Source organism: Mercenaria mercenaria, chromosome 10 (assembly GCF_021730395.1).
Source record: "Mercenaria mercenaria strain notata chromosome 10, MADL_Memer_1, whole genome shotgun sequence".
Classification (NCBI taxonomy): Eukaryota; Metazoa; Mollusca; class Bivalvia; order Venerida; family Veneridae; genus Mercenaria; species Mercenaria mercenaria.
Genome location: NC_069370.1, coordinates 30619486 through 30763664, shown reverse-complemented (window position 1 = coordinate 30763664; position 144179 = coordinate 30619486). Strand labels below are relative to the sequence as shown.

Sequence of the window (144179 nt, the reverse complement as noted above, 5' to 3'; positions counted from 1 at the left end):
GCCATGAATAGTTCACAAAGCCAGCTTGATCGTATTGAAGGCGCGCTTTGGATTCGAATTTTTCATTTGAAAATATGAACAATTACTATGTTTACATTTAGTTTACGTAAACCTGCAATTAACAGTACTATGCAACAGATTTAAAATAAGACAAAATGCATGTTTTAGCTAAACAAAGTAGGAATATCTATAAACTAGCACGAAAAGTCTAGCCAATGATTTACATTTAATATACATGTATAATACTTGGAAGTTTTAAATTTAGAGCATCACTTCAGGGGCATTATTTTGCAAAGAAATTCTATTGTACATATTATGCAAAGAAGCCATCCAGCTGGCTTACGGAAGGTCGGTAGTTCTACCTAGGTTGCCGCCCGTGATGTAGTAATGCGCGGAGGGGCACATGGGGTCTTCCTCCACCATCAAAGCTAGAAAGTTCCCATATGACCTAAATTTGTGTCGATGCGTCATTATACACAACAAATCTTTTCTACGGCAACGACCGAGCGCTCGTTTCTACAAACATACAAACATAATACTATGTATGTCCATTAAACCTCGATGTACTCAATTTGGGCATATCGGAAAATTTGTTAGCACAAAAACAGGACACCCGTCTTACTCCGCTGTTCAAATTTCAAATGGCATGTGTTTTATTGGTAAACCAAGAGAGCAGTAGCAGAACAAAAATTATCAACCGATGTTGAGAACATAGAATGCTGGAACATAGTTTTCAGCAATTGTTTATCTTTTTTTCTTTACAAATGGCATTCATTTTCAAAAGGAGACAACTTTTTCTCAAAGATTACTTAAAATAATCGGAAAAAGTTGTTTCCCTTTGAAAATGAATGCCATTTGTACTTAAAATAATCGGGAACAGTTGTCTCCCTTTGAAAATGAATGCCATATGTAAAGAAGTAATGATAAACAATTGCTGAAAACTGTGTTCCACCTTGTTATGCGAAATTTCACCACTCGCACGCTATTGCAAATGCATCAAAACGAACATGTGTAACAGTTCTTTGAAAATGGTGAGTTTTTAAAGGCGTTTAACTGTCCGGAAGTGGAGCCCCTTTAGGCAGCCCTTTTCCGGAATTCAATATTTATATCAGTATACTGACACTTGTTTCGTAAAGTAATATACATGTTTTACATGCTGTTCAATTTTCATGTCAAACAACTCTTTCTTTCTATGATTTGGTGTTGTTTGATTTTTGTTTCTCAAGGCCTCCATCGAAACCTTAAATCTGTCAATCTATATCCAAATCTAGATACCGAAATACCATTTAGCAATTTACGCAGTTGGAATTTGCGTTTGCAAATATTAGATGTTGTTTACAGCAACTAGAAATGTTACGTCTCGCGGGAGAAAACTTGAAATATTTGCAATGTGTGGGTAGATACATTTATAAAAAACCTGTTAAAATGCATATGAGGAAGTTATGCATTAAATTACACATTGATGAAGATTTCAAAAACGATAACAACAAAAAAAAATTGTACATCCTTAATGTGTGCGTTAACGTTCCATTCATTGCCTAATAATATAGAGTAACTTCGGGAAAATTCGACAGTCGTGTATATTCGAGACATTGAATTAGAGATCTAATATCCACGTGGAAAAACCCATAATGTCCTTGAATAATTTTTCTTAAGTAATCTATATGACGTCATATTTATATATGACATCATGAGAACATTTTGATCACACAGGCGTTCTTTCCTTTTCCGATACGCGCATCGGGTAACTTCGACATTCAAATTCATTTTGAACGAAAATCGTAGTTACAGTTTTCTGTAAGAATGGTCAGCGAAGCTAAGGTATGTAAAACTATTCTTACAATTGCATTTTGACTTTACTTAACTGAAATACAAACCGAAATATATTTGATGTTGATATTTAGAAACAAATAATATTCCCCGGTTTCCAAGCATGACCTTGGCTAGTGGTGACGAATTTGCACGACAATATATAACACTGTTGTGCAAATTCGACATACAATGTACTATCAAAATTATTCGATTATATCATCTTTAAAGGATATTTACGGCATACAAATGGTTTAAGTGTGTTTTTAACCATATCCAGGCTTTCCTAATTTTGTCCACGCAGATTCTTAAAGTATGTTAACCTAAGCTGACGTCGCTAATTACGTCACTGATTTGTGCATTAAAAAAGCACCTGTGCATTTAATTAGCGTGCACATATTTACATCTGGGACCAGTACGAATTTATGACAATTAATTATCAATAGACAATCAAAATTCGTGCAAAGTAAAATATATTGAATAGGATATAATAAGAACATATCATCGTTATTTAAAACAATCATAGCCGAGTAACCCACAGGTTTCGGTAACAAATACGCCTTATTTGAGATTAAAATGTCCAGACAAATTCGTGCGAAGTGTTGCAGAGCTCTTACTCCCCATCAAAACTTGCCCCCACCGTTCAGATGGTAGAAAATGGTACCATTGTCAAAAAAGAAGGCAGCAGCGAATAAAAAAATAAACATACTTAATGAGGCTATATTATATTGTTTCCTGAAACAATTAGCCGGCGTTTGTATAATCTGCTGAACAATTAATAAAGATTATGTTTTTGTTTTACTTTTTATAGCTTGATCGAGTTATGAAATCTGAAAAAATTAGAGCCTACTCGTCAGCATAAAAACTGTTGTGTTATGTCTGTTGCGACATTTTCTGTTTTTAATGTAGCTATATAAAAAAGATAAATGTTCAACTTCAGTGTATATTTTTTAAAACTCCACCAGGGTGCCGAATGTCGAACTTACACGGCGACAACAATCAGAATAATATCCATCCTATTGACGATATAGATGCAAACACTGGGCAGCGTTTTATACCGAAGACGCAGAAAAGGTCTACTTTCGTTTTCATGAAATGTTCGCACCGATCATTATGAAACGAAAATTGCTTCACCGTTTTTATGCTTAAAGTGTCGAATATACCCGAAGTCACTCTATGCGATATTTACATTGTAGAGGGTATTAAATAATAAATAATGATAATAACAGTTTTGCGCACGGTTCGAATATGCGATTTGTTCACACGTGTAGCAGTTAGTATTAGGTAAGAGTTTAGATGCAGTTACACTAACAGACACATTGTAAGGTCCATTTGGCGATAAACAATATATATAACGATATCAGAGTGCCGTATATCTTTCTTGATATACCGCCAGTTGACACGTGACCAGTGATATACGGTCAGTTGATCATGTGACCTTATGATCGATATTGTTGTCATACGAAATTTTGCATTGAAATCATCACCATTGTGTTGGAAATGTCCGAATTAAGAAAATGAGTGGTCAAATAATGAGTTTTTATTCAAAAACGAAGAAGTTATTGCGATTTTTAGTTGTAACCACATTACTGTGTCGGTGATTACGTCATTATATAAGTGACGTCATTACGAATATGACGTCATTAAAACCGTTGTCGCACACTTATATTTGTAAAATAAATTGCCAAATATCGGAAAATGAAGTAATGACAAGATAAATAGAATAATAAGTTAGTGCCTAAGATGGAGAAAGTTTATCTGGCTCGACTCCGGACGTTATCAGGTTCGCCTTCGGATCACCCGATAACCTCCTCCACCTCGCCAGATAAACTTTCTCATATACGGCACTAACCTATTATTCTCTATATATTTCGGCTAGGTACTTATTAAAACATGCCATAAAACCGCCCTCACCATCTAAATATTGTCAAAGGTTACAAAATAGATATTAAAATAAATAAACGAATGCATACCCTTTCATCTTAAGGCAACATGTTTTTCAAATGTATTTAAGTGCAGCGTTAGAAACATTAATACATCAAAGTTTGTAGAGATAGTACCATGAAAAACAATTAAAAATTAACGTGGATTATTTTCATAAAACACTTAAGACCGAATATAATATTAAAGTATTGATCTCATCATTTTAAGATTTTCTGAGACTTCTTATTTAATTTCCATGTAATCGCTTTTGCAGATAGTCCTACCTATCAAGTCATTGATAAATATTTAATTCCTAATTATAACTGGATTATTGCAGGAAGAACTTATGTCATATTGTATTACACCAGAAAATAGTTTCAATTCAGATCCTGTATTTGAGCTGAAATTTCGATATAATGTTATTTGTACCATATCACACATCATATATAATCCAAGTATACTCAGCGTGACTGAAAAGTTACCACCTAATATACGCATAGGATAGACAACGAGTGCCGTTGTCTTCGGGATATATACAACGAGCAAAGCGAGTTGTATATATCCCGTAGACAACGGCACGAGTTGTCTATCCGACTTAGACCACGTGACATAAAAACTGCAATTATTGAAAACTCTCCCACGCGTTCTATAGAAATTAGGATTAACGTGTTTTTATAAGAGTGATATTATCTTTGTACCGTTTGCGCTTATTTGTCAGTAGGGCATATGAAAGAATGCAGGTTATTTGTATAAATTCAGTTTTACTCAAATACCGGATTTACTAAGATTTAACGTTCATTAAACACTGTGTCATTTCCAGTCACAAATGCTAAACAGTTAAATATGGATTTCTCAAATATACTCGAAATTGAGCTGCATGCTGAACAATTAGTATTTGTGAGGAGTTTGCATGTTGGCGAAACACGATGCCAGATACGTTGATTCAAGAAGATAGCCAGGTTCCGAAACTACAAAAAAAGGCTGACAGCAAATCGGAGGTAAACATGTTGGATAAAAAAAAATATTGTTGTTTGAAGTAATCTGGTATTTTAAGTATGGACTAGTGCTTACTGGTAATATACATAATCATATACAAATTATCAGATTCTATTAGAAATCACTTTTCAACAATCGGTGTAAAGTGACAAAATAATTATGGTTATATTCATTTTTTTGTTCTTATTTAAACAGGAACCAGTGACTGTGTTTATTTATTTATTTATTTAGTTAGTTAGATAGTTATTTAGTTATTTTTTTATTTTTTATTTTGTTTATCAGGATATAGTTAGTGCATAGATGCTCGTAGGACTACGAGCACCTTTTACTATATCGTGCCCTTCTTGTAAGAATGATGTAGTTGTTCTACTTTCTAACTGAGCCAAGTTGTTCGAAACTTTAACGGGTTGTAATTTAGTTTAGTTTAGTTTAAACTAATTTGTTTTAGCTCGATTGTGATGAAAGCTTTAAACTTATTGTAACCACTCTCGAGTCCATTTCCTATGAAAACCAGTACTGAGGTCATGTGAGAAGTCATGGTCGTGACCCAAATGATGCTCGAACCCACGACCACTGCATTAAGCTGTTAAACTAACTAAAGATGAATTAGTGTTTATAATCCTTAACAAGTACATTTGATTTTTTAAGTTTTCTAAACTGTCGAAATCTACTGATAAAGTTAATCGGTCGTTAACTCAGTCGCCTGTTAAAGTTTCGAACAACTGGATCCAGTTGTTTGCAAATATAAGGATCGTGCTGACATGTCTATTTTATAACAAGTGAACATAAAAAGTTACAACCGTTGGAAACGTTTCAGTGAATGTGTAAATTACGTTTTTACCCAGTTGGTTCTACACTACAAATATGTAGTTCATTGTAATTCAATTTTAGTGATATCCAATAACATGGGGTCATTTTTACGATATTAATATTTAGACGTTGTCAACTGAATTTACCTCCAAGTCAGTCATATTTTTTTATCCCATTGATAACTGGTGAGAATATTGCAAGGTCATTTAACTCCGGCGTTAGCCTGTATTGTTAGATGGTAAATTGACACGAAATTCACGCGTTTTTTGCCCAAGTTTCCCCCGATATATATATATACAACGCTACTGTTGTATATGAAATATAGACGGGTACAAGTCTGCTTTGCGATTGGCTATTTACGGATTATCGTGGTCTAAGAGGAGTGTTCGATATGAATTGCTTATTGTCCTCTAGCTCGATATCCACGTGGGGCACGATAAAAACCAATACCTACCTGTATAGCGTTATTCAATACCTACACAACAGTGTATAAATGTACATGTTAGACTAAGTGTAAGACATAAAATTTGCCATTTGAATACACGCAATCATTGACCACTGTAGTAAAAATGGTTGGTAGAAGCGTCGACAAGAAAGATGAAATACGGGCTTACATCAAAGCTCGCTCAAAACTTGGTTGTTCTTTGAAGCAGCTGATGACTGAACTTTCTACTGCTTATGGACCTTTTTGTGTGTCTTATGACACAGTTCGGCGGTGGAGTCAATGAAAAATGCACCGAAATCAGGTAGGCCAAAATCTGCATCTCGTAAAGAAATCGTTTCCAAAATAAAGGAAATCATTGAAGGAGATGCCAGATTTACAGTTCGTGATATTGCACGAAAGGTAGGCATATCACTATCAACGGTTCACCTTATTTTGAAGAAGCATTTGAAAGTCAGAAAGATTTCTGCTAGATGGGTGCCACATCTGTTGACTGATGAGCAAAAGAGGCAACGGGTTAAAGTGGCCAAAAAGCTGCTTCAAATGTTTCCAAAATATGACAAAAAGCAGTTTGCCAATGTCGTCACAGGTGATGAAACCTGGGTCCATTATTTTGAGCCCGTCAGAAAGGTTAGCAATAAGATCTGGGCCACTAAACACAGCAAACGCCCAATAATTGCCAAACGTTCTTTGACTGCAAAGAAGGTTTTGTATGCAATCTTCTTCTCTGGTGAAGGAGTCGCAATAAAAGTGCCGGTGAAAAAGGACAAAAGCATCATCGGAAAGTACTACAAAGATGTAGTACTGAAGAAACTGAAAAAGTATTACCAGAAACGACGCCCTGCCACTGGTTTTAAACATGTCCGTCTTCTACATGACAATGCCCCCGCTCATACCTCCACAATAGTTACGGCGTTTTGAAGAAAGAAAAAGTAACTGTTTTGCTTCACCCCCCGTATTCCCCAGACCTTGCCCCATGTGATTTATTTTTGTTTCCGAAATTGAAATCATTCCTTGCTGGGCGGAAATACCAGTCCCGACAGGCACTTGGATCTGCCATTCATCAGTACCTTATTACTGTGTCCAAATCAGCGTACCGTGACGCCTTCAAGAAGTGGATACATCGGCTGAAACATTGCATTTCTAGCCACGGGGAGTACTTTGAGGGCATGAAATGAGCCCTTTTGGGCTAACTTGAAATTTGAAGTCTCCAGATAGAAATAAGCAATTCATTTCGAACATCCCTCGTATACCTCTTTACTATTTTATACAATATCGACGTCACTTTTTCATGGCCTGTGCGCGGTCTATTACTCATAGACCCTGTCTGATCATGTCTCCTAACCCATTTCATGACTGTCAGGTGAGAACAGCATATACGACGTGCAATTTCGCGACATGAAAGTTCGGCGTCAACCATGCCAATGGCCTGATGGCGTTGATCGTGCTTTAAACGTGGCATTCTTAGCAAGGATATTCTGGGTTTTTTAACGTATTCCTTTTAGTCTGTCGACTAATTTTCAAGTGCGATGAATGATTTGCGATAGAAAATTCGTACATGTCGACACTGCTGGAAAAAGTCAAATGGAGTTAATCGAATTTGACAAATCTTTACACCAGTGACGTTTCAGCTGCGTCAAAAATGTAGTCGTGTTATGATTAATGGAAATATGGTATGTAAAACATATAGATCTATGTAAATACAAAGCATTGAAAGTCAGAAGCTCAGAATATGGGAACAGGAAGGTAAACTGATATAAAAAAAATGAACAAAAATGTTCATGAGGATTCGAACCTAATACAAAATGACTTGATGATTTGCTACGGGTTCATTTTACCCGACTTAGCTATTTTGCTACATACATACTCACCTGGCCACCGTGGTTCCAACGCCGCGGCGGTGGAGGATATTCGTCGCAGAAGCGGTGGAGAAATATGGCTGGCTGACTACATTTATGCTGTCATCGGTAAGTTTTTTAATGAGTTTATCACGTTTGACTGAAAACAACCAGTGAGACAGGAGCCCACATGTGTACTCTTCCAGCCACAAACACTTGCTGAGTGCAATTCTTTGTCATTAATGTAAACACTTCTTTACAGTTTGACGAGGGACTGCCGTTTTTGTAGAATTTCCTTCAAAAATGGCAAAATCGTGTACAAATCGTCCCCTGAGCACGTTTGCATCAAATCGTAAGTACGGCACTGTCAAGCAACAACTATTTCTTCGTAATTGGTGAATTTTCATTGCAGGCATATGAAATAATCGACCAAAAGTTATTCCAACACAGTGTGCGGCGGGTACAGTTGCAACGCATTATGGTGTATCTTGTTTCTTTAATGTCCGTTATGGACTTTTAACTTAAGTAAACAGCATTTTCCCGGGATTTTGAATGGAGGTAGGTCCAAGAAATCACTTTGACATTAGACAGCAATAGAAACTGAATGTTTAGTAATAATATACTATTGATTTGCACTTCCTTTCTGTCGAATACATACACGAAAAGTAAGCTTTATTTTTAACCATAATTACGTTACTAAATCTACTGCCAAATATTAACACCGTGTTCTTTCGTACCGAATACACCACAGTTATAATTATTGTTAGTTGTTTGTACACTGTTTCTCCGTATATTTTTCAATGTTAAACTTGGCCTTGGAATCATCAAGATAAACATTACTGAAGATAAGGCAATGAATGTGGCCTCTAGGGTGTAAACAATATTTTCCTTTGATTTGACCTGGTGACCTACTTTTTGACCCCACATGACCCAGTTATAAACTTGACCTAGAGATCATTAAGATAAACATTCCGTGCAAGTTTGTATCAAATCAAGGCATAAATGAAACCTCATATGGCTGAAAAGGCCAGAATAGAAAATTTGCCCCTTTCAGGGATAGTATCTCTAGAACATATGATGGAATCTAGCTGGTTTTCAAAAGGAAAAGAGATCTTATTGTAACGTAAGTTGTGTATAAGTGTGGACAAAGTCGAATGTAAAATGTCACTTCTATCGTGTTCATGAGGTAAACATTAACACATTTTGGCTCTTTCAGGGATTAAGATCTATTGCAAAATGTGGTCTCTATCGTGTTCACAAGAAATTGTGGATGGACGACGGATGGACAGACGACGGACGGACGACGGACGAAGGGCGGTCACATAATCTCATCTTGTCAATACATTAAAAATCTAAACTTCTTCCTCGATATTTTGAAATCCTTCTGTGGTAAACGTCTGAAAATAAAAGGATATTGTGGAAGTAGAGGCAAATCAGCATACTTGTAAAGTCTTAATTCCTATGACGCAGCTGCTCAATGGCATTTTGTAATGGTATGCTACGTATAAGTCACTGTATTGTACATAAGTCAAGTTGGTATATTATACGATGTAAAAGTAGCATGGTCAGCATTTAATCAAACAATATTGTCAGTTGATATTTTGTGTATTCGGATGTGCAAATCAATATTATATTTATTCTAATTTCTAAACTTTTAGTTTCTGTTGCTGTCTAATGTCAAAGTGATTTCATGGCCCTAACCCCAATCAAAAGTGCTGTATAGTTAAGTTAAAAGTCCTTAACGAACAAAAAAGAAACAAGATACACAGTAATGCGTTGCAATTGTACCCACCGCACACTGCGTTGAAATCATTTTTGGGCCCCTGTCTCACTGGTTGTTTTCCGTCAAACGTGAAAAACTCATTAGAAAAAGTACCGATGAGAGCGTAAATGTAGTCAGCCAGCCATATTTCTCCACCGCTTCTGCGACGAATCCTCCACCGCCGCGGCGTTGGAACCACCGCTTTTGCGAAAGCTATGGCCAGTGTGATACTGGGCATATAAAATTAAGGAAATACTGATATATGTACACACAATATGAATTCTTGTTTCTTCAAGTATCATGAAATGGTCTTTGTGTTTGCGTGGGAACCACGTTATCATTGGGGATTAGTACTTTCAAGCTTTGTTTACACTTTAACCTTTAGCCTACTGGCGGCAAGTGATTCTGACTTTACGACAAGTGCAGACCAAGATCAGCCTGCACATCCGTAAACACCCCTTCAAATGAAAAATGGCACTGCCCAAATTGAATGATGGACCGGTCTTTTATAGAAATTAATTTAGCAGGGTAAGAGCTAAACATGTGACTATATCAGATAGACAGGCGTATTTCATATAAATCCACTAAGCTTAAAAGTCCGTGAGGTACACATGTGCAAAACTTTATGTCGAACAGTGAACAGCAATACGCATGTGGTAGCTATATGAATTTATAATTAGGACATAAATAAGTAACTATTGTAGGTTATATAGTTCACCACAACAGAGAAGGTTTTATAAAGTTGAAAGTAATCTCTATCTTGCATGATCATTTTCAAACATTTAATTATACATTTTCAAAACAATGCAATATTTACAATATTCCAATTTTATGTCACTTTAGACTAAAAGAAACAGAAAGGTAAGACATCTGGTTTTACGTGTGTATGGTAATATAAGAAATACAATCGTTTGGTAATAAAACTTTACTATAAAATATTTTGACAAAGGTAAAGAAGGAAATATATTAAAAAGAAAAACATAAAAAAAATAAAAGTAGAATGTATTGAACACACCACAACTGCATTATTTGTCCCATGAATATATCTTTCACAGTTATTTCCCTTAGTTGAATCAGGTAACGATCGTTGAAAAAGTGGTAGAAGTAAGTTTGTGTAATTTCAAGATAGATGGATGAATGGATGGATGGATGGATTAGATAGGTAGGTAGGTAGATCCTTGTGTGAACTATTTGTTACACTTTATTGTTTAATAAGCACATATATGGTACGTTGAATTTGGTCTCAGGCTCTGTGAAAACGTGATATTACAAAGAATTAAAAATAAATATGTTCAGTTATTATGACAAGGTATTTTATTTATAAAAAATGACGTTATAAATGATGTACAACGTATATCAGTGCCTTATTTTTTTTCGTGTTTAGTTGTTTGGCAGTATTTTGAAAAAGCGATGTCTTAACATTTCGAGTTTGTAAGAAAATACAAGAAGTATTCGAAACACTTTCTTTCTTGTGTCTAATTGTTGTAGTTCATTTATAATTTAAAATATGCGTTATGTGCGGTACCATATCGTATATGCTTTTTGTGCGGTAATTATAGTATCGGGAAATATGCACTCGTTCTTCAGCGGAATAATATTGCGCTCCTAAAGTCCTAACTCGATATGAAATTCAGGCGTCAATGTATGGAAAAATATTGACGTTTCCGGTAACCAGTGTAACTTAATGGGGAATAGAAACGAATATGTAATAACATATCGTATATGTTTTTTGTGCGGTAACATATCGTATATGCTTTTTGTGCGGTAACATATCGTATATGTTTTTTTGTGTGCGGTAACTTATAGATATATGGCAGTTGTATATATCCAGATACAAGTACAATAAATGTAAGTTCTGATTCAGTAACGGTAATTGCAAATTCTGACACAGGTACGATAAATAAGAATTTAGAATGGCTGCTTGAATCAGGTATACAAACAGTGCATTTTTATATCATGAGTAAAAAATTGAATCATACGAATGCATTACGAGGATAATAAATGCATTATGAGAATAATAAACATTACCATATATTGCAAATACCAACATTTTACGATTATACCATTGAACCTTGAACATTTTCAAAACTTGCATTGTTATTTAATACCCTAAAAGAAGTTACTTATTCCTAGAGTTAATAGAATGTATTGAAATGATACAATTTATCTATTGCACTTTGATAGAATGATTAAAAGAGTTCGTTGATATAGCTTTATGGTCGTATCTATAATAAAGAAAATACAAAATTCATTATTGTTCCTTCTCTTGAGAAGGAACTTCCTTCTCTTGAAAAGGAACATTATAATTCGGTAAGTCACACTTGACTGAGCTCTGTTGTCATTACAAGCTGGCCAGTTTAACTCCGTGACCTTGCAAATAACCTCTGACGTTAAACTATTCTTTCCTAGTTGAGGCGACTCTCTGACTGAACGCGTTCCGTGGATTACATATAACTAAAACCCGAGGATGATTGATTGATTCTTTTATTTCCTCCATTCTTGAAGAACATAACATATATACATTCAGTCGACCAAATAGATATAAACAGCAAATTTACATGTAAACAACTAAACATTATTGTTACCTTCAAATGCGTGGTTAATATGTGAAACCAAACCCCATTGTGACCCTCTAATTATGCGCAACAAATTCACACATCGAATCGTAATGGATTGACCGGGTCAATGTCTTATTGCCGTATTTACTCTACTGAAAGTGGTAACAGATTTAATTTGTTGTTGGATTTAACAACTTATGTTAAATAACTAGCGTAAATACTTACTAGACATTTTTGGCAGTATAAAACAGACATTGCAACCAAAATTTTACAAGATGATCATTATATATTTATCTAGATGTGCTGCGTCAAAAGTAAAAATGCAAAAAGAAAAGGAAAAGAAAAAAAAAGCAACAACAATTTTATGGAAGTATCCAACAAAAGGTTTCATAGGAATGCACATCATTTTAGTTAAGGTACCCCTTCATTAATTTCGTGGAACAGAGACGTTTCGTGTGTAGGAAACTTGAGGAATAGTCAATAACGGTAAAATTTGATTGGCTGAAAATGAATGACACGTGTGAGTTTATTTACCCTTATAATATTGTGTCATAGCGTAAAAAATAAAAATAATCAGAAAAGCTTCAGATATGGCCCTAGAATCATTTAGGTATGTTAATCCGAATTTGTCTCTGCAATTTTACGGTAGTCGTCTTCGAAAGTAATGGTTTAGAACATTAAAAAAACAACTTCTGATATTTTGCATATGACTTAGATCTTGACAATGAAAGAGAACAATTTGTCCAACCAGAATTATGATAAGGGGGACATGGATTAATTTTTTAATGAAGGTCTATGTAAACAAAGTTAGTATAGGCTCACTTAAGCAAACCAACAGACGACGATGCTTTAGATTTTCAAAGATGTTATTTTAACACATACATAAAAAACCCAAGACGATTTACGAAGAGGACAAAACAAAGAAAGAAGAAATACAGAGGTTCGCCTTATAATGGCCAGTGAATAAAAATACCACTACTGAATAAAAAGTAGTAAATTGTCCACAAACCCCCACTCCTAACCGAACCATGTTCTACAGATAGGACAATAGAAATAAGGCTAGCTATAAAATAAACCGTTTACATCGAAGACAACAGTGCAGCAACAGAACAGATTCACCATTAAGGGACTGACAGTTCAAAGCAGCACAGTGCCTATAAGCGTTTACAACTAAAATACAATAAAAGAGGAAATCGTAGGGCCAACTGTAAAAGGGTCAAAAACGAAACATGCACTGCGTCGAAAAATAGTCAGTTCATAACACCTCTTGAATACAAACAGGATCATTAATATATAAGCATTTAAATGTAGTAGGGTATGTTGTAAAGGTGCAAATACTGCCCCGTATGTGCGACGTGGTAGAGTGTCCGCCCTAGGTTTGAAAGGTCCCGTGTTCGATTCACGGTCAGGGCGTACCATTTGGGTCAAAAGTAAGAAATCGCTCGAGCGATATCATAATACACGCTGAGCGTACTCAGTGTATAAATACACATGGTGACGCTGAACGTATGTTCAGTCAGTTGCATACAGGAATCGTTCAAGAAATTTCTCGAAAATATATAAATGGTTGTTTTCGCTCCATCTATAAACGGAGTACTTTACAAGAGATACTTGTCACATCAGCTGGTTTCCTCTGAGCAGGTATGCTATTTTTCACTGGAAATATTAAGATGCGGTGACTATGAACATTATTCAGATAGTAATTTTGTAAATATGTAGCTTATTTGGATCAGTCAGTCAAACGTAATTGTTCATGAGTACTTCGGCATCAAGGCGATTCCCCGTGCTAATTTAAGAAACATTGGCACTAAGGCGGTTCCCTGTGTTAAGTTTAGAAACACTGGCGCCAAGGTGATTCCCCGTGCTGATGAAAGAAAGGTTAAAGCAAATTACGCAATTGATGAATTATATAAAGTTTGCGACACCAATAAATCCACTTATTACATACTCGTTTCTATTCCCCGTTAAATTACACTGGTACCGGAAACGTCAATATTTTTCCATACACTGACGCCTGAATTTCATATCGGGTGCGTGACGTAATTCAGTGTATGTTGTTGCTCTATTTTTTCTATTTAATTCAGTATTGTCAATCCTATTCAGGCTATTGAACAAATTTATGATATTTACATTATGTTTATACGTGTAGATGGGTATGTGATAAAAAGGTTATTATCTTTGTATCGGGAAATATACACTCGTTCTTCAGCGGACGAATATTGCGCTCCTAAAGTCGCGCAATATTTCCGCTGAAGAACACGTGCATATTTCCCGATACAAAACTAATAACCTATAAATATCGTTTACCTTTTCTATTTTTAAAATTACAATCATCCATTGCTATGTGATATATTCATGTACTTGCATATTTTTGGAACTGGTAATAGCAACAGTCAGTTACGATATTGATGTGCTGTTCCCAACCTACTTTATGCAATGCTCTTTCAATCAAAAATAATATGTAGTAACCATTATTGGTAATAACATTAAGAAATGTACCTTATTAAGTAATATCCATAATTACTATTTCAATCATTTATGTATTATCTTGTATTAATTATATAAAGTTGCTCCTGCAACAACGTTGTGAATGTCCGCCATTTTGTTTCCCAGAATTCTAGAGGGCGACCCAGTTTTTACGGGAAAACCTGATTCTAGATGACATCACAATGTAAACAAAAACATTCATATAAATAGGCCGAATTTTAAATGGCCATCAGTTGGAGACTGGATATTGATCTGAATGGTAAAGATAGAATAAGATAAAGATAAAGATAAATATAAAGATAAAGAAGATATATTGAGCATGAATACTCATAAGATACAGGTATTATTCAATGAATGGTTACAGTTAAATATTGTTGTTATATAGATAAATATTGACATATTTTTACACCAGGTTGAGTGTGAAAATAAATATAGTAAACTTTTATTGCTTTTCTTATTTAGCGTTTGGCCCTCGATCCATCCTAACATTTTGGTGTCAGAAGTGGGATAAATTATTTTTTTTAAATAAGAAAAGATTTATAAAAAGGGAAATTGTTGTGAAATTTTCAGGAAAGTCTGTTGAGCAAGAATAAAGAAAATTTTCACAGGAATAATAGAAAATTGATATAAAAATAAGATTTTGCAATATTTTATTTAATATTTGAACAAATTATTGCAAAGGTACATTGATCTAATTGCACTCAGCCTTGTGTGGAAACCTGAAAATAGAAAAAGAATACACAGATTAGCAGAATTTGATTACAAATACTTGATTGTGTATTATTGCAGTGTATTATTGATTTAAAAATGGAAAACACTGTAAATTCAGAAACAAACATGGAAAATGTAGTATGCTAAGTGGGGATAGAACAAGTACTCCTATCAGAGATATTTCTCAGAATAACTCATTGCTTGAGAATAATTAAGTGCTATGACAAAAGAAATGAGCTCCATGACTAGTACTTTAAAACAGTTACATGATAAAAATGCAGGATAGAATGGAATCAATTGAGTCAGATTTGCATAGGGTACAGGGTAAGATTTCTGAAAGGACACACCCAGACCCAGAAGTTAATTTTAACTTCAAGATATTGATTTAAATGGTATGAATACTGATTTAAGGCCAAGACAAAATTATTCTATGCCTGAACTACCAACATACAGAAATGTAAACACTAATCAAAATGTACATCCAGTTATTCTGTGAATAATGTAAATAATCTTAAAATGAAACCCCAGGTGTATGATGGGTCCACAGATATTTCAGAATATTTGACACAGTTCAACATAGTTTCAGAGATAAATAACTGGAACTATTCAGCAAAATCTCTATATTTAGCAGGCAGTCTGACAGGAAATGCTAGGTCACTTTTGAGTGAAATGTCAGAATTTCAGAAAAGGGATTATGATAGTCTAGTTGAGGTCCTAGGGCAAGATTTGGTACTAGAAATAAGGCTGAAATTTTAGGTCACAATTAAAATCTTTATCAAGGGGAAAATCTGAGTCTATTCCGAGCTAGCTCAGCGCGTTAAAAAGCTGACTCGACAGGCATATCCAGATGCAAATTCTGAGCTAATAGAAATTTTGGCGCTAGATGCTTTCATTGATAGTTTTGAAGATTCTGATATAAGGTTTACGTCTTAGAGAATGCTGTCCAAAATTTATTTCTGAAGCCGAAACAATTGCCGTCAGGTTAGAGACACATAAGTTGGCTGATAAACAGAGGGTACATAATGAACCGGTAAATGCTTACACTGGGAAAAACCAGTCTACACAAAAACCAGAGTTAGAAAATATTCTAGGAAAAATAGATAGGTTAACAGAGAGAGTAGAGCAATTAGATTCACACACAAGGGTTACAAAACAACAGAATGATCAATCTTATAGGTCATATAATACTAGACAAGATAATAGGGATTTACCTGTACAAAATCATCAGTCAGGGCATTATAGGCCAGGAGGGGGTCAAAATTATAGGAAAAGGTTCAATAATAATAGGTCTTATCAAACACAGAATAGATTTAACAATAACAGAGGCCAGAACAGAAATTTCAATTATGATAATGACAAGAACTTCCGAGGTAATAGATTTTCGGGAAACGGACAAAGGTCGGGCTGGAGGGCTGCACCCAGACCAAACAGAATGTAAGGTCCGAAACCATTCAAGTCGATAGTTTAGGCAAACAGAATGGATATTTTTGTGATGCAATGATAAATAAAAATCTTGTTTCTTGTTTGTGTGATTCTGGTGCTAATGTTTCTATAATAAGTAGCAAAATCTTGGATGAATGGGAAAATGGTACAAAGCCAGAAATTTTGCCTGTTACAACAATGTTATATACAGTACTGGAGAAAGTAAACCTTTTCTAGGAAAAGAAATTTAAATGGAAATTTGTTTGGGTAGTCATATACTTCAACATGAGATGTTGATTTAGATATAGTACAAGAGGCTATCCTTGAATAGATTTTATGGCGGCACACAGTTGTGATTTGATAATTAGCAAAAATTGTATGATGGTAAAAGGTGACAAAATTCCTGTTATCTCAAAAATGAATCTAGGTCAAATTGCTGCAGAATTGCTGTTTCTGAGAATATTGTAATTGAACCAAATTCTGAGGTTATGGTACAAGCAAAAATTCTTGATCATGTAGACAAGTCTAGAACTTGTTTAGTGAAGGTTCTTGTGATTTTGTTGAGAAAACAGGTATTTTGGTTGCAAAGGTGTTAGTTGACCCAAAGGCGGGCCAAGTTCCAATTAGATTGGCCAATTTTTCAAACAAACCAGTCAAGATTTACAAAGATACCACAACAGGTATATTAGAACCGGTTGAAGTAGTTGAATCACAGTCTGTTGGTCATGTTCATTCAGAAAATGTACAGAAAAATGATAAATTGCCTGAACATTTAACAGATTATTTGAAAAATCTTCTAAAAATCTTGATTCTACTCAAAAGGAGGAGCTAAATCATTCTTGATGAAGCATCAAAATGTGTTTAGTAAAGGTTCCAGTGATATTGGTCATTCCACAGATGTTACACATACAATTGATACTGGTAATGAAAAACCTGTTAAAAAGTACCCATATCGCATCCTTTCGCAAAGCGTAAGGCTGCGGAGGAAAGAAATTAAGAAAAATGGAGAGTGATGGTATTATTGAAAAATGCCTCAAAGCCCATGGAATAGTCCATTGTAATGATTTCTAAACCCGACAAATCTATCAGGTTTTGCTGTGATTTTCGCGGTTTGAACAATGCACGGTTCGCGATTCGCAAGCTTTACCCCGAATAGATGACAGCATAGAAGCCTTGTCAGGTTCCAAGTGGTGGTCTTGTCTAGACATGAAATCGGGTTACTGGCAATTGGATATTGATGAGAAAGATAGGCACAAAACAGCATTTTCAATTCCAGGTGGTGAGCAATGGCAATGGAAACGTCTTGCTTTTGGTCTTTGTAATCCCCCTGCAACATTTACCCGCCTTATGCAGTCAGTCTTCTCTGGTCTATTGTGGAGCATAGTGATAATTTATCTTGACGATATAAATTTGTCACTCTAAACTTTCTCAGAACAACTGAAAAATCTAGAACTTGTATTTCAGAGGTTAACTACTGCCAATTTGAAACTTAATCCTAAAAGTGTGTTTTGTTTCAAAAAGAGGTCACTTTCTAGGTCACACAATAAGTGAAAATGGTGTGGGTACTGACCCAAGAAAGATTGAATCAATAAGAATTGGCCAACCCTAGGAATGCTAAGGAAGCCAGGAGTTTCATTTCTCTTGCAATTTACTACAGGAACTATGTTTATCAGTTGCTACTATTGCAAAACCCATTCATGAGTTAGCAGAAAATGGTAGAAAGTTTGTTTGGACAGAGGAATGTGAGAATGCTTTTCAAATGGTAAAAACAGCATTAACTAATGCCCCCATATTAACATTTCCTTCGGAAAATGATGACTTTTATTCTGGATGCGGACGCTTCTTTGGTGGGCCAGGGGGGGTGAATTATCAAAGTTGTAAATGTAAGGAACAGGTCATTGGGTATTTTAGCAAATGCTTCACAAAAACAGAACGGCGGTATTGTGTTACCAGACGAGAACTGTTAGCAGTAATCAACTCAATAAAACATTTTTACCACTACATTTAGGTCGAAAAATAGTCATTCGATCTGATAAATTCCAGTCTGAAATGGTTGCTATCTTTTAAAAATGTAGAAGGACAATTAGCTAGGTGGCTTAGTTTTCTAGGCACATATGATTTTACAATTGAACATCGTTCTGGTAGATTGCATTCAAATGCAGATGCTTTATCTAGGAGGCCATGCTATGATGAAAATTGTAAATACTGTAGCACAGTTGAGTCAAAAGAGATTAACAGCATTTCTGTATCTAATGTCACTGAGGTACAGTCTAAGGGAGACAACTTCTATAAAACTGATGATAGTAATTGCTCATTTGTTACTCTTCTTTGTATGTTGATACAGTTACTACAGTTGTTTGGTGTAGTAAATACTGGTATGATAGTAGGAATATTTTTGGTGATATGGTGGAACTCTGATTTATTGAGCAGAATTTTCTCAGAATTGGCTACATTTCAAACATACAAACATTACTGGAATTATGATATTGGTACTGAAACAAAGAGTTTAAAGATAATCAAACCGGGTATTGATGGCTGTAATTTAGACTGTGACAAAAATACAAGTCTCGGTATGGTTAAAAAGGTTGAGGTGAAACATAGTTATGCACAAACAGAAAAGATTTCTTGTCAAACAGATTATAAAGATAATGTTTTGATAAGTTCTGTGAATGCACAAGGTACAGGTTCTTGTCAAACAGGGATAAAAGATAATGTTTTGATAAGTTCTGTAAATTCCTTAAATCTAAGCAATGATAATGATACGGAGAATACACCTAGCACAAGTTCTAATGATAGCACAACCTCAAGTAGTTCAGTAGGTAGCAATTTACTGGGCGAGGATGTTAACGTTGCAGAAATTCAGAATAATGATCTCAATCTTGGACGAATTAAAGATATAGTTTTGAATGGTGTTAAGCCTGACTGGCAGGAGATTTCTAATTTGATACAGAGTTTAAATATTACTGTGCAAGGTTAGATTCTTTAGTTATCAAAAACAATGTGTTGTACAGAAAATGGGAAGTGATGATGGTAACTCATGTAAGTTATTATTAGTTGTCCCAAAGTCTCACAGGGATCTGGTATTGCAGTTGTTACATGATGGTAAAAAGTGGTGCACATTTAGGGTTAAAGGAAAACTCTAGCAAAAATAAGAGAGAGGTTCTTTGGTTTGCTCTGAGACGAGATGTTGAAGTGTGGATTCGTACATGTGATGTATGTAATAGTCGTAGAGGTTCACTCAGAAAATCCAAAGCGCCATTAAAAACTTATAATGTAGGAGCCCCAAATGAGAGAATTGCTATAGATTTTATGGTCCATTTACAAAAACTAACAAAAGGGAAAAAGATACATGATGGTGGTAGGGGATTTGTTTACTCAATGGACAGAATGTTACAGTTTGCCAAATTTAGAAGCTACAACAGTGGCAGCTTGTATTAGTTGATCAGTACATAAGTAAATGGGGTGCCCATTGATTTGTATACAGACCAAGGGAAAACATTTGAGTCTAAACTGTTTCTAGAATGTGTAAATTATTGGGTATAGAAAAGACACGTTCTTCCCGTTTTCATCCGCAAGGGAACGGTTTTATAGAAAAACATAACTCCACTATAATTCAAATGCTCACCCCATATGTCGCAGCAAATCAGAAAGACTGGGATGAACATGTTGATTTAGTTATGCTTGCATACCGGTCTTCGGTTCAAGCATCAACAGGGTTCACACCAGCAATGTTACATATTGGTAGAGAACTGAGGTTACCAGTTGACTTGATTTTTGGTACTCCTGAAACAGATGATAAAGAAATTGATCAAAACAAATCCAGTTATGTCTCAAAATTAAAAACAGGTTACAACAAGTACATGAGTTAGCGAGGAAAAATATGGAAATTGCTCGAAACCAGTATGAAATCAAATTATGATGTGAAGTTGAGTTTCAAAAGTTACAAAGATGGTGACGCAGTTTGGTATTACTGTCCAACACGAAAACGAGGTTTAAGTCCTAAGTTTCAGAAACCTTGGGTTGGTCCATGTAAGATAATTACCAAAGTAAATGATGTACTATACCGGATTCAAATAAAGCTAACTCAAAGCCAAAGATTGTTCATCATGATAAATGAAAGATTATACTGGGAAAATTAGACCTAGTTGGTTTTAAAGAAAAATCCAGTCTGATATGTTAAAATTGGTACACAGAAATATTGTATATTTTGCTTTAGTATTGATATGGTCATATATATATGGTATATATGCAAACTTGAATTTTGGTAGAAAAATGATAAATTATTAAATAAATAAAAAAAAAAAAAAAAAAAAATGAATGTTGCTTTACAGTAAAAAGGGTATCCTTTTGTCTATTTGCAGTTTCAATGCGGCGTGTGCGAAGATCTGTATTTCCCCGCCAGAAAGCCTTGTATGGCCCATCTGAAAGAGCAGCATTCTGGAATTAGTTTTAAATGCACATTATGTAAGAAGATATTTAGGAGAAATGATAACCCGCATCAATGCAGAGCGAAGAAAACTGATTTTTATATGTTTAATCAAATGACTGGTGATAAGGGCAACAGAGCAGAGAGAGAGTTGGAGAAATTTTTAGAACGGGCAGAAAAGAAGTGGTGTATAAATTTGAATGAGAAGATAACAGCAAGGAAGGGAACAAGACCAATACTACCAGAGAGGAGAAAAGAAAGAACTAGGACGTTGAGTGAAAGTAGTAGCAGCAGCAGTGATAGTAGTGACAGTGAAGAAAGTAGTGAGGAAGAAATGGAGTTAAAGAAAGAGTTAGAGTTAAGTGATGATGAGTTTGAGAGTTTCCAGGAAGAAAGTTATTTAAAAAAAGTGAAAATGTACGAGTTAGATGAATATGAAAAGAAGAAAGATGAACAGAAAAGAAAAATTGATCAAGAAAAGGAAAACGAATTGAAAAAGAAAGGTTGGAGAGGGGAAAAACAAAAGGAGGGTTGAAAGACAATTGAAAGATAAAGAAGATAATGAAAGGAAACAGAAGGAAGAAAAAGAAAGGAAGGAAAAGGAGGAAAAAGACAGGAAAGAGAAAGAAAAGAAGGTAAATGAGGAAAAAGAAAGGAAAGAAAAAGAAAAGAAGGAAAGAGAGGAAGAAGAAAGGAAAAAAAAAGAAAAGAAGGAAAAGAGGAAAAAGAAAAGAAAGAGAAAGAAAAGAAGGAGAGAGAGGAAAAGAAAGAAAAGATAAGCTAGAGAAAGAAAGGAAGGAAAAAGAAAAAAAGGAAAAAGAGGAAAAAGAAAAAAAGGAAAAAGAGGAGAAAGATAGAAAGGAAAAAGAAAGAAAGGCGCATGAGGAAAAAGAAGAGAAGGCGAGACAGGAGAAAGAGAAGAAGGAAAAAGAGGAGTTACAGAAAAGAAGGAAGCCGAGGAGAAACAAAAAAATGACAAGAAAATTAGAAAGGAAAAGGAAAATCAGAAATCAAAGAATGAGGAAAAATGAAAGGAAGGAAAAAGAGGAGAGAGAGAGACAGAAAAATCAGGAAGAAATTAGGAGAGAAGGAGAGAAAAAGGACAAAAATGAAAAAGAAAGTAAGAAAAAGGAGGAAAAACAGAAAGAGGGGGAAAACAAGAATAAGAATGAGAAAGACAAAGAAAGTAAGAAAAAGGATGAAAAACTAAAAGAGTGTGAAAAGAAGGATAAGAATGAGAAAGACAAAGACAGTAAGAAAAAGGAGGAAAAAACAGAAAGAAGATATGAAAAGGAAGACAGATGAACATAAGAAAACTGATAAAGATAAAAATACTTAAGAACTCGTATAGAGAAATCGAAATAAAAGAGGATGAAGAGAGGATAGACATAGAGAAAATCCAGGAAATGAAAGAAAATAGAAGAAACAGAAAGAGAAAACTAGTATGTGAAAAGACTGACAAAGATTTCTAGAAAATGATGGATATGAATATGAAAGTATAACAATTATCAAGAAATATAAAATAGAAAACAGATGTTAAAGGAAAACTGATGTGATAACTAATACAGAAAACAGATTGTTGGAGATCAAGATGACTAAAGGATTAATAACATTAACATTTACTAATAGGATATCTTAAACATTTACTATTTTAATATTGGTACAAGTACATTGTGTATTTATAAAACTTCACAATTATTACACTTCGCAATTATGGACACTTTAATTAGTGCAAATATTGCAGGAAAATACATTGACACTTAAGTAGTGCAAGAAAAAAAAGAAAAACATTATTATTATATGAATTACTGTATTGTTATAGTTACAAAAGACTGTTTCATTTAAGTAAATTTATTGCTATTAAGATTGACATTGTTTAAATATTCTTAAATGAAAAGTAGATTTTATATTTTATGTAAATATGTTAAAAAGTAAAATTTCTTACCTGTAATTTTTTCTTGAAGAATTGGGACAATTCTTGAAAGGTGGGGGTAATGATGTGCTGTTCCCACCTACTTTATGCAATGCTCTTTCAATCAAAAAAATAATGTAGTAACCATTATTGGTAATAACATTAAGAAATGTACCTTATTAAGTAATATCCATAATTACTATTTCAATCATTTATGTATTATCTTGTATTAATTATATAAAGTTGCTCCTGCAACAACGTTGTGAATGTCCGCCATTTTGTTTCCCAGAATTCTAGAGGGGGACCCAGTTTTTACGGGAAAACCTGATTCTAGATGACATCACAATGTAAACAAAAACATTCATATAAATAGGCCGAATTTTAAATGGCCCATCGTTGGAGACTGGATATTGATCTGAATGGTAAAGATAGAATAAGATAAAGATAAGATAAATATAAAGATAAGAAGATATATTGAGCATGAATACTCATAAGATACAGGTATTATTCAATGAATGGTTACAGTTAAATATTGTTGTTATATAGATAAATATTGACATATTTTTACACCAGGTTGAGTGTGAAAATAAATATAGTAAACTTTTATTGCTTTTCTTATTTAGCGTTTGGCCCTCGATCCATCCTAACAATATGTTATGATTTCCTACTTTTCAAAAACATTCAGGATGCTTAGAACTATATGAAATTACTTGTATATTGAACAAACAGTTTGAGACGCCTGAATAAATTGTTCTTAAAATAAATCTCTGTGTCAGTGCATTGCATTTTATCCCTATACTAGAGAGAGATTAATAGTGAGAGAGAGAGAGAGAGTAAGGGAGAGAGAGTGGTTTCCCAATACTAGGTTGTCTGTGTGCTTGTTTGGTAATAACGATTTCGAGAGAGATCAATATTATGCGAATACGGCAAAAAAAATCAGATGGAGAGAAACATGGTTGCGAATAGACTTTTTGCTCTTGCTGTTTTGCTAGGTGCAGTAACATCACTTTTCAGCATCTTGTCTCTTTCATTGAACTATTGGCAGGGAAACACATTGGAATATAAAGAGATTATGGAAATAGCAACAGGCTTTATGAATCTCGGACAAAGTCCTTCGGAAGAATACAGTGGAGATAAGACAGGCTCTTTCTCTGATATGAAGGATACGGTGCTTCAGAGAACTGAGTCTGCCAATTCACCTATGTCTGGCGCAGTGTATAATATACATGGAGGAATTTGGCACCTATGTTTCAAAGTTGAGGAAATACCGAGTCTTCCTGGATTCTATTTTCCTGAAGTGTGTTTTTCCTTGTTTAATTCACCCGGAGTTTATTCGCCTGGTAAGAATTTAAGGTAGTGATTCCGACCGCAATGATAATCTGAACTTTCTATCCGATTACGTTACTTTCGTATGCGATTCGGCATTCCCCGTTTTCTTAATAATAGTGCTTGTATTAGCTCTACTTATGATCCGGAAAAAAAAAGATATGCGTGAAATTAGCCAGAGCAGCCAGAGTAGCCAGAGTGGCCAGAGTTTAGCCAGAGTTCAGCCAGAGTTCAGCCAGAGTAGCCAGAGTTTAGCCAGAGTAGCCAGAGTTCAGCCAGAGTAGCCAGAAACCTGGTTACGCTGGCTGGCTAGTGTTTGTTTGTTTGTTTGTTTTGGGTTTAACGCCGTTTTTCAACAGTATTTCAGTCATGTGTAACGGCGGGCAGTTAACCTAACCAGTGTTCCTGGATTCTGTACCAGTACAAACCTGTTCTCCGCAAGTAACTGCCAACTTCCCCACATGAATCAGAGGTGGAGGACTAATGATTTCAGACACAATGTCGTTTATCAAATAGTCACGGAGAACATACGCCCCGCCCGAGGATCGAACTCATGACCCCGCGATCCGTAGACCGACGCTCTACCTACTGAGCTAAGCGGGCGGGCGCGCTGGATAGTGTAGCCGAGTAACCAGGATGTCAGTTGCTCTGGCTACTTTGGCTAGCCAGAACAGCCAGAATTTCCGATATGTCCATTGGTTCTAGCTACCCAGGCTAGCCCGAATAGCCAGAGAAAATACTGTAATACCTATTGCGAAATGACCCTTTTGGTTCTCTCAGGTTTGATTTTTTAGTGTTTATATGTATCAAGCGTTTTCATAAAACGGACTTCAAAAATTGTCTTTATTTTTCAGACAGCAGCCAGAGTAGTCAGATGTTCTAGGATTTTAGTTTGTTCTAGCTACTCTGGTCAGCCAGAGTAGTCAGAGTGACCATGATTTCATTTGCTCTGGCTACTCTGGCTAGCCAGAACAGCCATATTTTCCGAGATGGCCATTGGTACTAGCTACTCTGCTAATCAGAAATAGCTAAAGAAAATACAGTAAAACCTGTTGCCAGAGTAGCCAGAGTAATCTGAACTCTGGTAACTGTGGCTGACCAGGACAGCCTGTTTCATAATTTTTACATAGTCTGGCTACTCTGGCTGGCCAGAGTAACCAGGAATAACTGAAATGCGCACGGGTTCTGGTTACTCTGGCTGGCCAGAACAGCCAGAGAAAATACAGACAAACATGTAAACTAGAGCCATTTTGAAAATGTATGACCCTTTTTCATAAAAATCATGACATGATTACGTTGCACTAACTGTTGTATATAATTTTAATGTAAATAAAAAATTAGACCTGTTGCGTGTTGTGTGTGTGGTATATGAAGGCTTAAATTCACAAAGATTAAAGCGAACAAGTCTGTATATTTCTGGTAGATTGAAAATCTTTAAAACAAGCCTAAAATATCAGATAAAATAACATAACAACAACAAAGAAACAGTAAGACGGCAAGATTTTCGAACAAAGTTAAGAGTAACACGAATCAGAAAATGACATTTTCAAAAAAAAAAGAAGAAAGAAAGAAATAAACTTGTATATGCAAAGGCTGTTTGTTTATATACATTGTAAATAATGCTTAGGTATGTTTTCTTTTTATATAAGTTGTAATTTTACAAAGTAGCCTGCCTCCCACGAAGGGTAGATAGGACGAAGCGACACCGATCCATCCTGGATCTTCAGTATTTATACGGCTGTATGCCATACCACACTGGACTGTGATTTAGTGCAGTGCGACCTGGCTGTCATGGTCTTTTGTTTTGCATTGACCCATTCTGGATCTTATTCATGGCATATTTTATTCCCAGTGTATTGTCTCATATTCCTTCTGTTGAAAAATAAATGGCACCAAATTGAAAGTAAAAAACAAATGTACCTGAAAATAAATATGCTATTAAGATAGAATTGACATATTAAGTTTCATAATTAAACTAAGCTAAGCCTGAAAATATTTGCGAACATGGTACCTGGTTACTCTGGCTACTCCGGCTAGTCTGGCTGACCAGAGTAGCCAGAACATGTTGAAATCCTAGAAGCTCTGGCTATTCTGGCTGAACCCTGGCTACTCTGTTAGAAACAGCCAGAGTAACCAGAGCAAATGATATCCTGGTGACTCGGGCTACTATGGCTACTTTGGCTGGCCAGAGTAGCCAGAACATGTTAAAAATCTGTAAACTCTGCCTACCCAGGTTGAATTCTGGCTACTCTGGCCAGCCAGAGTAACCAGAGTTCTGGATACTGGATCTGGATGAACTCTGTTTACTCTTGCTGAACTCTGGCTACTCTGGCCGGCCAGAGTAACTAACCAAAGTTCTGACTACTCTTGCTGAACTCCGGCTACTCTGGCTGAGCTCTGACTGCTCTGGCCTGCCAGAGTAACCAGAGCTATGACTTCTCTGGCTGAACCCTGGCTACTCTGGCCAGCCAGAGTAACCAGAGTTATAACTTCCCTGGCTGAACTCTGGCTACTCTGGCCAGCCAGAGTAACCAGAGTTATGACTTTTCTGGCTGAACTCTGGCTACTCTGGCTAGCCAGAGTAACCAAAGTTCTGACTTCTCTGGCTAAACTCTGGCTGAACTCTGGCTACTCTGGCTGTTCTGGCTAATTTCACGCACATAAAAAACGCGCCTAAATATCAGACGATAGTACGTTGTAATTGCATGGATTTCCGATGTAATTACGACTGCATTACCTTAAACATTGTTTTCATTCACCACATTCTTACTACTGCAAAATGTACGTTTTTAAAAAAACAAAAAAAAACAAAAAAAAAATTTGAATATTTTTTTAAAAGATGAAGTTTTCTTACCAAAATTAAATTCTGTTTAAACGTATATTTTTCAAAAAAGTGCCAACTATAATGACAAGACAACTAAATCAGTGTGGGGAATCACGTGACCCAAAATGGTACGGAACACGGAAATCAACATAGAGGATTATTGACTTTTTTACCAATTTTCAAAGGTTAGTAAAAACTACGGCATCTATTTCGCTCGTATTATAGCGCAGTCTATGCGCATTTTAATGCTCTTTCCAGCAATGTATGGGTCCTGTCTACGTTTCTTCTAGTTTCTGAGTTACCTTCGAGGTTTTGACCGAAGCGAGGATAATTTTCTGTAAAAATGCAATGGTACGATACACGTAATTACTCTTTGCACACAAAAATCTATGTAATTTGCAGATTTTCGTACTTTTTTCAATCTGTAACTGTAGATTTTCATCATAGAGTAACTATGCACATTGTTTGTTTATGATTTTCGCGAATTCTTGCAAAAAAATCGACAAACTATTGAAATGGTACGCGACACGTGCTATGATACGCAACACGTACTAACTGTTGGCAGTCTGATACGCAACACGAGCATGTGTCACCAACGGCGATTTAACTTCAAAATTGCGTCATAATAAATTTATTAACTATTTCAAACGTGGTTTTCAGTTTTTAAGATCGTTCGGAAGCACTGCAATCATTATTTATGTTTAAACAGGTCAGCACACTAAGACTTTCATGTTTCAAATTACATAAAAATTTATTTTATTTCAGAATGGCGCAGCTTTCTAATCTTGTATAATTTTCTTTTACAGAAATGGCCAAACCTAAGAAGAAACCGGGTCTGACACTTGGGAAAAGAAGTGGATAAAGAAGCAAAACAAGAATGTCAATATTAAAGTAACTTTCCAATTGCCGCAATCCGTCAAGAAACCACCAGCGAGTATACAAGCAAAAAGGCTGCTTACGCCATCTAAATCCTTCTGTACAACATAACTCCAGCAAATAAAAAATAAAGTGAATTGGTCACCTGTCGTTTCAAAAAACAGTTTACAATAACTCCCGTTAAAAGTCTTCAAGATCACTTTTTGGACATGTGGAGGAAAACAGTGATACCAGAGACGATGTAGAACACTTCTTAAACACCGAATAACTGTGTGAAGAAATGTGAAGAAATCACATGTTCGTTACTGCAAGCAGAAAGAGACTTCCCTTGAGAAGAAAAACGGGGAACGAAGTTCAGAAAGGAGCTTTGTGTATAAGGTGGGAGAAGGCTTTGACGAATGAATCTAAAATTTCTACCGATGAAGAGGATGGGACTGGACTGAGAAGTGCATATAAACGAGAAAAGAAATAGTTACGATATCAGTACCGAAAATAAAAGGAAGATGATATAAATACAATTGGAGAAAAGAAAAATTATTTGAGTACTTAATGTGAAAAGGAAAGTGATATAAATCTACACTAAATGAGACGAGGAATTTAAAACAAATACGGGAAGTGAAATAGATATTGAGCGAAGAAAAACCGATGTTTTTAACAGTAAATGGTAGGGAAAATTTGATATATTCAGTAACAATGTGAAAACAGTGTGATTACAATCATGGGGCTAAATTGTATGCAAAAGGACATTATGTGATATAAATTGACATACTGAATGGGAATAGACAGACTCAATGACATTGTTTTTTTTGTTTTGAGTTTAACGCCGTTTTTCAACAGTATTTCAGTCATGTAACGGCGGGCAGTTAACCTAACCAGTGTTCCTGGATTCTGTACCAGTACAAACCTGTTCTCCGCAAGTAACTGCCAACTTCCCCACATGAATTATCAGAGGTGGAGGACTAATGATTTCAGACACAATGTCGTTTATCAAATAGTCACGGAGAACATACGCCCCGCCCGAGGATCGAACTCGCGACCCCGCGATCCGTAGACCAACGCTCTTACCTACTGAGCTAAGCGGGCGGGCACTCAATGACATTGAGAAAAAGAAATTTCTAATGACAGTTTTCTTCTTTGATTTTGTTTTAATTTATTGTTGGAAGCTTGCTGTATAGATTCTGTATAGATAATGAAAATGAGCTTTGATAGCTTTTTTGTCAATAGAAAAAAATTTTATTTTGCACATGTTTTTGTGACATAATTTCGTTTAATTATGTTTTTTATTGCAATAAAGAAGTACTGTTACTCACGTTTCTAGTTACTCAAGTTTCTAATCACTGTGAAATTGAAAAGATAGAGGGTTTAAATTAGAGTCCCACTAATACCAGCCTCTTTATATGAGAAAACTAGGTAGTTTGGATCTTGTGTTGGGTTTTTTCAAAGCCTCTTTCCGCTCGTAAGAATCTGGAATACTGTTTCAATGGACAATATAGCCACCAAAAAACAAAATCAGTTTGAATTATTATAATTATTTATTAATTGTTCATCTTTTGTACGTAAATAAAAATGCTTATTTAACGTCAAAATTGTGATACCGTCACAGAATAAAACCATAAAAATGCCAGCTATAAACATAGTAGCACAAAATCCCGAAAATCGCGAGTAGAGTATTATGAATTTCAGATATACCAAGACGATTTATATCACACAGACACATGGGGGTCTGAAAAACATATCCCCTTGGCCCGACCCCATATTAACTAGGCCCATATACAGTATTGTACATCTCGAGACATAAAACAATCGTTTCATAATATAAATGCTCACCCAGTTTGCAAACATGGTGTGATGGGTGAACTTTTTAAAACGTGATCCGATGAAGACTATTAAATATTATTTTGTATGATTGTTTTACGTCTCGGGATGCACCATAACGTTGAAAGATACTGTACTGGGAGTAGCAGATAATGTTGGCCTGGCCAAGGGGGATAGGTTTACCAGACCCCAAATACAAAATGTGGTGTAGTATATTTTTCAATGATACTGCAAAAAAAACGTTTTCTGTTAAAAGTTTCCATGAAGAAACTATCGACTAAAAATGCGTCAGAAATGTTATATAGTAACATTTATTTAGAGTTCAATAATTAGTTCAAATTTTAGATGATTTTAGCACGATACGTGACTTAATTTTCATTAAAAAAAGTCAGCTTTGTAAACTTATTTGTAAACTAAATGTTATGAACACTAGCAAATCTGGTACGGCAAAGTTAATCAAAGATGTTTATGGTGATGCTAGCCCTGGATCTGACATTCCCAATACGTTCTCTTCCCTATTTTTGTATCGCTCATAAAACGAATAAACCGTTCTCCAAACATTCTCCAGCCAAGTTTCCAAACATCTTAGTTTTGTTCGAGTATCTCATTTATGTTGTATTAGTGCACCCAAACCAACAAACAACCTCCATCCACAAAAAATGCTATACGGTTCACTGGGATTTTTTTATCTTTAACCAATTTTAGAAATTTTATCACTACTTCATCAAGTCCATCTCCCTCTTATAATACCGAGAGAACTTCTGACAATAAATTTTCTTTAACTGCTTCATCAGTCACATCAACGGGGACTACATTGTCTTTATTATGCAGCTCTTCACACTTGCAATCCAGTGTTTAAGAAGTGCTCTACACCGTCTTTACATATCAGTTTTCCGCTACAGGTCCAAAAAGTGATCTTGAAGACTTAACTTTTAATCAAGAGTTATTGTATGTTTGTTTTTGGAAGCGACAGGTGACCTAAATGACTTTATTCTTCAGTTTGCTGGATATAAGTTGTAGAGGGGATTCAGATGGCGTAAGCATTCTTTTTGCTTGTGTTCTCGCTGCATGGTGATTTCTTGGCGCATTGCGGCAATTGGAAAGTTACTTTAATATTGATATTCTTGTTTTGCTTCTTTATCCACTTCTTTTTCCCAAGTGTCAGACTCCGTTTCTTCTTAGGTTTTGCCATTTTTGTAGAAGAAAAGTATACAAGATTAGAAAACTAAACAATTTCGCCATTTTGAAATAAGATTAATACATTTTATGTAATTTTGAAACATGAAAGTCTTAACGTGCGGACCTGTTTAAACATAACTAAAGATTGCAGTGCTTCTGAACGTTCTAAAAAACTGAAAACCACGTTTGAAATAGTTCAATAATCATTATGACGCGAATTGGAAGTTAAACCGCCTTTGGTGACACATGCATGCGTTGCGTATCAGACTGCCAACAGTTAATACGTGTTGCGTATCATAGCACGTGTCGCGTACCATTTCAATAGTTTGTCGATATTTTGTAAAAATTCACGAAAAATCATAAAAAAAAAACAACGTGCATGGTTACTATATGATAAAGATCTAGCAGTTACAGATTGAAACAAGTACGAAAAGCTGCAAATTACATAGATTTTTATGTGCAAAGAGTAATTACGTGTATCGTACCATTGCGTTTATACAGAAAATTATCCTCGCTTCGGTCAAAACCTCGAAGGTAACTCAGAAACTAGAAGAAACGTAGACAGGACACATACATTGCTGGAAAGAGCATTAAAATGCGCATAGACTGCGCTATAATAAGAGTAAAATAGATGCTGTAGTTTTTACTTACCTTTGAAAATTGGTTAAAAAGTCAAAAGTCCGCCATGTTGATTTCCGTGTTCCGTACCATTTTGGGTCACGTGATTCCCCACACTGTAAATCAAAAGAAGAAAAAGAAGGTTGTGCATGAACTGCCTATGATATTGATGTGCTGTTCCCCACCTACTTTATGCAATGCTCTTTCAATCAAAAATAATATGTAGTAACCATTATTGGTAATAACATTAAGAAATGTACCTTATTAAGTAATATCCATAATTACTATTTCAATCATTTATGTATTATCTTGTATTAATTATATAAAGTTGCTCCTGCAACAACGTTGTGAATGTCCGCCATTTTGTTTCCCAGAATTCTAGAGGGCGACCCAGTTTTTACGGGAAAACCTGATTCTAGATGACATCACAATGTAAACAAAAACATTCATATAAATAGGCCGAATTTTAAATGGCCATCAGTTGGAGACTGGATATTGATCTGAATGGTAAAGATAGAATAAGATAAAGATAAATATAAAGATAAAGAAGATATATTGAGCATGAATACTCATAAGATACAGGTATTATTCAATGAATGGTTACAGTTAAATATTGTTGTTATATAGATAAATATTGACATATTTTTACACCAGGTTGAGTGTGAAAATAAATATAGTAAACTTTATTGCTTTTCTTATTTAGCGTTTGGCCCTCGATCCATCCTAACATTTGGTGTCAGAAGTGGGATAAATTATTTTTTTTTAAATAAGAAAAGATTTATTAAAAAGGGAAATTGTTGTGAAATTTTCAGGAAAGTCTTGTTGAGCAAGAATAAAGAAAATTTTCACAGGAATAATAGAAAATTGATATAAAAATTAAATTTAGCAATATTTTATTTAATATTTGAACAAATTATTGCAAAGGTACATAGATCTAGTGGCACTCAGCCTTTTGTGGAAACCTGAAAATAGAAAAAAAAAATACACAGATTAGCAGAATTGATTACAAATACTTGATTGTGTATTATTACAGTGTATTAGTAATTTAAAAATGGAAAGCACTGTAAATTCAGAAACAAACATAGAAAATGATAGTATGCTAAGTGGGGATAGAACAAGTACTCCTATCAGAGATATTTCTCAGAATAACTCATTGCTTGAGAATAAATTAAGTGCTATGACAAAAGAAATGAGCTCCATGACTAGTACTTTAAAACAGTTACATGATCAAATGCAGGATAGAATGGAATCAATTGAGTCAGATTTGCATAGGGTACATGGTAAGATTTCTGAAAGGACACACCCAGACCCAGAAGTTAATTTTAACTTCAGAGATATTGATTTAAATGGTATGAATACTGATTTAAGGCCAAGACAAAATTATTCTATGCCTGAACTACCAACATACAGAAATGTAAACACTAATCAAAATGTACAATCCAGTTATTCTGTGAATAATGTAAATAATCTTAAAATGAAACCCCAGGTGTATGATGGTCCACAGATATTTCAGAATATTTGACACAGTTCAACATAGTTTCAGAGATAAATAACTGGAACTATTCAGCAAAATCTCTATATTTAGCAGGCAGTCTGACAGGAAATGCTAGGTCACTTTTGAGTGAAATGTCAGAATTTCAGAAAAGGGATTATGATAGTCTAGTTGAGGTCCTGAGGGCAAGATTTGGTACTAGAAATAAGGCTGAAATTTTTAGGTCACAATTAAAATCTTTATCAAGGGGAAAATCTGAGTCTATTCCAGAGCTAGCTCAGCGCGTTAAAAAGCTGACTCGACAGGCATATCCAGATGCAAATTCTGAGCTAATAGAAATTTTGGCGCTAGATGCTTTCATTGATAGTCTTGAAGATTCTGATATAAGGTTACGTCTTAGAGAATGCTGTCCAAAATTTATTTCTGAAGCCGAAACAATTGCCGTCAGGTTAGAGACACATAAGTTGGCTGATAAACAGGGGTACTAATGAACCGGTAAATGCTTACACTGGGAAAAAACCAGTCTACACAAAAACCAGAGTTAGAAAATATTCTAGGAAAAATAGATAGGTTAACAGAGAGAGTAGAGCAATTAGATTCACACACAAGGGTTACAAAACAACAGAATGATCAATCTTATAGGTCATATAATACTAGACAAGATAATAGGGATTTACCTGTACAAAATCATCAGTCAGGGCAATATAGGCCAGGAGGGGGTCAAAATTATAGGAAAAGGTTCAATATAATAGGTCTTATCAAACACAGAATAGATTTAACAATAACAGAGGCCAGAACAGAAATTTCAATTATGATAATGACAAGAACTTCCAAGGTAATAGATTTTCGGGAAACGGACAAAGGTCGGGCTGGAGGGCCGCACCCAGACCAAACAGAATGTAAGGTCCGAAACCATTCAAGTCAATAGTTTAGGCAAACAGAATGGATATTTTTGTGATGCAATGATAAATAAAATCTTGTTTCTTGTTGTGTGTGATTCTGGTGCTAATGTTTTCTATAATAAGTAGCAAAATCTTGGATGAATGGGAAAATGGTACAAAGCCAGAAATTTTGCCTGTTACAACAATGCTATGTACAGTAACTGGAGAAAGTAAACCTTTTCTAGGAAAAGCAATTATGGAAATTTGTTTGGGTGGTCATATACTTCAACATGAGATGTTGATTTCAGATATAGTACAAGAGGCTATCCTTGGAATAGATTTTATGCGGGCACACAGTTGTGATTTGATAATTAGCAAAAATTGTATGATGGTAAAAAGGTGACAAAATTCCTTGTTATCTCAAAAATGAATCTAGGTCAAATTGCTGCAGAATTGCTGTTTCTGAGAATATTGTTATTGAACCAAATTCTGAGGTTATGGTACAAGCAAAAATTCTGATCATGTAGACAAGTCTAGAACTTGTTTAGTTGAAGGTTCTTGTGATTTTGTTGAGAAAACAGGTATTTTGGTTGCAAAGGTGTTAGTTGACCCAAAAGTGGGCCAAGTTCCAATAAGATTGGCCAATTTTTCAAACAAACCGGTCAAGATTTACAAAGATAACCACAACAGGATATTAGAACCGGTTGAAGTAGTTGAATCACAGTCTGTTGGTCATGTTCATTCAGAAAATGTACAGAAAAATGATAAATTGCCTGAACATTTAACAGATTTATTTGAAAAATCTTCTAAAAATCTTGATTCTACTCAAAAGGAGGAGCTAAAATCATTCTTGATGAAGCATCAAAATGTGTTTAGTAAAGGTTCCAGTGATATTGGTCATTCCACAGTTGTACACATACAATTGATAATGGTAATGAAAAACCTGTTAAAAGTACCCATATCGCATCCTTTAGCAAAGCGTAAGGCTGCGGAGGAAGAAAGTAAGAAAATGGAGAGTGATGGTATTATTGAAAAATGTCCTCAAAGCCATGGAATAGTCCCATTGTAATGATTTCTAAAGCCGACAAATCTATCAGGTTTTGCTGTGATTTTCGCGGTTTGAACAATGCCACGGTTTCGCGATTCGCAAGCTTTACCCCGAATAGATGACAGCATAGAAGCCTTGTCAGGTTCCAAGTGGTGGTCTTGTCTAGACATGAAATCGGGTTACTGGCAATTGGATATTGATGAGAAAGATAGGCACAAAACAGCATTTTCAATTCCAGGTGGTGAGCAATGGCAATGGAACGTCTTGCTTTTGGTCTTTGTAATGCCCCTGCAACATTTACCCGCCTTATGCAGTCAGTCTTCTCTGGTCTATTGTGGAGGATAGTGATAATTTATCTTGACGATATCATTTGTCACTCTAAAACTTTCTCAGAACAACTGAAAAATCTAGAAACTTGTATTTCAGAGGTTAACTACTGCCAATTTGAAACTTAATCCTAAAAAGTGTGTTTTGTTTCAAAAGAGGGTCACTTTTCTAGGTCACACAATAAGTGAAAATGGTGTGGGTACTGACCCAAGAAAGATTGAATCAATAAAGAATTGGCCAACCCCTAGGAATGCTAAGGAAGCCAGGAGTTTCATTTCTCTTGCAAGTTACTACAGGAACTATGTTATCAGTTTGCTACTATGCAAAACCCATTCATGAGTTAGCAGAAAATGGTAGAAAGTTTGTTTGGACAGAGGAATGTGAGAATGCTTTTCAAATGGTAAAAAACAGCATTAACTAATGCCCCCATATTAACATTTCCTTCGGAAAATGATGACTTTATTCTGGATGCGGACGCTTCTTTGGTGGGCCAGGGCGGTGTATTATCAAAAGTTGTAAATGGTAAGGAACAGGTCATTGGGTATTTTAGCAAATGCTTCACAAAAAACAGAACGGCGGTATTGTGTTACCAGACGAGAACTGTTAGCAGTAATCAACTCAATAAACATTTTCACCACTACATTTATGGTCGAAAAATAGTCATTCGATCTGATCATTCCAGTCTGAAATGGTTGCTATCTTTTAAAAATGTAGAAGGACAATTAGCTAGGTGGCTTAGTTTTCTAGGCACATATGATTTACAATTGAACATCGTTCTGGTAGATTGCATTCAAATGCAGATGCTTTATCTAGGAGGCCATGCTATGATGAAAATTGTAAATACTGTAGCACAGTTGAGTCAAAAGAGATTAACAGCATTTCTGTATCTAATGTCACTGAGGTACAGTCTAAGGGAGACAGCTTCTATAAAACTGATGAGAGTAATTGCTCATTTGTTACTCTTCTTTGTATGTTGATACAGTTACTACAGTTGTTTGGTGTAGTAAATACTGGTATGATAGTAGGAATATTTTTGGTGATATGGTGGAACTCTGATTTATTGAGCAGATTTTTCTCAGAATTGGCTACATTTCAAACATACAAACATTACTGGAATTATGATATTGGTACTGAAACAAAGAGTTTAAAGATAATCAAACTGGGTTATTGATGGCTGTAATTTAGACTGTGACAAAAATACAAGTCTCGGTATGGTTAAAAAGGTTGAGGTGAAACATAGTTATGCACAAACAGAAAGATTTCTTGTCAAACAGATTGTAAAGATAATGTTTTGATAAGTTCTGTGAATGCACAAGGTACAAGTTTTGTCATACAGGGATAAAAGATAATGTTTTGATAAGTTCTGTAAATTCCTCAAATCCAAGCAATGATAATGATAATGAGAATACACTAGCACGAGTTCTAACGATAGCACAACCTCGAGTAGTTCAGTAGGTAGCAATTTACTGGGCGAGGATGTTAACGTTGCAGAAATTCAGAATAATGATCTCAATCTTGGACGAATTAAAGATATAGTTTTGAATGGTGTCAAGCCTGACTGGCAGGAGATTTCTAAATTTGATACAGAGTTTAAATATTACTGGGCAAGGTTAGATTCTTTAGTTATCAAAAACAATGTGTTGTACAGAAAATGGGAAAGTGATGATGGTAACTCATGTAAGTTTATTAGTTGTCCCAAAGTCTCACAGGGATCTGGTATTGCAGTTGTTACATGATGGTGCACATTTAGGGTTAAGGAAAAACTCTAGCAAAAATAAGAGAGAGTTCTTTTGGTTTGCTCTGAGACGAGATGTTGAAGTGTGGATTCGTACATGTGATGTATGTAATAGTCGTAGAGGTTCACTCAGAAAATCCAAAGCGCCATTAAAAACTTATAATGTAGGAGCCCCAAATGAGAGAATTGCTATAGATTTTATGGGTCCATTTACAAAAACTAACAAAGGAAATAGATACATGATGGTGGTAGGGGATTTGTTTACTAAATGGACAGAATGTTACAGTTTGCCAAATTTAGAAGCTACAACAGTGGCAACTGTATTAGTTGATCAGTACATAAGTAAATGGGGCTGCCCATTGATCTGTCATACAGACCAAGGGAAAACATTTGAGTCAAAACTGTTTCTAGAAATGTGTAAATTATTGGGTATAGAAAAGACACGTTCTTCCAGTTTTCATCCGCAAGGAACGGTTTTATAGAAAAACATAACTCCACTATAATTCAAATGCTCACCCCATATGTCGCAAGCAAATCAGAAAAGACTGGGATGAACATGTTGATTTAGTTATGCTTGCATACCGGTCTTCGGTTCAAGCATCAACAGGGTTCACACCAGCCATGTTACATATTGGTAGAGAACTGAGGTTACCAGTTGACTTGATTTTTGGTACTCCTGAAACAGATGATAAAGAAATTGATCAAAACAAATCCAGTTATGTCTCAAAATTAGAAAACAGGTTACAACAAGTACATGAGTTAGCGAGGAAAAATATGGAAATTGCTCGAAACAGTATGAAATCAAATTATGATGTGAAGTTGAGTTTCAAAAGTTACAAAGATGGTGACGCAGTTTGGTATTACTGTCCAACACGAAAACGAGGTTTAAGTCCTAAGTTTCAGAAACCTTGGGTTGGTCCATGTAAGATAATTACCAAAGTAAATATGATTGTACTATACCGGATTCAAATAAAAGCTAACTCAAAGCCAAAGATTGTTCATCATGATAAACTGAAAGATTATACTGGGAAAATTAGACCTAGTTGGTTTTAAGAAAAATCCAGTCTGATATGTTAAAATTGGTACACAGAAATATTGTATATTTTGCTTTAGTATTGATATGGTCATATATATATGGTATATATGCAAACTTGAATTTTGGTAGAAAAATGATAAATTATTAAATAAATAAAAAAAAAAAAAAAAAAAAAATGAATGTTGCTTTACAGTAAAAAGGGTATCCTTTTGTCTATTGCAGTTTTCAATGCGGCGTGTGCGAAGATCTGTATTTCCCCGCCAGAAAGCCTTGTATGGCCCATCTGAAAGAGCAGCATTCTGGAATTAGTTTTAAATGCACATTATGTAAGAAGATATTTAGGAGAAATGATAACCCGCATCAATGCAGAGCGAAGAAAACTGATTTTTATATGTTTAATCAAATGACTGGTGATAAGGGCAACAGAGCAGAGAGAGAGTTGTAGAAATTTTTAGAACGGGCAGAAAAGAAGTGGTGTATAAATTTGAATGAGAAGATAACAGCAAGGAAGGGAACAAGACCAATACTACCAGAGAGGAGAAAAGAAAGAACTAGGACGTTGAGTGAAAGTAGTAGCAGCAGCAGTGATAGTAGTGACAGTGAAGAAAGTAGTGAGGAAGAAATGGAGTTAAAGAAAGAGTTAGAGTTAAGTGATGATGAGTTTGAGAGTTTCCAGGAAGAAAGTTATTAAAAGGAAGTGAAAATGTACGAGTTAGATGAATATGAAAAGAAGAAAGATGAACAGAAAGAAAAATTGATCAAGAAAAGAAAGAACGAATTGAAAAAGAAAGGTTGGAGAGGGAAAAACAAAAGGAGGTTGAAAGACAATTGAAAGATAAAGAAGATAATGAAAGGAAACAGAAGGAAGAAAAAGAAAGGAAGGAAAAGGAGGAAAAAGACAGGAAAGAGAAAGAAAAGAAGGTAAATGAGGAAAAAGAAAGGAAAGAAAAAGAAAGAAGGAAAGAGAGGAAGAAGAAAGGAAAAGAAAAAGAAAAGAAGGAAAAAGAGGAAAAAGAAAAGAAAGAGAAAGAAAAGAAGGAGAGAGAGGAAAAAGAAAGAAAAGATAAGCTAGAGAAAGAAAGGAAGGAAAAAGAAAAGAAGGAAAAAGAGGAAAAAGAAAAAAAGGAAAAAGAGGAGAAAGATAGAAAGGAAAAAGAAAGAAAGGCGCATGAGGAAAAAGAAGAGAAGGCGAGACAGGAGAAAGAGAAGAAGGAAAAAGAGGAGTTACAGAAAAAGAAGGAAGCCGAGGAGAAACAAATAAATGACAAGAAAATTAGAAAGGAAAAGGAAAATCAGAAATCAAAGAATGAGGAAAATGAAAGGAAGGAAAAAGAGGGAGAGAGAGAGACAGAAAATTAGGAAGAAATTAGGAGAGAAGGAGAGAAAAAGGACAAAAATGAAAAAAAAGTAAGAAGAAAAAGGAGGAAAAAACGAAAGAGGGGGAAAACAAGAATAAGAATGAGAAAGACAAAGAAAGTAAGAAAAAGGATGAAAAACTAAAAGAGTGTGAAAAGAAGGATTAGAATGAGAAAGACAAAGACAGTAAGAAAAAGGAGGAAAAACAGAAAGAAGATATGAAAAGGAAGACAGATGAACATAAGAAAACTGATAAAGATAAAATACTTAAGAACTCGTATAGAGAAATCGAAATAAAAGAGGATGAAGAGAGGATAGACATAGAGAAAGTCCAGGAAATGAAAGAAAATAGAAGAAACAGAAAGAGAAAACTAGTATGTGAAAAGATTGACAAAGAATTTCTAGAAAATGATGGATATGAATATGAAAGTATAACAATTATCAAGAAATATAAAATAGAAAACAGATGTTAAAGGAAAACTGATGTGATAACTAATACAGAAAACAGATTGTTGGAGATCAAGATGACTAAAGGATTAACATAACATTAACATTTACTAATAGGATATCTTAAACATTTACTATTTTAATATTGGTACAAGTACATTGTGTATTTATACACTTCACAATTATTACACTTCGCAATTATGGACACTTTAATTAGTGCAAATATTGCAGGAAAATACATGACACTTAAGTAGTGCAAGAAAAAAAAGAAAAACATTATTATTATATGAATTACTGTATTGTTATAGTTACAAAAGACTGTTTCATTTAAGTAAATTTATTGCTATTAAGATTGACATTGTTTAAATATTCTTAAATGAAAGTAGATTTTATATTTATGTAAAATATTGTAAAAGTAAAATTTCTTACCTGTAATTTTTTCTTGAAGAATTGGGACAATTCTTGAAAGGTGGGGGTAATGATGTGCTGTTCCCCACCTACTTTATGCAATGCTCTTTCAATCAAAAATAATATGTAGTAACCATTATTGGTAATAACATTAAGAAATGTACCTTATTAAGTAATATCCATAATTACTATTTCAATCATTTATGTATTATCTTGTATTAATTATATAAAGTTGCTCCTGCAACAACGTTGTGAATGTCCGCCATTTTGTTTCCCAGAATTCTAGAGGGCGACCCAGTTTTTACGGGAAAACCTGATTCTAGATGACATCACAATGTAAACAAAAACATTCATATAAATAGGCCGAATTTTAAATGGCCATCAGTTGGAGACTGGATATTGATCTGAATGGTAAAGATAGAATAAGATAAAGATAAATATAAAGATAAAGAAGATATATTGAGCATGAATACTCATAAGATACAGGTATTATTCAATGAATGGTTACAGTTAAATATTGTTGTTATATAGATAAATATTGACATATTTTTACACCAGGTTGAGTGTGAAAATAAATATAGTAAACTTTTATTGCTTTTCTTATTTAGCGTTTGGCCCTCGATCCATCCTAACAATATGTTTACTTCAAGTAAAGGTATACAGATGTTATTCAAATGTTCGTTCTATCTGTGAACCAATGGCAGCTCATTTTATTGAATACAGGACATTGAAAGCGCCATACAACTGAAAAGAAACTGTTTTGTAGGTGTCCACATAGCATGCAACTTCATCAAGAAACCTTTTCAACATAAATGAAATACCATGCTCACTCAGAAATAGGTCATAGTGAAATTTCTGTTTGCAACATGCTCTTGGCTGAAATCACCGTGCTTGCACAAGCTTGCTCAGTAGTTTTCTTTCAAAAAGAAATATTATATCCTTAGCGGTATTTTGAACCGACGCAGGGGTAGCGAAATAATGCGAAGCCAGCAACCTTTACTCCCAAATTAATTTGTTTATAATGATTACTTTCATATTTCAGTATGGCCAGAAGCAGACTGGAACGTTCCTCGTGCAATGCTATTTCTCGGCCTCTTTAGCATTCTTGGGAGTGTCGCATGTATTCTTGTTAGATGGTTTATAATGTTGGAGAAACACATCCTTTTATCTATTGCAGCTAGTCTGGCACTTGTTGCAGGTAAGAACCGAGACAGATTTAATTTGTTTTAATGCTAGTTTTTTTTATCTAACTGTATTTTAAAATAATTTGTTATAAGTCCATTGCGGCAACAAAAGACCGTACCTGCTTCGGGTGTTGCAAATTTTCCTACTGTCTAACCGAAGTGATGCTAATTAACAAGCATATTCAAAAGAGACCTTTCTTCAGTATGTTCGCCATTAGACTCTGTGTTTGCATAAACATTCACTTCATGACAAGCATAATTCTATAAAGTTATATTATCCAACATGATATGTTTATGCTAGGTTTTATGTATGCACATGCACTGGGAACACATTTTAAATATCAAACATAATGTGACTCCCGTCCCTCCCCCACCACAACCTCAACAGAGGAAAATATGTATACACCTTTATGGAACTGTGAGATGTATGTTTACCAGTATCGGACCTGGGACAAAGAATATGGCCTTGTTTTTCATCCTAAATGAGTTCAAAATGAAAAATATATAATGAAATATGACCCCCTACAAATGATACATATGTCTACTGAAGGCCAGAATCTCGAGAATTGAGCCTGCGAGCAATGGGTTCACTTCCCAGGCCGTTGTGAAATAAATTCTCTAGACATTTGAACAAACTACCTATCACTATTTTACATGTAGTACATATAGCTACAAAATGAGACCAACCCCAAGTCTGTAGCCCTCCCCGTTCATGAAATATCTATCAGAAAACGAGTGACTTTCTGCTGTAAGTTCCAGGTAGATAGAAATGTGGCACAACGAAACGGTACGAAATCACGAACTAAAAGATGTTTGTCAGCCTAGCAAGGGTCAAATTCATTTGCCATTAATAACAAGTATTACAAAATACGTAAATCATGGCCACTCAACACCGTCAGTAGCATCTACTGTACGTGATATTTACTTTTTTATTTTTCCGTCGGTCTTTCAATTGTATTCTCCGCCATTGAAACCGATACGACAATATCCGAGTAATTTTGCACGAAACGTTGAGATTCTGTCGGAGGTGTCGCTATTGGCCAATCAGAAAAAATACCTTATGAATTCTGTTCAATGGCGTAGCATTCAGTTGAAAGACCGTGGACAAATTTGAAACGCCAATATCGCGTGTTTGAGATGCAACTGACGATTGTGAGTGGCCCTAGTTTATGTATTTATTTATACTATTTAGTATTTTTTATTGAATTTGAGCCGTACTCGGCGGACAACCATACTTTAGTCTATGTTTACGTACCGATTCTTTGTGCCGCATTTTTATCTACCAGGGACTTTCAGCAGGAAATCACTCGTTACCTGATAGATATTTCATGAACGGGAAGGGCTAGAGACTTGGGGTCGGTTTCATTTTGTAGCTAAATGTATACAGGAAAAAGTGATAGGTAGTTTGTTTAATTGTCTGAAGAACTTATTTCACAACGGCCCGGGAAGTGAACCCATTGCTCGCAGGCTCGATTCTCGAGATTCTGGCCTTCAGTAGACATATGTATCATTTGTAGGGGGTCATATTTCATTATATATTTTTCATTTTGAACTCATTTAGGATGAAAAACAAGGCCATATTCTTTGTCCCAGGTCCGATACTGGTGCCTGTGTATATACTAGTACATCATGTTTACTCAATTTTTCAGAAAATATGTTTATACGTGACATGGATCTGAAATATGACATAACTGGTGCTCAGTCAACTGTAAATTATTTGGTCCGTCTGAACTTAAATTTGATGTTTACACAACTCAAACGTTTCAATGACTCCAAAGAATCGACAGGTCCTTACTTATACTGTTTGCTTTGTGTTGAAAAGCTTAGTAAAATGCATCAGGTGATAGAAATTGGATGTCAATTACGTAACTTCTTAACTGTCTTGCTAAGAGGACATACATCTAAAGACTTCCAACATAGCAATTATGTATAAGGATCACTTGGAGATACATATGAATAATAGCAGACTTGGTTTGACTGGATCTGTTTACACAAACTAGTTGAATCAATGTTTCCCATGTACGCTATAGATATTTTTAGCAACTGAGGCTGATTGTAATGAAACATATTCTGTTTATAGATTAATATTTTGATTTTTTTTATATACCTATATAAATTCTGTCAAAATTATGGATTGCATTTTACAAGTTGGTATGAACAGGCAGAACAAAAACTGTATTATGCTTTTTGCCTGGTATGTTGCCGAACTACTTTCTTTTAATATGCATGATCTGACACAGTTCTATAAAAAGCGCACAAAAATCTACACTCGGTCACATCTTAGTTGAAACACTGAAAAATCGTTCCATAACAAAACGACACAAAATGGAGGTAAATAATAAAATGGTCATGATAACAGTAGTAAGATTTGGGACTTTCTACTCGACTCTCGTGTATATTTTCAAGATTGGATCACATTCGGAGCATGCGCTGTCCAACCCGGCAAAATTCATTCTATCTTAACAGAGCAATTGTAATGATTACCCTATTATACTCTATTCTAAAGTTACACGGACATACTTTAAGATCAACATTTCCTTAATGAATGTCGTTCAAAGTACGCCCTTGATATCTGAACGCGCCTTGTAAGTCAAAGTGTAACACTTAAATAATATACAATACAGTTCTGCATTTCAGTGACTATATTTTCTTTTTCTTTCAGGTATATTTCATGTGGCCGGGTTCTCATACTTTGCTGACGTCATGAAATTGGACTTTCTGGATTACCAGTCTGCCTTTTACTTTTGTATTCTGTCTTGGTTACTGTCATGGGTTACTGGTGGAATAATTATTGCAACAAGACTTTCTAATTATGACATAAATATTGCGTAATACAATATTACTAGTTACTCCAGGACGTTAGGAGCTACAATATTTAACATTTTAGGTAAAGATAATTCATCGGGATTGTAACGCGACCACCGTAAATAGCTTCACGGTTGTTGACATATCTAGTGACTTTTGACTTTTGATAATAACATTCTCAGGACTCCATGGAGGAGTAATTCAGGTTGTCGAGGCCTTATCTCCCCCTCACAGTTTACTGTCGCAAACGAGTTCACTTCCATGAGGGGTAGGTGGTCTACGAATGTGCACATTGCAAACTATATATCAAAATGTTTGTAAGAGTCTTAAGTTTCCAAAACTAGTTGATGCCAGAATGCAAGTGGTGGGCAAAGTGCTCAAATTCAAGATGGCCGTCAATATTGCCGCCGAAAATTAAAAATCATACTATACATATTGACTGGACAATATATTTCAAATTTAAGTCTTATACTAGTTTCTGTTGCAGAATAGATTAAAACATAGTATATTTCATCTTTAAGTAAATTGAAATGTATTCTTACAAAGTATGATGGATTTTGCATGCAAAATGATCAGAAAAAATCGTTGTTTTACAAATATTCTTTTAATAATTCTACCACTTTTGATTGCTTGATTATATTTTACAAGTTTTATGCTTTATTATGTTCAGAATTTCATAAACTATATCATAAGTATTTGACATGACAACTTTTAATTAAATTATTATCTGTCAATCCAAGAATCAAGGGCTAAGTAAACAGCTTAGTGGGTGGGGTAAATCTATGTACACTTACATAAAATATGTGCAATACTTCAAAATTCCTATTAAGTACAGGTGCTGGTTTTTTTAATGTGCAAATTGTTTTTTTTTTTGACGGAACAAATACGTGTAAAAGAACTATTACATGAATAACATGTGGCATATATACCGACATAAATAAAATCAAGTTACATAATTGGTGTGGCTAATCAGTAAATGATGAAAATATATCATTTTCACATTATGACACGGTTCGATCTTTAAGTAAACATATGTTTGCTAAAAGTAATTAAAACAGGCTAAAATGTAAATTCGAAGATTAAAACAGCATCTAATAGAATATTTCTTTAGCAATTACATAAAATACTGATTTAAAGTTATTAACTGCTTGCTAGTCATTTTCTTGTAAAAAGAGAATGTAAAAATGATTTATATACAACATACTTTATAATGCCTTCGACATTTTATGTTCAGTTGTAAGCTTGTAAGCTTGTGAGATATGATAATGTCAGTAAAATATAGAATACTGCTCTGCAATGACATCTTTTTAAGATTTGAATAAATAACCTTTAGAATGTTATTAAATTATTCTAAAAAACAAAAACAAAACAACATACACTAAACACATACTGACTGATACAAACTGACATAATATGATTTAAGTAATCTACATGTAAGTCATGGTTTCGAAATAGCAACATCTTAATTTTATTTATTTGTTATCTAAGAAAGCATATGTTTTCTCATACTTTGTAGTATGAGGTAATTGTAGCAGCACAAAATGTAGAAAGCCTTAAATTGAAGAAGGTCTTTGAGAACATATGCAGGAAGCTATCTAGGCACTTTTTAATGGGGTATCCTTGTATACGTCAAATACGCACAACTCGTACATAAAATGTATTTGCGATTTAAAGTTTACTGTTTCTGTAGAAATAAAATGCTTACTTATATCTATAGAAATGAGTTCATCTTTGGGATTGCATCACGCGAATATACAGAGGGGCCAAGCCCCCCGCCTCCCGTATGTCTGATCCAGCAATGCATACATCTTCGAATCTTACGGGTGGCGCGAGGGATCATTCCCCTCACCCGAATACAAATGAATTGAGTTCATTTTTGGTATCGCATCACGCGAATATTCAGAGGCCAAGCCCCCGCCTCCTTTATGTCTGATCCAGCAATGCATACATCTTCGAACCTTAAGGGTGGCATGAGGGATCATACCCCTTACCCGAATACAAATGAAATGAGTTCATCTTTGGTATCGCATCACACGAATATTCAGAGGGGCCAAGCCTCCGCCTCCCGTATGTCTGATCCAGCAATGCATACATCTTCGAACCTTATGGGTGGCACGAGGGATCATTCCCCTTATCCAAATACTAATGCAAAGAGTTCATCTTTGGTATCGCATCACGCGAATATTCAGAGAGGCCGTGCCCCCGCCTCCCGTATGTCTGAACCGACGGGTCAAGCAGCATCGAACCTCTATGCTGGCAAAGTGTGCTAGACTCCTGCTGCATATAAACCATTTCTGACTATGGTATCAAGAGGTACTAGGGGACAAGTACCTCCGCTTGTACAAATGCGCCCACATCGGTTTCCGTGCCAAGTATTATTAGTAGTGACACAAGTACCTCCACATGGTACAAATACGCCCGAATCCGTGTCTTAGTAGTGGTACCGGGGAGCAAGTACCTCCGCCTGGTAGGAACACGCCCTCATCAGCTTTTGTGTCAAATTTTCTTTTCAGTGGTTCCGGGGAACGTGCCCCGCAACAGGGTGCAATTGTACCAGCATCCAAGTATATGCCGCTATATCCTATGAGTGGGAGTGGGGTACTTGACCCTCATCATGGTACAACTGTACCAGTTTTGGGAATGGTACAACAATCTCAGGCTGAAATATGGAATAGACTGTGTCAGCCCGACATAAAACAGTCCACTTTGGTACAACCACCCAATTATTGGGGAAGAGCAGGGCTGCAGCTAGGGCCCTAAAACTAGTTAAAATATGCCAGGAACTTTGCCCGCACTACATCCTACAGGTGGCACTTGGGATCAATTCCGTCCGCCTGACGGGGGCCAGAATGCTATTGCTAGACCACCCTACCATATGGGTAGCACAGGCGATCACCCCCTCCTATTGACACAAATGTACCCGCAACAGCTTCTGCACCAAAACCTATAAGTAGCATTTGGAATAATATCCGTCCACCTGATCAAACGCTCTGGTTCGACTACCCTACCCTATGGTTGACACAGGGGTTCAGGCCCCTAGAATTAGTACAAATGTACCGGCTAGTGCTCCTGTACTAGATCTCACCGGTGGAACAAACGGTGGTTCGATCCTTTCCACATGGAGCTAGTGACCATGTTGTTGCACAAACACCCTACTGTACGAGTGGCACACTTAGTACAAATATACAAGCTCCCTCTCGCGTAGCGCAACCCAGGGGTGGTCATTTGTGTCAACCCCTGGCTCCCGGAATGGGTATCGTTGGGGTTCAATCTATTCCAACCAGTATAGCTGGGTCCGGTCTGGCCTCAATCCCAAATACTACAGTTGCTGCACTGCCATCTTACCATACGACTGCGGCCTTTGCGCAAATGCCCGCTAATGTATCTTTAGTGGCCTCGACACCATACACTATAGCTGCTTCAATGTCACCTGATGCCGTGGCTACTCCCATGATCCGCACCCCAACTTATGCAAATATGCATGCTAGGGCACCGTTCCAAGTGTCTGCCACAAGGGCACAGATCTTACCTAGGGTAAATGAGTCGATTGCGGCTCAGATCATGTACCCTTGGGGAGGTTCTGGTCTGTTATACTTGGATTCAAGAGATACAACCCCTTATGAACATCAAGTGAGTGCTGATGCTCCAGCCAATTTACCAACCAATGGTTCCATTGGGGACTCAACAGCAGGCGCCTTACGTGCTCCCCAGTAATTCTGGTTTGCAAGACTATAAAAGCTCGGGTGTGCGGTTTATGAACCAAAATGGGGTTGCCCTCGCACAACCTTCTGCAAGACCAAAGGAAAATTTCAAAAGAAACTTTAAGCCGCCAAAACTGCCACCATATGATGGCACCTCAAGTTGGCGAACCTTCCGTCATAAGTTTGAAACATATGCGCGTTTTAATAAATGGGGGAAGAACAGAACAAATTTCATATAGAATTGAACCTTTCCGGGAAGGCAGGGGAGTTCTTCTCAAACTCAATCAGACGTAGGCCTAACTTCTCTTATGCAGAACTAATTATAGAACTGGAACGGAATTTTGGGGATTTAACCTTCCCCTCCCCCCCCCCCACCCCCTCATTGAAAGATATCTAGTCCAACTTCAGTCTACTACACAACACCCGGATGAGAGCCTTGACGATTTGTCAGATAGGGTGTTAGATTGGCCACTGAGGCATTTCCATCCGTTGACCAGGCATTGATAGAATCAAAGGCTGTAACCCATTTTTGTTGTGGAATGCGGGACGTAAGTGCAGCTGAACATGTGATCCATCTCAAACTAAATTCGGTACGCTCGTGTTAAGAACGTGTTAAGGAATTTCAACTGGCAATCTGTCTCCGCATAAGGAATGTCCAAATATTAGGGCTACTAGGGAGTCAATTCCCAGACGTTCAGAGAGGCTTGCCTCCAGTACAGACTCAGATAGTTCAAGTCCGACTATTAGTTCTAAAGTCGCTCCAACCCCAACGCAACATGTCCTCTCAGGGTTACTAAACAATATGGTTAAAGTCCAGGATACCGCTAGCAAAAGCCAACTTAAATACCAAGAAAACTATACTAAGCAGCAGACAGATTTGTTGAAAGCTATGTCTGAGCTTACCGCCAAAGTTGATCAATCATTGTCTCCCTCTCCGTATAGTCCCGGAAGAAATAAGTCTCGGGAAAACAGTCCGGGTAATTATGCTTTAATTGTGGGGGAAGGCATTGGCTGAAGAATCGTACTTTGCCCAGATCTCCAGGGAGATGCTTTAATTGTCAGGGAGATCACCTGAGAAGAGAATGCCCTGAACTGAAGGAGCAGAGTTACTGACCGGAGGGTCACTTTTCAAGGGTAAACAAAATTCAAATAAGGTAGGGTGTCTCCCGTGATGATCACGGTAGAAGTCTTTGTTTTTATATTTATACAATTTTTTTTTGTATTTTGATGTACACAGGGGGAGTTCCCTTGTAAATTTTACATGATGTAGGTGAAATTTTACAACCGTTCAATTCAGAATATATAGGACAGTGGAGGTTACACTTGTAATTGTATATAATGTACATGAATTGCCTATTTTATGACTGGTCAGTTTAGAATGTATAACAAAGGGGAGATTACCCTTGTAAATTTTATATGATGTAAGATATTAAACCAGGGAGGTTACCATTTTGTATAGTGTATGTTCTCAAGGATCTATTTCTCCCTGCATTTACCACATGGTTGGCAGGGAATGTCCAGGCCATTTTGAGTATTCACCAGGTCACCGACTGGAAATAATAAATTCCCGATAGTTTGTTAATGCTAGAGTCGAATGCTCAGTATTTTGTCCTATGGGGGTTTTCAGATTTGGCAGCCCACATTTGTTGGGCATTTTGTCCCATGGTGTTTTCAAATTCGGCAGCTCACATTTGTAGGGCATTTTGTCCATGGGGTTTTCCGATTTGGCAGCTCACATTTGTTGGGCATTTTGTCCCATGGGGTTTTCAGATTTTGCAGCCCACATTTGTTGTGCAGTTTGTCCTATGGTGTTTCCAGATTTGGCAGCCCACATTTGTTGGGCATGACTGCCCAGACAGTGGCAGAAATTATTGGAACGTGCACAACGGGTGTTATGACCCTCACCTTCAAAACACTCGGGCCCTGTATTTCCAATAGAAGAGCGGACAATTTTGTTATTTCCTGTAACTTTGGTGTAAGGGAAAGTTTCCCTTGATCTATGTAATTTAATTAAGCAGTGTTCATTCGCTGTGTATTTGGTGTAGGGGAAAGATTCATTTATTAGATATTTGTATATGAATATTTACATTTATAACCTATATCTGGTATGTAACCTATATCTGGTATGGATGTATATACCTACGTTCTGTTTCGTTTATTTTATAAATGTCAAAAAAATATTACAGTTTACTCTATAAATCACAATGCAATTAAATAATCAGCATATGTACGACTGTTATAACGCAAAGAAATCAACAAGCTATAGCATATTCTTCAAAGGTGTTACTGCCGGTATAAAATATATGTCATAGCAAAAACATTGCGGCAGCCATCTTGGCGGCAATTTTTTTAATAAACTTGGTACGTTTCGTCTAAATACATATTTCGTACTTTATACATTGTTTTGATAATGAAACTATAGTAGGATGTATACATAACTGAATATGATTATCAATTTATTTTTCATTTTACCTGTTATTAGATAAAGTGTGTGAAGTTGGCGAGAAGTTCGACGTTCGACATTGAACATTCTATCTCAGAACGACATTGGACATTTGAAGCGTGAAGTTGGCAATAAGTTAAACTTTCGACATTGAACATTCGATCTCAGAACGACATTGCACATTCGATACCAGAACGACATTGGACATTCGATTTCAGAACGACATTCGACATTCGATACCAGATCGACATTGAACATTCGATTTCAAAACGACATTGGACATTCGATACCAGATCGACATTGGACATTCGATTTCAAAACGACATTGGACATTCGATACCAGAACGACATTGGACATTCGATTTCAGAACGACATTGGACATTCGATACCATATCGACATTGGACATTCGATTTCAGAACGACATTCGACATTCGATACCAGAACAACATTGGACATTCGATTTCAGAACGACATTGGACATTTGATACCAGATCGACATTTGACATTCGATTTCAGAACGACATTGGACATTCGATACCAGATCGACATTGGACATTCGATACCAGAACGACATTGGACATTCGATTTCAGAACGACATACATCGGACATTTGATACCAAATCTACATTCGACATTCGATTTCAGAACGACATTGGACATTCGATGTCAGAAAAACATTGGACATTCGATTTCAGAACGACATTGGACATTCGATTCAGAACGACATTGGACATTCGACTTCAGAACGACATTGGACATTCAATTTCAGAATGACATTCGACATTCGATTTCAGAACGACATTCGACATTCGATACCAGAACGACATTGGACATTTGACTTCAGAACGACATTGGACATTAAATTTCAGAACGACATTCGATTTCAGAACGACATTCGACATTCGATACCAGAACGACATCGGACATTTGATTTCAGAACGACTTTCGACATTTGTTACCAGATTGACATTAGACATTCGATTTCAGAACGACATTCGACTTTCGATACCAGAACGACATTGGACATTCGACTTCAGAACGACATTGGACATTCAATTTCAGAACGACATTCGATTTCAGAACGACATTCGACATCCGATACCAGAACGACATTGGACATTTGATTTCAGAACGACATTCGACATTTGATACCAGATAGACATTAGACATTCGATTTCAAAACCACATTCGACATTCGATTTCAGAACGACATTCGACATTCGATACCAGATCGACATTGGACATTCGATTTCAGGACGACATTCGACATTCGATACCAGAACGACATTGGACATTTGATACCAGATCGACATTCGACATTCGATTTCAGAACGACATTGGACATTCGATTTCAGATCGACATTGGACATTCGATTTCAGAACGACATTGGACATTCGACACCAGAACGACATTGGACATTCGATTTCAGAACGACATTGGACATTCGATTTCAGAACGACATTAGACATTCGATTTCAGAACGATATTGGACATTTGATACCAGATCGACATTGGACATTCAATTTCAGAACGACATTGGACATTCGATACCAGAACGACATTTGACATTCGAATCAAAAACGACATAAGTAGTATCAGTTGGCACCGATTCCTGAATGTCTGTGAGTGCTCCTGAAATTGTCTCAGACCATTTTAAAAGTTTTAAAGAAATAGGAAACAACTGGTTAGTGTTATCACTCTGGACCAGTCCTTGAAAGTCAGCGAGTCCTCCTAATGTGTCGAAGACCGTTCTGAATGGTTTGAAAGGACACGTGGATTGCTGGGTCGGTGTTTTCTACCTTGGCACCGATTCCTGAAAGTTGCGAGTGCACTGAAAGTGTCGCAGACCATTCTAAATGATTGAAAAGAAACATGGACTATGTGACGATTTTTTTCTCCTTGGAACCGTTTCCTGAAAGTCTGCGAGTACTCCTGAAAGTGTAGCAGACCATTCTAAATGATTGAAAAAGAAACATGGACTATTTTGACGATTTTTTCTCCCTTGGAACCGTTTCCTGAAAGTCTGCGTGTACTCCTGAAAGTGTCGCAGACCATTCTAAATTACTTAAAAAGAAACATGGACTATTGTGACGATGTTTTCTCCCTTGGAACCGTTTCCTGAAAGTCTGCGAGTGCTCCTGAAAGTGTCGTAGACCATTCTAAATGACTGAAAAAGAAACACGGACTATTGTGACGATATTTTCTACCTTGGCATCGTTTCCTTAAAGTCTGAGAGTCCTCCTGAAAGTGTCGCAGACCATTCTAAATGATTGAAAAAGAAACACGGACTATTGTGACGATGTTTTCTCCCTTGGCACCGTTTTCTTAAAGTCTGCGAGTCCTCCTGAAAATGTCACAGACCGTTCTTAATGGGTTGAAATGATAGTTCTTGTGAACTTTTAAAAGGAACAGGAACTATCATTTCAACCCATTAAGAACGGCCTGTGACATTTTCAGGAGGACTCGCAGATTTTCAAGAACCGGTACAAAGAGAGATAACACTAACCAAGTAGTTCTTGTTTCCTTTTTAATCATTAAAAATGGTCTGCGACACTTTCAGGAACACTCGCAGACTTTCAAGAATAGATGCCAAGTGAGAAAACACCGTCCCATTAGCCTCTGTATCAATTCACCGATTATAAACGGTCTGTGACACTTTCAGGAGGACTCTCAGACTTTTATTTAGGACACGGTGCCAAGGGAGAAAACATCGTCACAATAGTCCGTGTTTCTTTTTCAATCATTTAGAATGGTCTGCGACACTTTCAGGAGGACTCTCAGACTTTCAGCAAACGGTTCCAAGGGAGAAAACATCGTCACAATAGTCCATGTTTCTTTTTCAATCATTTAGAATGGTCTGCGACACTTTCAGGAGCACTCGCAGACTTTCAGGAAACGGTGCCAAGGTAGAAAACACCGACCCAGCAATCCACGTGTCCAATGTCGAATGTCGTTCTGAAATCGAATGTTCAATGTCGATCTGAAATCGAATGTCGAATGTCGCTCTGGTATCAAATGTCCAATGTCGTTCTGGTATCAAATGTCCAATGTCGTTCTGAAATCGAATGTCTAATGTCGTTCTGGTATCGAATGTCGTTCTGAAATCGAATGTCGTTCTGAAATCGAATGTCGAATGTCGTTCTGAAATCCAATGTCCAATGTCAATACGGTATCAAATGTCGAATGTCGTTCTGAAATCGAATGTCGAATGTCGTTCTGAAATCGAATGTCCAATGTCGTTCTGAAATCGAATGTCCAATCTCGTTCTGAAGTCGAATGTCCAATGTCGTTCTGAAATCGAATGTCCAATCTCGTTCTGAAGTCGAATGTCCAATGTCGTTCTGAAATCGAATGTCTAATGTCGTTCTGAAATCGAATGTCCAATGTCGTTCTGAAATCGAATGTCTAATGTCGATCTGGTATCGAATGTCGAATGTCGTTTTGAAATCGAATGTCCAATGTCGTTCTGGTATCGGATGTCGAATGTCGTTCTGGTATCGAATGTCGAATGTTGTTCTGAAATCGAATGTTCAATGTCGTTCTGGTATCAAATGTCCAATGTCGTTCTGAAATCGAATGTCCAATGTCGTTTTGAAGTCGAATGTCCAATGTCGTTCTGAAATCGAATGTCGAATGTCGTTCTGAAATCGAATGTCCAATGTCGTTCAGAAATCGAATGTTTAATGTCGATCTGGTATCGAATGTCGAATGTCGTTTTGAAATCGAATGTCCAACGTCGTTCTGGTATCGGATGTCGAATGTCGTTCTGGTATCGAATGTCGAATGTTGTTCTGAAATCGAATGTTCAATGTCGTTCTGGTATCGAATGTCCAATGTCGTTCTGGTATCGAATGTCCAATGTCGTTCTGGATTCGAATGTCTAATGTCGTTCTAAAATTGAATGTCCAATGTCGTTCTGGATTCGAATGTCTAATGTCGTTCTAAAATTGAATGTCCAATGTCGTACTGGATTCGAATGTCTAATGTCGTTCTAAAATTGAATGTCCAATGTCGTTCTGGTATCGAATGTGCAATGTCGTTCTGAGATCGAATGTTCAATGTCGAAAGTTTAACCTACTGCCAACTTCACGCTTCAAATGTCCAATGTCGTTCTGAGATCGAATGTTCAATGTCGAATGTCGAACTTCTCGCCAACTTCACACACTTTATTAGATATATTCTATATTGAATTACCCCACCCACTTATATATATATATATTATCAATAATTTGAATGTATCCTTTAACAAAATAATAATGTTATTACAATTTATTATCACTTGTTCAACACGGGATTGCACTGTGTAAGGAACAACAGTAAATAGAGGAATACAATCAAAGTATATTGACCGTATGTTCAAGAAAAAAGTATTCGTCACATTTAAGTCCATATAAAATTGCTATAAAATGTGTCAAAAAGTTGTATTTCATATCGATAAATGCGTACAATTTTGCAGATTTATAACTTGAACATTTTTATATTAACTTTAAATTAATTTACAACAGTTAAATGCTTTTATTTTGCAATTTTATGCATTCGGTATCATTTTCATGTATCAGCGGCCATGTTGGCGGCCATCTTGAATTTGAGGACTTTGCCCAGTGACTAGAAACTGGCATCAGACAGTTCTGAAAACTACATATTCTGACGAACCTTTTGGTCTGCAGAAGATGATGTGCACATTCATAGACCACCTTCTACCTTACTTGGTTTTATAGTTATAGGTTTCCCATATGCAAAGCTACCAAGCAAGCTTTTGCACCTAGTTGTTGTATTTATATTCGCCAGTGTCTGGAGGGTTATCTTTTATCTTTACTTGCTACTTAGGTAGGAAAATTTGACGGTAAATAAATCGATGTGACTTTAACACAAAAGTGTTAGATAGACGTGGAGTATCATTTTTAGTATTTCAAAGTCTTTTTTTTTCTGAACTAAAATGCCAGTATATGTTTGTAGGCCTCTAACATTATCCGAAATCCATAAATATGTACTTTCAGAAAACCAGCTACCATTTTTCATACCTATGCACTTTATTCGTTCCACGAACTTATATTGGCCGTAATATAAAATATTTTGTCCTTTTTGAAAACGATATTTATACTTTGCCTTTAATCTATGTGCTGTGGTATTATATGATCTATACAGAAATAGATATTTCTCTGCCTTGTAATAATTATTCATCATGTTACAATATTAAAGTTTAAGTAACATTGCGATTGGAATTATCTTGTGGTGAAAACCGAAGAAATTTGAATTGAAAAAACACTTGCATTAGTATATATTGTGTGAAGTGAACGTTGAATACAGCCGGTGTAATGAAGTATTTCGACCCCCATAGAATAACGACCCCCTGTCATTATTCTATAGAAAATGTGAATCCTTTCCTGTAAAATATTGACTCACCTTATAAAAAACTGACTCCCTTTGAAAACTCTATAGAATAAACGACCCCGGTCATTATTTTATAGAAAAACTGACCCCTCCAAGTATAATACTGACTCCCTAAAGATGACTCCCTTCGAATCTCATAGAATAACGACCCCGGTTATTATTCTATAGAAAAAGTGACTCCTTCCAAGTAAAAAACTTACTACCGAAATTACTACATTCGAACTCTCATACAATATTTAGGTATTTCTCTCGAAGTTCTCTTCCAAAGATGTTCAAACCGTTCCGCTTGGTTGCACATGGAGGGCCGCTAGAGCTAAAATTAGAAAAAAGATCTTCAAACTAAACCGCTGGTCAGATCTTAAATTGATTTCACACGAAAAGTATTATGTAACTCTCTACCAAGATTATTCAAATTTTTACAATTCGTTAAAAAACATGACCACCAGGGGGAATGATCATTTTCCCCTATATGTAAATAGCGGAAACTTAAATCTTCTTGGATGAAACTGCCGGTCCGATTTTAAATAAATTTCACACAAACGTCCATGTGAGATCTTCCACCAAGGTTGTTCAAATTACAAAATGTATTCCGGTTTGTCAAAAATGGCCGCCAGAGTGCGTGGTCTGTTGTCCTTGTATGATTATACTGGAAATTATGAAACTGTTGGCCCGATTTAAAAACATTTTCATACATTCAAATGATCCTTGTTTGACAATCTACCAAGAATTTTCAAATCATTTCATTTTTGTCAAAAAGCGCGGCCACACGAGTGCGTGATCACTTTTCCCTAGATTTATATAGTGGAAACTTTAAAAAGAAATCTTGTATGAAATTGCTGGACTTACACAAATGGTCGTTGTGTGACCTTCTACCAAGATTGTTCAATTATTTTGAATCGTCAAATAGCATGGCCGTCAATGGGCTTGGTCATTTTTCTTCATATGTTACACACACAGTATATACTTCTGGTGGAAATTTTAAAGATCGTCTTGTTAGAAACAGCAGGCCATATTATGTAATAGTTTAACACAAATGTTTCTTGGCTGACTTAGCTCTCTGTCAATTGTTTTACGAAGATTGTACAAATTATTCTGTTTCATCATAAAACATTGTTTGTGTTTGATCACTTAATCCCATATGTATATAGTGGGAAATTTAAAAGTCTTCTTGTTTGATATTGTCATATCACATCATTCTCCCAACTTAATACTCCACCTCCACCTCCTACGCTTATGTGTATGATGACATCTACAGTAATTAAAGCAGGACACCTTATATCTTTGACATATCATACTCTGAGAGATCCGCCGAATAATACAAGTACATGCTGAATGATTTTTTTAGTGAAAAAACAGGAAAATAACAAAATATTTGTTCAGTTTAAAAGCAAGGACAAAAGTAGGTATAAAATTGAATCTTTTACAAAATCTGCTACCGTGCACTCGTAACCGATCCATAACTAACGCACGAGAGCTTGTAACCAAACCGTTTTTTAAATTGACTTTATCGTGACAATTTCTGAAACCCGACTGTTTCTTGCTCCCATATGGCATACAAGAATAAACTTGAATTATTTGTCATTACATCACATATGGTCTTGTCATTATTACGCTGTAAAAGGAACTTTTTAAAGGTCAGATTTTAGCTCACGTGCACACAAAGTGTTTAAGGTGAGCTATTGTGGTTTTTCGTCGTTAACACTTTTATTCCGATAAGCTACATGTATGCAATCTTTTGAAGTTTGTCGGAATTGCTGCCTCAAAACATCTGGAAGGTGATTAGCACTGTGTTATCTGGAATCGACAATTAATGGAAAGCTCTTTTAACAAACTACAGGCCACATTCTCGAAATTCTTTGTACATACAGTTATGTATACAGTCAAGGACAAGTTTGAAACTGTCAACTTAAGTCAGATATGATGTCTTTAGGTTAAATCCTGTTTACACGTTTATTAGATGAAATATTGTTCAAGTTTAAACTCAGCTATTGTCAAAAACTAGGACACTAGCCCAAATTATTAAAAAAACTGCTTACCACTTTAGATGGCACACGTTCTGCCTAATTTACACAAAAGACGGGCAGGATTTTTGTCTTAACGAAATACAGGTCAAACAGGATTGTCGGTCAAATGGGGTTAAAAAAGGCAAGATTGAGCAATGTAAGGCGTGCATGGCCCTCTGGCTGGGTTAAAAATGCTTTCACAGTAAATCACGTATACTCGTTTATTAAATCATAAAAGTGTGAAATATATACCTGTTTTATAGGTAAACATGTGGTAAGGTTTCATTCAGATATAGGGACAGTCATGCCCCTAAAGAACCTTACATTCCAACTAACTTAGCATTGTTAAAACTAAGCGAACATTCAAGCATTAGTATGACTTGCAAGAAGTACCTATGTGGTTTATACCTGTATAAATGCAAGAAAAAGAGCATTCAGTTATGATATTTTACAGTAGTTTGCTACAAAAAGTAAGTAGTTTACTTTTAATGAGAACAAGAAAATCAAAATAAATGTCGGGATATCGATCGTTCCTCACATCTTTCGGCACGAGCCCGACTCGGTCGGAATTTTAAGAGGCCATTCAGTCGGTATCAATCGCTAATAAGTCAAGTGATCCATATTTTTATTTTGCTTTTGGTTCATGCAAAAAACCAAAACATAACAACTGACACTGTGTTATGCGGCAAGCTATCCACAACAACTTGGTTTCCAAATGTCTACATGCATGTCCATTGTGTAAATATAAACACAGCACTGATATAATGATTTTCAGCAGTGCAATTGAGAAAATGCAGCTTCAATTTTAAAATTTTTCGTATATTGATCGAATTGTTGCACTTAACATGTAATATTACCACTTGTCAGAAAACGTCCAAATAAATCCTACTTCGTAGTCGTAAATAGCACTTTATACAGGGAAACAAAGAAATATATTTTCCTATGATTGGTTGTTTGCGTGCTTGTTTGGTATCAATGGTCTGATAACTGGTCAGTATATGCAACTATGCTAGAACAAATCAGTAAAGCATTGTTCTTGCAATAGTTCAGAGTAAAAAATGGAAACGTTTTGATCTTACTGTTTTGCTAGGGGCAGTATCAATACCCTTCGGCATTTTGGCGTCTGCTGGTAAAAAACAACCTTTGAATGGTGGAGATACCATGGGAAAAATAACACGTAACTCTCCTCAACTGACAGTACTCTCAAGACAATAAAGAGTACAGTGTGGGGAATCACGTGACCCAAAATGGTACGGAACACGGAAATCAACATGGAGGATTATTGACTTTTTTACCAATTTTCAAAGGTTAGTAAAAACTACGGCATCTATTTCGCTCGTATTATAGCGCAGTCTATGCGCATTTTAATGCTCTTTCCAGCAATGTATGGGTCCTGTCTACGTTTCTTCTAGTTTCTGAGTTACCTTCGAGGTTTTGACCGAAGCGAGGATAATTTTCTGTAAAAATGCAATGGTACGATACACGTAATTTCTCTTTGCACACAAAAATCTATGTAATTTGCAGCTTTTCGTACTTTTTTCAATCTGTAACTGTTAGATTTTCATCATAGAGTAACTATGCACATTGTTTGTTTATGATTTTCGCGAATTCTTGCAAAAAAATCGACAAACTATTGAAATGGTACGCGACACGTGCTATGATACGCAACACGTACTAACTGTTGGCAGTCTGATACGCAACACGAGCATGTGTCACCAACGGCGATTTAACTTCAAAATTGCCTCATAATTAATTTATTTACTATTTCAAACGTGGTTTTCAGTTTTTAAGATCGTTCGGAAGCACTGCAATCATTATTTATGTTTAAACAGGTCAGCACACTAAGACTTTCATGTTTCAAAATTACATAAAATATTTATTTTATTTCAGAATGGCGCAGCTTTCTAATCTTGTATAATTTTCTTTTACAGAAATGGCCAAACCTAAGAAGAAACCGGGTCTGACACTTGCGAAAAGAAGTGGATAAAGAAGCAAAACAAGAATGTCAATATTAAAGTAACTTTCCAATTGCCGCAATCCGTCAAGAAACCACCAGCGAGTATACAAGCAAAAAGGCTGCTTACGCCATCTAAATCCCTTCTGTACAACATAACTCCAGCAAATAAAAAATAAAGTGAATTTGGTCACCTGTCGTTTCCAACAAACAGTTTACAATAACTCCCGTTAAAAGTCTTCAAGATCACTTTTTGGACATGTGGAGGAAAACAGTGATACCAGAGACGATGTAGAACACTTCTTAAACACCGAATAACTGTGTGAAGAAATGTGAAGAAATCACATGTTCGTTACTGCAAGCAGAAAGAGACTTCCCTCGAGAAGAAAACAGGGAACGAAGTTCAGAAAGGAGCTTTGTGTATAAGGTGGGAGAAGGCTTTGACGAATGAATCTAAAATGCTACCGATGAAGAGGATGGGACTGGACTGAGAAGTGCATATAAACGAGAAAAGAAATAGTTACGATATCAGTACCGAAAATAAAAGGAAGATGATATAAATACAATTGGAGAACAGAAAAATTATTTGAGTACTTAATGTGAAAAGGAAAGTGATATAAATCTACACTAAATGAGACGAGGAATTTAATACAAATACGGGAAGTGAAATAGATATTGAGCGAAGAAAGAACCGATGTTTTTAACAGTAAATGGTAGGGAAAATTTGATATATTCAGTAAACAATGTGAAAACAGTGTGATTACAATCATGGGGCTAAATTGTATGCAAAAGGACATTATGTGATATAAATTGACATACTGAATGGGAATAGACAGACTCAATGACATTGTTTTTTTTGTTTTGAGTTTAACGCCGTTTTTCAACAGTATTTCAGTCATGTAACGGCGGGCGGTTAACCTAACCAGTGTTCCTGGATTCTGTACCAGTACAAACCTGTTCTCCGCAAGTAACTGCCAACTTCCCCACATGAATTATCAGAGGTGGAGGACTAATGATTTCAGACACAATGTCGTTTATCAAATAGTCACGGAGAACATACGCCCCGCCCGAGGATCGAACTCGCGACCCCGCGATCCGTAGACCAACGCTCTTACCTACTGAGCTAAGCGGGCGAGAAAAAGAAATTTCTAATGACAGTTTTCTTCTTTGATTTTGTTTTAATTTATTGTTGGAAGCTTGCTGTATAGATTCTGTATAGATAATGAAAATGAGCTTTGATAGCTTTTTTGTCAATAGAAAAAAAATTTATTTTGCACATGTTTTTGTGACATAATTTCGTTTAATTATGTTTTTTATTGCAATAAAGAAGTACTGTTACTCACGTTTCTAGTTACTCAAGTTTCTAATCACTGTGAAATTGAAAAGATAGAGGGTTTAAATTAGAGTCCCACTAATACCAGCCTCTTTATATGAGAAAACTAGGTAGTTTGGATCTTGTGTTGGTTCTTTCAAAGCCTCTTTCCGCTCGTAAGAATCTGGAATACTGTTTCAATGGACAATATAGCCACCAAAAACAAAATCAGTTTGAATTATTATAATTATTTATTAATTGTTCATCTTTTGTACGTAAATATAAAATGCTTATTTAACGTCAAAATTGTGATACCGTCACAGAATAAAACCATAAAAATGCCAGCTATAAACATAGTAGCACAAAATCCAGAAAATCGCGAGTATAGTATTATGAATTTCAGATATACCAAGACGATTTATATCACACAGACACATGGGGGTCTGAAAAACATATCCCCTTGGCCAGACCCCCATATTAACTAGGCCCATATACAGTATTGTACATCTCGAGACATAAAACAATCGTACATAATATAAATGCTCACCCAGTTTGCAAACATGGTGTGATGGGTGAACTTTTTAAAACGTGATCCGATGAAGACTATTAAATATTATTTTGTATGATTGTTTTATGTCTCAGGATGCACCATAACGTTGAAAGATACTGTACTGGGAGTAGCAGATAATGTTGGCCTGGCCAAGGGGGATAGGTTTACCAGACCCCAAATACAAAATGTGGTGTAGTATTTTTTCAATGATACTGCAAAAAAAAAAACGTTTTCTGTTAAAAGTTTCCATGAAGAAACTATCGACTAAAAATGCGTCAGAAATGTATATAGTAACATTTATTTAGAGTTCAATAATTAGTTCAAATTTTAGATGATTTTAGCACGATACGTGACTTAATTTTCATTAAAAAAAGTCAGCTTTGTAAAACTTATTTGTAACTAAATGTTATGAACACTAGCAAATCTGGTACGGCAAAGTTAATCAAAGATGTTTATGGTGATGCTAGCCCTGGATCTGACATTCCCAATACGTTCTCTTCCCTATTTTTGTATCCGCTCATAAAACGAATAAACCGTTCTCCAAACATTCTCCAGCCAAGTTTCCAAAACATCTTAGTTTTGTTCGAGTATCTCATTTATGTTGTATTAGTGCACCCAAACCAACAAACAACCTCCATCCACAAAAAAATGCTATACGGTTCACTGGGATTTTTTATCTTTAACCAATTTTAGAAATTTTATCACTACTTCATCAAGTCCATCTCCCTCTTATAATACCGAGAGAACTTCTGACAATAAATTTTCTTTAACTGCTTCATCAGTCACATCAACGGGGACTACATTGTCTTTATTATGCAGCTCTTCACACTTGCAATCCAGTGTTTAAGAAGTGCTCTACACCGTCTTTACATATCAGTTTTCCGCTACAGGTCCAAAAAGTGATCTTGAAGACTTTAACTTTAATCAAGAGTTATTGTATGTTTGTTTTTTGGAAGCGACAGGTGACCTAAATGACTTTATCCTTCAGTTTGCTGGATATAAGTTGTAGAGGGGATTCAGATGGCGTAAGCATTCTTTTTGCTTGTTTTCTCGCTGCATGGTGATTTCCTGGCGCATTGCGGCAATTGGAAAGTTACTTTAATATTGATATTCTTGTTTTGCTTCTTTATCCACTTCTTTTTCCCAAGTGTCAGACTCCGTTTCTTCTTAGGTTTTGCCATTTCTGTAGAAGAAAAGTATACAAGATTAGAAAACTAAACAATTGCGCCATTTTGAAATAAGATTAATACATTTTATGTAATTTTGAAACATGAAAGTCTTAACGTGCGGACCTGTTTAAACATAACTAAAGATTGCAGTGCTTCTGAACGTTCTAAAAAACTGAAAACCACGTTTGAAATAGTTCAATAAATCAATTATGACGCGAATTGGAAGTTAAACCGCCGTTGGTGACACATGCATGCGTTGCGTATCAGACTGCCAACAGTTAATACGTGTTGCGTATCATAGCACGTGTCGCGTACCATTTCAATAGTTTGTCGATATTTTGTAAAAATTCACGAAAAATCATAAAAAAAAAAACAATGTGCATGGTTACTATATGATAAAGATCTAGCAGTTACAGATTGAAACAAGTACGAAAAGCTGCAAATTACATAGATTTTTATGTGCAAAGAGTAATTACGTGTATCGTACCATTGCGTTTATACAGAAAATTATCCTCGCTTCGGTCAAAACCTCGAAGGTAACTCAGAAACTAGAAGAAACGTAGACAGGACACATACATTGCTGGAAAGAGCATTAAAATGCGCATAGACTGCGCTATAATAAGAGTAAAATAGATGCTGTAGTTTTTACTTACCTTTGAAAATTGGTAAAAAAGTCAAAAGTCCGCCATGTTGATTTCCGTGTTCCGTACCATTTTGGGTCACGTGATTCCCCACACTGGAGTAGTATAATGTAATTTTCTTTATCAAAGTATATATATAAAAATGTTATGTTTAAACACTGAGAGGGATTCATCTTAGTATCCTTCCTGTCACTATATTTGTCTGGCTTTTCCAATTCTCCTTTTTTCAGATCGCAAAGTATATATATTTTCATCAACAGCTATATTACAACCCATGTTTAGCTATTCAAGTATTGACCCATACTGACAAAATCCCTTGGAGGAATATAGTCTCCATAAATATTATGGAGGTTAATGATGGTATTAAAGGGTACTCTATCTGACGATACACTGATATCAGTCCGAGTGTTCAGTATTCATGAAATACCAAGCATTACAGTGTTGGTAAATGCTCCTTCTGGAGTGTACTTTACATTCTACCGGTAAAAACTATCCAGCATGCTCACAGAATGAATGGCACTATTTTTTTATAACGACCCTTGCAACACAATTTAATTGATCAAAGTTCCTTATTTCTTAACAGAAGCATTCTGACATTCTGACATAATCATTGTCACAATGTATCATTTTAAATGACAAAAACAAATTGACTAAACAGAAGGAAAACTTCTGAGAAGCGCTTTCAATGGTACACATACTTTATATTCTGTAGTGCTAGCGTTGTCCGAGTTTTATTACTAAATTGTTTCAAGATGTAAAACAATGAATGGAAAGGCATGGAATTATCCTTCTTGTAGGAATACTTAGGAAAGAACTCAATCTAATGATAATCAAAGTTTAAAATGCAATACATATGTGTAATTATTTAATTTAAATCTGAACGCCAATAAACTCGCAACGCCTTTATTTGGACGTAACATCAACGTGGTATTTTAGAACCTTTTATACATCGAGAAGCAGCGTTTAAAAATTTGATCAAATAATTTATTGAAAGACACATTGAAAACGAAATGATATAGGTTTCACCTGAAAATTTATTTCTGTTAAAACTTCTTAGAATTTGAAATGTCTTGGATTATTAAATTACAAAATTGTAGATTCTAGGAATTCTTATTTTTCAGTATTTTAAACTGTTTTATTTATTATGCGATAATGTACCATGTCACTTGTACATGTTTTCTCATGGAAAGGCCTATATGATGGGACACCAGCCTTTAGAGGAAACCCTCTCTAACAGTTAGTTAAGCTAAATTTCAATTAATTCGAAGTTAAATGTTCGGTCATTATGAATTGAGAGGTTCAATTGTATGTAGAAACACATCTTTATTTTACACAATGTTATAATCGGGAATATAAATATAACATGTACTTTGTTAAAATATAACATCCGCGACCTTTCATTAAATGCGAACATTATATTTTGAAAGACTTGCAATCCAATATGATTCCATTGATATCCGCCTCTTCCATTTCAGTTTTAAAAAGTGGGCCATGATGCCCCTAGATCAACCTCCTGACATTCGCAGCTGGATTGGATAATCTTCGAACAATGAACAAATCTGTGTTTTCAGCATAGCAACATAGAGGAATCTGATCCCATCCCTGGCGGCGTAACAAAATGATTTGAAGAAAGAAATTATGCAAAGGGTCGCCAAAGAACTATTCTGTCATTTGTTTTCAAACCGAGTCAGCAGTTTCAGAAGGGAAGATTAAAAAATATCCGTATAGTCATAGTGGGATTTGATAGAGGACCATTAAAGGAATATTGTTGTCCAGTCATTTTGAAATCGGGCCAACGGTTAGAGAAACCACTTGTGCCCCCTGGTGGCCATGTGTTTAATAAAAAAGAATTATGATAGGAGTTTGATTGAGGGTAACTTAAGGAACATTGCTGTGAAATGGCCGGTGAAGGTTTTGTAAAATTTATCACTTTGGTTGCCTTGCTAATCAAAATTTTGAATAGGAAGAACCTGAAGCTTTGTTAAAATTGGCAAGGTATTTTAGGAAGTGTTTTAGAGAAGATATTAAGACGAAGGACATGAAAAGCAAATCTGACCAGAAATGGCACATTTTAAAAAAATCTAATCTATTCTGTTGTGTACATTACGAAGAGGGATACAATCTTTGTGGCCTAACACTGCGCAATTTAAAAGATGTTACATATTGACGCCGCTTTTGTGGGCAAACTCAGCCTAACGTAAGACAGCCACATCTGCTTTCCATCTCACACAAACTTGTTGCTCTTGACTATATATCCTGCTAAATACCAAACTTGCTTAAAACAGATCCTTCCAAGTTTTTACAGGTACAAGAAAGGTAATTATTGTCATTATCTAACATTATCTAATATTTATAACATTTTTTTCTAAGCCAGACTCTTATTTTGTCCTCTTCCCTTTAGCTAGGTATAATATTAAAATTACAATCTAATTTACAATCTAATTTCAATGTATACGTTGTGTACAACATTTTAAACAGCTGTAAACTATTTGTGTACACAGTGAATATTGAAAATATTTGAAAAACAAGTATGTGTATCTTACGTGCAGCGCCATTTGTAACAGAAAGAATGTTCAGACTTATTCAGACATTAACAACAAGTTTGGTACTTAAATTGAAGAATAATGTAAAGATGTATATCTCTTCTAATCAATATAAGGCAGCAAGAGAAGCTAACATCAGAATAGAGTGATTCTTCGTTTGTGATCAATAACTATTCAGACGAATACGACACATAGCCGAAATGGTCCAGACATTTATTATCAAATGTATTGCGTTGGATATTCAAAAAACTGAATTTATGAGAGAAATAAATTAGGTAGCTGTACCAAATTTGTCTACTATAAATACTTTTAAATATGCTCATTGGGTTAACAGAACACAGAAGATATATGTTTGTTTCAGTGTAAGATTGAATTGTCTTTCCCAGTGAACTCCAGGTGTAATATTTAAAATGTAAGGTATGGTGTTCGTGAGTGAAAGATATTTTGATCTTACATGTGAAACAAATAGAATTAATTTTCTTTATATTTCATGTTTTGACTAAATTTACCAATTTTATGTTTTCTTACCAATGAAAAAATGTATTTGATATTTTTCACTGTGAACATACCAGATATATTTCACTCTGATATTTGGATATTTAACTGAAAAGCATATAATTAATGTCGACATTAAATTGTGAAATGATGAAAATGAAATTCAAAAGTAGTAAAAAGAAAACAAATCATGGTCTATAATTGATATGAATGTAGAATAACATTAATTTGTTCTTTCAAATTTAAAACTGTATATGAATAACACAACTGAAATGAAAATGCTGAATGGCTATGGGATAAAAATAGCAATATAGATAAACCAGAACGTTCAAGAACAGAAGCCTGAAAGAACTGATAGAATATAATCCTAATATCCCATTGTTATAATTAATTGTAGCATTATATTAAAATAAAATTCAACAGCTCACAGTATACACAACAAAATAGCTTAGCCGACATTTGCTTTTTTCTCTCAATATCTTTGATATAACTAAATGTCAGTTTTTGATTTTAAGCATACATTTTTAGGCCAACATGTGTTAACACACATATCACAAGCTCACAAATATCGAATATCAAGCAAAAGTATGATTGTATTCATTTTACTATAACATTTTACTATAACATCCAAGAGGGGAAGATTTTTATTTTAAGTAGAAAATGCTTAATTATCGCACAGAACAGAATTAACGAGCGATACTCTGTTGAAATTCTGCCATGTTATCAGAATCGTATTTTTCTCAGAATACCTAAATATGAAGAAAGTGATTGGATAAAAAAAAACAACTTTTTTGTCCAGTATATTTAGATACGACAGGAGTTCCTGTACTGCGCGAGAAAATCAGCCTATGTTTATTTATGGAATGATTTGTATATTGATAAAACTAGCAAATGGACGAAAACAAATAATGAAATTCACCAGAAAATACGCAAATGTAACATTGTATCTTATAAAGACAGACAGAGAAACCTTTTTTTCCAATTTCATCCCGTGTGTGTGTTTGTTTCATAAAAGTGATCTGGTTATTGGTCAATAAATATATTACAACATTTGTCCGTCCTTGTAGTTTAGACTGATTAAAAGCATGATGGCGAACAGATATTTTGCTCTAGCTGTTTCGTTAGGTACACTAACAACACTTTTAAGCATTTTGTCATTATCTCTGGACTACTGGCAGGGAAAAACTTTGTCTGGTAAAGAGATTATAAGAATAGTGGATGGATTTAAAAATGTAGGACAAAATCCTTTGGAGGAATATAGAGAAGATACGACAGCCTCCATTAGCAGCATGGGAGACATGATTTTAGAGAGTAATGAACGTTACAATTCTCCGTGGGCTGACGCAGTAATAAATACACATGTTGGAATTTGGCACATGTGTGTCAAAGTTGTTGAAAACCCGACCGCCCCTGGAATGGTTTATCCTGATATGTGTACATATTTGGCTACTGTTCCGGGGATATATTTTCCAACACCAACAGGTAAAATTTTAAACAGATATTTTATACTCTTCTCTTTATAGGGACTTTAGAAAGAATATTTCACGATTTTTGGTAAATGAAGTTTTCTCATCAAAATTAAGTGTTTTTATATACTGTATGTAAGTTTTTATAAACCCATATTTTTGTCAAGCTAACTTTATAACGACTTTAAAAACTATCAATATCAATGTTTTTAAAGTACCGATGTTAATAACGAAATACCGATGTTAATGACGAAATACCGATGTTAATGACGAAGTACCGATGTTAATGACGAAATACCGACGTTAATGACAAATCATATAATATAATGACTTTGATCAGCAATCTTGTTTTCTTATTTTTTTTATTTCTTTATTTTTTATCTGCTTTGACTTTAAAGCCGTACTTGTTTGACAATATCAAGTAAAACGGAAGTATTTCAATTTTCGGGGGTATAGGGTGTAATATCACATCTTTAGAATTTCAAGCTTTTGATGGTACAGGAAGTCAGGCACCTAGGTAGAACCAACGACCTTCCTTAACTCAGCTGGATGGCTTCCTCATAATGAAGAATAATATACGCAATTTTCTTATTCTTCATTAAATACAGTGAGTTTTACTCAGAGAAATTGTTCACCATATATTTTATAAATTTAGAAGGAAAATTAGATTAATTATGAAAATCTTTGTAAACAAAGTTAATGTTTTGAAGACGTCGATGGCGTGGGCCGTAATGCATTCCCCTTACTTAAACAAATGATCACAGAGCAAACATAATGCACGGTAACACTTCTATATTTGTTATATACGTAGCAGGGACACTATGTTTCTAAATGAATAAATAAAAATCAAGGACTCATATCCAATAAGGAAAGCCACGTTCCAAAAACGCATCCTCCCCCAAAAGTCATCCTAGGACACGGACGCTCAGCGCCCAACACAAACGTACGCACACACAAAGTAAACACACTAGGACAAAACGAACAATTAAGGAACACAATGGGGCATCGCCTTTGAACGGTCTGTGGCAGAATCACCACTGGGGAGCTTAAACCGGTTTATGGTGCACCTAACCATACTCTTACCCCCACTATGTTCCAAAGTCACAGGACAGTGCAAATAAAAGCAATGGCAAAAGAAGGCATGCTATGTAAAACACAAAATGCTCTGACTTGAATATTTATATAAAAAGAAATCCTTAAGAATCAAAAATACATGCACTCAATGCTTTTGCAAAAGACAAAACAACAAAGGAAATACCCTTAAGATCCCGACGAAACAGGCCAGAAGACAGAAATCAAAATAGCTCAGTCCCGGTCGGATTTAAAACTATCTATCACAGAGTTGTCCACCAGTTCCGTCAAACATAATCAAAAAGAGGAAAGCATAGGGTCAAACTGTAAAAGGGCTGAACACCAAACATGCGGTGTGTCTCAAAACAGTTGGGTTATAACCTCTTTTAATAAAACGTTTAATAACTTTTCTAAGTACAATTGGAAAATTGCCATGACCCAAAAGTTTAGACGTTCGTATTGGCCAGTTTTGAAGTTATGTTATCAGTTTTGTGTACTCTTTTAACTTAGCTCACTCATGATACTGAATATACACACAATCATGCTTATTTGGCGTTTAAATATACAAATTCTGTTTTAGTAATTGTCCGTCTTTTTTTTCAAATAAAAATTTGGGCACAAGAGTCCTTTAAACGCATCATAAAAGCACAAAAATCTGTATTACAAAAAAAAAAAAAAAAAAAAAAAAAAAAAAAAAAACAACAACAAATAACCCACCAACAGATACTGACTTTTTTCTTACCCTTACGGATTATGATATGTATTACTTATACATATCTGTATAATGAATGTAAATGCTTTCAAATTAAGTTTTTTAGTGGAGCGTGAGAAGATTTGCATACTTCTCATGAACAGACTCGCTAAAACCTAGTCTGCTATCATTTTGCTCGGTTGCATTGTATATGCTTCTTATATTTTCATTTTTGTTGTTTATTAAGTGTCTGAAGTTTCATTTCATATTTAAGTATGGGTAGACGCCGACTGGAAAGTTCCCCGTGCAATGCTATTTCTCGGCCTCTTCAGTATTGTAGGGAGTACAGTATGTATATTTGTTAGATGGTTTATGAGATTGGAGAAACACATCCTCCTATCTATTGCTGCTGGTCTGGCACTTGTTGCAGGTAAGAGACATACATTTTTGTGTGTAAAGTTACGACATGAGACTAGAAATCTGTAAGCAAATATATTTAAAATCATTTATTCTTAACTCACGCAATTCGATAAGCCAAAGCAATTCAGTTAGACAATGGAGCGAAATATATAAGAAGGCTATGTACAGTTCTTCTTGAAGGAAATTTGTTCTTTTTCGAGAAGCATCCGAGCGTATATTTATACCTATATTGCTTTCGTTCCGTTTAACAGCCTAGTTTACAATATTTTTCAATTTTCACAATACTTTTGATGCTTAAAGCATATGCCAAAATAAAATTAAAACCTCTATGCGATTGTAGGCGGATAAAAGTTATCTTATGGTAATGTTATGCTTAAAGTACAGAACATTTAATATCCATTTTATTTAAACAAAGACAAAGTTTTTTTTTATTAAACAAGATCATAGTGTTAACAACAGTTATAAGATAGTGGTATTCGGCAATTTTCGTTCGATATCATACACCCAGTACGTGATTTTCTGCAATATCCGTTCGATATCATACACTCAGTACGCGAGTTTTTGCAATTTCCGTTCGATATCATACACCTAGTACGCAATAATTTTCGGCAATTTCCGTTCGATATCATACACCTAGTACGCAATTTTCGGCAATTTCCGTTCGATATCATACACTCAGTACGCGATTTTTGGCAATAACCGTTCGATATCATACACCTAGTACGCGATTTGTGGCAGTTACCGTCCGATATCATACACTCAGTACGCGATTTTTGGCAATAACCGTTCGATATCATACACTCAGTACGCGATTTTTGACAATTTCCGTTCGATATCATACACCTAGTACGCAATTTTCGGCAGTTACCGTTCGATATCATACACCTACTACGCAATTTTCGGCAATTTTCGTTCGATATCATACACTATGTACGCGATTTTTGGCAATAACCGTTCGATATCATACACTCAGTACGCGATTTTCGGCAATTTCCGTTCGATATCATACACTCAGTACGCGATTTTTGGCAATAACCGTTCGATATCATACACTCAGTACGCGATTTTCGGCAATTTTCGTTCGATATCATACACTAAGTACGCGATTTTTGGAAGTTACCGTCCGATATCATACACTTAGTACGCGATTTCTGGCAATAACCGTTCGATATCATACACTTAGTACGCGATTTTTGGCAATTACCGTTCGATATGATATACCCAGTACGCGATATTTGGCAGTTACCGTTCGATATCATACACTCAGTACGCAATTTTCAGCAATATCCGTTCGATATCATACACTCAGTACGCGATTTGAACATCTTTTACGGTCGAAGATATTCTATATTCCTGAATCCAGTATAGATCTATGCCCAAAATAGTTATTCTACGGGTATTCACTAAAAAATTTAAGATGGTTAAATTTGTGCCTGTCAGTAAGGGATAAATATTTTGAAGGAACCTAAATAATCTTTAGGCAATAAACGCTTTCTTAGTTTAAACTGTTAGCAAAGTTGTACAATGCAGTTTTATATTCCAATGATTATGTGTTTTTATTGCAGGTGTATTTTTCGTGGCCGGGTTCTCGTACTTTGCTGACACCATGAAATTGGACTTTCTGGACTACCAGTCAGCGTTTTATTTTTGTATTTTGTCTTGGTTGTTGTCATGGATTACCGGTGGAATTATTATCAAAACTAGGCTTTCTAATTATGACATAAATATTGCATAACAAAGTATAACTAGTCTGTCCCGTGCCGCAGGAGCTACGAAACACACAGCAGTTGGCTAAAATACAATCAAAGGGAGATAATGTTTCGTTTTCTCAAATCAATTTATATTTGATTACCTGCGCTTGAATTTTACAATGTTTACTGAAAGTGAGTGATTTGGATTTTGCCATTTTGACACAGAGGGCAACATGACATTACTATGCGTTTACAACAATATGATATAATGACGCGTGTGATATATCATTGATTACTATGTACAAAACGCGTGTGAATTAAAATGATATTACTATGAATATACCTGTTATTTAGAATGACGTTACCAAACGTATAAGTTAGAATGATATTGCATGTACTTTGCATACAATTTTAGTATGACAATGATACGAATACAATTTAGTATGACTTTACTATACGTATACTTTAGAAAGGAATGACGGTTTTGTAGTTTTCATTTTAGCATGAATATATGGATATATTTGAAGTATGTTGGTGCGTAAAGCGTTCACAAGTATTTCCTTGTGTTTTTAAATGTGTCATCAAATGTATTTCATATCCAAAATAAAAGATTCATACTTACAGTTTCATTCTTATTTACTGTTTTTGTAATTTATCATGTGTTGCATATTTATGAATTTGAAAATCTCTAAAACCAACCCTGTCGTCCACTAATGGTGGTGCATGTTAAGGTTCTGCTAAAACTGATTTCAGTTAAATGTTTGTAAGTAAGCGTGTTAAATGAATTTGTTTTACTAATCCCGCGTCACCAGCATGCAGCTGGGTTCAAGATAGTACAATAATTTTTGTTGGAAAGAATCTTTTAATTTTTTTTTCTCTCCAATTTTTGTTTTCCAAATGTTCAGTTATAACAATGATAATTCTGAGTTAGATTTCATTGGCTGATACTATTTTCTTGATAAAAACGGCGGATACACACGTCACGGTTGTGAGAATGGGTATCGCCTTACATAAAACGCCACTCGGTAGCAAATTAAAAATTTTCAATCATGTTTAGCAATTTACCGAAGTCGGGTTCTTGGTTTTCCCGCTTTTATTTTATGATGTTAGGGATTTTAGGGGTTTACAAATGCATGAACGCCAACCGTATATTCCATCTCGACCATAACATCTCCCACAATAACACTTTAATCAAAATCAATCCACTTTTTAAATCATTGAAATACCCACTGATCTCTTATCTTCTAGTTCGTAGTTGGTCCAAATCCCAAGTATCTGTGAGTGAAAATGCATGTACAGCGTCTCCATATATTCTTACTCAGTGTTGTTATATTTTATTGTCCTTTTAAATCACAGTGTGCATTTAGCCGGTGCTAGGGGGCCTAAGGGTTGTTGCAAATTACATTACCTTACATGAGGAGACTCAATCAAAACGTGTCCTTTGCTTGTTCCATACTTCCAATAGATCTTACAGGTGTTATGATAAATGCCAACATTTAATGCTATTGTATAACTCGACAGTTTTAACAGAAACGAAAATTGCATCTATTGTTATTTCGATACTTTTATACATTCACAAACATTCAATATTAAATATTTATCGCTTTTTTCATATCTCATACCATTGATTATGAGAACAACTTCGTATAAAATACGTCGGTGAAAGAAAAAGAAATATGTCAAATATAAAATGAGTAAGTAGAATCACAGTATAGTCATATACATCCAGTTTGGACTTTATTTTCAGATAAACTGGTCACGTTAAACTTGTGCTTTTATCATATGTTAAACTTGTGCTTTTATGGCTACATGTTTACATACTTGACTCCTCTTCCACAAAATAAACACTTACGCGTACACGCAAATCAAATGCTGGTACTTCAGATTAGATATATGGCCCATATCAGTGTCCGTAAGTTCACGTTTACTACATTATTTCATCTTCTCGATTAAGGGAATCACTAATCACTTATTACTGGTTCTCTACGCTCATGTTACTGTTGCTTAGTTTCGTCTTGTGTTTTATAGATTTTAGGAAATTTGCAGTTTTCATGTTACGCTGAAGACACCTACAAGTGTCAGTTAGTATAAAAAGATACACTAGCTTCTTATTGTAAAACGCAAGTCTGGATATAGAAGAAAGAAATAAACGGTAATAATTAGAATTACTTTCAGTTACATTGCAGAAAAGGAAATAATTGCTGGTTCAACTACCGATAATTTATCCAAAAATGATGTAAGCTTGCTTAAATCATAAGTATTGTTAATTTTGCTTCTTAGTTTTAGTTGTATTGCTTGAACTATAATTAGTAATACACGTACACTCAACAAAATTCCTAATTGGTCAGTTTATATTGTATTGCTATTTAGTTAATAATGCATGTATTCACACGAAATTTCACTTATCGGTACTGCAGCTAATTATTGATTTATTTTTGGCGACTCACAGCCAAAGTAACCTCAATAGGCGTTTTTGACTAACATTACATATCATGGTGAAATTGACACAAAAGCAACGCGATAGAGCTGTAGGAATGTTGCTAGCCGGGACACATTTACGGCACGTGTGTAATTATTTTTGCAATTTCAAAAGAATTATGATATAATTTGTTTGTAGCTGTTATTTTCATGGTTATTTTTAACCTTATTTCCGTTTACAAGAACCCTTAATCGTTGGTTATCTACCATCCGCGCTGTTTTGGCAAAATTTAACGCAAGGACAATTCATTAAAATGACCGATTTTGAGTTTTGTTGTAAAATTCCGACAGCCCGGGCGCGCTGCTCTTGTGTCAATTTCACAATGATATGTGTTTTTCTAGTAGGACTTTCGTCAGTAATGCCAAAAATGTTCACTAACAAGTGCATATTGGTGCGCATGACCTGCACGTGCAAAATATGCAATATTGGTCAAAACGCCTAATGCGGTTACGCTGGCTGTGAGTCGGCCAAAAATAAATCAGTTAGCTGCAGCACCTATTCAAATGTCGGTATGAGAAATTTCTTGTAAATACATGCATTATTAACAAAACAGTAAACCAATATATACTGACCAATTAGGAATTTTGTTAAGTGTAGTTATGTTGCTTAACCACGCTTATGTAAGTTAAGTTATGTTCCTTAAGTCATTTTTATTGCTACTAACGTTTGAATGTTTTAACCACGATTACTCTAGGTTAAGCTGCTATATAGCAATTACTAGTGTAAGATAATTTAATTATGTTGCTTCAAACCATGATTTACGTAAGGGTGCTTGAACTGTAATTAAATTAAATTAAGTTTCTTGAGCAATGATTACTGTCAGAAATATTGATAAAACTATAGTCTTAATCAAATTTTACTGTTAATTATTTACAGGTTATTAACTTTGTATCGGGAAATATGCGGTCGTTCTTCAGCGGAATGATAATGCGCTCCCAAAGTCGCGCAATATTTCCGCTGCATAATTTTGGCATATTTCGCGATGCAAAGATAATATCCTTTTTATTTCGTACTAATGGTCAGACACTGCTATTAATTTTTCCATAGGCTTACATTGTAAGAAATGACTCTGTAGGACCCCCTCAAAACTTTTGTTGACACATGAGGTGCCATTTACCCTGTCAAATAGCCTTCCAGACACCAAAAAATAACATTTTTACATGGGCATGGAGGATCCATCTTTTTTCTATTTCCATTCAAAGACAACCACCCTCAACTGTGCATGGAATTTAGTGGTGAATTCCAACAAGTACTTACTTCACAAAATTGCTAATTTCAGCGTTAAGTATATATCCAGGCAGCTATAAAATACTTCAAAATGCACAGAAAACATTACATTTCCAGATTTTAAGGATATTTTCATGATTCAAAGCAACACATTTTTAACCAATCAGTTGAAGTTTCATTGCATGCTACGGGTTACCCTTCACATTTTTCAACCAATCCGAAGCCGGCAAATAATAACAACATTTGAATTAATCTAGACATGTTAATATTACATAAATGTTACGAATTTGTCCAAAAGTCTGCTTATAACTGACAATACTGGCGTAAATTATAAAATAATGCAACAACAAACACATTAAAATGACTGTTAGAAGATACGCTAAGTGTAGCTTAATTGTTTAGATCAATATATATTTATACCTGTCATTCGTGGATGCATCTAAGTCGCCCGAAAACGTCGATGATCTTTTGCTGATAAAATCACTTCTCCTTGGTAAGTTTCTTCATTACTAGAGCTAAAAAACCGCCAAATTCAAAGCACGCAGCCTCTCATAAAGCCCTCCATATAGAGAAAGATAAAGTCCAAAAAAAATGTCACATTAGAAAAATGATGCTACTCATTCAGCACTCCATATTGAGATAGGTGAAGTCCAAATGAAAATGTCACATTTAAAAAATGATGCTACTCATTCAGCACTCCATATTGAGATGGGTAAGTCCAAAAGAAAATGTCACATTCAAAAAATGATGCAACTCATTCAGCACTCCATATTGAGATAGGTGAAGTCCAAAAGAAAATGCCACATTCAAAAAATGATGCTACTTATTATGCACTCCATATTGAGATAGGTGAAGTCCAAAAGAAAATGTCACATTCAAAAAATGATGCCACTCATTCAACACTCCATATTGAGATAGGTGAAGTCCAAAAGAAAGTGTCACATTAGAAAAATGATGCAACTCATTCAGCACTCTATATTGAGATAGGTGAAGTCCAAAAGAAAATGTCACATTCAAAAAATGATGCTACTTATTCAGCACTCCATATTGAGTTAGGTGAAGTCCAAAAGAAAATGTCACATTCAAAAAATGATGCTACTCATTCAGCACTCCATATTGAGATAGGTGAAGTCCCAAAAAATGTCACATTCAAAAAATGATGCTACTCATTCAGCACTCCATATTGAGAAAGGTGAAGTCCAAAAGAAAATGTCACATAAGAAAAATGATGTTACTCATTCAGCACTCCATATTGAGATAGGTGAAGTCCAAAAGAAAATGTCACATAAGAAAAATGATGTTACTCATTCAGCACTCCATATTGAGATAGGGGAAGTCCAAAAGAAAATGTCACATTCAAAAAAATGATGCAACTCATTCAGCACTCCATATTGAGATAGGTGAAGTCCAAAAGAAAATGTCACATTCAAAAAATGATGCAACTCATTCAGCACTCCATATTGAGATAGGTGAAGTCCAAAAGAAAATGTCACATTCAAGAAATGATGCAACTCATTCAGCACTCCATATTGAGATAGATGAAGTCCAAAAGAAAATGTCACATTCAAGAAATGACGCAACTCATTCAGCACTCCATATTGAGATAGGTGAAGTCCAAAAGAAAATGTCACATAAGAAAAATGATGCTACTCATTCAGCACTCCCTATTGAGATAGGTGAAGTCCAAAAGAAAATGTCATATTCAAAAAATGATGCAACTCATTCAGCACTCCATATTGAGATAGGTGAAGTTCGAAAGAAAATGTCACATTCAAAAAATGATGCTACTCTTTCAGCACTCCATATTGAGATAGGTGAAGTCCAAAAGAAAATGTCGTATTCAAAAAATGATGCTATTTATTTAGCACTCCATATTGAGATAGGTGAAGTCCAAAAGAAAATGTCACATTAGAAAAATGATGCTACTCATTCAGCACTCCATATTGAGATAGGTGAAGTCCAAAAGAAACTGTCACATTTAAAAAATGATGCTACTTATTCAGCACTCCATATTTAGATAGGTGAAGTCCAAAAGAAAATGTAACATTAGAAATATGATGCTACTTATTCAGCACTCCATATTGAGATAGGTGAAGTCCAAAAGAATGTCACATTCAAAAAATGATGCTACTCATTCAGCACTCCATATTGAGATAGGTGAAGTCCAAAAGAAAATGTCACATTAGAAAAATCATGCTACTCATTCAGCACTCCATACTGAGACAGGTGAAGTCCAAAAGAAAATGTCACATTCAAAAAATGATGCAACTCATTCAGCACTCCATATTGAGATAGGCGAAGTCCAAAAGAAAATGTCACATTCAAAAAATGATGCTACTTATTCAGCGCTCCCTATTGAGATAGGTGAAGTCAAAAAGAAAATGTCACATTCAAAAAATGATGTTACTCATTCAGCACTCCATATTGAGATAAGTGAAGTCCAAAAAAATGTCACATTCAAAAAATGATGCTACTCATTCAGCACTCCATATTGAGATAGGTGAAGTCCAAAAGAAAATGTCACATTAGAAAAATGATGCTACTCATTCAGCACTCCATATTGAGATAGGCGAAGTCCAAAAGAAAATGTCACATTTAAATAATGATGCTACTTATTCAGCACTCCCTATTGAGATAGGATAGGTCCAAAAGAAAATGTTACATATGGTCATTAAAAATAATGCCACTCGTGCAGCACTTTATATTATGAAAGGTAAAGTCCAATAGAAAATATGACATTCAAATAATAATGCTACTCATACGGCATTCCATATAGGGATTGGTAAAACCAAAAGAAAAAAGAACTGCTACGTATGATTATGTAATGTCTAAAAGAAAAAAAAAAACATTAAAAAACACAGTCTCTCATACAGCAGGCCATATAGAAAAAAGGTACGTACAAATATCAACAGGTGCACACCGACTGTAACATGAATGAATTTGATAGTAAAAACACAAAAAATAACAAACAGCCATTGACATGCATGCATAATGTTTCTTGTAAAAAGACGATAATTATAAAAAGTATCCAACATATACTTCCGATCATTTTCGTTCGGTAATTGTTGCTTTTATAGTTTAAATCAGAGAAATTTCGCGACCATTTTGAACCACAAGCACCGTCGGTTCTATCATTTGGTAGTTCCAAGATAGCGAATAAGATATGGAACAAAAAATGGCAAAGATGTTCCCGTTTCTGACGAAAGCATCACATTTTGATGAATTTACTTTTAAGCGATAACAAATCGTACAAGAGGAGGAGATACGCTCTATTTAACTTCCTTTTGTTTCATTTTATCTAAACATGGATAACATATTACTGACATGGACCGACAACTATTTGGTATTGACAAATATACAAAGTTTACCCCAAAATACTCCTATTTCTCAAGATACATACTAAAAAGGGACGTAATCAGATATTTACTGTATCTTGAATTTTAAAACCGAGTGTGAAAAGAGGTTTCTTATGAAGAAAGCATGAAAATTCGTATTTAACTATTATAAAGTATCAACCAAGTAAGAGACTCTAAAAGGGGACTATGTTTTATTTATTTCAATCAAATAAAGAACTATTATAGAACTATTTCCAAAAGTTTAATTCATGACCTTGATCAAAATCTATTCAAATACATTTTATAGAGATTCAAAGTACATGTCTCAGGAAAAATGATATGAGGTTCTTAAAGGGGAAATTGTTAAAATAAATCTCATTCAGAGGGTAAATTGACCTTTTTAATTGTTAGAATATCATAATACTGAACTTATCATAAACAAATAAACTGAATTCATGTATATCATGTATAAGATATAAAATTTTCAGGTGGGCCGGTGGTCTAGTGGTACCACGCTTGACTGTCAGTCCAGAGGTCCGGGGTTCGAATCCCGGTCCAGGCACTGGAAATTTCTGAGACGCTCTTGAGTGTCTCCCACCTGACTAAGAGGCCTGTACTGCTTCTTCCCAGGAAAGACGGCTTCGCGTGTATCGGTGCTATACACCGGGTAAGTTAAAGAACCAGACTGTCTATTAGCAAAGAGCTAGACTAAGTTAGCCGGACAGGCCTGTATCTCTCTCTGTTCTCTCTGTCTGTCCTTGGGGCTTTCTCTAACTCTGTCTCTCTGGTCAGATCACTCTGTGTCTGTACTAGTAGAGGATGATTTCGCGCCCAATGTGGCTGCAGTTGCTATATGTAAAGCACCTTTGAACGTGTTTATCATGAAAAGGGCGCTATATAAATCTGGTATAATAAAAATTATAATAAAAATTATAATAAAAAGATATCAAAAGGTAAAAGATCTTATATATCATACTTTAATGTACCTATATGTATATGAATATTCTGTTTATATGTAATTATGAGGGCAAAAGATTTATACTAAAAAGAGAAGCCCCTCAACGGATCTTTTTAGTATGTTTTGTAGGAAACATAAAAATCAACTCCCTTAATCTTTCGTCTGTTACATTACAGTATATGACATAATCATGTTTTCAAATCAAATGACTCATCCAAAGACCTATAAAATAAAAGAAACTGATATTTGCGCCGCTTCAATATCTAAGAACTGTAATAGGCTTTCCAGTATTCCTCGAATACATTTGTTTGACAGTTTTACTTTCCCTATACATGACTGTGTTATTGCTGTGGCATTTGATCGAATCTATCAAGAGTTTACCATAATGGAACTCAAGTGTTATTACTGGTCCGTCCAGAGTCAACAGGATCAAGCAATACAAGGGTCACAATTAAATGTAAACAGACACTAAAGACGAAACTGGCGCGAATAAAATGGTACTCCTTTTAAGCTCTGTAGAGCTGTACTCCTTTCTTTCTTTGCTGAAATCACACAGATGTATCCTTGACATTTCGGAAGCAATTTCATAATGCAATCATAGCATGACGGAACTTATCATGGAAACTAAGGTCATACACCACTACTACAATTTGGGGAATCATTTTGCAGTTTGTGTGTTTTGCTGAAGACATGACCTCCCATTTTTCTTTTGATTTTGTTTCAGCTCTGACAATATTCTTACAGAAAACAATTCAAAATATAAGTTACAGACATCAAAAATGGGTTCTGTTGTGTGCTGCAACCATTTGAAATATATCGATTTTATATTGAAAAAAGAAGGCCAGCTATTTCTTATTATCATGCATTAATGTCTCTCCCATAACATGGCCTCGAATAGTGTAATAGTGAGTATAGAGATAACAACTGGTATCGATAATATATTAATTATTTCAAATATTGTATTTTTTTAAATCGAACTTCACAATCGACCTAAAAAAAAATATGTTTAAACTAAATCTGGATACCGAAATACCATAAATTTAGCAATTTACGCAGATTAAATTTGCGTTTGTTTATGTTAACTAGAAAAAAAAGTTACGTTTCGCGTGAGGAAACTTGAAATATCTGCAATGTGCGGGTAGATACATTTATTAAAATATTGTCAAAGTCATGCGTTTAATTAAACATTGACGAATATTTCAAAGATGATAACAACAAAAAACTAGTGTATCCTTAAGAGTTTTGCCTCTGCAACGAAAGGATATTAGGATAATAACAGCTTTGCACACGGTTCGAATATGTGGTTTGTTCACATGGTGGGGTTAGGTAAGAGTTTTATTATTTATCGTTGTATCGAAAAAATCTGCGAAATAGATATTAAACATTTTATAATTATTAACGAATACTAATACGGGCCAAGTATCGTGCCACAGCGATCAAGCTATTGAAACACACACTTTCCAGGGTAATGTTACATAGGACCCTATACGAATCAAAGCACTGAAGTACTGATGGGGCTGAGGGGAAATTTTGGGTTCGAAACCCGCTACAAACCAGTCTGTTAATTATCATGGTCTAGCCCTGTTCCTTCCCTTATACGATGGTTTGGAAAATTGACGGACCCGTAATAGTGTACATCCTTTTTAGCTCAACTGAGCAATGCTCAGGTGAGTTATTGTGATCGCTCGATGTCCGGCGTCTGTCGTCTGTCAACGCTTAGCTTGTGTATGCGATAGAGGCTGTATTTTTCAACTGACCTTCATGAAATTTTGTCAGAATAATAACCTTGATAAAATCTGGGTCAGATTTGAAAATGGGTTATCTTGGATCAAAAACTATGTCACTAGGTCAAATCAAAGAAAAACCTTGTGTATGCGATAGAGATTGTATTTTTCAATTGATCTTCATGAATTTTGGTCAGAATAATTGCATTGATAAAATCTAGGTCAAGTACGAATATGGGTTATCTGGGATTGAAAACTATGTCACTAGGACAAATAAAAGAAAAACCTTGTGTATACAATAGAGGCTGCATTTTACACCGGAGCTTCATTAAATTTTATCAGAATGTTTGTCTGGCCAAATCTAGGTAGTTTGAATATGGATTATTTAGGGTCAAAAACTAGGTCACCCGGTCAAATCAAAGAAAAACCTTGTGTACGCAATAGGGGCTGCATTTTACACTGGATAATAATAAAATTTAGCCAGAATGATTGCCTTGATAAAGTCTAGGTCAAATTAGAATATGGGTAATCTGTGGTCAAAAACTAGGTCTCTAGTTCAAATCAAAGAAAAACCTTGTGTATGCGATAGAGACTATATTTTTCAACTGATCTTCATGAAATTTGGTCAGATTGATAGTCTTGATAAAATTAAGGTTAGGTTTGAATATATGTCTTCTGGGATCAAAAACTAGGTCGCTAGGACAAATAAAAGAAAAACGTTTTGTATGCGATAGAGATTGTATTTTTTAATTGAGGTTCATGAAATTTGGTCCGAATTATTGCCTTGATCAAATCTAAGTCAAGTTTGAATATAGGTCATCTAGACTCAAAAACTAGGTCACTAGGTCAAATTCAAGAAAATATTTGTTTACACTTAAGAGACCACATTTTCGGTCCAATCTTAAGGAAAATTGGTCAGAATTTTTGTTTCCATGAGATCACTAGTTCAAATATGATTACACTTGTATGGTGTGTTTCTCAGTTGAGCGACCTAGAGTCATTTTGGCCCTCTTGTTTGAAGAGTATTCAATTCCTACCATAAGCCTTCTTGAAATAATGTTTCAGGAGGGCGTAGGTTCAAGCCCCGCTGGGACAAAACTTTTTTTTATTACATTTCTTTTATCTAGTAAGATTGTTAACTGTTTTTTTCAAGACTTATTGTTTTTGATTTATTTACAAAGGAGGAAAGTTTTCATTTGATTAGCCATTTCTTGCTGTTTAAAGTGAATTTAACCTCTGATACAGAAGGATGAAGGTTTAGACATCTTTGAAAATACTGAGTTACATTTGGTAATTCTTTTTATTTTGCATTTATTCTTTAGTTTACATATTGTGAAAGAAATGTAGGTAGGTTTTACTTCTGCCATATGGTTATTTTTGAATGCCGAAAGCAAAGCTATAATTTTTCAGTGTTTGAGTTTAATTATCTGTCCGATTAAATCCTTTAACTTGAGGCTCCCAAGAAAAATTGTTATCGACAGTTTTATTTTGTGTTCTATAACTGCAATACTTTGAGGTTTCTTTTAGCAAATTTTTTGGTGTGATGAATTCTCTGCGATCGTTTTGCGCAGTGGTTATCACTTTGAGATTTGTCTCTGTTTGGCTTTAGGGCATAACATAGATTATACAAAAGAAAAAAAAGAAAAGAAAACAGAAAAAAATCACACACAAAAAATAAACGACACGGTAAAAGTTGTTTAAAAAATGCAATACAGTGCGAAACAACGTTAACTTCAAGACTGTATCAAGTTAATGCAATTATTAAACATTACCATTACGGATCCACTGTCTTAATATAACCTGAAATACGTGTGTTTAAACAAAAATCGCTTACATAGATCTACGCCCACCACACAAATTGGAGACAAAGCATTTTTACAATATTACTTTCAGCATTCGTCAGAATGTTTATAAAGCGAATGAAACGAATTTGTTTAGTATAAAAAATACCGAAACAAAAAAAAACACAAAAACAAAAACAAAGAAAAAGAACAACAACAACAACAAATAAACTGCCGTTAAATAAAAAGAAATCAAATAATATTATAGTTTCTATTGTAAATGTAAACATTATTTCTGTAGCAAAATATAACATGTACGCTGTTTCGGTATACGAATTGTATAAGGTGGCCATTTCTTTCTTCTCACGTTACTGTGGCAATTCCACGCAGCACTTACGCCCCCTAGAACCTATAGAAGAATTTATTTTTAAAACTTATGCTTCCTTTTTACATTATTCATATTTTGTGTTTTGGGACCAGTGTTTGTTTGATGAGCTATTTATAGACCGAGGTTATGAGCTATAACGAAGTGGTCACTGGAATCCATTTAAACAACACATGTAAACATTATCTAATTGTTTCGATAAAATTTTAATTTGATGTGCTGTATATTTTTGTTTAATAAATACGTCTTACATTTCGCATGATTTATTAGCTTTATTTCTGCATATTGCACAGTGTGTGTATTATGTCATCGAGTTTTACATTATCAAAGATGAAAAAGTTCCATTCATGCGAATATTTCATTCATTTAGGGCTGCCTTCTACTTTTACTTTTTAAACGGTGATGTTGTCATGCAAGTGCGTGATGTGCGTTTCATATTTCGTGATTTGCATTTACAATGTCGTGCAGTAGATAAGTCATTTGGTGATGTGCGTTTCATATTTCGTGATGTGCATTTACAATGTCGTGCAGTAGATAAGTAATCTGGTGATGTGCATTTCACATTTCGAGATGTGCATTTACTGTGTCGTGCAATAGATAAGTCAGTTCGAGATGTGCACTTCACATTTTGTGCAGTAGAAAAGTCAGTTCACATATCGTGAAGTGCATTTACTATGTCTTGCAGTAGTTACGTCAGTTTGTGATGTGCATGTACAATATTGTACGGTAGTTACCCAAGTTGGTCATTTGCAGTTCCCTTTTCATCATTTAGATTTACAATGTCTCATTTAATGATTTAAATTTTGCAACTTGTTTTATCGGATAAATTTGACGAAATGAAAAATGTAATAATAAAAAATAATCATAATGGACGTTATTCTAACATTTTTAGGACTGGGCTCGTGTATTTTTGTTTGAACAGGACGAAATGTGAAATGCACATCACCAACTGACTTATCTACTGCACGAAATGTGAAATGCACATCACCAACTGACTTATCTACTGTACAGAATGTAAAATGCACATCACGAAATGTGAAATGAACATCACCAACTGACTTATCTACTGTACAGAATGTAAAATGCACATCACGAAATGTGAAATGCACATCACCAGCCGACTTATCTGCTGCACGAAATATGAAATCTACATTTCCAAAATTCTCATCTACTGCAGGAAATGTGAAATGCACATCACGAAATGTGAAATGGACATCACGATGTGTGAAATGCACATCACGAACTGACGTATCTACTGCACGAAATGTAAAAAACACATCAAGATCTGACTTTTACGGAAGCTTAGAAGGACCTTCAGTTGTTAGAAAATGTTTTCACAAGTGCCGAAAATTAAGGCGAGATCCCTAAAACTTTAAGGTTTTTTCGCGTTGAAATTTCCGCATTGGTTCGAACTTTTCAAACAACTTGATTTGAATCTTCGTACAAAGACAGAAAGATTTTATTTTTCGTATTATTATTGTCGAGAAGTTGTACTTAATTACATCGCGGAAAAATATTTGCGCGATATTGATAAGATATTTGCCTTTCTCGCCAAAAATACTCGCATTGAAGTAATTTATTTCTAACATCTCGACTTCAGCTTATTGCAATGAAAAACACTTTTAACATTTCGCACATTTCTTATCGACATGGTTTCCTATTCATCTTTCAAAATAAGTCACACGTTCCATATTGAGTGTCTCTATACCTTAACGTTACATTTGCTTTTTATCCTTCCCACAGGGGTATGGATAAACTGCGTTGTCCGTCTGTCCGTCGTCCGTGTTTCAGTCCGGTTGGAGCCTTATCAGAGACATGTCACTGTTTGGAGTATTTAAAATAAAATATGGTAGAAATGTTAATTGCAAGAAGGAAATGCCACCTTGCAAGTTTCAGTCAGAGTGTCTATGAAAGACAATGTTTATCGCCCTTAATACATCTATATATAGTACAAACTTAGTGTTTTTATTCCAATTTCCGTCCGTACAAAGCCATACCTAAAATATGGTTTAGACTATTTTTATGAAACTTGGTAGCAATGTAAACTGAGGTAAGGAAATGCGATCATGCAAGTTTCAGTCAGATGAAACGAGTTAATGCCCCTTGTACTTATATACATATATTACTTATGTAGAGTTTTATTGTCTTTCTATTCACCTGGAACCATATCTAAGACATTGTAAGGGGTATTTCAATAAAACGTGGTAATAATTTTGACTGCCACTGGTAAATGCGGCACTGCACCAGAATAGTGCCCTTAGTACTTGTATAATGTTTACTATATATGACATTTCTTTGCAAATGGGATGTTGCAACCAAGTTTTGTACATATCAAACTTTCTTGACTGAGGTACGCGTTCTGATCACTGGGGTCAATGACAATGTCACCGTTACTAAATATAGAAAACTTATTTTCTCACAAAAATTAGATAAGCAGACCAAATCTGCTAGCTGTGTTGCCTTAAAAAAAGAGCAACGTATATTTGAGTGGAATTTTGTACATTGGGTCAAGGTCACTGTTACTAAATTATAGGCAAAGGATTCAGTCAAAAATCGGAAGCATGAAAATCTACACTGTAAAGCCCGAATTCTCGATTTTCATTAAACCAATCCTGAAAAATCTTTGACCTGATTATTATAATTAACATATTATAAAACAAGAGCCGTCACAGGAGACAGCGCTCTTGCTAATTTCGATGCTGGATAGTGACTTGGAGCACATTTGAGGAAGCTGGAGCTGTCACTGGAGTGTTTAATGACTCTAATCAGGATGAAGCTTAAGCTTGTGTCAAATGTATTTAGTAATAATAGATATAGAGATAGAGTATCAAAACATTAGATAAGTATAAAAGGGACATAATTCTTGGAATATTTCTGCAAGAGTTATGCCCCATGTTTCATATCATGTGACTAATAATGTGGAATAACTACTTTAAGTTTGAATCACTGAGATAGAGCAAAAGTGCATCACAACTTTAACCTGAAATTCTAAGTAAAAAGGGGGCATAACTCATAATATACCGGTGTAAATGCTATTGACCTTATGACATATGATGTAGGTGATGATGTGGAACAACCATTTTAAGTTTGAATCAAATCCATTTAGTGACAAAAGAGTTACGATGAAAAAGCTTTAAAATTAAACTAAAGTTCTAAACAAAAAGGGGGCATAATTTACTAAATATTGGTGTAATGGTTATGGCCCTTATGCCATATGATGTTGGTGATGATGTGAATCAACTATTTTAAGTTTGAATCAAATACGTTTGGTACTAACAGAGATAAAATGACAGTGCATCAAACCTAAAATTTTAAGTATAAAGGTAGATCAGTCATAAATCATTGGCGCAAGTGTTATGGCCGTTGTGTTAAATGATGTGGATAATGATGTGGAACAATTGTTGTTAGTGTTTTTAATCAAACTCTTTCTATAATAACAAAGATACGATGGAAATGCATCAAATTCAACCTAAAATCCTTAGTAAAAAGCGGGCATGTTTCACGAACAATTTGTGCCAGAGTTATTGACCTTGTGTCATATGATGTGGGTGAGTATGAAATGGGTGATGATGTGGAACAATTGTTTTAAGTTTGAATCAGATCGTTTTTATTATAATTTAGATAGAAAGTGCACAAAAAACTTTAAACTGAAATTCTGAGTAAAAAGGGGGGTAATTCATGAACTATTGGTGCGAGAGATATGACCTTTGTGCCATATGATGTGGGTGATGATGAGAAATAACTATTTTATGGTTGAAGTATTCCATCAAGTGATTACAGAGATAAAAAAGAAAGTACATTAAAACTTTAACCAAGGTGTGTTTGCGGAAGGGCCGGATCGAGTAAGATAGATAAACTTATACAAATAAGGAAGCCGACGTAGATGCAGACAAATGGATGATTGTAAGAACCTTATCTATTCTCTGAAACTAATTGATGAGGTACACTTTGTTCAGAGGCAGCTAAAACATACATTCTGAGAAAACAGTCTTATGCACGTGGTCATGTAACCGTATAACGTCTTCGCAGTTACTTTCAAAGAAATATTTGAGATGCCACTTCCAAAAATAATGTCGACAAAAATACGCGAAATGCAAAAAGTTTTATTTCGGCATCGTGAAATATTTAAGACGTCATCACCAAAACATATCTAGCCATCTCATAAAAATTATTCCAACATGTTTATTCAGAGCTAATTGTCGATATAAAAATATACGAAATGACAAAAGATTTTTTCTTTGCAACTAAATTTAAATCGTGTTGATGGAAAAATATACTACAGTGCGAGCATTTTAATGCGAGAAAACCATAAAGTTTTAGGCATCTCGTCTTAGTTTTCTGTACTTGTGAATACATTTTCTCACAACTGAAGGCCCTTCTAAGCTTCCGTAGACTTTTCTACTGCACGACATAGTAAACGCATATCACGAAATGTGAAATGCACATCACCAACAGACTTATTTATTGCTCGACATTGTAAATGCACATCACGAACTGACTTATCTACTGCACGAAATGTAAAATGCACGTCAAGAACTGACTTATCTACTACACGAAATGGTAAATGCACAATGTGAAATGAGCATCACCAAATGACCTTTTTACTGCAAGACATTGTATTTAAATGCACATCACGAAATGTGAAACACACATCACGAATTGACATGACTACATCACCGCTTAAAAATTATAAGTAGAAGGCAGCTATGACGTGTCATACCATGATGTTTGAACCATACTATAGTTATCTTGCTTACGCAAAAATAATCTTGAGACATGTTGGGCTTAAGCCAAGATATTTCTCAGTTATGGTGTGCTTGAGCGATTGCTGTTAAATTTCTTGCTTAAACATTTATCAATCAGCCTTTACTGTAAAGCTGACTCTTCACAAATCTAATGCCAGAAAATAGGGACATATAGTCTAGACGAAAAACACATTCAAAGTACGCAGCCATACATACTGCACTCCACATGGAAATATAGACACACGCACACACCGACTGCGTACATGCATATATAAAGACGTGAGAATGCAATTATAGTAACACAGCCGTGGGAATTAGACATGAATTTATTAGAAGAAGGAAGAAAGCAGGGCATCGTCATTTAATCAAATAAAGACACTTTAAATCAATTTACTCGCGCCGCCATACTTCACTGATTAAGCCCCCCTCCCCCACCCTCGTGTTACTATGTTAAAAAAAGTTCCGCTAGGTGAATCACTTACATACATGATAATTAACCACATGGATACAGAGTAAAACACAAATATGCCAATGTAAAGGTATATAAATAAAAACCAATTGAAATGTAAACGTATGCACTTACTGCGTTACCAACACACTATATCTATATGTCGTTATTCTTATTGTATGTTCGACATTTTTTATAGCAAGAGTTAAGAATAAGAATAACATACATATATAGTTTAGCAACGTTTGACATGTCATAGAAACACATTCGCCGTTTGAAAGTTCAATTTATAGACTCGTTTGCCAGTTAGGGGAATTAGCCTGATTTACCTTGTCTTTTTTAGGTAAGAACCACTATCGTACTATTTTAAGTATCCATCGGACAGTACGGCAGAACATTATATTAATTTGGACAAGGCTTACATCTCGGTAGTTTTGTTCTAGATAATAGCAATATTTTTTTGTTTGTAGAAGAATCTTTTCTGCCTCGTAATATCATATTACAATATTCTTACCACACCCAACACATTTATCAAAATGAAATCTATTGTTTTTTATATATATACTCAAAGGGATGTCACTATGCTGTCTGTAACGTAAAAAATATAGTCACCTAGGTAACTTTAAAGGTTGATTTTAAGCATTCTTTGATGCTGTTTGTAGCTGTTTTAAAGTTATTTGTGCGACCATATTAAAATTGATAGTGAGGTTGGTCATGACCAGTAGATGACCCCAACTGATTTTGAGGTCATAAGGTCAAAGGTCATAGGTCAAGGTCACATTTGCCAGGAACAGTATGTAGCAAAATCTAGTGGTCCTCTACTAAGATTGTTCAGATTATTTCCCTGGGGTCAAATATGGCCCCACCCCTCGGCTCAGAGGGTTTATATAGACTTATACAGGAATTTTTTTTGTTGAAAAACTTCTTGTCCAAAACCACAGGTCCTAGGGCTTTTATGTTTTGAATATGACATCATCTAGATGTCCTCTACTAAGATTGTCCAAATTATTCCCCTAGGATCAAATATGGCCCCGCCCTGGGGGTCTCATGGTTTACATAGACTTATATAGGGAAAAACTTTGAAAATCTTTTTGTCCAAACCACAAAGACTAGGGCTTTGATATTTGTAATGTAGCATCATCTAGTGGTTCTCTACCAAGTTTGTTCAAATTATCCCTCTAGGGTCAAATATGGCCCCACCCCGGGGATCACATGGTTCATATTCATGTTTATAACCTACATCATTCAAATTTGGACCACATGTATAATTTTAAGTGGGAAGATGAACCATGACATGAGTTGACCTTGATCTTGACCTAGTGACCTACTTTCACATTTCTCAAGCTACAACCTTCAGATTTGGACTACATGCATATTTTGTGTACCGAAATGAACTTTGACCTTGTTATTGACCTAGTGACATACTTTCACATTTTTGAAGGTACAGGCTTCAAATTTGGACCACATACATACTTATGTGTTCCGAAATAAAATTTGACCTCGATTTTGACCTGGTGACCTACATTCACATTTCTTAAGCTACAGCCTTCAAATTTGGACAACATGCGTAGCTTTGTGTACCGAAATGAACTTTGATCTTGAGATTGACCTAGTGACCTACTTTCACATTTCTTAAGCTACAGGCTTCAAATTTGGACTGCATGCATATTTTTGTGTTCTGAATTGAAATTTGACATTGATTTTTACCTAGTATCTACTTTCACATTTCTCAAGCTACAGCCTCCAAATTTGAAGCACATGCATAGTTCTGTCTATGCACTTTGACCTTGAAATTGATCTAGTGGCCTACTTTCACATTTCCCAAGCCACAGCTTTCAAATTTGGACTACATGCACAGGTTTTTGTACCAAAATGAAATTTGACCTTAATTTTGATCTTGAGCTAGTCTTGAAATTTGAACATTCAAAAATGACTCAGTGGTAGGTGCTAAGATCACTCTGTGATCTCTTGTGAGGTTAATAGGTTAAAGGTCAAGGTCAGATTGGACCAAACAGTAGAACTTTTGTTTACAGTGAGCATATAATTTCTGTTCCTTGTGCAGTTACTGAATGCATCAAGGGGTGGGGGCGGCATTTCGTGTTCGACGAGCTGTTGTTAACTAATTTATTTTCCTATTTTAGAATTTAATAAAAGTCAGCAGTTTTGAGACAGGGTGACGTAAACCTAAAGTGTGAAGTTGAAGTGTGTCTATTTCAATCAAAATTGATATCATTTTTAGCTAAATCATGTATCTGAAACCATTATTAAGAAACGCATCCTTAACATACATGTAGAGATATCAAAAACTTGAAGAAGAAAAACAACAACATTTATCCTGAGTGCATTCACGAGTGAGAAAACAGATAAATAGGATTTAGCAATTTGCAAGAAATATCTGATAGCCAATATAACTTCCGTTCCAACCACACTGAGTCTCTTATTTTGTTACCGCTTGGGTGCTACAGAACCCACATTTTCGAATTGATCTGAAGGATTTATTTTAGAAAATCCGAAAAAAATAATTAATGTGGTTCTGTGCATAATGACCATAACATGCCTAGCATCACGTGCCCGGGAAGAGAACGTTATGCAACAGACAAGTAAATGTGCTACAGATAGTTTCTATTTAATATGCAATTCGGCATTCCCCGTAAGTAAATGTAACTGAATGCACACAATACCCTTCGTAAAACCGGAGCGTGGGGCCACTCCATCAAAGGTCAAAGTCACAGTAGCCTGAACATGGAAAACAATTTCCGATTAATAACTTAAGAACCACTGGACCCAGAATGTTGAAACTTCATAAGATGATTGGACATGCATAGTGAATGACTCCTTTTGATTTTTTGAGTCACTCTGTTAAAGGGCAATGTCACAGGGACCCGAACATGGAAAACAATTTCCGATCAATAACTTGAGAACCACTATTGATTTTGGGGTCACTCTGTTAAAAGTCAAGGTCACAGGGGCCGGAATATGGAAAATCATTTCCAATCAATAGTTTGAGTACTTCTTTATTCACTTATTGTTGAGACAGGCAGAGTAGATGTCCCCTGTCGATTTTGGGGTCACTCGATCAAAGGTCAAATTCACAGGGGCTCGAACAAGGAAAACCGTTTCCGGTTAGTAACTTGAGAACCATCTGACAAAGAACGTTGAAACTTCATAAGATGGTTGGACATGAAGAGTAAATGACCGCTATTGATTTTGGGGTTGCTCTGTTAAAGGTCAATGTCACAGGGGCTTAAACATGGAAAACCATCTCCGATCAATAACTTGATAACCACTTGACCCAGAATGTTGAAACTTCACAGGATGATTGGACATGAAGAGCAGATGAAACTCTATCGATTTTGGGGTCACTCTTAAAAGGTAAAGGTCACAGGTGCACGAACATGGAAAACCACTTCCGGTCATTAACTTGAAAAATCACCTGACCCAGGATGTTTAAATTTAATAGGATGATTAGACATGCAGAGTAGATTACCTCTATTGATTTTGGGATCACTCTATTAAAGGTCAAGGTCGCAGCGGACAGACCATGGAAATCCATTTCCGGTCAAAAACTTAAGAACCATTTGACCTAGAACCTTTAAACTTCATATAGGACTTACAGAGTAGATGACCGCTAATATTTTTGGGCCACTCCATGAAAGGTCAAGGTCACAGGAGGCTGACCATCGAAAACGCTTTCCAATCAGTAACTTGAGAACCACTTGGATGACATAGAATGTTTAAACTTAATAGGATCATTGGACATGTAGAGTAGATGAACCCTACCGAATTTGGGGTCACTCAATCAAAGGTCAACGTCACAGGGGCTGAACCTAGTAAACGGTTTCCAATTCAAAACTTGAGAACCATTAGACCCAGAATGTTTAAACTTAGTGAGATGATTGGACATGCCAAGTAGATTATCCCTATTGTGCCAACCATCAGTGCCTCTTTGATTTCCGCTTCTGTCCCCTGTTGACTTCTTGCTTATACGACTTTACCTTGGGGAGAGACATGCGCTTCTTCTAGTTTTCACTTTGTAGATCAATACTTTCAACTCTTTACAGTTATCGTGTTTCACAGTCATTTGGCGGAAGCATCCTAAAGATGACATCAACATCAGTATTTGGAATTGTTAAATGTCAACTGTTTTGATACGACATTTAATCTTTTAAAACTATTAAGCAGTGTCAGTTATAAAGGATATACTGAATGTCGATATTGAAAAGGCACGGTAACGCTTTTCGCAGACGAAAGTCATATGAAGTACGGAAAAACTTTATGAAAATAGCGCTATAACTACATTGCATTGAAATGTATGTTGTTAAAGGAATACAACACCAGATGGCTTTCATTTTATGTTTTATCGAATTTCTTAGGTGTAAAGATAATAGAAACCACGATGCGTCATATAGTGAAAAACACACATATGTTACTGGTAATATCGATCTAACAGAGCACAAGTACACAATTTGATTGATATTGCATTAAATAAGTCAGTTTTCGTAACTACCTTTTCTAGTTTGTTGCATCTTGATCATTTTATTTGAATCGGTGTTTTACAGATATGGTCGATTTTTTGTGTTGTGTCTTATGCGGTTATATCTTGATGCGGGTCCTAATTATTGTCCGAAAATGTAGCTAGATTTTAAATACTCAAAGAAATTATTATTTCTAATTTTCAAGAAAAAGACCGCAAAATTGATTAAGTTCGAAGACAATAGAATGTAGCAAGCAGATCACACAGAGGGGTCAATCAAATAAGACAGGATCGGAGTAAGTCAAATAGTAAAGACAATCCATGCTTTCTGTTTGAAGATTACTTTTGGAGAAATTGAGAAAAGGTAAGATTCTTTTTCAAATCACTCTTTTTTGAAAAAAAGAGAAGTTATTCTGCTTGTATTTAATGGGTTTTGGTAAAATTATATGCATTGAACCACTAGGAACTTATGGCTGATAGCTGATTTCTGCCGTGCCTGTGTGTTTGTAGAGTGTCAACACGCCAGTGCCAACACACTAGAACGACGAACTAGCCCGACAACACGATAAATATCTTAATACATCTTGTGCGTAAAGCACTTCTTCTAAGTGCGGCAAAATATTTTGACTTTCTTACATCTTATGCCCTGACCATGGGAAAAAAGGGAATGTGAATTTGAATCCAAGATTGCCGCCAAGAAAATCAATTTAAAATCTTGAGACAGTACTTTTCGTAACAAACAAAATAGAATTAAATTTCAGGGGTACAGTAAAAATTTCAGTAAACCCACTGTCGTACCATACAAAATTTACTATAAACTAGCTCTAATATCGGAATTGAAATTTTCAAAAAGTTGATTTTCCAGCTCGCCAGACTTAAAATTTAACTTGCAAGAATCGAATATCGTATTTAAAAATTTCAAAATTTCGGTCATCTGTCATCGGCCTGACATTAACTAGATTTCAAGCTTAACGGTTAACCTGCTAAATTTCTAAAATGGACTGCTCCATCATTCAATTTGGGCAAAACACTTCATTAATAAAAGAGGATTTTCATTGAAAATTTACTGACTGAACAGTGAACAGTGCAGACCACGATCAGCCTGCACGGACTTGCAGGCTGAACTTGGTTTGCACTAGTCGCAAAGGCAGAGTAACTTGCCGCCAGCAGGCTAAAGGTTAAGATTCACTTTCTTCTTTTAACTTGAATTTAGGTCTCATCCTGTTGGAAATTTGGATTTCGATTTCTCTACAGGCTGGAAATTAAATTTCTGCTCGAATTTTTTCTCTTATATTTTGATTTATGTTGGTCCAAACAACGTATGAGTCATGTAATTTATGGAAATTTAGTCGCACTTATAGCTACTTGCAAGCTCAATCTACCCCTGCTTTTGTGCTTCTGTGTCGTTCTTTTTCTCATAAATACGTTATTAATTGTATCAAATGCGAGCAAATGACAAATGACGACATAGAGTCAAGTTACCTATGCTCGGCTATTTTCATTACATTATTGCGAATACTGTTCTACTTAGTTCTTCAGTTTTGATCAGATTCGAGTGTTAAACAGTACACCATTGTAGAAAGTAGGTCAAGTAATCAAGCGTCTGATTGATCACAGATTTTGGTGTAAAATATCTGCGGTGCAACTAAGGTCAAACACTACTAATTTCACTAGATACGAACCAATGCTCGGCCACTCATTTAAAAAGCTTGTTAAAGTTCACTGCTTTTTAAAAAATATTTTCATGTTATTGAACATGTTTCTAGAACAAATTATGAATAAGTTAACAATATTTCGGTATTTTGATATAGTTTATCACGTATTGAGCCTAGATGTATTTCAATTCTTACAGTTTTCTTCCGGTCATGCTAAAACACATTATAACAGTTATCCACAATAATACAGTAATAAATGATTTTAAATATGTAAATTTAAATGAAAAACAAAAAATTAAACTCATAAACGCAAGGTACGGGTGAAGCGCATGCAAGGTGCGGGCTATTATTTACACTTGCAACACCGATGGTGCCCACGATAGAAGGCAATTTTTGCAGTAAAAACATATAACTTTCGCATACTTTTATATAAATCAATAGAGTTACATGTTTGCAAATGTTTATGTAAAAGTTACACAATTGAACATTTTTATCATATAGTGCAATTATCGAAACTCAAAAAAAAAAAAGAAAAGAAAAAAGAAACAACACTAAATGACAGCTGTCATTATTGATCGTTTTCGTCTGCAACAGAAAAGCAAGCGCCTGGCCGACATAGATTCGACCCCATTTTGAATTGGCGTCCATAACCCGAAAAGTAAACAAACACTGAAAGCAAGGTTTTCAAGTTACATTTTAGATAAATAATGGATAATATTATGTGGCACGAGCACTGTAATGGCCGAACATAGGTTACTTGACTCTAGCTAAGCACATTCTGTTGTTCTGCTCTTCTAACGACAATGCTAGAGCCAATTTATGGGTGAAACTTTCACAATCGCTAGGTGCTGATAATCTCGAAAGCGACAGTCTTGCAAGCCATTGAAATGTGGCTGGGTTTTGTTTCATTTCAAATGAACGACCAAGCAAAAGTGTCCGGCTTTAAGGCTTTTATATGCAGTTTGCATGTAATGAGCTGGTTATAAGACTAACTGAATTAAATCAATGTTGGTAAACAGAAAAAGCATCATTTTTACCTCTTTCTGTTTCGTTCTCGTAGAAATGGGTAATACAAATGAATCGCTTTACCTGTTTTGCCTGTCTGCATGACCTAGGTACACTGTATATAAACTCTTTTTTTCAATAATGTGAATGTCCAGTGCGACTAGATTAAACAAATAGTTACAATATTGCGAGGTGTATATACTGTTACTGCTTTTGTTTTCATCTCTATAAAAATAATTAAAGTTTTGAAATTGTATATGTATTGTAACTATATACAGAAATTTCTCCCTCCCTCTCTCTCTTTCTCTGCATGAGCCAGTTTGTAGTGACAATAATTAAAATCGATATTCCACAGTCAAACATATATTTTTTTTAATATGCGCCATTTGTTTGTATTCTCCCCGATGTAATAAGTTATGAATAGAACACATTACATGAACTAGTAAATACATGTGTACATGTATATGGCTTCCCGCTGCTTATTCTTGCAATTTGATATCTATTTGAAATTCTACAGTAATATACGAATTGTTGAACACGTAACATTTTAGTTTTCCTTTGTTTTAATGAATGAGTTAATAGTTAATACATGCATGCATATTCATATTGTTACTTTTTGTACGGGTTATAGCCCTACTACACGCCTTGTAAACAACAGAAGGTATACGGAAAATCGCTCTGTCGCAACTTCCGAGGTAGTAAATGTCGCGATTAAAGAACGTCAAGAAAGGTGAGTGTCATCATATATTTTGTATTTTTACAAGCATAGTATCGAATATCAAAAGTCGGGGAATGTTTGGTAATGAAGAATTGATTTAACTTTACAGAGAACTAAAAGTTAGCTAGCTGATTTATTCTTGATTTGTGGTCGCGGCGATGATTACCAGCAAACTGATTTAGCGGCGAATTAGGCCGTTTCGTCATGAAAACACTTTTATTGACAGATTTTATTTCCAAATACATTGTATACCTTACAGCTATCTCACGCCTACTCGGTTTGCTTCCACGGCCACAAATCAAGAATATATCAGCGAACTTTAAGTTCTCTGTAAATTTCCCGATTTTCGATATTCGATACAATGCTTGTAAAAATACAAAAAAGTATGATGACACTCACCTTTGTTGACGTTCTTTTATCGCGACATGTACTACCTCGGAAGCTGCGACAGAGCGATTTACCGATCTTCAGTCTGTTTCAGTTTGCTATTGACTGTAAAAAAAACAGAATACGGAGCTTCCATTACTATTTTTAAACCCATATATTTATATAGTTAATGGTGAGAAGAAGTCAAGTATTTACCTTAAGAGAACTTTAATTCCGTATTAACTGGCGGAAATAAACGAGAATGTTCGAGCCTTGCCGAATGTAAAGATATCTATATTTATTTAAAAACGCTTAAAAAGACCATTTTCTTATTCCAGAAAACTACTTTCATTTATATGAAAAATAGACAATGGTTAGAGGGTACATAATACATAATAAACTATTCATTCCTTGTCAAGCAAGTTACTTTCAAGCATATAATCCGTATTTTATCTAATTGTTGATAATCAGACATAAAGTACACACAAAAAGACCATTATCTTTTAAATTCGTTTTAAAATTTCAATACTCATAACAAAGATATCATACTGATCATAATCAAACTGTTTACAAAAGTATCAAAATAAAATTTATGCTTCACATGGATGTCTTAAAGAGACCAATTCACACATTTTAGGCGAACAATTATTTCTCATAAAAATTAATCCATAAAAAGTGAGTACTCTGAAAGCGATTAGTGGTACAAACTTATTGACATAAGTTTTATGAAAAATATTCTTATATATAACCAAAATTATTGTGCAGAAGGTTGTAAACCATTGCGGCGTTTTTGAAATAATGTAGAACATTTTCATTCTCCTCGCATTTTTACCAATATCTAACTTTTTTCTCTAACAGCGGGTGTTAAGTGCTGAGTGGCGGCCGTAAAAAGTCGCCCCGACTTCATCTCAGTGTTGTTATATTTTCTGGTCCTTTGGGATCATTGATTTCAACACATTTGGATTTGGAAATTGAATACTGCTTAAGCCGGTGCTAGTGGGCGTTGGCAGTGTTGCATTTTCCATTACTTCTCATGAACAGACCCCATCAAACCGAGTCTGCAATTTTCACTGTTTGCAATGTTCTCAGTGCTGGAGAGGGATCTACTTTCCAGATTATATTTTTCATTTTCACGTACTTAATAATTTTTCAGTGTTATTTATATATTCTATGCTAAACTTGGTGGGAAGAAACATGTTGAAAATTTTCGCCCAAACTGTGGGCGAGTATAAATCCCGCACGATTACTCAAACGATAATATATTTGATAATCATGATTTTTCTTTATTTTAGCCTTTCAGTATAGAAAAAGCTTTTATATAACTTTACAGTATGCAATTAACTTCATCATTGACAACCTTTTTGAGTTCAACGATGCATGGCACCATAACAATCAAGCAATAATATAAACATGCTGTCGTTTAAATCATCATGCGGGAGTAGTACCTTTAATTTCACAAAACAATTATTTCATTGTTAGCAAAAGAATGAAAGTGTGTGTTTGTGTGTGTGTGTGTGCGTGTGTGTGTGTGCGAGTGTGTGTGTTCGGGTTTAACGCCTTTTTCAACAATTTTTCAGTCATATAAACGACGGTAAAGAATGAAAGTAAAGAATGAAAGTAATAAACAAACTCATTGTTAATCTTACAAGAAAAAAGGTTAAAGTTTTATTAAAAACTTGAACATTTGAGCCGCGCAATAAAAAAAAAACCAATATAATGCGTTTGCGACCAGCATGGATCCAGACCAGCGCAGTCTGGACAGTATCCATGCTGTCCGCTTTCAAAGACTATTGCAATTAGAGAGACCGTTATGGAACAGCATAACTCCTGACTAGACTGCGCGGATACGCAGGCTGGTCTGGATCCATGCTGGTTGCAAATTTCTCATTAATTAAAAATGAATCGTTTCTCCTTTCCTTATCAATAGTATTTGTGGTAAAAATTGCATATGATGATATTTGTATAAGATTTCACTTAAGTTTTGAAATGCTGCTATAAAAGTGTGACAGGTTCTAAAATTATTTAACCTTTAGCCGCCTGCTGGCATCAAGTCATTTTGCCTTAAAGTGTATACAGGCTGATCATGATCTGTACTGTTTACTATTCAGTCAGTAAATTTTCAGTGAGCATCCCTTGGAATTATGTGTGGTACGGCCCAAACAGAATGATAGAACAGACCATTTTGCAAATTAAGCAGGATTAAGGTTAATAGTAATCTAAATAGTATTGAAAAGTAAAGAATTACAAGAATGCTTTTAAAACTGTAAAGAACAATATTACTTGATACTTTTATCAATTTTCTGTCAGAAATGTAACTTAGTGTTTTAAAAGATAACCAAAGTTGATAAAAGGCACGAGTCTGACATTTCTAATTTCATAATGTCCCTGTGAAAATTATGGTTAATTACATATCATTACTGTTCATAATTTTTTAGCATTAAATTCCTTGACCGGAACTTAGTATTTCTTGCATAAACATGATTCTTTAAAATGTTATATGTGAACGGAAAATTCTACTTTTTTATTTTGTAGATGCAGTAGAAGTGATTTGGGTGACTGATTTATTACATGTCGATTGGAACTTCAAAGTACAGCAAAGTCCTTACCTAATATCACTTATAGTTATCTTCATGACCTATTTTCAACGTTGTTGCCGCGCCTTACATAATATTTGTTTGAAGAAATGTGTAGTTCCTTGATGTCTTTAAAGACGCAGATCTGTAACAACGTTATAACCATACAATATTAATGTTTGAAATCTTTATAAAAACAAAGTTAGGTAAATATCAGCCTTATCAGAATACTGTTGTCGTACACATGTTACTTTTCCTGTTTTTGAACACAACGTTATTTAAATACTGAAAATCATTGTTTTTAGCGTTAATGACACAGTTAAGTAACAACGTTAAATATTGTTAAATATGTGCAAGAATGTTTGTTATCATAAAAGTTAAAATTCAATAACAGCGTAATTCTCGCCTAGGAATAGTTTTATGTGTTTCTTTGAAGACAAACTCTTGTCGTATTAGGATAAATTTGTTTATTATCTTTAAAACACACTTACGTGTCAATAATTATTGCAGTTTATATTTAATTACTCAGTTAAACACAACAACAAACAAAAATGATTGTACTGCATCGTACATTTGGGCAAAAATTGGTTCTGGTTGTATTTTGCTTTCCCATTCTCCTCATGTTGCTTTACATATTTAGAAATTCAATATATTTGTTATCAAATTTTGTTTTTACATCTGAAAACAAAAACGTATCAGAGAACTGCAATTATACTGATACTTTCGAACGAATACCACCAATGATTCATCAGATTCATGGATTTAAGGATTCAAAACTTGAAATAAGCCATGTGAATAAAATGAAAACATGGGCAAATTATCATAAAAATTACACACACTACTTATGGAACGAGACATCAGCAAACAACTTAATAAAAAGAGAATACAGCTATATTTATCCCATTTACAAGTCATATGGCTCGTGGATCCAAAGAGCTGACGTAGCTCGTTACGTCATATTGCATCATTATGGCGGCTGGTACATCGACTTGGACGTCATTTGCAACAGCGGGTGAGTTAATGCATGTTTGAATTTACTGATAAAAACGATTGTAAAAAAGCTTTTTCAAATCGAAACAAGTGTAAGTAAAACAAAATAAAGACAGGCATAAACAAACGCAGTTATTTACAAAAGCCTACAATAACCCAGCAACAAGCAGAGGCGACTGGCGAGCATCAACACGATACTGTATCATTTATCTAATCCATATGAACAAACTATACTTCTAAGAATACGTAATAGCTGCATGTAATTGTATTCTAAATTCCCAACAAGAGCGATCATGGAGTTCACAGAATTGGCAGCATAACTATAGCGTTCTAACAAAAATATCAATTTTATCAATACATATTTCAGACTACATAAACTAGTAGAAAATGCCTACCAACTGAAGAAGCGCGTGATCCTTCACATAACATTCCCTGTGGGCACATCAAATGATATTTTTGGAATAACACCACGTCATCCATACCTAAGATCTGTTCTTGGTAACCTCTACAATGCCAACCGATGGTACCTGATCCCACATTGGAATATACTGTTTTCTGCTGGTAATGTTGATATTCATTTGTCACTTATATTCAATTACCGGACGGGCGACTGGAAATACAAGATTGCCAACCAACGTGACTTTCCAGTATCGTACACACGAGAAAAATATTTCGATTCAAGTTTTGTCTCATAAAATCTTTTACTCCTTGACAGATTTTGATAAGATTAAATGCGTCAAAAACAGGAAAACTAGTGCTTTTATTGGCACGAGGCGTCTGTCACACAATCTCAATTATTCAAACACGCTTTTTAGTCGAAAACAAACTGCTTTTCCTGTCTTCGATGCTTTTTATGTAATTGAAATATGTGCAGTTATAAATAAATTATAAGCAAAAATATTTCCTGAGTCCTGCGATTTCCCTTTGTGTGCGATATCGAAATGTCAATTGGGATGGCCACCCAGAAATAAGTCCCACTGATTATTACTGAACTATCACTTTTGGTACGGAAAATTCCCAACCGCACCTACTTCATTTACTTTATAACAAATACAAATCGAAAGAACAGAAATGTTTTGTATTACTACATCTTGCATTCGCTCCACTTTATTTTGGATCATCTTAGCCAAGTGATTAAGGCCGCTGGCTTCGAATAACTTGCTGCGCATCGATGTGGGTTCTTCAAGCCTTGTTTAGAGCGTTGAATTCTTAATGTGAAGAACCCATCCAGCTGGCTTACGGAAGGCTGGACGTTCTACCGAGGTGCACCATCATCAAAAGCTTCAAAGTCGTTAAATGACCTATAATTGTGTCGATGTGACGTTAAACCGGTTTATTAATTTGGTTTATTTTATTACAGGTTCTACGTACATGTGGGGAAGATACTTGAATTTTCCGTGCAAAGAAGAGTTTCTAATTTTAGAAAAAGAACAGTATAAACAGTACTTCCAAATCGAGCACGATGGTTCTTGGCATTCGTGGGATGATAGGGCAGCTCTTTTGCTTTTACGTTTGATAACAAATCGAGTGTGGTTTACCACTTTCATGGTGCTACTTATTGTGATGTTTTCTGTTTTCCTTCGAAGGGTGATCTGTCCGCGTAAATGAGAAAGTAATTTTCTATCTTCTGTTCAAAGCAGAAAGTTTCATGGTTTATGAATTATAAATACTTAAAAAAAACTGCCTTCTAAATTAGTATGTGAAAGTGTGAATAACATTTGTTAACAAACTGTAATAAAATGTATTTAATTTTAACTACAACGAGAATGGTCTAATTATAGTAGGTTCCAGTAGCTTAGCGAAACGTTAGAAATGATAAATAAGGATAAAGTACATGCAACAGCTCGAATGTTATAAGGGTAGTGTAAACTCTATCGTATTTGGCGTTGACTTATGCCGTTCTTGCGCTAACGTATGCCGTTCTTTGAAGAGTTATTGTGCTGTTTAAAGTCCTTTTGGTTAAAATAGTCAAGTAGCTGTCTTAACTGAGAACACATTTAAGTATATAGTTTGAAAAACACTACTTTGAATATTGCACATGAGCTTTAACATCCAGGGCCATAATAGGAGCTCACAAACACAATGGATTCAGTATGCAAAATTTATGATCCACTGACTCAGAGGCAATAAAACATTGGATTAAGAATTATGGATTTACAGAAGGATAAAATTACTCAAACTATCTGGAAATACAAAAAACGGTACCCCACAAATGAAGTTTTTTTTCTGGATCTTATGAATATCTTTCTTTTTTTTTTTAGGTATTTTTATATTTGGTTGGTCCTTTTTGTCTGTTAAGAGACCTACCTTAGTTCATACATACTCTGTAGGAAGGGGACAACAATTAACTTCTTCGGGGACAATCAAAATCCCCAGAAAAATATCCCCCGCTTAAAAGCACAGTGTGTTACAAAATCATCCCCTTCACACGTTAGAAGAGGGTATCAAAATCCCCTCTGTGAAAGTGGCAGGGGTATCATAAACCCCTTCATGGAAATGTTAGGGCTATCATAATCCCCTTCATGAAAATTACAGGGCTATCAAAATCCCCTCTTTCAAATCAAAATGGGAGTAATATCTTGGTGTTTAGTTGGTACTTGTTTGTCATTGACAGTCAATTGATAATGTTGTTTATTTAATTGGAAGAATGCTTCAGATCTACTCTGATAATAACTTTAATAAATGAATAAGAGTAAGGCATTATTCAGTATGTTTTCATTTAATTTTTCACTTCCACCATTTAATTTTAACATTTTTTTTAAGTTGTTGAGTTTTGGATATAAAATAGTTGTGTTGTACTGCTCATTATTAATATAATGTTTAAAGTTAGCCCATTGCTTATCAACACTTTATAAAAATAGGAACCACAATTGTTTAAATTTTACCTTGAAAGTTATCTTTGTCAATATTTTCTGCAGTAGAGGGGATTTCAATCAAAGTGACTTAAAACCGCTGAATGTCATTATTTTGTCTACGTGTTGAGTTGTTCTTGTAAATATTATAAAAATGTCAAAATGTCGTTGTTTTGTATTATCTGCATACAACTGGATGCAATATATATGAATTCCTATACCATCAGTCCAGAATGTGCTAGTATATAATCAGTTTATCTAAGGTCGAAACAAGATTTGAATTTTACATAATTTTTTTTTTGAATTTTCTCCCGGTTGTAACTGCACAGATGTGCACTTTGTAAATAACATTTTTTGTAGGTTTGCGTCTGAAGTATACTTGTTCTAATATCAACGGTTTGTTTTGTGCCTTTGCAAATAAGTTTTGTTCCATATCTTTTATCATGATTGTATTCATGCATCTTTTCATACGAGCCGCGCCATGGGAAAACAAACATAGTGCGTTTTCGACCAGCATGAATCCAGACCAGCCTGCGCATCCACGCAGTCTTGTCAGGATCCATGCTGTTCGCTTTCAAAGCCTATTGCAATTAGAGAAACCGTTAGCAGGCAGGTCTGGATCCATGCTGGTCGCAAATGCATTATGTTGGTTTTCTCATGGTGCGGCTCATACAATATATATATATATATATATATATATATATATATATATATATATATATATATATATATATATGTGTGTGTATTTTGTGGCAGTATTATGGAACATCACAAATAATTCTTTATTTTAATATCATGAGTGCCAGACCAAATTCCAATCAACAAATAAGAGGACCATATGACATGTATTTTACTGAGTTTGCCCGTTTAAATGCACCAAACGCAACTCGCGACATAGTTTCAATCTTGCATGCTTGTACAGGAGAACCAGATTTTAAATTGTTCTCTTTGTGTTTAGTCTGACAACTGCATGCTTGTGTAAAATTTCATTCGCTTATAGGATAAGGCATTTTTCGCGGAAGCTAAGTTACCTCGCCTCCTCCAACTTCTAAATTGCAGATTCAATTTAGGAGATATTACACAATGTTACAGCTTTGCTTATGATATACACCCTGTGAAGCAAATTTTAAGTTGATGGCATTTATCATATTATTTGTTATTTTTTGTAATGGTGTTTTCGTAGCGAGCACGTGCTTAAACCAAATATTGCGGCTTATGTAATACACTGTGAGAAATTTTAACGACTTCCTCTTATATTACGAATAGTGAATTTGTTTTTCTTGATCAATTCGTGTTAGATTACATTTTATGCATTTTTTTTTGCATTACCAGCTTAACATGTCAATATGCACGAGTTTTATGCTTAGAAAGCCCCCAATTTGCTTTTAATTGAAGTTATTTTTGTTTGTTTCTACTATCATTTTGCATACTGAAATTGTTTTATACTTAAGCCACAATTTATTCAGAAGTCTGTATTGCAATTTTATATGAGAATACGTCTGTACAATACTTATATTTTTATTTTAATGCATGCACATTTTATGCCCTTTACATATGTGTGTTAGATTTTTGAACCTGAGAAGGTTTTTATAAAGCTTATAAAATGTGTATACTAGTAAGTAAAGAAGTAGTGGTGTTTGACATTAAGCAGAATTATAAAATATATTGTAATATTTCTGAATGTTGTACAAATACACAATAACCTTTAGTGCCTCGCAAATCGAAGTTCTGTATTTTTTACCCTTATTGTGCTGTTTTAAGCTTTTGATATGTATCTTTAATCTTATGGTTATGCTGCTGAAAGTTTCAGATATGTATCTTTACTCTTGTTATTATTTTTTGAAAGTAGTCCGTTACTTTGTCAGCCCTTTGCCGTGTCCAATCCCATTATTCTAGTTTGTTTACAAGTCCAGTAACTCTCGCCACTTAATGAAACAGTGTATGTGAATGGCCTAGAGGTTCACTGGTCGGCAATTTAGTGGAGGCTTTAAGACTGAAAATAGGCCCGAATTGTGCACTTTAAGAAGAGTTTTTATCTTCATCTGATACATTACTATTATCTATAATAAAACATTTTAGATGTAGAACCCACTTCTACCCACCCTTTTTATGAAAAATTATAAGGGTCAGAATTATGTCCCTTGAAATTATTTATAATGGTATTGGTATACAAATCCCACGAAATACTTATTTATGTAATACAAATGTCCCACCATTTTTTTGCGAAATGTAAGTCTGAAGAAATTATTAATCAGTCTGGGTGTTCAGAAATGAAAAAAATGTGAATATATGAGAGTTACGGTCCTTGATTTTGTCAATTATAGAAAAATTGGACAACATTTTAATGGTACATTATAAGTTTGGTGTTTGAATAGTTTTGTGCAGCTATCTTTTCGAAAACGATGTCATAAGTAGTTAAGGATGTGCTCATGGGTTGTGAAACCCTATTTCTACCCCTCCCCCCTTTTCGAAGAGGGAGGGGTATATTGTTTTGCAGATGTCGGTCTGTCGGTATGTAGAAAATGACCTCTATTGAAGTAGGTCAAATGTCAAGGTCACAGTGGCCCGAAACAGTTAAACAGTTTCCGGATAATAACTCACGAACTCTCATGAAAGTTGATTGAAAGATAAGTCATAACCAGCAGATAAACTCTATCGATTTTGGGATTAGTTGGTCAAAGGTCCAGGTCACAGTAACACGGAACAGTTAAACGGTTTCCGGATGATAACTTGATGCCTAGGACGACAAAACTAAATAAGAAAAATTATCATGACCAGCAGATTAGCCTTATTGGTTCTAGGTTTAGTAAATCAAATGGTCAATAAAATCTGTAAAAAGATCCTTTTGAAGCAAAGAATGCAACCAATAAGAATAATAGCAGATTCGGTTTGATTGAGTCTGTTCATGAGAGATAATGAAATGTGTAACACCTCTCACGCCCAACGCCCTCCCAACCCTCCTCCCATTTTTGCACCGGTTTAGGTGGAACTGTATTACACATGTGTTGAATGAACTCCATGATCCCAAAGGACCAGAAAATATGAGAACACTGAATTCAAGTACGGGGAGACTTTTTCAAGGCCACAGTAACCCGGAACAGTGTCCGGATGATAACTTGAGAACGCTTGGGCCTAGGATCACGAAACTTAATAGGGAGGTTAACCATGACCAGCATGTGACCCCTATTGATTCTGAGGTCAGTAGGTTAAAGGTCAAGGTCAAATTGACCAAGAACAGGCTTACGGTTTCCAGATGATAACTCAAGAATGGTTAGGTCTAGGATCATGAAAGGTGATTGGGTGGTTGGTCATGACCAGCAGATGACTCCTATTGATTTTGAGACCAGTAGGTCAAAGGTCAAGGTCACAGAGACCCAGAACACTTAAACAGTTTCCGGACGATAACTAACTCTTGCGGACGATTGGGCCAAGGATCGTGAAACTTGATAGGGTGGTTGATTATGACCAGCAGATGACTTCTATAGATTTTGAGGTCAGTAGATCAAAGGTCAAAGTCACATTGACCAAGGTCAGTAGAACATATTTTGCCAAATAACTAGAGAATGCTTTGGTCTAAGATCACATTTGATACGTATGTCGCTTATGACTGGTAAATGACACTGGCACCAGATCAGAAAGAAAATGCCTCCGTACGTGTTACACCCTACCCCTAGGTATTCTATAAGAACCATGGTCGTGAACGGGAAAATATACTAACCCATTTCAATCGCGTATTTCATATCTAAAACACGCAGTTCAGTAAATGTGTACTATTGACATTAAACAAGTGGTAATTTATCTTCCGTTGTGTACCGGTCACATTTCATCAGTAGTTCTTATCTTAGAAAAACAACGTGTAGTTTACATTTTTTTCACAGGTACTCAAAAAACTTGCTTGAACTTCCCTGGTGAAGTTCCGTCCTAGTTTATAGACACACTCTGATTGGCTGATGTGAAAATGTATGTCAGTCGTCATTTTACTACACGTGTACGCTAAAATGTTTATATGCAGCATAAATGTGCAAAATGAATTAAATAAACAGCATAGATGTATAACTATGTACGATTTCAAATTCAAAACCATATACAAGATGAATTTCATTCATCATTTCGAGTCTTATCGTAAAACTGTGAATATATTGCATTCTGTTTTTGTTTGTTTACATTTCGCTTAACATGTGCACACTGTCGTGACCTCTAGACCGGATGTTCATTAGGGAAGTTCACGCAAGTTTTTTCTGTAACGTTGACTAAAGCATAAAATATACGGAGCATCTCTGCAATATGGAATATTGAGACAAGGTGACTGGTGCACGATTGAAGATAAATTATCGCTTGTTTAATATCAGTAGTACACATTTACTGACCTGCGTGTTTTAGGTATGAAATACGCGATTGAAATGGGTTAGTATATTTTCCCGTTAATGACCATGGTTCTTATAGAATACCTAGGGGTAGGGTATAACATGTACAGAGGCATTTCTTTCTGATCTGGCGCCAGTGGTAAATGACCCATGATTATTGATTTGAGGTCAGTACACCAAACGTCAAGTGCACTATGACCAAATAATTTCTGCTCCTTGTGCAGAGTTCATGCTTAGTTATCCACTTAGACACAATTTGAAATTATTGAAGCTTTTAATGGAACATCAAGGTATCTTGATGATACCACCTATATTTTTCAGAAATGGTGAAACACATTTACAAAAAAGAAAAGAGTTACACCTTAACAAGGCTAATAATTCAGATTTAGAAGCGTACTTTTTTATTTAAATTTAAAAGTTGTGAAAAATAATCTACAAACGAAAATATATGATAAAAGGGATGATTTTAGTTTTGAAATTGTCAAAGTCCCCCACCATGATGGAGATGTCCCTCGAGCAACATCATACGGTGTCTATATTTCAGAATTTATTCGTTTTGTAAGAGATTGCTTAAAGATAGAGGATTTTAATGATAGAAATCTTCATATCATCAAGAAATTATTACAACAGAGTTACCATTATCATAAGCTACGGAAAACATTCAATATTTTTACTACAGATCGTCCGAACTGTTAGAAAGTATAATACTTACCTTAAAACACTTTTAAAACTTGGACTTACACACCCGGAATTCTATGGAGATGTAGTTTATAAAAATCGGAAAACTAAACTTAGTCCTTATTGTAATCAGATATTTGTAAAATGTGTTAAAAAGTTTATCAAAAGAGATACGATGCGGAAATTGTGAATCAAAGTGCTTGTTTTGTGATTGACCCCTCTACAGTTAATCACTACGCTTTCGTATTTGATGGTGCGTCTAAAATCATAAGTGTTTACAAGACTCCATGATACTTTTCTTCTAAATCCTATATAAAACTGGCGGAGGGAGTGGAATTTTGTCTTGCAGCTTTCTTTGCCGTGCTTTTAAAAACTAGGCTCTTGGTGCTCTGACTTCAGACATGTTTTTGAGTACATTGTTGTACTTATATACCTTAAATTTACCTAAATTTTATGTTTTACTTAATTAATCTGGTATTCTTTCGCTAATATTAAAGCCTTTTTCAGCGGGGATTTTATTTATATTGTGTTGTCTAACTAGTGGAAAATAGGGTAAGTGCGAGGTTGACATGCTCTAAACGCGTTTAAACTCCCAGTTTCCTTTATATAGGTCACTGACCGTTCCAAGGCGGTGCCCCTATTTTCAACAGGTTTTCTGTCTGTCTTATATTTTCTGTTGCGTATGTTGTCTTGTTTATTGTAAGCGCTTTTTCCTCCTTCTCCTCACTCCCCCTATCACCCCATCCCTTCCCCTTGAATTTGCGTTTTTATGGTATCTCCTCCCCCTTTACTACGAGTTAGTTTTCGTGCTCCTTTAATTTGGGCTGCCAGAATCCTAAGGCGTGTCTTTCCTGCTTATAGGTGTGTGTTTTGTGCTTGTGTGTCTAAAGCGGTGACCTACAGTGTTGTTGTATCTTATTTGCCTGTTTACCTATGTTAGTTAGTTTGGTGTGGTTGTGTGTTTATCTTTGGTACATGAATGTTTCCGCTATTGTGGTTTACGTTGTAGTGTAACCGTGATTAAGGAACGTAGCAATCCCTTTCTATATTTATCCTAGTCCTACTTTCCGCTTTAACCTCCTCCCCAGCCACACTTTCTGCCCCTTACCACTTCCTCCCTCTCTATCTATATTTTACATACATTTATATGTACTTGTTGGATTTTTGAAACAACACGTCTGTAATATTTTTGCGTTACAGCTTCTTTTTCAGATCAAGGTCAGATAAGAATGAAAGCCAAAAAATTACATAAACATAATTATTAGCCATAAGCTTGTTGTCATTACAAAAGTATGGTGGCTGATTTCTGCCATTTCGCGTTTTCGCCCCGTCATTCTATTACTTTTTCTGATGTCCTGCATTATTTATTTACCAGTACACGCGCATATAACTGTTAACACTTTGGGCTAGACTACAGAAGTGATGTATTTTTAATTTTTATTATCTAAAATATATTTCACAACTACATTCATAGAGCTGCGCCATGTGAAAACCAGCATAGTATGTATGCGACCAGCATGGATCCAAACCAGCCTGCGCATCCGCGCAGTCTGGTCAGGATCCATGCTGTTCGCTTTCAAAGCCTATTTCAATTAGAGAAACCGTCAGGGAACGGCATGGATCCTGACCAGACTGCGCGGATGCAGTCTAAATGAAAGTTGTTTGTTTTTGGTGGTATGCCATGGCAGGTATATGTCCATAATATGTGTTTCGACATGGATTACAACTACATCAGTACATGCAATCGACAGTTAATTCTAGGTATAATTCAGGCTAGATCTGTATAAAATTTAATATAAAAAAACTGCTTGTTGAAAAAATTTCTACATCAAAATCGAGATTCTTGCCACAAATCGGTATGGTTGTTCCTTCGAATTTGGCACAGGAGTTTGTTTACGTTAAGATCGTCTCGTTTATATGTTTCTTTTTCTTTGAAGCGAAGCCGGATTATTTTAAAACTTCGGCTATCTGATTAGTTAAGCAGCATAGGAAACGGGCGTGTTATTCTTAGTGTGACAATTTTGAATGGTGGACCGCATAATTTTGTTATAACTTGTGCTTTTATATACTGTTTGAATATCTTTGCACTTTTGAAATTTAAAGTACGGTCGACCTTTTTTGTTTTGTGAATTTGTATTGCAATACAATTTGATTAAAAACTATTGCAGATTCAGGTATGTGGACCAGTTGCTTGCAAATTTTGTACATATTCCGTAGCTTACACTCGATTTTCAGAAAAAGGTCAGTTTTGAAAGTCCGACACTTTGAAAAACTAGTCAGAATCTCGATGGTTCACATTGCGTTAGGACATATTTGAAACAGATCTGAAACATTGTAAGAGTTGAATTTACTTTTAGATATTCAGGGCCAGCATTGATACTTTTGATTAATTGTATGCTTTGAATCAGATTTTTGAGTTGCGAATGCCTAATTTGAGAGTATTAATGTTTTTATTTTTCTGTTTTCTATATCGTTGTCATATTGATATTGTTCTTATCACTGAGGCTACACAAGTTTTTTTATAATGAATATTTCATACAGTTGTTGAAGACTTCAGCATTTGTATTAAATCTATATAGTTGGGTAAATTGTTTATTTCTTTTTATTTGTAATGCTCTATTTTTTACACGTTCATTCAAAGGTATGACTCCTTCCTCAAGTATTCTCATACTAAATTCAGTTTGAGTCAACGCCCTAGATGAACTGCATGCTCCACGTGATAGCAAGTGTAGTTGCCCAAGTCACAACACTTATTCTCTGGGAGACTCTGGCTGTCTGCTCCCTAGCGAAATACACAGGAAGTCCAGTAAAATGGTATATCGTCCACGAGGGACAGTCATCCAAGCAGATACAGTCTAGCCAGCTAGAAATGGTTTGTAAAACCATTATGTAGAGAGTCCAACATCACGAACCCGTTGCATAATAATGTACTGAATTTAACATGACATCTAGGCTTGTTAGAATTATTTGTTACTTGATAAATGCTTACAGCTTATATGTGCACTCCGTCTGACACGACATGTTTTCTATGGAGTAAATCATTACTTTCTTCGCTATTGCTTTGTTATTGATACTGGATTTTTTGTTAAAGCATCACGTGAATATATAATAAGTACATGTATTATTTTTACAGTCATTTTCAAATGATCAGGCCACGGATTGAGAAATTGATATGATTGGTACGAAGCTGCTGCTTTTTTGTTATGTATGGTAGAAATGTCAATACTCTCTAGCAATGGAACAAAACATTTGAATAAGAAATGAATATACAAATGTATGCCTATATGGCAAAGAAAAGTCTGAATTCAAGAAGAATATCTTATGCATAGATAACGTCATGTTGTAGTCTGGCCCAACTGAAGTTTATCATATCTAACTGCAGCTAAAATATTTCACTTTCAACACGTAGATTTCTGTAAATGGACGTTAGACTTGGCAACGGTAGCAATTAGGGTGCGATCGCAAAATAAACAAACGGCAGTAGACTAAACGATGTAAATATGCTTATATGTAAAAACAAAAAGCACAGACAATTTTTTATGAGAAAAGTTATTCTAATGTATCTCAGCTTCAAAAGGTCATAACGCCTCCATAATTTATTGATAAAAAAGACAGTTTTCAGGAGTTACGATGAGAGCGGAATATTAAAAGAACAGTGTAACTGTTAAATAAACATCTAGGAGTTTTGAGGAACAACTCTCATTCAATCACATATGAGCCGTGCCATTGGAAAACCAACATAGTGGCTTTGCGACCAGCGTGGATCCAGACCAGTCTGCGCATCCGCGCAGTCTGGTCAGGATCCATGCTGTTCGCTGTCAAAGCCTATTGCAAATAGAGAAACTGTAAGCGAACAGCATGGATCCTGACCAGACTGCGCGGATGCGCAGGCTGGTCTGGATCCAGGCTTGTCGCAAAGCCACTATGTTGGTTTTCTCATGGCACGGCTCATATCTTAAAAGACAATTTTGCAAATGCTTTCTAAATATCAAATATTCAGAAATGACTATAATAAAGTTTAACTTCATTTATCAATAACAGCATAAAATGATTATGAATTAAGCAATGAGCTCACTATTATCAGATCAGTAGAAAACTGAAATTATATCCAACTATGAAAAGTACATGTTCTTTTGTAACTTCATATATGCAGATTGCATCTGTAACCAATTGGATGTTGTATGACGAAATGTTATAAAAACGTTTCTTGTTGTCTGCTATATTCAAATTCATAGAGTTTTTATTCCGCAATCGCTCATTAAATTTTATAGTTTTATGAAGGAAAAAAATCTGCCAAGAGACGCACTATTTTGCAAAACAACATTAGTTGGTCTTTCGAAAACACAAACATTTCCACTCAGCTTTAAGTTTCGAAAGGAAAAAACGAATTCGTTAAAGCTCTATGATACTGTTGGAAAGCCTTTCTGTCAGAAATTGTCAGAATGAGATGGTGAAATAGCAAGGTATGAGACAATGGATAGGTTAGTGATGGTTAACCCCATCAAGGACCAGACGCTAACATCTTGGCAGAACAAGGGTCCGTTTTCTGCTCAAATACAAGTGCAAACTTGATATAAAAATGAAACAGTATTTTAAAAATCATCAACAAATCGACCCTTGTTAATCTAAGTTCTAAAACGGGCATTGTTATATCTAAAACTCTTGGCGGTCTTACTTCGGAAAAGTTATTATGTACACTATGGTGGCTGATTTCTGCCATTTCGCGTTTTGACCCCGCCGGGTGAAAAAAAAAAACACGAGAATTAACAAGTTAAAGACTCGCTATTAAGCGGGGTCGCGGAGCGAAAGCTCGTTGTTTAGCGGGGTCGTGGGGCGAGATTTAGTAACTGGTATGTCGGGGGCGCAGGGCGAAAACACGATAATTAGCGCTGCTTTAACGTCGAGTTGCTTTCGTACCGCGCCCCCGACATTTCAGTTACTAAATCTTGACTTTTTGCCCACGACCTCGTTAATTATCGTGTTTTCGACATTGTGGCTGATTTCTGCTATTTCTTGTTTTCGCCCCGCGACTTCGCCATTTTTACTTGTTAAAGCTCGTGTTTTCGCTTGGTGAGGTCGCGGGGCGAAAACACGAAATGGCAGAAATCATCCACCATGGTACACGATTTTATGTTTTGTTTGAAACATCCGGATCTTTGGTCACTAGTGTAAGAGCGTAATTCAATTTGATATGGATTTTTCATTTCCAATGTCTTGACAAACAAGTCATATTAAGTATCAGCGTGAAGATGCCTTGCACCCACTTCCCTTACAGACCGTCCTTGTTTTAATTTACTTTTTATATGTACCCTGTTATATGTTATTTATTTTGTCTTGTACGTTAATGATGTAACCTTAGCCTTTCTCTCCAATATATTCAAATTGTATCTTAATGATTTTGTCTCTCATCAACTTATTTAACTGCAGTTGTATCTTATTGTTGAGTATACAAAAATGTATAAACGTTTCTAATATACATATTTTAACTGTAATTGTATCTTGTTCCTGGAAAGTCTTTCGCCCCAACATATATTATTGGTAACTGTATAAAATTTATTATTAAGTTTATATGCGAACATTATGATAAAGCAATCAGCACTTCATTCATTCATTCCTTTTAGAAAAAACTTTTCCTTGTCTACTTTATTCAATCCATGTTTTACAACTAATATTGTAATTTACATTATATTGTAAGAACAAAATACTGTTCGTATTTAATGGTGCTTTGTATAGCATGTAACCCGTTAGTCGCCCTTGGCTGATTTCAACGTGCTTAGTGCTTGTTGGCAGTAAAGTCAGCAACAGCGCCAGTTTCGTTATATCAACGACACGTTGGGGTTACGTAAAATACTTTGATCGATATATTAGATCGGAAAACCGCAACATACATTTTCCCATGCAGGAGCATCATGCACCAATAGGTATTAAACATGGCAGCGTTAGAATAAAATTTCACTTTTATGCTATAAAGATGTAAAGAACAACAAAGTTCATTACGATTCATATTTTTAACCTTATGTTATGATTTAATCTAATATAAAGGAGAACCATTAGAAAACCAAAATAGTGTTTTTGCGACCAGAATGGATCAAGACCAGTCTACGCATACGCGCAGTCTGGTCAGGATCCATGCTGTTCGCTTTCAAAGCCTGTTGCAATTAGAGAAACCGTTAGCGAACAGCATGGATCCCGACCGGACTGCGCGAATACATTATGTTGGTTTTCTCATGGCGCGGCTCATATAAAGCAGAGCCATGTTTAACCATATCGTAATAATAAGATGAGGTTATACGTCTGCAAAATTATTTCATGAGGGTGTAAAACGACTGAATTATACACGTAGCGTGAAACCGATTCGTATTGTTAAGATGTTTTAAAACATGGATTGTAATATGTCTTTAATCAAAACAAATACAAATAGGGAAGCACTATTTCATGGCGAATGTATGACGCCAAATGTAGTACATCGACATGATGTTAACGGGTAACTGTGTTTAAACAGTGTTAGAATAGGGAAAGCAACACGTCCCGCGGAATAACTTAGTCTTATGAGTTATTTTACGCGCCTAATAACCGTATACAGTGTGTGGATTAAGTGTATATAATAAAATAATAACAAAGAGAGACAACTCGTACAGTAATATGTCGCCTTTAGTGTATTATAGCTACTTACCTTGTTGAATGTATATGATAATGGATCACTTCATAAATATTGTATTGTACATTTACCACTGAAGTAAAATCAATAGAATTTTATATTATTGTGTACCACCATTCTGTTATAGCATTTCGATTCTAAAACGCCTTCTATATAAAATGGTAGGTCAAATACAGCAGTACTCATTTTCGGCACCTATATGGCGCCAAATAAAATGTCAACGTCACGTTAGATTTCCGTGCTTTGACAGAAATATGCATTAACATTTTGTAACTGGATTGAAAAACCACCAAAAAAACTTGTATTTGTGTTTGACATTACCGAAGCTCTCAATGGAACCTCGAGCTACCTTGATATGATATTGTAAATATGGACAACCTATATTTTTCAGAAAAAGTAAAATAGTACGACACATTTATCTAAAAGAGTTACATTGAACAAGGCTTATACCTCAGATTTAGAAGCGCCATTTTTGGACTTAAATGTAACAATTGTGAATATAATTTAGAAACAAAAGTATATGATAAAAGAGAAGATTTCAATTTTGAAATTGTAAACTTCCCCTCCTTGATTGGGATGTCTCTCGATCGATATTATACGGTGACTATATTTTACCATTTATTCGTTTTGCAAGAGCTTGCTCAAAGTTAGAGTATTTACATGATAGAAATCTTCTTATTACCAAAAAGTTATTACAATAGGGTTACCGATATCATAAACGACGGAAGGCTTTCACTAGATGTTGCTACAGATCGTCCGAATATTGAAAAATATAACACAGACTTTAAAACACATTTCTTAAACTTTGTTTTACACACCCGGTATACTATTGGGAGTAGTTTATAAAAGTAGGAAAATTAAACAAAATGCTAATTTTAATTAAATATTTGTAAAATGTGTAAAAATATTTATCAAAAGAGGATACAGTGCGAAAATCGTGAAGCACAGTTCATGTTTGGTGACTGACCTCTCTACAGTTAATAACTTATTCGCTACGCTTTGCGATGAGTAATAAAGTATAAAACACTGTGAAGCTTTTCTCCTAAATCCGACACCATCCAGCTGGTTTACGGACGGTCGGTAGTTCTACATAGGTGCCCGCTCGTGATGAAATAATGCAAGGAGGGGCACCTGGGATCTTCCTCCACCATCAAAGCTGGAAAGTCGCCATATGACCTACAATTGTGTCGGTGCGACGTTAAACCCAACAAAACAAGTCCTACAGAAAACGGACGAAGGGAATGAAATTTTGTCTTGCAGCTTGCTTTGTCGTGTCCTTAAAAAGTTAGGCTCTTGGTGCTCTGACCTCAGACAAGTTGTCGAGAACATTAGTGTAATTATAGGTATCGCACAGTGTTAGGGCGTTTTGAAATGTAAACAAACAAAACAATTACATAAAATTAAGTCAATACACTACGTTTACGACGCAATCAGTGATTCCTCGTTGGCAGAGCGGTTACGGTATTCGTTTTATACTTCGATTCCATGACCCGTAAAAAATCATTTTTAAAACTGTATTTATTATTTTTAATATAATCTGATGTTTTTTTTAAAGTTTAGTTTTATCAATTTTACATCAATCTTACACTTAACTTTAGATAGCATTGACTGGTCATAACTTCAGTATCCATTGATGATACTACCGATTTTGTACGAAAATAAGAACAACAATGAATTAGAAACCAGAGAAAAACAAACTTACACAAAATACGTAATGCAAAAACTGTCAAAACTAACACAAAATGATTACATGACCATCCACTTTAACCTACTGTGCCATCAAGCCAACTATCGATCTTATATCGTACATCTTTTTTTTTAATCAAAAAATAAACTGATTGATTATTTACATATTGCTAAAAATAAAAGCACAATAATACTGTGCGGTACTTATGTACCTTAGATTCACCCTATTTATATGTTTTACCTTATATGATCTGGTATTTTGTAACTAATGTTAGAGCCTTTCTCAGCAGGGGGTTATTTTATTTACTCTGTCTTTTCTAACTTGCTGCAAATAGGTAGGTGCGAGGTTTACATGCCCTTAACGCGTTTCAATCCCCAAGTTTCCTTTATACAGGTTACTGACCGTACGAAGGTAGTGCCCCTATTTTCAACTTGTTTTCTGTCTGTCTCGTATTTTGTGTTGCGTATGTTGTCTTGTTTGTTGTTGGTATTTCTTTCATCTTTCATATATATGTATGCGTTTGCGTCTGTGTGTACGTGCGTGTCTACGCTGCTGTGGTTTACGGTGTAGGGAGACTGCTTGTTCTTGTTGTTGGATTTTCGAAGGAACCCATCCAATATTTTTCCTTGACAGCTTCTTTTGTTGTGGGCCTACTTTGCGATGCATGGCTCCATGGCGGTGTTCTGGACTGTGCTTCCGGGGAATCTACCCTTACCTTTTATCTTGATTAGGTTATAGTTTATGTTATCATAGTAAAATGACTACATTTCAAAATTATCTTTACCTTTGATTTGTACTACTTTTTAAACACTGATGTTGAACAAAACAATACAACAGAACAATATAAAGGGAACTATTTTATTTGCATGTCATAGATGTCATTCAACAAAAAAAAACCCTATAAAAGTTGTTTACAATCTTCAAGCAACACACTGTATTTTTTTTTAAAAAAAAAAGACATATTATAAAAATTCAAAAACAAATGGTCGTTTACTTAAAAAACACGACAACGAATCTATAACACGGCAAATCTTTTCTTCAAGTTCAACATATTTTATTTTATGAACAAAGTGTCTTTGAATATGTCACTTAACTTTTTGTCATGTCGGGAGTTACTTATGTTTGAAGCATCTGTAGTATTATATGTTTATTTAACAATGCACCATTAAATTCATATATCAAACAATAAAAGATCTGTATCAATAATATACATTTTTTGTAATATCTTTGATTAAATTGTTTTTTGATATTCTGATATATTTCTTGAAAACCAAAACCAGTTTTAGTAACGATTTAATTTATGCGAAGCATTAGTAATAGTAAGTAAAATATAATTCCTGAACAAAATGTATACAAAATATTTAAATACCCTGCTGTGCTGAAAAAAATACCCATATTTGCGAACATGTGAAAAACATGCAAACCGTGATCACAATACAAAACTGTTTGTTGTGACTGTAATAAACGTCACCATTGCCGTTAATAAATATAGGATGAGATTTAGTTGCATCCCGGATGATGTTGAAGCACCAGTTGTAGTAACCTGAAATACATATACCAAAATGAAGATATGCACATGTCACAAATGTTAGCATCATGTTTCTTATTGAATTCTTTTTCATTGTAAATTACTGCAGTTTTTTTAAGATGACCTCATTGAACACGGTTTGCTAAATTAACTGAATGAATGTATAAATACTAATTTATCGCTAATGTAATAACGATTTAAACTTAATTAATTGAAATCTAAGAGGTTTTCATATACGCGATAGGAATGAAATAGAAGACGAATCCCATTTTATGTTAAAATTAGTCCTCCCTATCAAGCAGATAGACTAAACCATACGAAGAACTATTACTATAGAAAAAATGATAAGTATGTGTAAATTGACGCAAAATAAATCAGAATTTGAACTGGACATGTTATCCGAATTTATCCAGGAAGCGCTAGAAACACGTGCGCTCAGACCATTACAGTCGGCATTTAATTTATTAGACGTAGTTAAATTATTATATATCATCTGCAAAACGTAAGGAAAATGCGAATAATCAATATTGACTTGAACACAGGGATATATGGTATTGAAGTAACAGTTGGATTACTGCGTGTATATATTATAGCTGGAACAAAATGAAAACATGTCTTTGAGGGATAGCTAGTCTATATCCATTACTGTTTTCTCTCTCACATATCGGGGCAGTTCATTTATTGTCTTTGAAGATTGTGTTGCGTTGATTAGTGATCAACAGTTCGACACGTAGAATTTAAAACATAGAATTATGATTATTACATGTAATAAATATGATAAGTCATTGAATAGTGTACATAATTCTTTGCCTGGTATTAATGCGACCGTGACACATTTACTGGCATATCTCCAGTAACATACTTATTCAATTACCGACTACTGTAAGTGTTAAATATTTAATACAGCATTAATGCAAACTGGTATATATTTATATTCGGATAAGAAGTATGCACATACGAGAGGGTTGCAATAGAAAATGAATATATTGCGGTATTACGAGGGTTGATCCAAATGTAATGTCACTGGAGCCATAAAATATATACAATGAAATGAATACAACAAACTTCCTACCTTAATGTATGATGTACAGTATGTTTTGAAAATATCATAAAAATGTTGTTTACTTATCGAGATATCGACACGGGCAGAAAGAATGGTAACAAAGGCCGCCGCACGTCACTGACGTTACTGACGTCAGAAATTGACATGTTTGACGATAAGCAGTAACAAGCCACATAGGCTTGTTATACTGTATTACTGCAATACTTCAGTTTCGAACGAGTAGGAGTTTCTTTATGTAAACCGTTTGTTTTTAACAGTTTATGAAATAATCGCTATTTTGTGCCTTCAGGGGTGAATTTTCAAGTTTCATAGGTTCAAAACAAACCAACCCTAGAAAATAATATTCATGCATGTAATCATAATTGAATTTGCTAATATCTTCATCTTATTTCTATTAAAATATAATGATAAATAAATGCGCAATGGACGAAATGACATTACTTCTGGATCACCCCTTACATTTATTTTTGCAAGAGCAAGTTTTCGTGCATTGTAGACAGACAGGCAAAGTTCTGTTGTGTAACAAAATATTTTTATGCAGCGAAATTTAAAGGTATCTACTATATTACGAAATATAATGTTTGAGACCACCGCTAGGTGAAATAATGCTTTAGCAATTCTAATATTAGTATTACTTAAACTGATAATAAATAACAGCTTTTGGTTGTTTTAATGTGTAGAGAAAACATTAATAGTCAATCAGACATAAGCTAATTAAATAAAAAGGTACTGTTAACAGGCATAAGTGTGTCCAAATCAAATAGTTTAATGTTTTCTGTGAAATTTGGAATATTTTACAAGACTTATTATGCCAAGCACCAGACAGATAAGCAATCGGTAACCATTATTTAACTAGCTGGCGGCTCACCAATCGGTCAAGCCCCGCCTCTGAAAGACCTTAATATATGGTTACACAAGAAATGCTGGTTAACTTACGGATGCATTTGGCATGCCTCTTTGTGTTGATGATGAGACAGTCTACATTTATAATAATATATGTATCATGTTATTATATTTTCATCTAACATTTTTATTGTACTAACTATAAACAAGGGACAGTCATGAATTTGTGACAATGGCTATCTCAGAAAGTAATAAGAAAGTGAGCATAAAACCTTCGACCTTTTGTGGCTGCACTAGTATCAAAATCAATTTCAAAAACATCAAATATATTATATTCATCCAAGCTTGGGTGGATACGTTTGTCGGTCATTTTATTTGTATTTGTGGCAATTTACTTGTTCCTAAATCAGAACAACAAATGTTTAAAACTGATACAGCCGGATTAAAACTAGTTCCCTGGCAACATATTTGCCTCACTGTTTCAAAATATATTTCTATGTAAGCGTATTTCGTTACTAAGTGGCAAGATGGCAATTGTCATATTGTTCGGAGTTTTTAAAAAATAAATGACAAAGCAGATTTTGTTCTTCATTCGGAAGATTTTCCATGACAATGAAATATGATATATCAATCAAAATGTTTTTTAAAGTTGGTCAATCATATTTAAGCAATGACTGATATATTGTTGAAAATCGGCGTTAAACCAAAAACAAACAAACAAACGTTTATTATCTTTGCATCGAGAAAGATGCTTTTGTTTGTTTGTTTTGGGTTTAACGCCGTTTTTCAGCAGTATTTCAGTCATGTAACGGCGGGCTGTTAACCTAACCAGTGTTCCTAGATTCTGTACCAGTACAAACCTGTTCTCCGCATGTAACTACCAACTTCCCCACATGAATCAGTGGTGGAGGACTAATGTTTTCAGACACAATGTCGTTTATCAAATAGTCACGAAGAAAATACGCCCCGCCCGGGGATCGAACTCACGACCCCGCGATCCGTAGACCAACACTCTACCGACTGAGCTAAGCGTGCGGGCTCGGGAAAGATGCAGTCGTTCTTTAGCAGAAGAATATTGCTATCCTGAAGTCGTGCAATATTTCCGCAGCAGATCTCTGCTTATTTCCCAATACAAAGCTAATATAATAATTAGTATACGAAATTAAAAACATATAAAGAACAGGTCGATAGGTAAATGTACCTTATTTGCAATACACTTACAACTTGTTTGGTATATATGTAATACATTTTTCAAGAATAATACAATGTCAAAGACTATACTTAAACTAGCAAAAAATCTTCAGGCAAAAAAGCATTTGATAATAAGCTATAGCAGGACTTACAGAACTGTGGGTAACATGAGCAAAACAACTGATTCCGTTTGCTATAATGGTCTTCGTTACATACTGTGATTTTGATGCTGAATCAACAACCGATATTATAACTTGCCTGTAAGAAAATCAACAACCGATATTATAACTTGCCTGTAAGAAAATCAACAACCGATATTATAACTTGCCTGTAAGAAAACACGAATATTCAAGGACTGCAAGTAATAGTTATAGTATGTGTGAGAGTGTGTTACCAGGATATATCAGAGCTTGGGGTACATCGAGGGTATTTTTCTCTGCACATATCGTCGAGGCCGGTAGGCCGAGACAGATATGTGAAGAGAAAAATAACGAGATGTACCCCTAGCTCTGATATATCCTGGTAACACACGAGCACTACATATTATAACTGTTTTATCGCATAGTTTATCATTAAAATTTATATATCATTTTCATTTAAATTTGTTTATTATTATTTTTACTATTTTGATTCCCTTTCTGCGCTTCGCTGACTGAAACACTAAAACTTCTGTTTTAGAAAATGTGTTCCCCAGATACCCAACAAATTTCTGCATTGGTTTTAAATCTTTGCATTTCATTGGCCAGACATATTGTAAAACTTGTTGTTTTGTTTGTAAAAAAAATCAAAGAAAAAGAAGCATTTGAGAAATCTCAGAATTTCATATATTTCATGTATTTCTGAATTTGGCAATAACTATCAAGTTTTTGAAATATTCTGGTTTATTTATTCTTTTACTTTATAAATGTAGGTGTTTGTGACAATTCTTTCTCTGTGAACTGTAAATTGGAGCTAAAATCATCTTTTCTTTGAAAGGAAAAAATTATACTTCCTTGATTGGACCTCAATAGAGAAAAAGTGTTCCGATATATATCGGAACAGTTTTACTGTGCTGATATATATCGGAACACTTTTTTTCTTATGAAACTCCATAGAGATTTCCGTGTTGATATATATCGCAACAGTTTTGTAAGATATCAGCACAGTTTTGTAGTAATAACGTGTGTTACTATGTATAACATGCTGCAAAATCAAAGGAAAGTTGCCGCACTATGCGATAAGGACAAATACATGTTCTCAAACTCTCACGACTTGTATGCGTTACTGTTCCTATTAAGCAAGCAACACTATTTTAGGTTAGAAATGCAATTTCATTGATGTTGATACATTTGTATCGATATCGGATGTCCTCTTTTAAATGCTAAGTTAATGTTTAGTATATATATCATGATGTCCCCGTTTGTCTTTTACACTTCAGGTTTACAGCACGGCACTTTTGTTCTTAATATGAATAAACCAAAATGAAGCAAAAATAGGCAAGTAATTTATATTTATTCTGTGTTGGTATCAACTCTTATATCTATTCAAAAGAAATCAGTCAGTCAATATTTACGTAGTTTGGTCTGAACTCGGAGATGATGTCAGAGTTACGTCACAGTGTGCCTGCACAGTGCTTAAGCTGTCTATCTTGACCACAACTGGAGAAGTTCTGGCAAGAAAATTCTGAAAGAAATCTTGTATTAGTTTATTTTAGTAGATGTCCTTGTAAAGGCAACATTTCTAATAACCAAACGCCTTGCCAGCTTGGAAGAAAATGTCTTAACATATTTTTGCGTTTAATTTGTATATTTCAAAGCGTCAATGTTTGTCAACGATTTTAATTATAGTAAATAATATATTTAATATTTTAACCGTCACACGTTACTTGAAATGGTTTTATTTTTTTTTTGTAATGAATCGAAAAATACATTTCAGTGTTTTATATGAACAAATATGTATCAGATAATATGGACTGTCCGAAATAGTGCAAGATCGATCACCCTTATCCGAAGTGTATAGAGTATGTAGTTACTTTATGCATGATAAAAGCGCGTTTAATGACGCTGTAGAAATGTTACTGTTGAGCGCAGATAACAAATCTGCGCTATTTACCAAACGCGCAGCGCATAAAACAAATTTTTGTTGCACAGGATAAATTTAACCTGCGCGATTTACCAAATGCGCAGCGCAAATAACAAATGTAACTTTATATATCAGTAATTTGCATTTCATGTTTGATAAATCATATAGTTGGTCAATTTATTAATAAATATAAATGTCAAATGCTGAATATCTTGGTACTTTTCTACTCTGAAAACAATTTTTAAGAAGTTACATAAATAGTATCTTTTAGAATTGAAATATGTTTGAAATATCGGCGTGATTTCAGAATTTGCTATTATAACAGCACAGGACCGACATCCGCGCAGGATACAGATGTAACAAAATATTCATTTTGGCAAAAGCTACAATTTCAGCCCGTAATCGTAAAACAATGGTAAACTTAACATAGTTCATGAAAGACATTCAAGTTATTAGGCTCACTTAAGAAATAAAATGGTAGCTGACGATAATTGCTGAAAAATTCCGAGCAGATATATCGGCCGGATCAGTTTGAAGCTGAACTGATCTACAGATGTCCTTTATCAAGTATGTTAGCTTTATTCCTAGCAGATCTAGAGCCGATGAAATAAGGGAAAAGCTTATATACAGTCACTATCTGTTCAACGGGTAGCTTGATATAAAGATAAATATTATTTTATTTTTCTGTCTGTTATCTTAGACGATAATAGGCTATTTGCATCGCAAAATTTACATAATTAGAGCCAGGACGCAATATTAGAAATGAAAACAAAAGGATAAAACATAAAAAATATTAAGAATAAAAAAGTCTAGCTGATAGCCAGACTTAATGAGCAGATATTGCTACCTACCATATTGTCTGTTGTAGCTTGAAGGACAAAGCTACCAGATGGCCCCGTGTTTGTAATCGTAAATGGCACAAACAAAGGAACAAAGCAGGAATGGATAAATTCTGCAAAATAAGAAGACAACAGTTAAGTCAGTCTAATATGGTATATATTGGCTCGCAAATTATTCATCGTCTATACACGACTTGAAAAATCATATATGTAAGAATGGTCTTCAAAATAAAATGTTCAGTCATTTTTGGACAATTATTTGATAGATACTTATACAAACAATAAAGAAAACTTAAAACTTAGTAAGCATAATATAACATAGGTACTAAAACTGAAAAAGAAAATCGAAATGTTGACAAAAATACTCTTGTTTATTTTCCCATGTCATATAATTGCAACATTACAACTTTTTGTACAAGCAGGTTCACAGTTGAAATTGGGGGAAATGCCATGATATATTTCCCGAATAACCGCGTAATATTATAACAAATCAGAAGACATATTTTAAGCCAAGCTTTTGCTAACATTGTAATACTAGGAATAAGGAGTCAACGGATATATTTCTTACATTCAATTCTGTTTCTACGTTTTAGAATTTGACAAAAAAAGTTTTCCTATTACAGAAAATGTTTTTCAAAGTATATGAATGAATGTTTTTCATTTTTTTTATATAAGATTCGAAATATATAAATTGTATGAATATCATTCTTGATAATACAAGCACATACGTGTAGAATCATGCGTGTGGTACATGTTAGCATTCGTATGTTTGTTTGGGTTAGCGTGGCAACGACAAAATGGTAGGTCATCTTTACAGCCCAAAGTGCCTCTACGTATATTTCTTTATGGATGAGTAAGGACTTGGCCGGACCTACAGATCTGGCTAAAGCTAGACGGATTGAGCCGTGCCATGAGAAAACCAGCATGGTGGGTTTGCGACCAGCATGGATCCAGACCAGCCTGCGCGGATGCGTAGGCTGGTCTGGATCGATGCTGGTCGAAAACCCACTATGATGATTTTCCCATGGCACGGCTCAATTCAATTAAAGAACTGTGCACCCCAAGCGAGATTCCGAGTTTACCGCGAGGTAAGTGATTCGTAGTCAGTGACTTTTACACATTCGATCGTGGAAGCTCCTTTTATTATCAGTAAATATCAAAATATCATTTATCATACCTGCATCAGAATTATTAAGTTTGAGTCGAATACCCACAGGTTGAACAAGCGTTTCTTGACCTCTTGTGAATGTGTTACCATCCTTGTCTTTTCCGACAACTCCAACACGCACATCCTGTATATATTATAAAACAAATATCAGTTCACACCAGCCAGATGTTTGAGTAGACAAATTATTTAAGTCTTGTAAGATAATTCAGAAGCAGGATAGTGGTGGATTAAAGTTCTCAACTGTTTTGGTCCTGACAGCATTTCCATTGCTTATTAAACCTTACACAACAAGGGAAAGCCTTCATTCGTAATATTTTGGTAGAATTTTAGTATATTTTAGAATTAAGTCAAACAAACGAAGAATCTGAATCCCGTTTTTGAGCTAATTATACGGTGCTTTTGTTGTACTGAAAATATGTTCTTGAACACAGCATCTTTGACGTTTAGCTACAACGGATAATGTTACTCAAGAAAATTTAGCTTAAAGGCTTGTGGAAAAGATTTGACCCCTTGGGGTCATGATTTGAACAAATTTTGTAGAGGTCTACTAGGCAATGCTACATGTCAAATATCTAAGCTCTAGGCCTTCTGGTTTATTTTTAGAAAATTTTGAAGATTTTTCTATGTACAATCAAGTAACCCCATGGGACGGGGTCAGTTTGATCCCGGGGTCATGATTTGAATAAATTTTGTAGAAGTCCACTAGGCAATGCTACAGGTCAAATATCTAAGCTGTAGGCCTTCTGGTTTATTTTTAGAATTTTTTTTGGAAGATTTTCCTATGTAAATCAAGTGACCCCTGGGGGTCATGATTTGAACAAATTTTGTAGAGGTCTACTAGGCAATGCTACATGTCAAATATCTAAACTCTAGGCCTTCTGGTTTTTGAGAAGAAGATTTTTAAAAATTTTCCTATGTAAAATCAAGTGACCCCTGAGGCAGGGTCAATTTTGACCCCGGGGTCATGATTTGAACAAACTTGGTAGAGATCCACTAGGCAATGCTTCACACTAAATATCTAAGCTCTAGGTCTTCTGGTTTTTGAGAAGAAGATTTTAAAAGTTTTTCCTTTCGGTTGCCATGGAAACCAGAGTTCTGCATTGAATTCAATTCTTTGAACAATTTTTGTAGAGCTTCACCTAAGGAACATTCCTGTGAAGTTTGGATGAAATTGGCCTAGCGGTTTATGAGATGTCGTTTAAAGTAAAAGTTTACGGACGACGGACAACGGTCGACGGACGACGGACGCCGGACGGTGAGTGATCAGAATAGCTCATCCTGAGCCTTTGGCTCTGGTGAGCTAAAAATGTTACAATGCTTACACAGGTTTCACTATAAAAATGTTATGGATTTTAAGCAGTTTTCAACAAGAACTTGCCATTCTGTGCTTGAATGATTTCTTTGCTGAATACTCCATATACTGAGATGGTTCTTACCATATCTGGCCATACAACTTGGACAAGAAAAGCTTTACTAGTCCGAGACCCTCGCAATGCCCCTAACGGTATCTTCTGAAGCAGCGATCCGTTCAAGTGTTTTATCTGCAGGTATGTCCAGTTTGATACCATGTCATTTCCAAGCGGCGTGACTTTAACATACGTTGAATTTCTGCCTACGATGAAGCAAACATTGGAAAATCTTGTGTTTAAATGAGCCGCACCATGAGAAAACCAAAATATTGCATTTGCGACCAATATAGATCCAGACCAGCCTGCGCATCGGCTGTCTGGTCCGGATCCATCCGGTTCGCTTTCAAAGCCTATTGCAATTACAGAAACCGTTAGTGAACAGCATGGAACTTGACCAGACTGCGCGGATGCGCAGGCTGGTCTGGATCTATGCTGGTCGCAAATGCATTATGTTGGTTTTCTCATGGTAGGGCTCAAATAATACTTGCATTCTGTTGTACGAGATAGCTTTTATATGGAGTTTCGATTTGGCTATCTATTCACTAAACATCTTGCGCTTCGGCTAGAGTCGTAATTACCAGCTGCTAAGTTTCAAAGGGGCATGAATAACCTGTCATTCTTAAATTTAAATTCCGAAAATAAAATACCAAATTTATTATTCTACCATACATAAATAATCTGTTATCAGAACGATTTCGCCATTAGCTAGTATTATTCAATATATCTAAATTGATGAAGTCACAGTTTTACTTACTAATAGTCAGTTCAATGATTTTGATCCTGGTACTGAAAATGCATCAAACTGTGACTTTTCAAACAAAAAACAATCACAAAAGAAGGTTTATATTCATAGTTAACAAAAATTGACATTGTCAGCTGTCTTCATTTTGCTGTCTTTTTTTGCATAAAAATGATCATTTGCATCTTTTGTATGTAGTTTGCCATCCTTTTAATTTCTTCATGCTTTAGTTGTTGGGTTCAGACGGGGCTTTCGGCATTAATAAAACTTTTTCAATTTTATTTTGTATTTGAAAAACATATTGTCAATATGCATAAAAAATGAAAATATGATTGAAAATCTATCGAAACATGTAAAACCTTTTCATTTGGTGCCATAAACAATAATAGTCAGTTCTAAACGGTACTCTATCAGCAATTAATCAAAACGATATACTTAGTGCAGACTTGGTAAGTTCTATACCATTCTATAAATATTTGAAGAACGATAGACTGCTCTTAAACAAATAGCGACAATACTCGTGCTCAAGAATTTGCTTTGTACAAAAACCTTGGTACACATTAATAACCATACTCGAAATATCACGAAATGATATTCATCTTAGGAAAGTAATGAAGACATACCTTCAATCTAAACAACCAGGCAAGAAATAAAGAACGAAAAGATTTTAACCTCGTTGTTGTACCGTTAATTCATCTTTTAAGCATTTTGAACGCCTTGTTTACTTTTAAAAGTATACTGTTTACTTGATAACATCTGTCACTTATTGGAATGTTCATTGTTCTTACTGTTAGAATGTCATAACCTTTTTTTTTATCTAAGCATAAACTGAAAGTGTGTATTTCCATGTTGAAGCATAGTATTTCAAGTTAAAGAGCCCTGTTGTTCCATTTTCAAACATTTTTGCAATATTTTTGTTTCTAATATTTAAATATGTAGGTTAAAGTATATCTGATCATATAGTCGCATTATTAAGTGTATTATTTACCTAAGATTATTGTCCACATACAGATTGTATTACAAATAGTTTACTAAAATCACGCGGAGTTCAACGATAAAGCGAGACATTTAAAAGATTATGATTTGTGGTTGCACTGACTCCTTGGTAACGGAGCAAAATGAACTGAAATGAAAATATGTTGTATTTGTCTTTAATATTTTATAATGTAGATCAAAGATTTGTCTCGAATTTGATGAACGAAACATTACTGCTAGCCATCGACAATGTTTTTCGTTTAAACAGTACGGGTCTGAATGTGTAGAAATTGTCTTTAGAAATCTTTACCTGTATAAATAATTATGTTATCTCTCAGAAGACAATCGAACAGTGAAGAGTTACCTGGTAAAGGCTGTCCTGATACTGAATTCCCTAGGTTGTCGCAGAACGCTAAATCAAAGTTAATGACACTGCTAGCGTGTATAGTCACGTCGTAGTCCTGATTGTGCGTGTCGTACATTGTCAAGGTCCAGTTTCCTGCATACAGATAATAAACAGGCATATTAAAACAATTGCAATGCACATGAACTTTGTCAGACCTATCTCACGTTCAAGTCATTTCCATTAATGTTTTTTTACTATGTTATATATTCAAACTCAATACAGGTATCTGAATTACTACCAATGCATTAGCAAAAATCTACACAGTTTTTGAAGCATTTATTTGCGTCTGCAACACAGGAACGTCAACGAAGACGAATAACAAATAACCTGAGGTAATGTTAACAAGAAGATACTAGGAGGCAAAAAACTGACTGAAATAATAATTCGACTAAGATTTTGTTGGGGCCTCCATGGCCGAGTGGTTATGGCCGCTTTCTTCGAATCTCTTGCCCCTCATATATTCACATATTATTGTGTCGGTGTGACGTTAAACCCAATAAAATATTTTTGAACAAAAGCCCTTGAGATAACAACACATGTATACCAACCAGGAAGAAAACTCTTTGAAGTTACAACACATGTATACTAACCAGGAACAAAACTCCTTGGGATCGATTACAACACATGTATACTAACCAGGAACAAAACTCCTTGGGATTGATTACAACACATGTATATTAACTAGGAACAAAACTCCTTGAGATTACAACATATCATTTTTTATGTATACTAACCAGGAACAAAACTCCCTGAGATAACAACACATGTATACTAACCAGGAAGAAAACTCCTTGAGATTACAACATATGTGTACTAACCAGGAACTAAAGATAATAGGTAAGGGTAGATTTCTCGGAAGCACAGAGCACCAAAAACACAGCCCCAGAGCCACGCATTTACATAGTTGGCCCACAACAAAAAGAAGTTGTAATGGAAAAATATTTCAGACGGGTTGCTTCAAACATCCAACAAGTACATATTAATTTAAGCTAAATATTGATAAAGGGGAAGGAAATGGTAAGGAGCGAAATGGGGTCGGGGTGGGGGAGGAATCCGAAGGGGAAAGTGGAACAAGGACGAATATACAAGGGAATGCCATGTTCTTTAAAAACAGTCGCACTACAACGTAAACCACAATAGCGCAGACATTCATGTACCAAAGATAAACACACAACGACGATCAACTGAATAACATAGAAAAACGAACAAGCAACACATAAGAAAACAGTAGGACACCGTTATAAACTCACAAGCAAACAAACGCACCCACACAAGCAGGAAAAAAACAAACAAGTACCGTCTTGGGATTCGGCTGCAAAAACAAAGGGGAGCCACGAAAACTTACTAAAAGTAAAGGGGGAGGGGAGCAAAAAGTAGCGTAAATGCAAGGGAAAGGAGAGGGCAAAAGGGGGAGTGGGGTGGAGGAAAAACGCCCACAATAAACAAGAAAACATACGCAACACATAATACAAGACAGACAAAACAACCTGTTGAAAATAGGGGCACCGCCTTGGAACGGTCAGTAACCTAAATAAAGGAAACTGGGGGGTTTAAACGCGTTTAGGGCATGCCAGCCTCGCACTTACCCTATTTTCAACAAGTTAAACAACACAATGTAAATAAAATCCCCGCTGAGAATGGCTCTAACATTAGTGCAAAAGTAACAGATAAATAAAGCAAAACATAAAATTAAGGTAAATTTAAGGTACAATTACACCAATGTACTCAACAACTTGTCTGAAGTCAGAGCAACAAGAGCCTAACTTTTAAGGGCACGACTAAAACTCCTTGAGATTACAACGAATGTATACTAACCAGGAACAAAACTCCTTGAGATTACAACGTATGTATACTAACCAGGAACAAAACTCCTTGAGATTTGCACGTATGTCATGGTTGTTGTATCTACCTTCAAAGTTACATTTGCACTTGTCGTCGTCAAATTGCTACCTGTTACATAGTTATTAACATTATTTTATAGCACTCGATACCATTTATTTTTATATTTTTTATTGAAAGGTTTTCAATAGCTGCACCTAACCATTTATAATGAATTACAACACATGTCAAAATGATGAACAACTTAATATCAACTCGACTTTACAGTCTTTCATTTATTTTATGATTTGATATAGTGTATGGCTGTAAAAAAGTTCCCCCGTACGTACTTGGATTCAGTGTTGTTATATTTTCTAGTCCTTTGGGATCATGGAGTCCATTCAACATATGTGTTATAGAGTTCCGCTTAAGCCGGTGCTAGGGAGCGTGAGAGTTGTTGCACATTTCATTACCTCTCATGAACAGACTCAATCAAACCGAGTCTGATATTGTTCTTCTTGGTTGCATTCTTTGCTTCCAAAGGATCTTTTTACAGATTTATTTTTTAACTTGGATATCATTTAAGAATAAAATACGACAATCAAGGTATTCCAAACTTAATTATGACGTGTGACTATAGATTGATTTTTTCCAACCAGTACAATATTCGGTGAATCTTGAACAGTATCATGTTATTAATATTTACTGTTTGAAGACCGTTTTAATACTTACATTTATTTGTATTTCTGAATATATCCTTAATACCTCTATTTACTTTGGATTCATAATGTCACAATGTATTTTTTTTCAAAGTTGATAAGGATGGATTATGTGGTCTTTTGGAATGTTCCCAGTCGGAAAAGGTATATAAAAGACAATGGATGAAATTTAGATATTTTAGCTGACACAAAAAGAAATAATTACCTTCGAAATGTATAAACAATGAGTTTTGATTTTTGTAGAATATATTGCAACAACATACCCATTATTATATAACTAGGCATTTGGATTCGCAGTTACTAATGAGTAAAATAATTCTGATGTATGTTTCAATTACCTGCTGGATCGGTGACTATCAACTTTTGCGGTTTACAGCATGACGTCTTTATTTCAAAGGCTAGTTTAGTTAGTGACTGGTCTACGTAGAACAGAACCTGAGAAACGCCGTTAACTGTAAGCTGTTTTCTTGTCACAATCACTGGATTTGTCTGAAATAATAGATGCTTTTCACATGTCATTGTCGCCATTTTGAGGATTATATTTAACATAAAATCTGCAACAGGTCAGAAAACTTTTCACCCATTGCCATAAAATTTTGTTAAAAGAAAAATATTTTCCTGTAATGTTGCTATATGTGTGATCTTTACATGTGTGAAGGATTATGATAAACATTTTTACACAGTCACTATTCTTTTGTTGATTTATTAACTTGATTACATGTCTTTAATTTATCCCCTGAAATGGCTGCCAGTTTTATCATGGGAGACAAGTATTTCAAAAAACGGGAACTATCTAAACGTATACGCACAGTTATTATAACAATAGCTCGATCTGGGATTTTGTATTCGGCTCTCGTGGATTTTGCAAGGTCGGATCACACTCGGCGCTTGTGCGCCTCGTGAGATCCGATCTTGCAAAAATCCACGAGAGCCGAATACAGCATCCCAGATCGACTTACTATTTAAATAACCCTATTGTATCTGCAGACAGCTAGAGCAAAGGTTAGTATCGAAGTTATACCTAAAGCAGATATAAATGCCATATTGAAGAGCAATTTAACGGAATCCGTATAAAGATCCTTTAGGAGCATAGAACAAAAACAAGCAAAATAAAAGAAAGCTCGATATCACTGGGTCTGTTAATGACCAAGTTTGTCGTATAAAATCGTATGTTTTTGCTGTGACTGAATTAGTAAATAAATTCAGATGTTTGAATATATTTTTCCGTCCCAAATGCTACACTAGCTGTACATTGTGTTTTTAAATCGTAGGTCAGGATTGAATCAATATATAGTGCACAGAATTCTTAACAGTATAAATATGTATGACTGAAATCTTCAAATATATGTTTATAGCCATTAGAACTAAAGCATATGTAGTGCATTCTAACGTACCAATGTCACTGAAGACAATATGTCTACTGCCTTTGAAATATTTGTCTTATCCGCATGTATCACCGAACCACCAGATATACCCGCTAGAGTTCCGAAAATATCCGATCCACTTGCCGAACGCTTCTGAACAAATTTTCCACCACTCCGCTTTTCTTGAAACAGAGATTTTCGATTTAGTTATTAAATCAATTTTTATATTTATATTTTACATTTAAAGTATTTCTTGGAGATAAAACCATAAAACTGTTTTACTTGGAGGGTATAACATGAGTATTTTTATACTGAATTTGTTAAACGAGTTGAATAAAATAATAAAATGCGAGGCTTTGCCGAGCACTTTATCAATAATTTTATTCAACGAGTCAAATAAATTCAAAGTGGAAATACACAAAGCTTTATTACACTAGTGCAATACCAAAATTACGTCATGGCTTTCTTTCAATTCCATCTGTGATAAGCACACTGTTTCAAAAATTAGGTAAAGGTACGACTCTCAGCGTTGAACCAACTTTTTTTACATAACGTCAGAACTTGGAGCTACTTCGCGTATCTTAATATGTCGTAAAAAGAGACATTCGTGAATGTAATATTGTACGATAAGTCAAATCTATATAGTAACACATAGGACACAGGTGCCCCCACTCCTGTCACTATAACATTGTTTTATGACTCGGGTTAAATAATTTTTAAGATGTTTGCAACACAAACTTTTATGAACCTTATGTGTATTTTTCACTTAGTTAGCCATAACTCTGGCCTAGCTGAGTAAAATCCTACAGTGAACACTTCACTGGCTATAAAGCAATCCTCTAATGTTTCATGATTCAAGGTCAAGTACATTTTAACATAAATGTTTCACAAACTTTTTTTTGAGTAAGTCGGGACAAGAAGTCTGGTATTGTGTAATGAAAAAACTTAAAATAAAACAAAATAAGTCAGGGGCGATAACTGCCACACGACTGAATGAATCCAGACACGAAACCCCAGGTGCACAACTGTACATTCTGACCAACATTCCTGTAAACTTTGGTAACTCTATGTCAAATACTTTTGGAGCTACGCGCGACACAACATTAAAATGACCAATTGTTACTAAGCCAGGGGCCATAACTCATACACGACTGAATAAATCCGGACGCGAAACCCCAGGTGCACAACTACACGTGCTGACAAACATTCCTGTAAAGTTTTGTGACTCTTCGTCAAATACTTTTGGAGCTAGGCGCGACACAACACTAAAATGACCAATTTTTACAAAGTCAGGGGTCATTACTCTTACACGACTGAATGAATCCGGACGCGAAACCCCAGGTGCACAACTACACATGCTGACCAACATTCCTGTAAAGTTTTGTGACTCTACGTCGAATACTTTTGGAGCTAGGCGCGACACAACCTTCTCGGAAGGACGGACGGACGGAGGACGGACGTCCGAAAGGAAGGACGCCCGGACGGACGGACGGACAAGAGCAAGTCTATATGCCCCCACCACTCATGGGGGGGGGGGGGGTGTACAAAACGGAATCCATATATTAGAATAAACATTCTCTTTTCCTTTCTTCCACGCCACGTCAAATTGATTGGTAGATCGTCGGAAAAAAGTTTTAAAAAGATATGGCGGGAGCACATGAAATTTTTGTTTAATTTTTTCCCTCTCAATTTTGACGTTTTGAGAGTCCTGTACATATAACGAAGCGATTAAGATTTTTAAATTTCTTGATATATATATTTTCAAGTCATTCAATGACACTTTCCAAAATAATGCAACCTATGCATGACAAATTTCATACTTATTCGGCTATTTATAAGCAGGATGGCTTAAAGAAAAGGCTCAATGTAATGTCAACATGCATCAAGCGACCTTCGTTATTATTGTTGAAATAGGGTGATGAATATAAATTTCCTGTTACAGTTCAAACAAGGCATGTAAACAAAGTCATTGTCATTATAATTATCCTTTTATAGTTAAAACTATGCATTTAAAAAAGTTATGTCTATAACTTTCCTCTTACAGTTCCGGCAGGGCATATATAAACAAAACCATTGCCTTTAACCTTCCTTTTACTGTTCCAACAGGGCATGTAAACAAAGTCATTGCCTATAACTTTCCTCTTACAGTTCCAACAGGGCATATATAAACAAAACCATTGCCTTTAACCTTCCTTTTACAGTTCCAACAGGGCATGTAAACAAAGTCATTGCCTATAACTTTTCTTTTACAGGATCAATAGTGCATGTAAACAAAAACGTTGCCTAAAACGTTTCTCTTATAATTCCAACAGGGCATGTAAAGAAAGTCATTACCAATAACTTCCCTCTTACAGTTCCAACAGGGCATGTTAACAAAGTCATTGCCTATAACTTTCCTCTTACAGTTCCAACAGGGCATGTAAACAATAAACCAAGTCATTGCCTATAACTTTACTCTTATATTTCAAGCAGGGCATGTAAAATATAATCAAAGCCATTGCCTATAGCTTTCCTCTTACAGTTCCAACAGGGCGTGTAAACAGTAAACAAAGTCATTGCCTTAAACTTTCCTTTTACAGTTCCAACAGGGCATGTAAAGAAAGTCATTGCCTATAAATTTCCTCTTACAGTTCCAACAGGGCATGTAAACAATAGACAAAGTCATTGCCTATAACTTTTCTCTTACATTTCAAGCAGGGCATGTAAACAATAATCAAAGCCATTGCCTATAACTTTCCTCTTACAGTTCAAACAAGGCATGTAAACAATAAACAAAGTCATTGCCTTAAACTTTCCTTTTACAGTTCCAGCAGGGCATGTTAATAAAGTCATTGCCTATAACTTTCCTCATACAGTTCCAATAGGGCATGTAAACAAAATCATTGTCTATAACTTTCCTCATACAGTTCCAATAGGGCATGTAAACAAAATCATTGTCTATAACTTTCCTCATGTAGTCTTATGTTATATATTCAGGGGCACTTACTCTTCAGTAGCAAATATTTTCATTTAGTTATGTTGTTACTTAGTTAGGAAATTATTTCAAGAAACGTCTAAACAAAGTTGCGGTTATGTTGTTAAATTTGTTATTCAAAATCCACCACACACAACTATCCTTATCACATACCATAAAACATCTTGACAGTGTAGTCGTTTTTCCAGTTTGTATATATGCGATACATCTTTTAGTGACAATTTATCAATAAAGCTCATTTCTTTAAAATTATGATAACATCACACTACTGCTGAACAGTGTGTTCAAGAGTAGTAAAATAAATTCAAATCAGGGTGTCATTTTCAGGTCTATAAGTGAATTGCTTTGAATATTCTGTTCATTTTCCACATGATAGAAATTACCCCGACTACAGTAGTACAGAAGAGGTCTATAACTTAAGAGATCAAGATCAATTGTTAAGTAAAAGGAAGATAATGTAGTGTTTAAAACAAACCTGTGTACTGAATATTTTACTATTCTTGTTTTGACAAGCGGCTAGTCAATTTCGCATTACTTTATTGTACGACACATCACACCATAAATAACATTGTCGTTTTTAAAATGGCTAACATTTTCCATATTTTATTTAAACTATAAAATCGCCTTTTGGACCTAAGTTTCAGATTGTAATTCATAAAATCTTATTACAACTAAATTGAACCATTTACTTATTTAGTTAACACGATCCTTAACCTTAAGCCTGCTGGTGGCAGGCGATTTTACCTTTGCGACTAGTGCAGACCAAGATTAGCCAGCTGATCATGGTCTGCACTGTTCGCTATTCAGTCTGAAAATTTTCAGTAACACCCCATAAATAATAAATAGTACTGCCAAAATTAAATGACAGACCAGTCGATTTTAGAAATTGAGCAGGCAGGGTAAAGGTTAAAATCTTGAAAAACGATGGTTACGACATGACAAAAATGCATTCTCAAACTGTTCTGGTTACGTCACTTCCTTTGTTACGTCGTTTGACGTTGACGTCACTTCCTTTGTTATGTTTATTTTGAAGGAACGTGTGCGAAATTTTAAAATACGTTTTCTTCCGTTTTAACCATTTATGCTAGAAATTATAAATCAGCTATTACTTTTAACCTAGAGGTATTAGTTTTATATTCTAAACGTAAAGCAGCAACTTAAAATTGCGTTTTTACAACTGGAATATATTTCTATTATATGGTTTAATTATACATTTGAGAAAAACCGTTCGATTTTTTTTTTTTGCCTTATTTTCTTTGTATCCAAATTTCCATATCTCTATGACCACAAAGTCAGTTTTTATAACATCATTGAGACAGACGCTTGTTTCAGTAACATGACAACTTGCGCAAACACTTTTATGTCAACGTCAGACGTTTGGTGATGCTTACCACTAAGTCTATTTTGTTGCATCTCTGTACACGTTTTTAAGTCGGAGAATATTCTATGTCCTGTTTTTTTTCCGGATTAATCGAGAAAGAATAAAACTATTGCGTAGCATATGCATTAAACATTTCGCTTTAATTTTATATATAGTATTGCATGTCTTTCAGCATAATAATTTATAGAATACATATTTATATATCGACGGAAATAGCTCCAGGCTCTGACGATAAGTTATAGTTATAATTTGATTACGAAAATATCATTCTAGTATCTTGTAAATGCTATCTATTAACTTTCTTAATCATTTGAATTAATAATGTATGTTTAATCCATTAAGTTTGATTGAAATTTATTTAAACAACACGGCACACAATCATTTTACTAGACTAAGTGTCTTGTTGATACAGCTTCCTATCTTACTTAAATGATGAAATAACTGGCCTCTAATGTATAACACAATATCACACAAGTCTCATAAGATAAAAAAAAATAAATGAAATTCGAACAATATGTGAAAAAATATATACTTCTATTAAATCCTGCATAAGCGGATATTATCCCGCTTCTCAAGTTTAAATTATTCCGCTGAAAACAAACAACACAAATACCCTTTAGATACAATTACGTATGATCAAAGCTATTCAAATAAGTAATCAATAAACGGTCTTTTTTTTTTTTGATATGTTTATGTAATGAAATTATAAATAAACAACTATTCAGACCTTTCTGACCGCTGCTGGCAGGTTCATCAGGTTGTCTTTTTATACCATTACCATAGTATCGTTTATCTCTTAAATATCCATATCCTAGTGCATCACCAAATTGTTCCCTTTGGTTCTCATATAACATTCCATCCGTCACCAATATTTCCTCTTCCGAATCATTACTTAAAACAGTTGATACACAATTAACTATGACTACTAATATCACAACATTGAAAAGTCTAAAACCAGCCATACTAAACATGATATATAGGATTGTTAATACCGCTTATTTTCTTAAATACCTTTGACCCGGCAAACTATTTACACAATCTATTTTCTACTGATAACACAATGTGATATCATCAAGTGACAATTTCTACGTGCGTTTTATCAATTTGTCATCAATCGATATTCAGATACTTTAGTTTTTCCGTGAAATCAAACCATGTTTCAGGTATACGTTTTATAAATTAAAATCTTTCTAAAAATAGACTACATTTAATATTTGAAAATATGTGTAGTCACGAAAATATATGACAAAGCTTCGCCCTTGATCAATGGTTAAAAGTAAGAAGCGGGACAAGTTGCAATTTTTAGGTCATATTCCGAACTCGAAAGGATATTCAGATGAATTAAGCAAAATAATGAAAATGAGCAGGTTTAACATGTTAGTGAGAAAAATAATCGGAGGCTGACTTCTTAAATACATATTCTTATAGCTAACTTGAATCTAAATCAACATATTGCAATGGATTCGCTATCAATTTGTTAAATGATCATTTGGTGATCTTTTGTGTATTATACGCTTCACCAGGTTTCCGCTTGAATACACAAATCTCTTGTTTGACAATAAATGGTCCCCAAACTGGCGGGAAACCAAGAACCAGTGTCTTCAAGTTCTTACGTAAACCCTCGATCTCAACTACTTTTCTGGCGAATGCAAACTTGAAACGTTTTTCCACATGTAAAATAATCCAACTTGACACCCATTTGATTGTGTAAAACATACAAACATTTACCTAAATTTCTACCAAATTGTTTCGATCATACCTTTTTCCATATTTATATTCATGTTCTTTTTCAGTCTAGTGGTCATGGTGCTGCTACTCTGCTCCATCAAACGGGCACGTCTGTTATGATTTCGGACATACTTGTGTGATCTAACGGTATGACTGGGCTTATTACATCTTCACCAGTTACATGTACCATATGTCCTATGACCTACAACTGACTTCAAACTTCTCTTTCCATACTTTATCTTGCTCGTGAAGGAGTGTGTTGTCAAGAAACAGAAGCATTTAGTTTTGTTGTTAAAGCTGTAGTGGAAGTTAACCTTCAGACATAAGTCAATAAAATAATAAAACTTTGGTTACACACTAGACTGAGAAGAAAAACAACTAAACCGGGTATTCAACATTCTCTTCCGATTACAGGGTCTTTGTTAATCTGAATAAAACTAATTTGAAAATGAGCTTCATGACCGGGGATCATGTACATTTACCACTTTATTTATTATGCATATTTCTTTTAAATATGTAGTTACTAAAACCTTCTGTAGATTTTATTCATATGTTTTGATGTGTCGTTTTTAAAGTCTTTGAGTACATTAAAGTATCATCGATATATTAAGCTACAAAAAATATTTTGACACACAATGCATATATTGTACACGTGGTCGTTAAAAACTAAACACATGTATATACAATGCAGAAATAAACTGAATTGACTTAAGTGAAACAAAGCACTGCATAAACAGCTCATATTTTGCCCTGATAAAGGTTTGGTGAATAAGTTAAATGGTAGGTTTATAATTTTTTATTAAAAGGCACTATTTGTACAGATGATATTTCTATTATATTAAATGTTTCATTTGTCAAACATACATATATCGCTCTAGGGTTCGTTTCGGGGAAGGCCCGTTCTTGGACCGTGGTATTCCTATAGAAGCTTTATCCTTGTTTTTCTGTTTGTAACTACTTCATACCATTAATATCACATAGAGGTGTTCACCCTTAAGTGGAACAGTTATTTTTTGTTACTCTCTATTTGTATAGTAGATAAGACACAAAAGACGGAAATGAAGAATTTGCGACTATGTCTCATTCATTTCTGCAATCAGTGTTTTGAAAACAGGATATATTCTATTTAAATAGTTCTATGCCTCTACTTTTCAAAACTGCATAATTCTATCTTTTTCAAGTTAGATAATACCAAATATATTTCAGTTGGTCTGTCATACATAGTGATTAATAGGAAAAGTATTTTGTTGGGTATAACGTCACACTGACACAATTATAGGTCATATGGCGACTTCCCAGCTTTGATGGTGGAAAAAGACCCCAGGTGCCCCTCCGTGCATTATTCGAGCGGGCAGCTAGGTAGAACCACCGACATTCCGTAAGCCAGCTGGATTACTTCCTCACATGAAGAATTCAACGCCCCAAGTGAGGCTCGAACCCACATCGATGAAGGGCAAGTGAGTTGAAGTCAGCGGCCTTAACCACTCGACCACGGAGGCCCCTAATAGGAAAAGGATGATGGTATCCTCGTTTAAAGATTTTTCGGCAATAGATGATGTCAATGTCTATGATAAAGAATGACGTGCCAGTTAAGAAGGAAACGTCCAAAGCTTAAATGAAAGTTACGTTCAAAATCTGGTACTTTTTATACAATAAACAATATTCATTAAGGTAGTATGTACCACCCCCTCATTTTCCAAAGCACTCTTATGAAATTTTCACATATTAAAATTCACTGTCTTTCCGAGAGACGGTTGTTTGTTTTTCTCCATTTCGCTGCTGTTTATCTTCAAATATGACTACTACAGTCGTTGTTCTCAAGTGCTCAAGATGAGGTATTTGACAGATTTTTTGTTTGTTATTTTGTTATTTCAGTCATGGCGGGCAGTTAACCTAACCAGTATTCCTGGATTCTGTACCTGTACAAACCTGTTCTCCGCAAGTAACTGCAAACTTCCCCACACGAAATTTCAGAGGTGGAGGACGAATCATTTTAGACACAATGTCTTTCATCAAATCGTCACGGAGAATATACGCCCCGTCCGGGGGATCGAACTCGCGACCCCGCGATCCGTAGACCGACGCTCTCCCTACTGAGCTAAGCGGGCGGGCTGACAGATTTTTTAAGCAGCGTTTTTCTGTAAAACTAAAACACGGCCAATAATGTTTTCCAGATTTGTGATAGAATATCTCTAAAGTGGTACATAATTTGTCAAGTTAATTTCGACATTACTTCAGAGACGCAATTTCAACACGTAAACCTGACGTCGTGTTTCATCAGAAATTTCACGTATAAATAGAGGATATCTGTTTGTTTTAGTGTAAGACTGAAATATATTTCATCGAGTGAAACACTATAATGCAATATTTTCACGAGCTACGAGTGAAAATGTAAATTATAGTGTTCACGAGTGAAATATATTTCGATCTTACACTGAAATAAATAAATTTTCTATTTATTTTATGTATTGTTTTAATGGTTTTTGACAAAAATATATCCAGTTTGTCCGCGCAACGTCACGTGCATCGCATCATGACGTCATAATGTCGTGACGTCACGATATGTTTTTAGAAAAACTGTAAATAGTTCTATTACGTTTCCTGATTTCGTTTACATTTTATTATGATAGAATGTATACATTTATGTTCCTGTTAGTATTTCTATACATCTACATATATATCTTTATTAAAGTTGTTTTGTAAGGAATTTTCTATTCTATTAATAATTCTTATTATTTTTGTTACTACGCCATAATCATAATGGCCCGGGGTAACCGGAACGTCAGCGCGTTCTGACGTTGACGTCTTGTAGCAACATCATTATGGCGGGTGAAAGAGTGCTGAATCATTTTCAGATCGATTGTCAAATACTGATGGCACTGTTGATGAAAATATCGATACAAATGTTGCTTAGGCCCCATAAGTTTCTAGAAAAAAGATATGTAGATCTAAAATGAAAATACCAAGATGAATATGAAGCAAAGGTATATAATAAAAAGGTCAATAGACGGCTGGTTGTGCCTTTTAGCCATAATGGCACACCTAGTTTCATAATGGCCCTCGGGCAATTATGACACTAGGTGTGCCATTATTTCAAGAAGGCACAAGCAAGCCGTATATTAATCTCTCAATATTCGGTCGCATTCAGGTGTAGTTCCGTATTAGTGAAAAATAAAAATGATATTTTCACTGTTTGAAACAGTGAAAATATCAATTTTATTTCACTGATAAATTTAAGTATTTCACTGAAAAGCATAACAATAAAAGCGTATATTAAAAAAAAACTGACAGTAGATTTCTATTTTGAATAAATTTGGACAAACGTACAAAATTTCAATGATAATCTCTTTTTCATTTTGCTTTTCGTTTTAAATCTATGTTCACGTAACTAATATTATATTTCATGCTAGTAGAGTTCTATAGGATATTTACATTTCAGTGCATTTCTATCTTTATTTTGTGTTTATTCCGGAATAATTTTGGGCCACCGAGAGCGGGCAATTCTGATGAAATTTCATATATTGTAACTTTAGATTGTAATTCATTAACACATTTGAAATTGTGTATTTTCATTAAATTTTATCGAGGAATTTTAAGTGAAAAAAGTTAAGTTACTGTTACTGTCCTGATGATACTATTTTATTCTTAAAAGCACTTAAGCGTTAGGCGTTGGTTAACTTTTTGCTTAGGTCCACCTTCTCTCAAAAACCTATAACAGCTACAGTTTTGAAACTTGGCACACTTGTTTATCATCATTAGGGAACTATGTAGGCCAAGAGCCATAACTCTGATATGCATTTTGTAAGAATTACGGCTCTTGTTGTACATAGAAATGAGTTTCTTGCTTAAAATGTTTGTTTAGGTCACATTTTCTTAAAAACTATAAGCGCTACAGCTTTGAAACTGTTCACACTTGTTTATCATCATTATGGGACTATGTAGGCCAATAACCCTAACCTGCATTTTGTCAGAATCATGGTCCTTTGTATACTTAGAAAATCTGAACTATAACGCTTTCTTAGATATTGTTTAGCACTTTCAGACTAGCGATGGTACCCGCAGGCGGTGCTCTTGTATGAAGGGTTCGATTGACTAAAGAACATAGTTTAAGAGATAAAAGAACTATTTGAAAAAAAAAACTCATGGAGTTAATCTTTAGTTGTGACATTCGCAACATAAGTTACCCTTAACAGTTCAAATGGAATAATCAAGTGTTAGCATGGGAAATTAATTGAAAATAAATGCATCTATTTGCCTCATTCAAGATTCGATTAGTATCAATCAACTTATGTGCCCATACTAAATGTTAAATACAGTCGTTACGATGGCCAACTTTTCTCACAGTGGTTATTACCAGAAAATGAGTTCCCGTGACGTAGGCAAAAGGAGAGAATTAAAGCAGTTAAATAACTAGATTTATATGGTAATCAAATGCTATACACAAAGGTGATATCCTATTTAAGCTGAGCATCGAAGAGTTGATCCGATATTCAGAAATTGCAACGCATATTTTATTGATAATTTGTTAGAAGACCGCGTTGTATTAGAACTATAAAGCCATTCAATGTAAATCATAAAATAACATAGCACACGATATCTGAAGTTTTGAATAAAATCAATTAAAATATCCTCTGATGAACATTTCGTATTAAAACGATGTCCATATAGATCCGGATCAAATCATTGCATTTGCTTAAGGAAAATATCAAATATATCTCTTATATGAAATTAGGCTCTGTCTATCTAACGGGAAAACCTGTTTATACGGATTCTTTCTTCTTTCTGCATAAATTTTCATTTTGATAATTTTAGTTTTGACGGTTTTGCTCTTGTTATGAAAATTATGAACAAAGGCAAATGTTTTAAAATGTTTG

General features: G+C 35.0%; 6 protein-coding genes across 7 annotated transcripts; 5 read left to right on the top strand and 1 right to left on the bottom strand.

Moving 5' to 3' along the window:
• Positions 1 to 21299: 21299 nt before the first annotated feature.
• LOC128546376 (protein FAM133A-like) lies at positions 21300 to 21719 on the top strand. The gene has a single exon (XM_053516842.1). It carries the CDS (start codon positions 21300 to 21302, stop codon positions 21717 to 21719), a length of 420 nt encoding a protein of 139 aa, XP_053372817.1.
• Positions 21720 to 21958: 239 nt separating this feature from the next.
• On the top strand, positions 21959 to 23059 carry LOC128559851 (uncharacterized). The gene has a single exon (XM_053552601.1). It carries the CDS (start codon positions 22157 to 22159, stop codon positions 22487 to 22489), a length of 333 nt encoding a protein of 110 aa, XP_053408576.1. The 5' UTR covers positions 21959 to 22156; the 3' UTR covers positions 22490 to 23059.
• Positions 23060 to 37787: 14728 nt separating this feature from the next.
• LOC128546375 (DNA ligase 1-like) lies at positions 37788 to 39612 on the top strand. The gene is made up of 3 exons (XM_053516841.1): positions 37788 to 38129; positions 38750 to 38936; positions 39017 to 39612. Exons 1-3 carry the CDS (start codon positions 37788 to 37790, stop codon positions 39610 to 39612), a joined length of 1125 nt encoding a protein of 374 aa, XP_053372816.1.
• A 27776-nt stretch (positions 39613 to 67388) lies between these two features.
• Positions 67389 to 72548, top strand: LOC123560444 (uncharacterized). The gene is made up of 3 exons (XM_045352635.2): positions 67389 to 68140; positions 70161 to 70316; positions 71872 to 72548. Exons 1-3 carry the CDS (start codon positions 67744 to 67746, stop codon positions 72039 to 72041), a joined length of 723 nt encoding a protein of 240 aa, XP_045208570.2. The 5' UTR covers positions 67389 to 67743; the 3' UTR covers positions 72042 to 72548.
• An 8589-nt stretch (positions 72549 to 81137) lies between these two features.
• On the top strand, positions 81138 to 104405 carry LOC123559533 (uncharacterized). Its single transcript, XM_045351430.2, has 5 exons — positions 81138 to 81322; positions 93760 to 93917; positions 99830 to 100882; positions 101228 to 101421; positions 102221 to 104405. Exons 3-5 carry the CDS (start codon positions 100422 to 100424, stop codon positions 102466 to 102468), a joined length of 903 nt encoding a protein of 300 aa, XP_045207365.2. The 5' UTR covers positions 81138 to 81322; positions 93760 to 93917; positions 99830 to 100421; the 3' UTR covers positions 102469 to 104405.
• Positions 104406 to 117943: 13538 nt separating this feature from the next.
• On the bottom strand, positions 117944 to 138602 carry LOC123559534 (uncharacterized). Of its 2 annotated transcripts, XM_045351433.2 has the most exons (12): positions 138305 to 138602; positions 133253 to 133404; positions 132197 to 132347; positions 131179 to 131271; positions 129280 to 129414; positions 127229 to 127404; positions 125802 to 125916; positions 124637 to 124737; positions 123277 to 123386; positions 121877 to 121982; positions 120627 to 120668; positions 117944 to 118642 (listed from the first exon to the last, which is right to left on the bottom strand). In XM_045351433.2, the coding sequence occupies exons 1-12, from the start codon at positions 138546 to 138548 to the stop codon at positions 118529 to 118531; spliced, it is 1539 nt and encodes a 512-aa protein (XP_045207368.2). In that variant the 5' UTR covers positions 138549 to 138602; the 3' UTR covers positions 117944 to 118528. The 2 variants fall into 2 exon arrangements, with proteins under 2 accessions (XP_045207368.2, XP_045207369.2); XM_045351434.2 differs by lacking the exon at positions 120627 to 120668.
• Positions 138603 to 144179: the final 5577 nt, after the last annotated feature.

Bases quoted from the DNA above. Each gene is read 5' to 3' on its own strand.
- LOC123559533 (XM_045351430.2), top strand. From the start codon at position 100,422: ATGATTGTACTGCATCGTACATTTGGGCAAAAATTGGTTCTGGTTGTA. The intron at 100,883-101,227 runs GTGAGTTAATGC...TACATATTTCAG, and splicing joins GACGTCATTTGCAACAGCGG to ACTACATAAACTAGTAGAAA. The intron at 101,422-102,220 runs GTAATGTTGATA...ATTTTATTACAG, and splicing joins GAATATACTGTTTTCTGCTG to GTTCTACGTACATGTGGGGA.
- LOC128559851 (XM_053552601.1), top strand. From the start codon at position 22,157: ATGACAAGAAAATTAGAAAGGAAAAGGAAAATCAGAAATCAAAGAATG.
- LOC128546376 (XM_053516842.1), top strand. From the start codon at position 21,300: ATGACTGGTGATAAGGGCAACAGAGCAGAGAGAGAGTTGGAGAAATTT.
- LOC128546375 (XM_053516841.1), top strand. From the start codon at position 37,788: ATGCTTGCATACCGGTCTTCGGTTCAAGCATCAACAGGGTTCACACCA. The intron at 38,130-38,749 runs GTTGGTCCATGT...TTGAATGAGAAG, and splicing joins CTAAGTTTCAGAAACCTTGG to ATAACAGCAAGGAAGGGAAC. The intron at 38,937-39,016 runs GTTATTAAAAGG...AAATTGATCAAG, and splicing joins TGAGAGTTTCCAGGAAGAAA to AAAAGAAAGAACGAATTGAA.
- LOC123560444 (XM_045352635.2), top strand. From the start codon at position 67,744: ATGATGGCGAACAGATATTTTGCTCTAGCTGTTTCGTTAGGTACACTA. The intron at 68,141-70,160 runs GTAAAATTTTAA...TTCATATTTAAG, and splicing joins ATATTTTCCAACACCAACAG to TATGGGTAGACGCCGACTGG. The intron at 70,317-71,871 runs GTAAGAGACATA...TTTTTATTGCAG, and splicing joins TGGTCTGGCACTTGTTGCAG to GTGTATTTTTCGTGGCCGGG.
- LOC123559534 (XM_045351433.2), bottom strand. From the start codon at position 138,548: ATGTTTAGTATGGCTGGTTTTAGACTTTTCAATGTTGTGATATTAGTA. The intron at 132,348-133,252 runs GTACGTTAGAAT...CTATTATTTCAG, and splicing joins TATTGTCTTCAGTGACATTG to ACAAATCCAGTGATTGTGAC. The intron at 120,669-121,876 runs GTAAGTCCTGCT...TTATAAATGTAG, and splicing joins CTCATGTTACCCACAGTTCT to ACTGTCTCATCATCAACACA.